The following is a 144,179-nucleotide window of genomic DNA, read 5'->3' on the forward strand; positions in this document are numbered from 1 at the left end:
CCAGGTTTTTCACCAAATTGGACCTTCGTAACGCCTACCATCTCGTGCGCATCAGGGAGGGGGACAAGTGGAAGACGGCGTTTAACACTCCGTTAGGGCACTTTGAATACCGGGTTCTTCCTTTCGGCCTCGTTAACGCTCCAGCTGTCTTTCAGGCACTAGTTAACGACGTCCTGAGAGACATGCTGAACATTTTTGTTTTCGTTTACATGGACGATATCCTGATTTTTTTCACCGTCTCTCTCGATTCATGTTCAGCACGTGCGACGCGTCCTCCAGCGCCTTTTGGAGAACTGTCTTTATGTGAAGGCTGAGAAGTGCACTTTTCATGCCGCCTCTGTCCCTTTTCTCGGTTCCGTTATTTCCGCTGAGGGCATTAAGATGGATCCCGCTAAGGTCCAGGCTGTCATTGATTGGCCCGTTCCTAAGTCACGCGTCGAGCTGCAGCGCTTTCTGGGCTTCGCTAATTTCTATCGTCGTTTCATCCGTAATTTCGGTCAGGTGGCAGCTCCCCTCACAGCCCTTACTTCTGTTAAGACGTGCTTTAAGTGGTCCGTTTCCGCCCAGGGAGCTTTTGATCTTCTTAAGAATCGTTTTACATCCGCACCTATTCTTGTTACACCTGACATCTCTAGTCAGTTTGTTGTTGAGGTTGACGCGTCAGAGGTGGGCGTGGGAGCCATTCTTTCTCAGCGCTCTCTCTCTGACGGCAAGGTCCATCCTTGCGCGTTTTTCTCTCATCGCTTATCGCCGTCAGAACGTAACTATGATGTTGGTAATCGCGAACTGCTCGCCATCCGCTTAGCCCTAGGCGAATGGCGACAGTGGTTGGAGGGGGCGACCGTTCCTTTTGTCGTTTGGACTGACCATAGGAACCTTGAGTACATCCGTTCAGCCAAACGACTTAATGCGCGTCAGGCTCGTTGGGCTCTGTTTTTCGCTCGTTTCGAGTTTGTTATTTCTTATCGTCCGGGCTCAAAAACACCAAGCCTGATGCTTTATCTCGTCTCTTCAGTTCTTCTGAGGTCTCCACCGACCCCGAGGGGATTCTCCCTGACGGGCGTGTTGTCGGGTTGACTGTCTGGGGAATTGAGAGGCAGGTAAAGCAAGCACTCGCTCACACTCCGTCGCCGCGAGCTTGTCCTAGGAACCTTCTGTTCGTTCCCGTTCCTACTCGTCCGGCCGTTCTTCAGTGGGCCCACTCTGCCAAGTTAGCCGGCCACCCCGGCGTTCGGGGTACGCTCGCTTCCATTCGCCAGCGTTTCTGGTGGCCCACTCGGGAACGTGACGCGCGTCGATTTGTCGCCGCTTGTTCGGTCTGCGCGCAGACTAAATCTGGGAACTCTCCTCCTGCCGGCCGTCTCAGACCGCTTCCCATTCCCTCTCGACCGTGGTCTCACATCGCTTTAGATTTTATCACCGGACTGCCTTCATCAGCGGGGAAGACAGTTATTCTTACGGTTGTCGATAGATTTTCTAAGGCGGCTCATTTCATTCCTCTCGCTAAGCTCCCTTCTGCTAAGGAGACGGCTCAGATCATTATCGAGAATGTTTTCCGAATTCATGGCCTTCCGTCTGACGTCGTTTCCGACAGAGGCCCGCAGTTCACGTCTCAATTTTGGAGGGAGTTTTGCCGTTTGATTGGGGCTTCCGTCAGTCTCTCGTCCGGCTTTCATCCCCAGTCTAACGGTCAAGCCGAACGGGCCAATCAGACTGTTGGTCGCATTTTACGCAGTCTTTCTTTTCGTAACCCTGCGTCTTGGTCAGAACAGCTCCCCTGGGCAGAGTACGCCCACAACTCGCTTCCCTCGTCTGCTACCGGTCTATCTCCTTTTCAGAGTAGCCTCGGGTACCAGCCTCCACTGTTCTCATCTCAGCTCGCCGAGTCCTGCGTCCCCTCCGCTCAGGCTTTTGTCCAGCGTTGCGAGCGCACCTGGAAGGGGGTCAGGTCGGCACTTTGCCGTAATAGGGCGCAGACTGTGAGGGCCGCTAATAAGCGTAGGACCAAGAGTCCTAGATATTGTTGCGGTCAGAGAGTATGGCTCTCCACTCAGAACCTTCCCCTTAAGACAGCTTCTCGCAAGTTGGCCCCGCGGTTCATTGGTCCGTTCCGTATTTCTCAGGTCATTAATCCTGTCGCAGTGCGACTTCTTCTCCCGCGCTATCTTCGTCGCGTTCACCCGGTCTTCCATGTCTCCTGTGTTAAGCCCGTTCTTCGCGCCCCCGCTCGTCCCTCCCCCCCCATCCTTGTCGAGGGCGCACCCATCTACAGGGTTCGTAAGATTTTGGACATGCGCCCTCGGGGCCGTGGTCATCAGTACCTAGTGGATTGGGAGGGGTACGGTCCTGAGGAGAGGAGTTGGGTTCCCTCTCGGGACGTGCTGGACCGTTCGCTGATCGATGATTTCCTCCGTTGCCGCCAGGTTTCCTCCTCGAGTGCACCAGGAGGCGCTCGGTGAGTGGGGGGGGGTACTGTCATGTCTTGTTATGTCTGTTCCTGTCCTTTCTCTTCACTCTGTCTCTCTCTGCTGGTCTTTTTAGGTTACCTTCTCTGTCTCTCATTCTTCAGCTGTTCTACATCTCCCCTAACTAGCTCATTCACTCTTTCACACCTGTTCTCTCTTCCCCCTCTGATTAGGTCTCTATTTCTCTCTCTGTTCCTGCTACTTTCAGTGTCTGATTCTTGTTTGTGTTTTTGATGCCAGAAGCAAGCTGTCGTCTCGTTTGCTTCCACCTTGTCCTATCCTGTCGGAGTCTGCCTGGCAGGTGCATCCTGCACTATACTACGTTCTTTTTGTTCCATTGTCAACGTTGGAAGAGGATTTATGCCATTCCTGTTTTTCATTAAAGAACTCTGTTTTCTGTTAAAACCGCTTTTGGGTCTTCACTCAAGTACATAACAGGTTTGATGTTGGGAATGTTCTCAAATAGTTCAGAGAATGTTAAGAAACAACATTCTTCTCTGGGAATTTTAGTACTTCAGCATAACATTTTCTACTGGTTTCCTAATGGTTCTATTTAAGTCATGTTCTCAGAAAATTAAGAAAACTTTCCATAAAAACCACAAGAAAACATTTGTAATGATGTCATAAGGTGAATTCACCAATTTGTAAGTCGCTCTGGATAAGAGCGTCTGCCAAATGACTTAAATGTAAATGTAAATGTAATGTTCAAAGAAAGTTCTAAGAATGTTAGGGAGTGAACGTTATTTATAGTAAGGGTTACATGGAGAAACTCTGAAATGAAAATGGATGGCCCTCGCTTCAGTAAAATACATTTGACCTAAACCCTCCCTGAATGTTTGAAAAACAACATTTTGACCCTCCCCTATACCCAAAATAAGAATTATCACAAAGTGGATAGCAAAGAACATGTCTTCCTTTTACCCTCACTTCTTGGACAGACCAGAGCCTTAGATTTGCAGTTTTAGAAACTGTTCTTCGTCCTTTAAGGATTACATTTACTCAGGGATTGTGATAGCACACAGGGCTACGGGCCAGAAGGTTGTGGGTTTGCAGACCGCGTGGACAAGAGTAGGGGTGGAAAGATCTACTTTATTGTAAAATAATTGCATGAGTCTATTTATTTGCAGGTCAAAGAAAAAAAAATCGTGCCATTCTATGTCATTTGACATACAGTGGGGCAAAAAAGTATTTAGTCAGCCACCAATTGTGCAAGTTCTCCCACTTAAAAAGATGAGAGAGGCCTGTAATTTTCATCATAGGTACACTTCAACTGTGATAGACAAAATGAGAAAAAAAATCCAGAAAATCACATTGTAGGATTTTTTATGAATATATTTGCAAATTATGGTGGAAAATAAGTATTTGGTCACCTACAAACAAGCAAGATTTCTGGCTCTCACAGACCTGTAACTTCTTCTTTAAGAGGCTCCTCTGTCCTCCACTCGTTACCTGTATTAATGGCACCTGTTTGAACTTGTTATCAGTATAAAAGTCCACAACCTCAAACAGTCACAATCCAAACTCCACTATGGTGAGCAAAAATCCCAGAACCACACGGGGGGACCTAGTGAATGATCTGCAGAGAGCTGGGACCAAAGTAACAAAGCCTACCATCAGTAACACACTACGCCGCCAGGGACTCAAATCCTGCAGTGCCAGACGTGTCCCCCTGCTTAAGCCAGTACATGTCCAGGCCTGTCTGAAGTTTGCTAGAGAGCATTTGGATGATCCAGAAGAAGATTGGGAGAATGTCATATGGTCAGATGAAACCAAAATATAACTTTTTGGTAAAAACTCAACTTGTCGTGTTTGGAGGACAAAGAATGCTGAGTTGCATCCAAAGAACACCATACCTACTGTGAAGCACGGGGGTGGAAACATCATGCTTTGGGGCTGTTTTTCTGCAAAGGGACCAGGACGACTGATCCGTGTTAAGGAAATAATGAACGGGGCCATGTATCATGAGATTCTGAGTGAAAACCTCCTTCCATCAGCAAGGGCATTGAAGATGAAACGTGGCTGGGTCTTTCAGCATGACAATGATCCCAAACACACCGCCCGGGCAACGAAGGAGTGGCTTCGCAAGAAGCATTTCAAGGTCCTGGAGTGGCCGAGCCAAGTCTCCAGATCTCAACCCCATAGACAATCTTTGGAGGGAGTTGAAAGTCCGTGTTGCCCAGCAACAGCCCCAAAACGTCACTGCTCTAGAGGAGATCTGCATGAAAGAATGGGCCAAAATACCAGCAACAGTGTGTGAAAACCTTGTGAAGACTTACAGAAAACGTTTGACCTCTGTCATTGCCAACAAAGGTTATATAACAAAGTATTGAGATAAACTTTTGTTATTGACCAAATACTTATTTTCCACCATAATTTTTCAAATAAATTAATTAAAAATCCTACAATGTGATTTTCTGGATTTTTGTCTGTCATAGTTGAAGGGTACCTATGATGAAGGTTTACAGGCCTCTCTCATCTTTTTAAGTGGGAGAACTTGCACAATTGGTGGCTGACTAAATCCTTTTTTGCCCCACTGTATTAGCGGAATCTTTTTTTTACTACACAAATTAACAAAATTACAGGCTAAGAATGGACAGGGAGATAGGCCTGTGTTCATCTTACCATATTTCTCCAATGCCAAAACCGTTTGTCTTGTTGGCAACAAAACTGTCCATGTTTGCAGATAATTAAATCTGAGACGTAATTAGGAATCTGAGCATGTTACTGTACTTTCAAAAGTTAGTCCAACGTTTCCAGCCGCAGACAGAGTAGTCTGACTGCCGTATAAAAAAGTTACAGTGCATTCGGAAAGTATTCAGACCCCTTCCCTTTTTCCAAATTTTGTTTCGCTACAGCCTTGTTCTAAAATTGATTATATTTAAACAACATTTTACATTTACATTTAAGTCATTTAGCAGACGCTCTTATCCAGAGCAACTTACAAATTGGTGAATTCACCTTCTGACATCAGTGGAACAGCCACCTTACAATAGTGCATCTAAATCATTTAAGGGGGGGGGGGGTGAGAAGGATTGCTTTATCCTATCCTAGGTATTCCTTGAACAACAAGCATCAATCTAAACACAATACCCCATAATGACAAAGTAAAAGCAGGTTTTTAGTTATGTTTGAAAATGTATTAAAAATAAAACACAGGAAAACCTTATTTACATAAGTATTCAGACCCTTTGCAATGAGACTTGAAATTGAGGTCAGGTGCATCCTGTTTCCATTGATCATTCTTGAGATGTTTCTACAACTTTATTGGAGTACAACCTGTGGTAAATTCAATTGATTGTTACATGATTTGGAAAGGCATACACCTGTCTATATAAGGTCCCACAGGTTGACAGTGCTTGTCAGAGCAAAACCAAGACATGAGGTCGAAGGAATTGTTCGCAGAGCTCCGAGACAGTATTGAGTCGATGCACAGATCTGGGGAAGGGTACCGAAACATTTCTGCAGCATTGAAGGTCTCCAAGAACACAGTGGCCTCCATCATTCTTGAATGGAAGAAGTTTGGAACACAAATACTCTTCCCAGAGCTGGCTACCCAGCCCAACTGAGCAATCGGGGGAGAAGGTCCTTGGTCAAGGAGGTGACCAAGAAACCCAGTGGTTACTCTGACAGAGTTCCTCTGTAGAGATGGAAGAAAGGTTCTCTGCAGCACTCCATCAATCAGGCCTTTATGGTAGAGTGGCCAGACAGAAGTCACTCCTCAGTAAAAGGCACATGACATCCCACTTGGAGTTTGCCAAAAGCCAATTAATGACTCTCAGACCATGAGAAACAAGGTTCTTTGGTATGATGAAACCAAGATTTAATGCCAAGCGTCACGTGTGGAGGAATCCTGGCACCATCCGTACAGTGAAGCATGGTGATGGCAGCATCATGCTGTGGAAATGTTTTTCAGCTGCAGGGACTGGTAGACTAGTCAGGATCGAGGGAGTGTTAGGAATTTTATGAATAATTACTAAACAATATCTACATTTTAAATAGAACTATAACTAATTAAATTCTACTCTGTTTTGTTATATCTGATTAATAATGTTAATTCATAAGGAAGGGATTGTGTAGCATGAAACAGGGGGTAATTAAACATAAATACTATTCCAGCTAGGTTGGGGAGGAAATAGATTGTGGGTTTTAAGTAAGCAGAAAAGATCGTTAACCTATGGTTGAACTGACTCAACTTAGCTCTGGGATGTTTAGATCAGGCAGAGAGTGTTTTCCATTATCTGGAACTGTCTTCTAAATAGTTATGGATGAAGGTGAAGACTCCAGAAGTGAATCTTGATAATAGTGTGTGTAGGCGAGGAGGTTGGAATAAACTTTTGAACCTGTTTTGTCCTGGTCGATAGGAGGAAGGACATTTTATAACCTATGATGTCATATTTTGTATATAAACTGTTGTTCGTGGTTTCATGGAAGCGAGCTCAGAGAATAAATACTATTATCTAATTTTAATAGGACTGGTCTCTGTCTATTTTATGCAAATAAGAATCTTACAAATTCTTATAAAATAGACTGAGTGAATTTAATTATAGGAATTATGAAATTCTGATGACAGGGAGAGATGAATGGAGCAAAGTACAGAGCGATCCTTGATGAAAACCTGCTCCAAAGCGCTCAGGACATCAGACTGGGGTGAAGGCTCACCTTCCAACAGGGCAATGACCCTAAGCATACAGCCAAATACAAGTGAGCCAAGCTTGTAGGGCATTATACCCAAGAAGACTCGAAGCTGCCAAAGGTGCTTCAATAAAGTACTGAGTAAATGAAATACTCAATACTTATGGTCTGAATACTTATGTAAATGTTATATTTAAGTTTTTTATTTGTAATACATTTGCAAAAATGTCTAAAAAACAGTTTTTGCTTTGTCATTTGGGGTTTTGTGTGAAGGACAATTTTAGAATAAGGCTGTAATGTAACAAAATTTGGAAAAAGTCAAGAGGTCGGTGTCACACCCTGATTTGTTTCACCTGTCTTGTGCGTGTCTCCACCCCCCTCCAGGTGTTGCCCATTTCCCCCATTATCCCCTGTGCATTTATACCTATGTTTTCTGTTTCTCTGTTGGCAGTTCGTCTTGTGTTGTCAAGCCTTCCAGCATCTTTCCCGTATTCCTCTTTTTCTCTCTAGTCCCTGTTTTCTAGTTTTCCTGGTTTTGCCCATTCTGCCTGCCCTGAGCCTGCTTGCCAATCTGTACCTTGTGACCCTGCCCTGGATTACTGAACTCTGACTGCCCTGACCCTGAGCCTGCCTGCCGTTTTGTACCTTTTGGACTCTGCTCTGGATTACTGACCAGCCCAGGAGCTGCCTACAGACCTCTATCCGCTCATCGCCTTGACCATCCGGATTGATGGGCGGCTACAGGAATGTAGGTGGGAGAGGAGGTCTGATTCCGGTCCCAATCGCTCGCCCAAGGAACCCATCTTGCCTCCGAGGAACTATGGAAGTCCCAGGCATCTACGTCCCCGAAAGGATCCGAGCTTACCCGAGTTTCCCCGTGGAGAGCTAGGCTGTCTCCAGCCGTCATTATGTGTCTACCTGTCCTTTAAAGAGACCAGGCTCATCAGTAGGTACGAGTACTCTGGTGGGGCATATGGAGAGTTTTTCTTCTCCCCTTACTTGCACCCCTCTCCATGCCATCCTGCTGTGCGGCGACCAGTCTAAATCTCTCCAGGTTCTCATGGACTCTGGGGCCAACGAGAGTTTCATAGATGAGGGCATCCCCTCTCAGACCCTCTCTGGTACCCTGGACGTTAGACGTGGATGGGGGCTCTATAGACAGGGTTACCCACAATACTACTCCTATCCACTTGTGTGTCCGGTAACCACAGTGAGTCTATGCAGTTTATGCTCATCAAGTCTCCTTAGGTTCCCGTGGTATTAGTGTTTTCTTGGCTCCAGCACCACAGACCCCTTATCAACTGGACTGGAGCCCGTTCTGCCATGCCCACTGCCTGAACTCGGCGCAGTCTCCGTCGGGACATCTTCCTGTGGGCTCAGAAGAAGCCTTGATTCCTTTTCGCTGTTCCAGCGGAGTACCAGGACCTCCGGGAGGTTTTCAGCAAGGCCCGGACCACTTCGTGTCCTCCGCATCAACCCTATGACTGCGGGATCGACCTTCTCCTGAGCACTATACCACCCCGGGGACGGCTGTATTCACTGTCAGGTCCGGTGACCAAGGCTATGGAAGACGTACATCGAGGACTCCCTGGCTGCAGGGGGTATTGGTCCTTCTGACTCCCCTGCTGGTGCAGGGTTCTTCTTTGTGGAGAGGAAGCACAAAACTCATCAACTATCTGGGCCTCAATGACATCACGGTTAAGAACCGCTACCTTCTACCACTCATCGCCTCGGCTTTCGAGACACTCCAGGGGGCCACTATATTCTCTAAGTTAGAACTGCGGAATGCCTACCACCTGGTACGGATACAGGATGGTGACGAGTGGAAGACAGCCTTCAACACTGCTAGCGGACACTATGAGTACCTGGTGATGCCATTCGGTTTGACTAATGCTCCTGCTTTGTTCCAGGCCCTGGTTATTGATGTTCTCTGGGATATGTTAATCAGGTTCATGTTCATCTACCTCAACGACATCCTCGTCTTTTCCCGCTCAGCTCAAGAACACATTCTCCGCGTCCAACAAGTCCTCCAGCATCTCCTGGAGAACCAGCTGTTTGTCAAAGCCGAAAAATGCATGTTCCATCGCTCCACCATCTCCTTCCTTGGGTACATTATCACTGCTAGGAATGTGCAGATGGATCCGGGAAAGGGGAGAGCGGTGGTGGATTGGCCCCAACCCAAATCCAGATTGCAGCAGCAACGTTTCTTAGGATTTGTCTATTTCTATCGCCATTTTATCCAGAGTTACAGCACCCTGGCTTCCCCCCTGTCAGCACGTACCTCTCCCAAGGTCCCGTTCGCGTGGTCCCCAGCTGCTGACCGAGCGTTCCTGGACCTTAGGCACCACTTCACCACAGCTCCCATATTGATCCTTCCAGACACGTCCCATCAGTTTATGGTGGAGGTAGACTCTTTGGATGTCGGATTGGGGGCAGTCCTGTCCCAACATTCTGTACGGGACCTTTAAGCTGCATCCCTGCACCTTCTTTTCCCATTGCCTTAATGCCACAGAGAGGTTAGAGGGGGCGAAACTTCCACTCATATTGTGGACGGATCACAAGAACCTGGAATATCTCTGCACCTCCAGGCGTCTCAACCCCTGACAAGCTCGATGGGCCCTGTTGTTCACCCAGTTCAACATCACCCCTGGGGGGGCCCGGCTAACCGGATGTTTGTCCCAGACGCTGCGTGTACATCCCACGTCTCATGTATCTAGGATAAAACCTCTGTCTCACAGCCCTCTGTCTCCTCTTTTCTTCCCGGTTTTGACCATTCTGCCTGCCCTGACCCTGACCTTGCCTGCCATACTGTACCTTTTGGACTCTGCTCTGGATTACTGACCTCTGCCTGCCCTTGACCTGTTGTTTGCCTGCCACCTGTTTTTGTAATAAACTACTGTTACTTCAAACTGTTTGCAACTGGGTCTTATCCTGAGGTCTGATAGTCTGAATAGTTTCCGAATGCACTGTAACTTTTACTGCTGGCTACTCGTCTTCCATGGCTTAACCCAATGAGAGAATGTCACAAGTGTTTCTCTAAAATCGGTGTTAAAACATCAGTGAATAGCTTAATCAATTGATAGCGACATAATTCTATTATTTTCCAAGCAACGTCAGCCTCTGAATGTCAAGGAAACAAAACAGTGATATCCCCATATGCATCGGAGTTATGTCTTTCCTGGGTATTTTACAGTTTTACAAGTATTATGGACCAGAGGGCTGATATAGATCACTTTATATAATCGGATCTGTTTTATTTCTTTTTTTTATCTTAAACTTAAAAGGGATGGGCCTGTGCTTTTTTCCATTTTCTTTAATAAAAGGTAAGCCTATGGCATACCCTCATACCCCCTCAGTCTGAGTCTTGGTTTTAACTTAACAGCTGTTCATTGACATAGAGGTAGGCTATTTAAACTTCTTATGGGCAGGTGGGACGGTAGCATCTGGGGAAATTGCAGAGTGTGAAATTCAAACTACAGAATTATCCATATTTAACTTTCAGAAAATCACAAGTGTAATACATCTAAATAAAGCTTATCTTCTTGTTAATCCAACCGCTGTGTCAGATTTCAAAGAGGCTTTACGGCGAAAGCACACCATGCGATTATCTGAGGACCGCTCCCCGCATACAAAAGCATGAATAACATATTTCAACCAGGCAGGTGTGCCACGAACGTCAGAAATAGCGATATTATAAATGCCTTAGCTTTGATGATATTTTTCTGTTTGCACTCCAAAAGGTCCAAGAAACATCACAAATGGTGCTTTTGTTCGATAATGTCCTTCTTCATATCCATAAAACTCAGTTTAGCTGGCGCGCTTCAGTCAATAATCCACCCATTTTCCCTCCATCAAAATGCATGCAAAATGAATCCCAAACATTCCTAATAAACTTTTCCAAACAAGTCAAACAACTTTTATAATCAAACCTTAGGTAGCCTAATATGTAAATAAACTATCAAATTTAAGACGGAGAATCGTTATTGTCTTTACCGGAGAAAAATACCAAAGAACGCATTCTCTTCCACGCGCTTGGAAACACTACAGCCAAAATGGGAGCCACGTAGAAAAACTACAATTTCTGGCTCATTTTTCCAAAAACCAGCATGAAACTCTTTCTAAAGACTGTTGACATCTAGTGGAAGCCCTTGGAACTGCAATCTGGGAGGTATTCCATTGATTTTCCCATAGACAGCCAAACTTTAGAGTTTTCTATCCAAAACTACCAATTATATGTGTATCCTAGCTTCTGGTCTTGAGTAACAGGCAGTTTACTTTGGGCACGCTTTTCATCCAGAAAATACTGCCCCTTAACCAAGAGAGATTCATTATTTGTTTTTTTCGTACCTCTTACTTTTTTACATTTTATTTTTTTGGTATTTTCTTAAAACCGTTGGTTTACGGATTGTAAGTGAGCATCTCACTGTTAAAAAAAAATCAATAAACTGTGCCTTTAAACAGCTTGGACAATTCCAGAAAAGCTTTAGAAGCTTTTTACAGGCTAATTGACATTATTTGAGTCAATTGGAAATGTACTTGTGGATATATTTCAATGCCTACCTTCAAACTCAGTGGCTCTTTGCTTGATATCAGGGGAAAATCAAAAGAAATCAGTCAGACCTCAGAAAAAAATTGTAGACCTCCACAAGTCTGGTTCATCCTTGGGAGCAATTTCCAAACACCTGAAGGTACCATGTTCATCTGTACGCAAGTGTAAACACCATGAAGCAGCCATCATACCGCTCAGGAAGGAGATCCTAGAGATGAACGTACTTTGGTGCGAATAGTGCAAATCATCCCAGAACTACAGCAGAACAACCTTGTGAAGATGCTGGAGGAAACATGTACAAAAAGTATCTATATCCACAGTACTATTGTAACGGCCGTCGTCGGTGGAAGAAGGTGAGGACCAAGGTAAGGGTCCATGATTGGTAAGGGTCCATGATTTTTTAATATAATCAAAACTGAACACTAAACAAAATAACAACTAGGAAGAACGAACAAACGAAACAGTCTAGTGATGACACACAAAGCAGAAAATAAACACCCATGAAACACAGGTGGAAAAAGGCTACCTAAGTATGATTCTCAATCAGAGACAACTAACGACACCTGCCTCTGATTGAGAACCATACAAAGGCCAAACTCAAAAACCAACATAGAAAAACAAAACAGACTGCCCACCCCAACTCACGCCCTGACCATACTAAAACAAAGACAAAACAAAGGAACTAAGGTCAGAATGTGACAACTATATCGACATAACCTGAAAGGCCACTCAGCATGGAAGAAGCCACTGCTCCAAAACCACCATAAAAAAGCCAGACTGGGCCTCCCGGGTGGTGCAGTGGTTAAGGGTGGTTAAGTTGTGCCACCAGAGACTCTGGGTTCGCGCCCAGGCTCTGTCGTAACCGGCAGTGACCGGGAGGTCTGTGGGGCGACGCACAATTGGCCTAGCATTGTCCGGGTTAGGGAGGGTTTGGCCGGTAGGGATATCCTTGTCTCATCGCACACAAGCGACTCCTGTGGCGGGCCGGGCGCAGTGCGCGCTAACCAACGTTTCCAGGTGCACGGTGTTTCCTCTGACGCATTGGTGCGGCTGGGCTTCCGGGTTGGATGCGCGCTGTGTTAGGAAGCAGTGCGGCTTGGTTGGGTTGTGTAACGCATGACTTTCAACCTTCGTCTCTCCCAAGCCCATACGGGAATTGTAGCAATGAGACAAGATAGTAGCTGCTAAAAACAATTGGATACCACGAAATTGGGGAGAAAACAAAAAAAGCCAGACTACGGTTTGCAACTGCAAATGGGGACAAAGATAGTACTTTTTGGAGAAATGTCCTCTGGTCTGATAAAACAAAAATAGAACTGTTTGGCCAAAATGACCATCGTTATGTTTGGATGAAAAAGGGGGAGGCTTGCAAGCAGAAGAACACCATCCCAACCGTGAGACACGGGGGTGGCAGCATCATGTTGTTGGGTTGCTTTGCTGCAGGAGGGACTGGTGCACTTGACAAAATAGATTGCATCATGAGTCAGGAAAATTATGTGGATATATTGAAGCAACATCTCAAGACATCAGTCAGGAAGTTAAAAGCTTGGTCGCAAATGGGTCTTACAAATGGACAATGACACCAAGCACCACTTCCAAAGTTGTGGCAAAATGACAAAAGGACAACAAAGTCAAGGTATTGGAGTGGCCATCACAAAGCCCTGACCTCAATCCTATAGAAAAATTTGTGGGCAGAACTGAAAAAGCGTGTACCAGCTCTGTCAGGAGGAATGGGCCAAGATTGAACCAATTTATTGTGGGAAGCTTGTGGAAAGCTACCTGAAACGTTTGACCCAAGATAAACAATTTAAAGGCAATGCTACCAAATACTAGTTGAGTGTAAACTTCTGACCCACTGGGAATGTGATGAAATAAAAAATAAAAAAGCTGAAATAAATCATTCTCTCTACCATTAATCTGACATTTCACATTCTTAAAATAAAGTGGTGATCCTAACTGACCTAAAACAGGGAATTCTACTAGGATTAAATGTAAGGATTTGTGAAAACGGAGTTTAAATGTATTTGGCTATGGTGTATGTAAACTTCCAACTTCCAACTATTACATTCCTTTACTTAAATGTGTGTGTATTAGGTAGTTGTTGTGGAGTTGTTAGATATTGCTGCACTGTTGGAATTAGAAGCACAAGGATTTTGCTACACTCGCAATAACATCAGCTAACCACGTGCATGTGACCAATAACATCAGCTAACCACGTGTATGTGTCCAATAACATCAGCTAACCACGTGTATGTGACCAATAACATCAGCTAACCACGTGTATGTGACCAATAACATCAGCTAAGCACATGTATGTGACCAATGAAATTAGATTCTATTTGAACATTGATTCAACCAGTTTGTGCCTAGTGGGTCCTTTGTTTCGGTGGAACTGAACAGATGATGTGTCCACAAGATTTACATTGTGATGCTGCTTAGAGTGGGAGCGTGGGACACTTTTGTCAATCTGACCAAATTGTAGCGTGTTAGGATTGTTAGGATTTTTACAACAACAAAAAAGACTTACAACAAAAGATTAGAGGAGATGCAGTCTGGTTCTTTCCTATTTTCAAAAAACAAGTATAATATTATCCCAACCTGCATTTTAATCATTACCTCATTGGTCAGGGCTTATGTTCCTATTTCACTGGTTCAAAGTACAAAACAACAACAATAAAACAGCCAAGTAAGGGTGAAATGTGCCTTTGGGAACGACACATATGCCACATCCTGAATTGCTTAATGGTCATGAATAATTAGGGCATTCACTCACAGAGGAGATGTCTCTTTCTGCCAAACACAGCCCTACAAAGAATGAATGACAAGACAGAACATTTTGGAAGCAAGAATGGGTGGGGCAGTCTCTTTTTAACTGGGAGAGGAGTATTCATAGAGATTGGACAGTAACCTGTAATCCCCCACACACACACACACACACACACACACACACACACACACACACACACACACACACACACACACACACACACACACACACACACACACACACACACACACACACACACACACACACACACACACACACACACACACACACACACACACAGAGAGACCTTGGAACCCCTGAAGTCAGAGCAGAGAGAAGGTGGCAGAGCGAGCCTCCGCATCACATTCGTTTTGCTAGTGAAACCATCAATTATTCAACCTCCACTCAAATATTCATATGGAAATTACCATCTTGTCATCTGACAGGGAATATGCAAATGCATTAATATAATGAAAAGTTCATGTTATAATGAATTGAATTGTATGCATTCCACACTCAAGCATATTGACTCAAACTGACTAAATGTCTCTGGATATAGCAGAAAAAATAACAGAGGGAAAAATGTGCAGACAAACAGATGACTGTTTGTGAAAGTACACATGCCTGCGTTTATGATGTAGGGACACTGTGTTTCTCCACCCCACTCACAAGCACTGTGTGAAGGTCAACCGAGGAAAACATGTGACCCTCAAAATATTGATTCCTCTGTTTGGAATATTTTACTTATGGCATGCATGTACAGGGAGGACTCAAACCTGTGGGTTTGGAGCTGGGGAAACAATAATTGGTCGTTATTTGTGAGATTGAATTATAGAGATGTAGATTTGAATGGCGGAAAACATTTTAGCACTTGAAACTTAGTGATTTTACAAAGCTTTGCATATGGTTAAGAATGTAAATAGCTTTAATGGCTCCAGATCTAGTTGTCGAATGATAGGAAACGAAGAAGAGGTGAGCCAGAGGGATTTGTCACAAAGGCATTGGTGTTCAAAAGCTATCCTTTTCAGATTTTGAGAGGGTTTTCTGTTGCATTGGTGTTCAAAAGCTATCCTTTTCAGATTTTGAGAGGGTTTTCTGTTGCATTGGTGTTCAAAAGCTATCCTTTTCAGATTTTGAGAGGGTTTTCTGTTGCGTTGGTGTTGGTACCTAAAAGTAGTTTGGCTGCCTATCTGTTGTGTAACCCTTTTTAGAAGGAATTCATTCATTGTCCTGATGAAAACAAATGGGTCCAAAAAGGGATACATTTGTGAGACACTCCTATCCTGTTACAGGATAACTGTCATAAATTAGACAGTGGGAGAAAGAAATGTTGTTGGTGTGCATGAGGATGTCATTTTTTGCAAGATGGTGCCTGTGTTGTGTGAATCAAATATTTGGGAATGGAATTGAATGTGTGAATTATTCATTTCAATTCTGACGTGCTTTATCTCAATGTGACTTTTTGTGTAATGCCTGTGATTCAAACACATCACACAATCATGTTTGTTTGCCATGGCAAGGTTGAGTGATATTATTGAGTATGTCGCCGATATCAGATAGGAGATATGTCCTGATTAGGAATGCTCCAGGAAATCCCTATGAGAAAGCTGAGCCACCTCATCCCATCGCTGTAATAATGTCATCATTGTCCATATGGGTCGGAATGGAAATACGTTATGATCCACTCTGATAGCTTGGTAATCAAAATAATAAGCAATTTCCGCCAACTCCTTTTTAATCTACTCACACTTTTTATCGCCCCTCTTTGCTCCAAATGTATGTGGCCACCTGCTCATCGAACATCTCATTCCAAAATGGAAATCAATCATGGGCATTAATATGGAGTTTGCTGCTATAACATCCTCGACTCTTCTGGGAAAGCTTTCCACTAGATGTTGGAACATTGCTGCAGGGACTTGCTTCCATTCAGCCACAAGAGCCTAAGTAAGGTCGGGCACTGATGTTGGGAAATTAGGCCTGGCTCGTAGTAGGTGTTTCAATTAATCCCAAAGGTGTTAGATGGGGTTGAAGTTAGGGCTCTGTGCAGGCCAGTCAAGTTCTTCCACACCGATCTCGACAAACCATTTCTGTATCGATCTCACTTTGTGCACAGGGGTATTGTCAATCTGAAACAGGAAAGGGCCTTCCACAAACCATGCTCACAGAGTTGGAAGCACGGAATCGTGTAGAATGTCATTGTATGCTATAACGTTAAGATTTCCCTTCACTGGAACCAAGGGGCATAGCCTGAACCATGAAAAACTGCCCCAGACCATTATTACTCCTCCACCAAACTTTCCAGTTGGTGCTATGCATTCAGGCAGGTAGAGTTCTTCTGGGATCTTTTGATCAATTTCTTCCAATGATCGGGTCTATATAATTATCAAACATTCATTAGTAATGGAAAGGAAACACAGACTCTTTGTTTAAGTATTTAAATGATCCTTTAGTAATACAATTGCAGGCAGAAGTTGGTGCAGAGTACAGTATATGATAGCTTTCCCCAGGTTCTGCAAAATGTCTAAGACATCCTGTAACTCATATAGCCTCTCCCGGTTCTCCTTGCGTGAGTTTCCCTGGCAACAATATTTTAATAAATCTAACCTCCCCCTGACAGCAGCAACCATGTTATCAGCAATTACAAGCTCAGAAGTGGGATTGACCAAAACTTGACCTTTCATCACAAGTATAGGGTCATAACAAGGTGAACGAGTCCAAGCATCTTCTGACAGGTGGCTGTTTTCATCAGGCCTGCAGCAGCCTTCTGTTCTCAGAAAACCCGTTGTATTCTCAGAACCTCAGATAGCCAGGTGGGACCCAGACAGGAGGACTATGCATGAACATAGGCGGTTTCCGCCTTCTGAGAATGTCTGAAGGGCACAACACTCAAAACAGGTGTTAATACACACACAGAGGTCTCCTAGAAGAGGAGACCTTACAGTTTATCTTAACACAATTTATTAACCCTTTAAAAGCTATGGGGCCTTGGTTTAACCCTCTTCACATCCACCAAACCCAGATTTGTCAGTCGAATTGCCAGACGGTGAATCAGAAAGTTGACAAACTGACTTGTTGGAAAAGTGGCATCCTATGACGGTGCCACATTGAAAGCCACTGAGCTCTTCAGTAAGGCCATTCTACTGTGTTTGTCTATGGAGATTGCATGGCGGTGTGCTCGATTTGATACACCTGTCAGCAACGTGTGTGGCTGAAATAGCCAAATTCCCTAATTTGAATGGGTGTCCACATACTTTTGTATATTTATAGTGTAGCTTAGAAATGTCTACTTTTCATAATTATATGTCACGCCTTGGTCTTAGTATTGTGTGTTTTAGTTTATTAGTTAGTCAGACCAGGGTGTGACATGGGGTTATTATGTATTGTATTTCCGTATTGGGGTTTGTAGTGTTTGGGTTGGTAGTTGATTAGGGGTGTGTGTGTGTGTGTGTTAATTAGGTTGGCTGCCTGAGGCGGTTCTCAATCAGAGTCAGGTGCTTCTCGTTGTCGCTGATTGGGAACCGTATTTAGGTAGCCTGTTTTTCGCCTTGTATTTCGTGGGTGATTGTTCCTGTCTCTGTGTAGGTTGCACCAGTCAGGCTGTATTAGGTTTCGTTCTGTTTGTTGTTTTTTCTTGTATTTATTTAGTTATTCGTGTATAGTTCGTTCGTTTTGTCTTTATAATAAACATGAGTAACTTACACGCTGCATTTCGGTCCGACTCTCCTTCAACAACAAAAGAACGCCGTTACATTATATCTATATTTTAATTTTAATTTGATTTAACCTGTTAACCTAAGGGTCTCATTTCGAGGTGAGCACTGTGTACACAATATACACATTTTAAACTACACATCCATACAGTATATTCACGTTAAAATACACAAAGCCCATTTTAGTTCTTAATTTCTTAACTCCTCAACATGCTTTTTGTAGGAAAGCGTATCGTCAGTCCAGATGCACTCAATCAGAGCACCATCCAATGTACAACGTATACATAAATTATCAGAAACATTCGTTTGTGATTTAGAAAACAACATATATCTAGTTTTACTCGCATTAAGTACCAATTTTAAATCAACAAGGTCCTTCTGCAAGGCAACAAAATCAGTTTTCAGTTATAACCTAACCTGTTAGCAGTTGGGGCAATAACATACATACAGTTGAAGGCGGAAGTTTACATACACTTAGGTTGGAGCCATTAAAATTTGTTTTTCAACCACTCCACAAATATCTTGTTGACAAACTATAGTTTTGGCAAGTCGTTTAGGACATCTACTTTGTGCATGACATAAGTCATTTTTCCAACAATTGTTTACAGACAGATTATTTCACTTATAATTCATTGTATCACTCAGTGGGTCAGAAGTTTACATACACTAAGTTGACAGTGCCTTTAAACAGCTTAGAAAATTCCAGAAAAGGATGTCATGGCTTTAGAAGCTTCTGATAGGCTAATTGACATCATTTGAGTCAATTGGAAGTGTACCTGTGGATGTATTTCAAACTCAGTGCCTCTTTGCTTGACATCAGGGGAAAATCAAAAGAAATCAGCCAAGACCTCAGAAAAAAAATTATAGACCTCCACAAGTCTGGTTCATCCTTGGGAGCAATTTCCAAACGCCTGAAGGTACCATGTTCATCTGTACGCAAGTATAAACACCATGGGACCACGTAGCCGTCAAACCGCTCAGGAAGGAGACGCGTTCAGTCTACTAGAGATGAATGTACTTTGGTGCGAAAAGTGCAAATCAATCCCAGAACAACAGCAAAGGACCTAGTGACGATGATGGAGGAAACAGGTACAAAAGTATAGTAAAACGAGTACTATAGTAAAACGAGTACTAAATCGACACAACCTGAAAGGCCACTCAGCAAGGAGGAAGCCACTGCTCCAAAACCACCATAAAAAAGCCAGACTACGGTTTGCAACTGCACAAAGGGACAAAGATCGTACTTTTTAGGAAAATGTCCTTTGGTCTGATGAAACAAAAATAGAACTGTTTGGCCATAATGACATAATGTCAGTCAGGAAAATTATGTGTATATATTGAAGCAACATCTCAAGACATCAGTCAGGAAGTTAAAGCTTGGTTGCAAATGGGTCTTACAAATGGACGATGACCCCAAGCACACTTACAAAGTTGTGGCAAAATGGCTTAAGGACAACAAAGTCAAGGTATTGGAGTGGCATTCACAAAGCCCTGACCTCAATCCTATAGAACATTTGTGAGAATAACTGAAAAAGCATGTGAGAGCAAGGAGGCCTACAAACCTTTTTCAGTTACACCAGATCTGTCAGGAGGAATTGGCCAAAATGCACCCAACTTATTGTGGGAAGCTTGTGGAAGGCTACCCGAAACGTTTGACCGAAGTTAACAATTCAAATGTAAACTTCTGACTCACTGGGAATGTGATGAAAGAAATAAAAGCTGAAAGAAATCTTTCTCTACTATTATTCTGACATTTTACATTCTTAAAATAATGTGGTGATACTAACTGACCTAAAACAGGGAATCTTAACTAGGATTAAATGTCAGGAATTGTGAAACTGAGTTAAAATGTATTTGGCTAAGGTGTATGTAAACTTCCGACTTCAACTGTAACAGTGTTGTCTGCATACAGATGAATTTTACAGGTTTTCGCAGATAGGACAATAATATTTATTGAAGTAGTAAAAAGAACAGGTCCCAATATTGACCCTTGCGGGACACCTTTCGTAATATTGACAAAACTGACTTGACACCATCAAAAAGCATACTTGGTGATTGTTTTTAACCACTTTCAAGACACCTTGTCCAGGCTCAATTTAGACAACCTTTGAATGAGTAGGGTAGGTCAACAGTATCCTTGGGAAGGTCTATAAATATAGAAGCACAGTGATTTCTATGATCTAAGCAATTTACATACTAATAATTTAAGACCACCGTAGCTGCTGAATCAGTGCTATGTCCAGGTCTAAAATGGTGCTCATTAAGAATGGTGCTCATTAAGAATAGATACATGTTGTCTTGTCTTGTCCTCCCCCTCTTTATTGGAGACTGCTGTACATGGATCTGAACACAACATCTCTGGTACACCAACCAAAGCCAAGGCAAAATGACTTGGGCTTTCCTATGTTTCTGTTTACAGTCAACATTAAGTTAAGAGTTTTAAGGCTCTCTTGTTGTATCTTTCCGTCTAAATTAATACTGTACCATCATGACTCATGCGTCAACTCTTGAAAGATCAGCAGGCTGTGACTTTAAATATGACTTACTTTAAACACGTTGACCACAATGCTCTGTCCAATTGCCCATGTGCAACATCTGGACCATCCCATATGGAAAAGAATCATAAAAATCAAATAAGAATCTTGAATGGCAAAAGGTTACTTGTACAAATATTTAATATGTAATCTAATAAGGATCTGGTAAGATTTTGTATGTTTTTCCTTATTTGTCAGTGGTGTATTTTATTTGTATATGTAATGGTTTTCTTGTGGGGAAAGAGAGGCCGACCAAAATGCAGCGTGGTTAGTTTTGTGCATCTTTAATAAAGATGAAAGTACTACAATTTACAAAACAAGAAACGTGAAAAAACCAAAACAGTCCTATCTGGTGCCACAAACACAAAGACAGGAACAATTACCCACAAAACCCAACACAAAACAGGCTACCTAAATATGGTTCCCAATCAGAGACAATGACTAACACCTGCCTCTGATTGAGAACCATATCAGGCCTAACATAGAAATGGACAAACCAGACACACAACATAGAATGCCCACCCAGGTCACGTCCTGACCAACACTAAAACAAGGAAAACACACACGAACGATGGTCAGAACGTGACAGTACCCCCCCCCCCAAGGTGCGGACTCCGAACGCACAACCTAAACCTATAGGGGAGGGTCTGGGTGGGCATCTGTCCGCGGTGGCGGCTCTGGCGCTGGACCCCACTCCATAATTGTCTTAGTCCCCCTCCTTAGCGTCCCTTGAGTGGCGACCCTCGCCGCTAACCTTGGCTTAGGATCCCTAACAACGGGCCATACTGGACTGAGGGGCAGCTCCGGACTGAGGGGAAGCTCAGGACTGAGAAGAAGTTCAGGACTGAGAGGAAGCTCAGGCAGGTTGATAAATTGAGCAGATCCTGGCTGGCGGTTCCGGCAGATCCTGGCTGGCTGGCGGTTCCGGCAGATCCTGGCTGGCTTGCGGTTCCGGCAGATCCTGGCTGGCTGGCAGATCCTGGCTGAATGGCGGATCCTGGCTGAATGGCGGATCTGGAAGATCCTGGCTGAATGGTGGATCCTGGCTGACTGGCGGATCCTGGCTGACTGGCAGTTCTGGCAGATCCTGGCTGAATGGCGGATTCTGGTTGAATGGCGGATCCTGGCTGACTGGCGGATCCTGGCTCCCCCTCCTTAGCGTCCCTTGAGTGGCGACCCTCGCCGCTAACCTTGGCCTAGGAACCCTAACAACGGGCCACACTGGACAGAGGGGCAGCTCCGGACTGAGGGGCAACTCGGGACCGAGGAAGCTCAGGACTGAGAGGAAGCTGGGGCGGCAGGGTAGCCTAGTGGTTAGAGTGAGGGGCGGAAACTCTGGTAGCGCCGGACAGGCGGGAGCACCTGTGTTGATGGAACAGAGAGACAGCCTGGTGCGGGTTGCCGGCACTGGTGGTACCGGGCTGGGGACACACACCTGAGGGCGAATGCCTTGCATACTACGCCAAATCAACTCCGCTCTCTCTTCACACTCCCCCAATTCTATTAACACCTCCTCGAGTGTCTCCTCATCTCCCATCCGTTCACTCTCCTCCATTCTGTCCAATAACTCCTCGACCCTCTCAGACTCAGCCCTTCGCCGATAGCTCCGATAACATCCATGGCTCCTTACGGTTAACAGGGGAAGTTGGCTCAGGTCTGGCTCCTGCCTCTGCCACACTCTCCCTGTGCCCCCCCAAGCAATTTTTGCGGGTGCCTCTCGGGCTTCCAGCCGCTCTGCCGTGCTAGCTCCTCATAATGCCGCCTCTCTGCTTTCGCTGCCTCCAGCTCGGCTTTGGGGCGGCAATATTCCCCTGGCTCTGCCCAGGGTCCTTTCCCATCAAGGATCTCCTCCCAAGTCCACTTCACCAAATGACATTAACTCTTGTCGACCAAATGAGCAGTTACTGCCTTTTTTCTTGGTAGGGCAAAGTCAACATATAAAAAAACAAGACAATTACTCTAAGAAAAATACAACATTTCTATATACATTTAAATTTTCAAGTATGAGTTTCCATGAGCAGCACCTCCTAATGGACAGCTGGTTCTACAGCTATGCCTATCTACAGCTATGCCTTTGGACTCCCATCCAGGGTTTTAACCAAACCCAGCCTTGCTTAGCTTTGATATTTGTCACTACCAATGTGCTATCGTGAGAATGATTGTTGAGAGACGTCCACTTAATAACTAAATAGATTCACTGCTGCTATCAAAATCATTCCTCCTTCATCCCCTCCTCCTGTCTTTCTCTCTCCTCCTCCTCCCCCTGCCCCTCCTCCTTGTCTTCTCTCCTTCTTTCCTTTTATCCTCTTACTCCTCTCCTCTTCATCCTTCTTTCCTCTCCTCCACCTCATCCTGTCCTCCTCTTCCTCTTCTCTCTCACCTTCTGTCCTCCTCCTCGTCTCCCATCTATAGTGCCTTCGGAATGTATTCAGAACCCTTGAATTTTTCCACATTTTGTTATATTACAGCCTTATTCTAAAAAGTATTAAATAACAACAAATCCTCATCAATCTACACATAACACCCCATAATGACAAAGTGAAAACTGTTTTTTAGACATTTTTGCAAATGAATAAAAATTATAAAACAGAAATACCTTATTTACGTAAGCATTCAGCCCCTTTTCTATGAGACTCAAAATTGAGCTCAGTCAGGTGCATCCTGTTTCCATTGATCATCCTTGAGATGTTTCTACAACTTGATTGGAGTCCATCTGTAGTAAATTCAATTGATTGGACGTGATTTGGAATGTGTCTATATAAGGTCCCACTGTTGACAATGCATGTCAGAGCAAAAACCAAGCAATGAGGTCCAAGGAATTGTCCATAGAGCGCCAAGACAGGATTGTGTCGAGGCAGAGTTCTGGGGAAGGGTATCAAAAAAATCTGCAGCATTGAAGGCCGCCAAGAACACACATCATTCTTAAATGGAAGAAGTTTGGAACCACCAAGACTCTTCCTAGAGGGACTTGGTCAGGGAGGTGTCCAAGAACCAGAGGTCCAAAATTAAGCACACAGCCAAGACAATGCAGGAGTGTCTTCGGGACAAGTCTCTGAATGTCCCTGTGTGGCCCAGTCAGAGCCCAGACTTGAAACCGATTGAACATCTCTGGAGAGACCTAAAAATAGCTGTGCAGCAACGCTCCCCATCCAACCTGATAGAGCTTGAGAGGATCTGCAGAGAAGAATTGGAGAAACTGCCCAAATACAGGTGGGCCAAGCTTGTAGTGTCATACCCAAAAGAAGACTCAAGACTGTAGTTGCTGCCAAAGGTGCTTCAACAAAGTACTGAGTAAAGGGTTTGAATACTTATGTAAATGTGATATTTACGTTTTTCATCTTTTTTTTAACATAAAGCTGTTTTTGCTTTGTCATTATGGGGTATTGTGTGTAGATTGGTGAGGGGGAATAACTATTTAATAATTGGAATAATTCTGTAATGTAAAAAATGTGGAACAGGTCATGGGGTCTGAATACTTTGCCGAATGCACTGTATGTGATAAGACCTTAAAAGGTTTAGCTTACATTTCTTACATGGCTTACATGTTTTGATATAATATATGGAACATTTATGTTTTGTCTAAATGTTAACCACTCATGTCAGATATTACAAGTGTATTTGCTGCCATATGTATTACTTACAAGTTCCAGGTAGAATATATAAGAATTTTGTTCTCTTCCTTTATTGTGTATTTTAACTGTTGCTTGTATTCTATAATATTTGTGAAATGCAGGGCTCCTTGTAAAAGAGACCTTGGTCTCAATGGGACTGCTGTGCCTTTGAAATAAAGGTAATATGTGGGATATGATTATTTTAGTTGACAAGGAATGGCTATCAATGACAGACTCTTTCTTTCTTTCTTGCGTAGGAGTATTGGGCCAGTAACTGGCAGGTTGCTGGATCGAATCCCAGAGCCGATTAGGCAAAAATCTTTAATTCCGCCCTTGAGCATGGCAGTTAACCCCCAACAACAACAGCTCCCCAGGCAATGATGATGTCGATTAAAGCCGTATGTCCACCAGACGCGCATATGTTTTCTCTGTTGTTTTTGCCAGACATTTAGTCCGCATTTTTCGTACTTGAAGCACAATTGCTTCGCAAGGCTGCAGAAAATGGTCTGGGGTTGTTTTTCATGGTTAGGGCTAGCACAAGGAAGGTAAATCTTAATGCTACAGCATACAATGACATTCTAGATTATTCTGTGCTTCCAACTTTGTGGCAACAGTTTGAGGAAGGACGTTTCCTGTTTCAGCATGACAATGCCCCCATGCACAAAGCGAGGTCCATACAGAAATGGTTTGTCAAGATCGGTGTGGAAGAACTTGACTGGCCTGCACAGAGCCTTGACCTCAACCCCATCGAAAACCTTTGGAAAGCTGACTGCGGGCCTGGCCTAATCGCTCAACATCAGTGCCTGACCTCACTAATGCTCTTGTGGCTGAATGGAAGCAAGACCCCACAGCAATGTTCCAACATCTAGTGGAAAGCTTTCACAGAAGTTTTTTTTAAATTTTACCTTTATTTTACTAGGCAAGTCAGTTAAGAATTTGTACCTTGTCAGCTCGGGGGTTTGAACTTGCAACCTTCACGGTTACTAGTCCAACGCTCTAACCACTAGGCTACCCTGAGTGGAGGCTGTTATAGCAGCAAAGGGGGGACCAACTCCATATTGATGACCATGATTTTGGAATGAGATGGTCGACGAGCACTTCTGCCGGAATGCAGAGTTTGAGGTATCTGGTGGACATGAGGCTTTAAGGCAGCCCCCGCAGCCCTGACTCAGTGGAGATGGGTTAAATGAGGAAGACACATTACTGTTTAATGCATTTAGTTATGCAACTTACTAGGTATCCCCCCTTTCTCTTTCCCTCTCTCATACAGACTCTGTTGCCAATTGAATAAAGCGTGACTTTGTCAACCGTATCTCTCCCACAGCTTCCTGGACAAAATGGCAACAGAGTGCGGGTGAGTGTAAAAACAGGAAGTGGACGAGGCGCTGGTGGGCAGACTGCGTTCACATTTTGCCACCTGGAGACAGACACGTGCTCATCGGGACATTGCTCAACACACAGAACCCATGGTGCAAGCTAGATTGTCTCCCCCCAGTCAGGAAGGCAGCCTGGCTGTTTCCTGTAAGTACTGGGACAGGCTGGCTGTCAGCTCACATGTGGTATTGCTGAACCTGGCGGCAGGTAGCCTAGTGATTAGAGCGTTGGGGTAGTAACTGAAAGGTTGCTGGTTTGACACCCCGAGCTGAACAAGGTACAAATCTGTCGTTCTGCCCCTGAGCAAGGCAGTTAACCCACTGTTCCTGGGTGCCGAAGACGTAGATGTCGATTATGCCAGCCCCTGCACCTCTCTGATTCAGAGGGGTTGGGTTAAATGTGGAAGACACATTTCAGTTGAACGCATTCAGTTGTACAACTGACTAGATATCCCCCTTTTCCATTTGAGGCATGATGTATTTTGAGGCAACTATTGACCAAGATATGAAGCTCCTTGTCAGTCATTCATTTTCAACCATATCTCTTTGTTAACCAAGATGAAGAGGGCAGCGTTAGCAGCATGTGCAGTGTATTTACACAGCATATCTTCAAGCTGTAATTGGATTGTGTGTCATTTTGTAAATAAAATGAGTAATAGTGCAGGAAAGGCCGGACTTAGGTGTTTAACACTCCAACAGTACACACACAGACAAACTGGGTGGCTGAACTGTCAGCCGTCGGAGGCTCTGGGAGACATTTGAATTCCCAGAAATCCTGTAGTATGTAGATGTCCGATGGAGTGCTACCCTGAACAAATAGCGTGTGATGCAAAACATTGTTTGCTCTATGTAGGTCATATAAAGTGGTGTAGCTACCAGCTAGGGTGTCTAAATCACCATCCTACTATTGTAACTATCTACAAAAGCAAGAGCTATTTTCAATGCAGGAGAACCCAAGTAATTCCCTTTGTAGTGAGTGGAGCGAAGCAGGAGTGGAGGGTAGACTGCCTGCCTCTGTTCTGAACCCGCCTGCCTGACCATACTGCCCATCCTGACCTCGAGCCTGCCTGCTTGCCATCCTGTACCTCCTGGACTCTGACCTTGTTATGATCATTTTCCTGTCCATGACATTGCCTGCCCCTTGGATTATAATAAATAGAGACTCGAACCATCTGCCTCCCGTGTCTGCATTTGGGTCTCGCCCTGTGCCCTTTTCATTTAGGGATGGAGGCCAGCCTGTAGTGACAACTCAGTGGCACTGAGTATTGATCTCTAGGATTGGCTCATACCCTTTAGCTAATGAGATTGGCTTGATCGATCACTCTGCCTACAGAATTCATAATTCATCACATCACCTTAATGGCTGAGGTATGGACAGTATTGGTAAGAACACAGGACTGACATTAGATTGATATCTCTTATTCTATTCCATGGCATTTTTCTGTTTACAACTTTTATGTATTATAAGCTACATAAATCAAACCATGTTTAGCACCTCAACCACTGAGTCAAACTCTTTGCGTCACCACAATCAGTTGGATAGTCATTTGTTTTTGTTTTGTGGAGGTAGTATTGTTGAGTGTTGCTCGTGGGGCTTTCTAGACTATGGTAAAGAGATTATAGAACTGAATGAAAACAAGCCTAATGTGTGTCCCTAAATTCTCTCTGGTAGGAATTCATAAAACTCTTGACCACTGACCAGTGATGAGAATCAGAATAACAGTTTAGTTGACAGTCAGGAACAATTCCAAAAGAGTGGAAATTTCATCAATTGTAATTGAGAGAATGAGCACTACAAATTTGAGTGTCAATTCTCCCCCACTTTAGCCCAAGTTCCCCCTCTACCCTGGGGCCATCAAGTGATGCTTAACAGGTTTCCCCCTATCCAAATTTCCCCCACTGCAGTGCTGAAGGCAGGCAGGCTGGCAGGCCCTCCCATCCCCCACCCTGAGCCTTGACTTAGCCAAACTGAACCCTCAGAGCTGTCTCACTGAACACAACACTCGCTTCTGATTAGGCGCTGAGTCCAAGAGGAAACTTTGAGTGTATTTATAGACGTCTCTCAATAACAATTCTCCAACCACACCACCACCCCCAAATGAAGAAAGAACGAGCATAGTACTTTTAATTTTGGGTTGTTGTTCCATTGTGGAAGCATGGAATTTTGGAGAAAATTAAGTTCACTTTTCACTTTTTTATTTAAATGTATTTAAATTTAAAATGACTAAAACCCAGACACCTTTTATTTAGACTTTTATTTATTTAGACACACCGAATTATCAATGGAATCCTCAAATTGATGACATACTAAAAATGTGTGATTAGCTAATCATTTTTATTTAATATAGACCCCTCACCCATAACAGTTTTCCACTGGAGGGAATGCTCAAGGTCCATGTATATATTTGTAATGAATGATTTTCAAGGCGGTAACACCAATGACATTAAACGAAGGGATACATATTATATTTGTTTAAAAAAAAATCTGTATTTTAGTAGCCTTTGTTTTTATTGATCAGTACAATATATGAAATACTTTCTAGCATTCAAAGTAATAGATATCTCTAAATCCCCAAAACATGGCACTACAACTCTCATCATCACTACAGTGGCAAGCCAATTTGCTTGTCCTTAGTACTTTTAATAATACATTTAGGTAAAGTTTTGCAGTATGAAGGAGTTTTATTATGTTTTATATTGATAAACAGTTAAATATAAACCAAAACATGTATGATGGCTCGGGTGATTGATGTCATTGATTATTTTTTTGGCCTTCCTGTGACATTGGGTGCTGTAGGTGTCCTGGACGGCAGGCAGTGTGCCCCTGGTGATTCATTGAGCAATCCATTCCACCCTCTGGAGAACCCTGCGGTTGCGGGCAGTGCAGTTGCTGTACCAGGTGGTGATACAGCCCGATTGGATGCTCTCAATTGTGGATTTGTAAAAGTTTGAGGGTCTTAGGGGCCTTCTTCACCACACTGTCTATGTAGGTGGACCATTTCAGATTGTCAGTGATGTGTACGCCAAGGAACAAGGAACTTTCCACCTTCTCCAATGCGGTCCCGTCGATGTGGATAGGGGCATACTCCATCTGCTGTTTCCTGAAATCCACGATCAGCTCCTTCATTTTGTTGACGTTGAGGGAGAGGTTATTTTCCTGGCACCACTCTGCCAGGACTCTCACCTCCTCCCTGTAGGCGGTCTCGTCATTGTTGGTAATCAAATCAAATAATTTGTCACATGCTGAATACAACAGTGAAATGCTTACTTACAAGATCTTAACCAACAATGCAGTTTTAAGAAAATACCTAAAAAAATACGAAATAAAAGTAACAAATAATTAAAGAGCAGCAGTAAAATCATATGCCAGTTTGATGCCATACCATGGGGTGATGCAATCGGTCAGGATGCTCTCGATGGTGCAGCTATAGAACCTTTTGAGGATCTGAAGATCCATGTCAAATCTTTTCAGTCTCCTGAGGGGGAATAGGTTTTGTCGTTCCCTCTTCAGACTGTCTTGATGTGCTTGGACCATGTTAGTTTGTTGGTGATGTGGACACCAAGGAACTTGAAACTCTCAACCTGCTCCACTACAGCCCTGTCGATGAGAATGGGGACATGCTCGGTCTTCCTTTTCCTGTAGTCCACAATCATCACCTGTCTTGACCATGTTGAGAGAGAGGTTGTTGTCCTGGCACCACACGGCTAGGTCTTTGACCTCCCTATAGGCTGTCTCGTCATTGTCGGTGATCAGGCCTAACACTGCTGTGTCATCGGCAAACTTAATGATGGTGTTGGAGTCGTGCATGGCCATGCAGTCATGAGTGAACAGGGAGTATAGGAGAGGACTGAGCATGCACCCCTCAGGCCTACTACTGTTGTGTCGTCTGCAATCTTGATGATTGAGTTGGAGGCGTGCGTGGCCACGCAGTCATGGGTGAACAAAGAGTACAGGAGAGGGCTGAGCACATACCCCTGTGGGGCCCCTGTGTTGAGGATCAGCGAAGTGGCGGTGTTGTTTCCTACCTTCACCAAAAGTTTCCGTTTTAACACCTGTAACAAAGGTAGTTATAATGCCTGTAACAAGAGAGTGGTCTGCTTTGTTGTATATAATCATCTGATTGCAGCGCCAATAAGTGACATGGTTGGCTGTTAAGCAATATCCAACCACACAGATTGTCACGGCTGTGAATGATTCATGATCTACATTTTGAACAACTGTCTCATCATTCTGGACTGCTGACCCTGTTCCTCAGAAAGCAGATCACTTTTACACAAGTGGCCTTATTGCGTCCGTCACCATGAAAACATGAATTATGGCACAGTAGAAAACATTTTAAAACAGAAATTGAACATTTGCGTTTCTCATTGGACAAATTCAGTTATTCTCTCCCGGATTAATTGTTCTTCTGTTTGGCGCATAATGAATATGAAGTGCTTGGGGAAAAAAGTGATAGTATAAGTACTGATGTATGAGAGAGGAGAAAGCTTATTGAGCTGCCCAAAAAGTAGCCACATTGCTATTGTAGCAAAGAGAAACTGAAGGAGAGTAGAGAACACACAGCAAAACAATGTATTCAGCAGTTCTGGGAAGTAGTAAACTACATGTAGTTCAACTGGTAATTTAACTACATTTTGCAGTAGCTTGGTGGTAGTTGAACTAAATTCATATCTTGGTCGTTTTTTCAATAGTTAATTACTTTTTTGCCATGTAGCTAACTACTGGAACTCAAACAACAACACTACTAATAATAATAACAACTAAAACACAAGAGACAAAGCTAACCACTGAGCACAGACATCAATTCAATATCTATTCCACGTTTGTTCAACGTAATTTAATTGAGATGACGTGGAAACAATGTTGATTAAACCGATGTGTGCCCAGTGGGTAAGTACACATGGTGATGATCATTATGCAAATTCAAAGGACACAAATTTAAGAAAGGTACCATCCTGTAGGTTTTTGCTCAAACCCTAATCTAGCTTACCTGATTCTAATAATTAGCTGATTGATAAACAAAATCAGGTTAGTTTCAACAGGTTGGAGCAAAAACCTACAGGTTTGCTCCTGGAGAGCCCTGATCTAAATTGACTGTGAAGGATGCACTTTCATGACATGATATTACATGAAGCAAGGAAAGGATTTTATTGTCCTCATACTCAAGCTTTGGGTTGCTTTTCCAGTCCAGCAAGCGTCAGAGCTTCAGAAAACCAATTTTGGCACGTGAGGTAATGAACAACACTGAAGCTAAACATCTTTCCCAAACAAACAAAGACACGCTTTGACAGGCACACACACACACACACACACACACACACACACACACACACACACACACACACACACACACACACACACACACACACACACAGTGGAGGCTGCTGAGGGGAGGACGACTCAGAATAATGTCTATAACGGAGCAAATGGAATTGCATCAAACACATGGAACCCATGTGTTTGCTGTATTTGATACCTTTCCACTCATTCTACTCCAGGCAGTACCACAAGCCCGTTTTCCCCAATTAAGGTGCCACCAACCTCCTGTGACACATACACACAGATCAAATAAATCAATATTTGCTACATGGCTGAGGGCAGGCTCTTTGGAAGCTCCTCCCCCAACCCTTAGGCCACAGTTTACAAGGGGAGGGGAGGAAAGACCAGTGGAGAAACATACAAACAAAGGGCACAAATTATGTTCTGAGATACAGCAGTTTTGTGCCATAGGTATCTGTATATCCTATAGTCTTTAACATGCCTCAAATGTTGAAGGCAAGCAATATAGAGGATATATTAAAATGTATCATAGACCAACCATACTCTCCTTTGCACTGTAATATTTATTTCCCCTTCATTTAACTAGGTACGTCAGTTAAAAACAAATTCTTATTTACAATGACGACCTACTCCGGCCTAAACCTAACCCAGACGACGCTGGACCAATTGTGCACCACCCTATGGGACTCCCAATCACAGCCGATTGTGATACAGCCTGGAATTGACCAGGGTCTGTAGTGACTCCTCTAGCGCTGACATGTAGTGCCTTAGACCGCTGCACCACTCGGGAGCCCTATGACAACTGTATACAAAGATAGTCCGATTGCATTCTGCACTAGATCAAAACAGAGTGAGCAGTGCAGATTTGATTGGAGTATTCGTATCATAGACCTGAATAAGGCACTAACCAATTCTGACGCAAATTTGGGTAAAGGTTTAGGCCCTGGCAGAAAACAAAGACTACGCAATGTGAATGTGGAAAATTACATGTTTTTTTACATTCACATGTACATTTGTGTCAGACAGATATCGTCATGTTGAATGGGGACAGTTCGTAAACAGAAAGAGCCATGTGGATTCTCTGTAAAAGCCTAACAGACAGGATTTGTGAGTTTCTCAAAGTCCACACACCTGAGGCCAAAAGTCATTAGCACCTGCTTAAAGTGACAAGGACAAAGGCAAGCGTTAGTCGTAAGGATTCACCCATAAAATATGTGCCCTACACAATGGGTTTCTCAAAATACTAAGTTGTTTTCATTTACTTGCAATTGCAGGCTAGGGTCCTTGAAGGCGATCTGATGCACGTGCATCTGCGGTCAGAGCACACTATCACAACAGCCACTGTAGCCAGTGGCCTAGAATAGCACAGGCATTCCACTGCCCCTCCCTGTCCTCACTCAGGCAATCCACAGCAGACTGGTGTGTCACAGGGACTCTCAGTGATCTTCAAGATGAAACACTTTCACACACACACGCGCACGCATGCACGAACTCACTCACTCACTCACTCACTCACACACTTCAGTAGGTATAGACAAAAACACACACACCACCTACCTATCTATTATAATTTAACACTTTTCCCACTGTAACTCTTATGAATTACATTGTATTTGTTAAACCAAAACCCAGCAACATCTTAGAAACAAGATCATTTTATTAAAACACATTGTTGTCTACATTTGTCAGGGGAGAAACCATAGTGATAGGCTCCCAAGTGGCACAGCTGTCCAAGGCACTGTATCTCATTGCAAGAGGTGTCACTACAGTCCCTGGTTTGAATCCAGGCTGTATCACATCCGGCCGTGATTGGGAGTCCCATAAGGTGGTGCACAATAGGCCCAGTGTCGTCCTGGTTTGGCCAGGGGTAGGCATTCATTGTAAATAAGAATTTGTTCTTAACTGACTTGCCTCGTTAAATAAAGATTACATCTAAAGTTGACTACTTTAAAATGGCAGAAGCATGGTGGATGTCCTCAATGGCATTGCACATGCTAAAACTGGCCACTAGAGGCCTCTGTCATTCTCTATGGGAGAAACATTGATTATAAAAGAAATACAGAGGAAGTATTCAAATTGGCTAGTGTACCTTTTTTCTATGCACATGCGCAACTATATTAAATAGAGGCAACCGTAGCTCCACCTCCCTCTCCCCTTGAGTTAAAAAAAATGTATGTATAATCCCTGAGTTGACCCAGAAAATAAACAGTATGTGCATCGGCCCTGCTTGAGCATGAAGCGTAACCCTGTGGAATACATACTGTAATCTGAAGACACCTCGTTTTGCAAAACTAAAATAAAAACGTAGCAGTAGCAAAGTCGCTGAATTTTAATCCGAGTAGATACGGGTACGTGTTTGTTTTAATTTATTGTAGAATTCGCTGTCTGGCGTTTGTGTGAAGGTCTTGAGGTTGATGTTCCATTGTTTCCATTTTCGTTGTCTTTAGGGGTGTTGGAATAATTAATCGGCAATGCAATTATAGGCTAGACCTAAAATAGTGGTGTGTATTAACAAATGTAGGAAGTCATAGACGTTATGTGTTAAATTTGGGAAGCAATCATAAATTTGAACAACCGTATAATATAGGCTACAGCTGTTTGGGAATGCATAATGCCAATGTATCGCTTATCGCTTCTTTGTTGCGACGTGTGTAAAATAACCGAGCGAGTTTCATTTTGTGTTTGATGTGCACTGTGGAGGGACTATACACCTAATTATAGTTAATGCATCATCACTGACCGAGACGCCGTTATCTATTAAATCAACCGAATGTCCAGTTGTAAAGGTAACAAGGTTGATAGCTAGCCTACCTGTGTTTCAAACGGCAAAGCACAAAGAGGAGCATTTTCAGCGAAACTGAGGAAGACGTGGAAAGGCTTTCTAGTGTTCGCGAAAAGGAGAACAACCCCGGCGGTTCTTGACTAGGAAGCGTCTCTTGTGGTTTTACTCTGCCAGTTTAGGACATTGTAGGCTACATTCTTCCAGGAAATAATATTGCGTAATCATAATATTTTAGAGTGTTGAGAAATATATCGAAGGGAATTGTCTTGTTACCAAATCAACCCATTTTGTTTTCACATGAACTGATCTTATGCATCCAAACATATGGGTTTCTCTAGTGCAGCCAAGTCAAATATGTCCATGGCATGTCACCTATTCACTAATTGGCTTCAACTGTGCCAAATGCAGGCTACTGCATGCTCACTGATCTTCTAACTACCTACCTACATGATGGTTTGAAAATCAACTGCATCGCTCTAACTGTGTTTCCTCTGTGCTGAAAGACAGGAGCCATGGCGGATCATCTAATGCCCATGAGCCACAGCTCTGCAGGTGGGGGCCTCCACGGCTACAGACTAGGCATGAACGGAGGCCTGCAGGCAGGCCACCAGCAGCACGTAGTGACTCAGCCCGGCCTCCGAGCCCTGCCCAATGACCAGATGATGCACTACGGTGGGGGACCTCAGCAGCAGGCCACCATGGAGGTGGCCATGAGGCAGCGGCAAGGCATGGTGGGGCCTGTGAACAGACAGCCCAACGGGGCTCAGATGGGCCACCACCAGATAACGTCTGGTAACATGATGTACAACAACGGGCAGGCCCAGCAGCAACACCACACCCAGCACCTACACATGACCCAGCAACAGCAGGCCCAGCAGCACCCACAGAAACAACAGCAGTATATGAATGGTGGTCTCACGTCCCAGCAGCTCATGGCCAGCATGCATCTGCAAAAACTCAACACCCAGTACCACGGACATCCACTGGGGCCCATGAACGGCAATCACATGGGCAACGGGGCAGCCCAGTACCGCATTTGCCCGGCCCAGCTGGCTAACATGCAGCAGATGGCCGGGCCGGCTCTGGCCTTGAATGGCATGGATGCGGACATGATTGACGAGGAGGTTTTGACATCCCTGGTTGTGGAGCTGGGCCTGGACCGCATTCAGGAGCTGCCTGAACTCTTCCTGGGCCAGAACGAGTTTGACTTCATCTCAGACTTTGTGAGCAAACAGCTGCCCAGCACCATCAGCTGCTGAGTGAGAGAGGACCTGAGTCAACGATGCTGTGAAGGGGCCTGGAAGGGTGGAGAGTTTGGAAAGACTTGAGTAAGAGTGTTGCCCACTGGAAACAACTACTGCTCCGCTTTTCGTTTTTGTTGTTCCTTTCACTCTCAGTGCTAGGTCGCAGAGAAGAGTGAGCGAGAGACACTGGTATGGATAGCCACAGTGCTATGGTGTCATTTGTGAAGTGACCAGAGGTGTGGTTCTGTGTTGGGTCGCAGCTCGCCTGTAATGGGACATCGTCCTCCAGCATCTCTTCTCTCCAGAGATGAATGTAAACAAAACTGCAGAATTTGTTCAGAGTGGCTTCTCAATGTTAAGACACTGTTGCCTCCTACACGGGACTCAATGGCAGTTTAGTAGTAAGATTTATTTATTTATTACTCTCAGAGAAATTACAATAGAACAAACCAGAGACCGACAGATCGTCCAGAGAGAGAATCAAGTTCTTTTGGTGTTTTGGGTAAGGTCAGGGGAAGCTCGTAGTTTGTATTTTTTTTAAATAATATTTTTTTTAAATTTTTAGTTCATTGGTCTGGGCCTTCTGTTTTGAAAATAAGCCCCTCAAATTAATTTTTGATTTTCCAAGAGCTTGGATTTCTCTCCAAGAATGGAGACGGCAGTACAAGTACAATGCCATTTCATGGATTTGAATGGAAGTCTATCATTATTGAATAACTCACTTTTGGCAAGGGTTGCTTTTAGCTGTGATGTTCTCAAACCTACTCCTTGTACTGTATAAAGCTGTGTTAATACAGGAAAGTCTATGTAAGATATAGAACTACATTAATTATGCCAATTTATTATTTTCTTTACTGGTGGTTTTTATCTTCCCTTTGCGGTCAAGACGGGGTTTTGAGGATCAATAAAAATGGCCCGGATATGTGTGGCCTGCTTTTACATTCATTGCAGAGGAGAGCATTAAAGGTAATCTGGGGGCTGAAGGGAATATTCCACTTTAGGGCTTTCCAGCCTGCAGGGTTCAGGATATTAAATAACTTAATACTGAATTAGTTTATCTCAAAGGTGTCCCTGTTTCTTAGGAATATCTTTATCTCCTTCAAGATATGCACCGTCTTATGATGACCCACATTTACTGCTGTAAGCAGCAAATTGCCTTCAATCCTACCATGGAAAATGATGACTGGTATATTAAAATCAAACAACGGCGCACTGCTATCCACCAAAAAGCTGAATTTCTAATCTGAATTCTTGACCTTTGATATGGAGAAGGACCCACATTGTGGTTTTAGTCATTGCATTCCTGATCATCCTGACACCATTAATAAAAATAGATTGAGGAATGAATGTCCTGGTTCCTATGAGTTATGGTAACTATATGTTGCTGGGTAGAAAGTCGGTGAGACCGAGGTGTGTGTGTGTGGTGGGGGGGATGGAGCGGGCCAGGGTTAATCTACGCTTACCTTGATGGGGGTTTAACTGAATTCATCCCCTGTAAATTACTACCCCCCCCCCACCGAGGCAAAGAAGTAAGGCACACCTTTAGTGACAGTTGTTAGCTCTGAGAATGCACTTAATGGTTGGTTGGGGAAGCAAAATGAGTATAGGTTAGTGCCAATAATAAATGGCATATACAAGCATGGCTCCTTCTTCAAAAGAAAATCTGTATAAATATTCCATGCCTTATGCAATGTTATAGCCACTTGATATGAATTATATTAAATTCAGATGAGTTTACTATTCTATGGGGTTGGGGTGTGTATTTTGACTCAGGGCTTGGAATGCTTGATTGATGCCATGTTATGGGAACATCACCTCCACATTAACAGTTAAAGGTGCATTATGCAGAAATCACTCCGCAATGTCCTGGTTAATAAAACTCGTAGTACGCCTAATTTCAGTTAGTGGCAAAAGAAGAAGATAGTATAGAATCATTGTACCGTCTAAGCTGCTGTAAAAATATATATGTTTCAGCTGTTTGAAGGTGGTGTACAAAAACAAAATGGGAAGCATAGAAATAGAGCACATAGACTTGCTTTCCAGTAGATTGATAGATCTATATCTCACATTTTATATGTGCATTTGGTCAGGTTGCCCAAAAAGTTACATATTGCCAGTTTAAGATACTTTTTTTTTTTGCAACTTGATGAGTAACAAGTCCTCGCTTTTGTCTAACTCATTCTAAAAAGAGATATCTATTTTCAGTAGTTTAATTGTGTAGAACAAGTTAGCCCTTACTGCCAAATTGAAACATGGAATCAACTGGAGGTTTGCTCTAAATGAAACTCACTTGATCTTAATGTGACTTGTGTTTGCCAAACACTAAAACTCTAGATTCAGCCGAGGGCATGTGGGGTTACTTGGGTTGTCATGAGAAAGGCTGGGGCATAAGCTACAATTGCGCTGCCCCTCTTGGCACCATCCTTAGTAAAGGTTGCAGAGTCCATGTCCAGTCTACAGGGTTTTCCTGCCAGTGCAAGTTGTGCTGAGGCAGGTTGACTAACTGGCAGAACACTCTCCACATACTGTATATCTGAAAACACTGCATTGCAAGGTCCCTCTTTAGCATCAATAAAAAAAGTGGGTTCTTTCTTGTGCATCCAGAGTTAAATGGGATTATGTCCCATACACCCATTTGCTCCCTCAATCCCTTGTTATGTCTCAGTCTCCTACAGAGGGGCCAGTCTAGACATAGACTAAGCAGGGTGTGACTGGAAGAAGTTTACAGTTCGCCTGTTTCTGTTTTTCTCTTTCTCTCAGACAAGGCAACTCACCCACAACAACTGCTAGCTACGCAACTTGTCTTCTTCCTGTGTCGGCGGCTTGCTGTTTTCTCGATATGTCAAAGCTCAAAACCCACATGGAGAGAAAGACTGATAGAAACAAAATACTACATATAAACACCAAGGAAATTCTCCAATGTGAAAAAAAGTTACATTAAAAACTACTTCTTGAAATGAAGTGGATGGGAGTTTTTGGTGCATGGGGATTTCTAGGTGGGATTTACCCCTAAGAGGCCCTAGGATTCCTGACAAAGGCCACCCCTAAACAGTGTTCAGCACCCTCATTTGGGCAGACAGATCGCATTGTTGCATATTGAAACAAGTATAGTGTTGTTTCCTCTCATTCTCTGTTACACATGGTCTGTTCTACACAAAGCCTATCCATTTGTATCTCTAACAGCGCCTAGCTTTAACACCCCCACACGGACTAAGAGATCACTATGGCTGAAATAATCAGATTGTTGCATCTAGTAATATATTGCATAGTGTCAATTATTCTTCTCATTCTCTGCTACACCTGGTCCATTCTACACAAGCCTATCTCAAACTGCTCCTAGCTTCAGCACCTCCACACTGGCTGAGAGAGCACACTGGGGCTGAAAGATCAGATCGTTGCATCTAGAAATATGTTGCGTAATGTTAATATTCTTCTCATTCTCCGTTACACATGGTAGTCAATTCTATCTACACTTTACATGTCTACCTCCTGAACAGGCCCAAACGTTCTATTTCCAGGTACTACAGCTGGTGTCGAGGCTTCCCATGAGCTCAGTGTAATCTCCGGGCCCTGCACCAATGAGGGCACGGTGGCCATACCGAGTCACGCATGGGCTGTGGTCCCCACCCCCAACCCCTCTGATAAAGCAAGCTGACCAGGCCTGCAGGCTTATCAAACATGCTAACTGGATAACACTAGTATTTCGCTCTGAATAATTTCTCTCATAAAGTGCTAGCAATTCTGTGCTAAAGGTTTTTTGTCATTTAAAAAAATCATTGCATTGGCTCTCGTCTACACACTTTTATTTGCAGTTGTATCTCGTGCTGTAGGCTATTCCCTTTGTAAATATGACATTGAGTAAGCTTCTCTCTGTCCAACTAAAATATCCTATGTAGTAGTGATTGGACCATTTTACTACGATGTTCTACATTACATTCTTACATAACACCATCCAAACATAAATTAGTTTTGGAACTAGTTCCCATTGTTACTATATGACGATATAATCACTATATTATTCAGATAAAAACGTTGACCCAAAAGTTTGTAGTTCAGTTGATTATTTGATGACAAAGTAGAAGCCTCACGGGAATTAGGACAGAACAAACACAGGTTCAGCTGCTGAGTTAATTATTGATAGCAGGGGCAGGTTTCTGAAAGCCTGGTTGAATGTGGGAGGTTGCATTATCATGCATGCCTGCAGTCTGACTATTTGCAGAGAATGGTTGTTTTAGGGTTGTTTTAGGACCTGAATCTGAATTAACCTCTCTTATAGAAGGTAAACAAACAAACTGCAGCTTCACTAGGATGAGATAATTCAGAGGACATCAAATTGTATTTGTTACATGCTTCTTTACGAACAGGTGTAGACTTATAGTGAAATGCTTATTTATGGACACTTCCCAACAATGCAGAGATTGTTTTTGTTATATAATAGAAAAATAGACAAATAATAACACAAGGAATAAATATACAATGAGTCGTGATAACTTGGCTATTTACACGGGGTACCAGTACCGAGTCGATGTGCAGGGGTACGAGGAAATTGAGGTAGATATGTACATATAGGTAGTGATAAAGTGAATAGGCAAAAGATAGATAATAAACAGTAACAGCAGCATACAGTCTATTCGGAAAGTTTTGAGACACCTCTTTTTCCAAATTTTGTTACATTATCGGCTTACTCTAAAATGTATGTTTTTTAAATCCTCAATCTAAACACAATACTCCATAATGACAAATTGAAAACAGGTGTACATAAATGTTTGCAAATTTATTAAAAATAAAAACTGAAATACCTTATTTACATAAGTATTCAGACCCTTTGCTATGAAACTCGAAATTGAGCTCAGGTGCATCCTATTTCCATTGATCATCCTTGAGATGTTTCAACAACTTCATTGGAGTCCACCTCTGGTAAATTCAATTGATTGGACATGATTTGAAAAGGCACACACCTGTCTATATACGGTCCCACAGTTGACAGTACATGTCAGAACAAAAACCAAGCCATGAGGTCGAAGGCATTTCCCTTTTCCAAGAACTACCTCTTCCAAGAACTGGCCACCTGGCCAAACTGTGGAATCGGGGGAGAAGGGCCTTGGTTAGGAAGGTGACCAAGAATCCGACAGTCACTCTGACAGATCTCCCAAGGTCCTCTGTGGAGATGGGAGAACCTTACAAAAGGACAACCATCTCTGCAGCATTCCACCAATCTGGGCTTTATGGTAGAGTGAACAGATGGAAGCCACTTCTCAGTAAAAGGCACATGACAACACGCTTGGAGTTTGCCAAAGGCACCTAAAGGAATCTCAGAGCATGAAAATCAACATTCTTTGGTCTGATGAAACCAAGATTGAACTCTTTGGCCTGAATGCCAAGCATCACGTCTGGAGGAAATCTGGCACTATCCCTATGGTGAAGCATGGTGGTGGTAGCATCATGCTGTGGGGATGTTTTTCAGTGGTAGGGAGACTAGTCAGGATCGAGAGAAATATGAACAGAGCAAAGTACAGAGATCCTTGATGAAAACCTACTCCAGAGCGTTCAGGACCTCAGACTGGGGCGAAAGTTCACCTTCCAACAGGACGATGTCCCTAAGCACACAGCCAAGACAACACAATAGTGGCTTCGGGACAAATATCTGAATGCCAGAGCCCGGACTTGAACCCGATCGAGCATCTCTGGAGAGACCTGAAAATAGCTGTGCAGCAATGCTCCCCATCCAACCTGACAGATCTTGAGACGATCTGCAGAGAAGAATTGGAGAAACTCCCCAAATACAAGTATGTCAAGCTTGTAGCGTATACCCAAGAAGAATCGAGGCTTTAATCGCTGCCAAATGTACTTCAACAAAGTACTGAGTAAAGGACCTGAATACTTATGTAAATGTGATATTTAAGTGTTTTATTTTTTAAACACTGCCAAACATGAATAAAAAACAGTTTTTGCTTTGTAATTATGGTGTGTAGATTGATGAGGACATTTTTTTAAATCCACTTTAGAATAAGGCTGTAACGTAACAAAATGCGGAAAAAGTCAAGGGGTCTGAATACTGTCCGAATGCACTGTAGGCAATGAGTCAAAAGAGGGTCAATGCAGATAGTTAAATAGTTAGCCAATAGCTACTCGGACTAACTACATAGTAGTCTTATGGCTTGGGGGTAGAAGGTGTTCAGGGTGGTTCTAGACTTGGTACATCGGTACCGCTTGCCAGGCGGTAACAGAGAGAACATTCTATGACTTTGGTGGCCGAAGTCTGGCATTTTTTACGGCCTTCCTCTGACACCGCCTGCATGGCAGGGAGCTCGGCCCCAGTGATGTACTGGGCCGTACGCACTGCCCTTGTAGCGCCTTGCGGTCAGATGCCGAGCAGTTGCCATACCAAGTGGTGATGCAACCAGTCAAGATGCACTCAATGGTGCAGCTGTTTAACATACCAAATCTTTTCCGCTTCCCGAGGGGAAGAGGCATTGTCTTGCCCTCTTCACCACTGTGTTGGTGTTTGTGTGACCATATTATTTTTGATTCTGAGTTCAGGCATATAAAGTTTATATGTAGCACTCACTTCTGTCATCATGAAGTGCTTTGAGAGACTAGTCAAGGACCATATCACCTCCACCCTACCTGACACCCTAGACCCACTCCAATTTGCTTACCGCCCAAATAGGTCCTGGGTACTGGACTTCCTGACAGGCCGCCCCCAGGTGGTGAGGGTAGGCAACAACATCTCCACCCCGCTGATCCTCAACACTGGGGCCCCACAAGGGTGCGTTCTGAGCCCTCTCCTGTACTCCCTGTTCACCCACGATTGCATGGCCACACACGCCTCCAACTCAATCATCAAGTTTGCGGACGACACAACAGTGGTAGGCTTGATTACCAACAACGACGAGACGGCCTACAGAGAGGAGGTGAGGGCCCGCGGAGTGTGGTGTCAGGAATTTTTTTCCCCTTTATTTAACCAGGCAAGTCTGTTAAGAACAAATTCTTATTTTCAATGACGGCCTTAACTGCCTGTTCAGGGGCAGAACGACAGATTTGTACCTTGTCAGCTCGGGGGTTTGAACTTGCAACCTTCTGGTTACTGGTCCAACGCTCTAACCACTAGGCTACCCTGCCGCCCCAAAATAACCTCACACTCAACGTCAACAAAACTAAGGAGATGATTGTGGACTTCAGGAAACAGCAGAGGGAACACCACCCTATCCACATCGATGGAACAGTAGTGGAGAGGGTAGTAAGTTTTAAGTTCCTCGGCATACACATCACAGACAAACTGAATTGGTCCACCCACACAGACAGCATCGTGAAGAAGGCACAGCAGCGCCTCTTCAACCTCAGGAGGCTGAAGAAATTCGGCTTGTCACCAAAAGCACTCACAAACTTCTACAGATGCACAATCGAGAGCATCCTGGCGGGCTGTATCACCGCCTGGTACGGCAACTGTTCCGCCCACAACCGTAAGGCTCTCCAGAGGGTAGTGAGGTCTGCACAACGCATCACCGGGGGCAAACTACCTGCCCTCCAGGACACCAACACCACCCGATGTTACAGGAAGGCCATAAAGATCATCAAGGACAACAACCACCCGAGCCACTGCCTGTTCACCCCGCTACCATCCAGAAGGTGAGGTCAGTACAGGTGCATCAAAGCTGGGACCGAGAGACTGAAAAACAGCTTCTATCTCAAGGCCATCAGACTGTTAAACAGCAACCACTAACATTGAGTGGCTGCTGCCAACACACTGACTCAATTCCAGCCACTTTAATAATGGGAATTGATGGGAAATGATGTAAAATATATCACTAGCCACTTTAAACAATGCTACCTAATATAATGTTTACATACCCTACATTATTCATCTCATATCTATACGTATATACTGTACTCTATATCATCTACTGCATCTTTATGTAATCCATGTATCACTAGCCACTTTGTTTACATACTCATCTCATATGTATATACTGTACTCGATACCATCTACCGTATCTTGCCTATGCTGCTCTGTACCATCACTCATTCATATATCTTTATCCCCTTACACTTGTGTGTATAAGACAGTAGTTTTGGAATTGTTAGTTAGATTACTTGTTGGTTATTACTGCATTGTCAGAACTAGAAGAACAAGCATTTCGCTACACTCGCATTAACATCTGCTAACCATGTGTATGTGACAAATAACATTTGATTCGATTTGATTTGGATTTATTGTTCTTACTAGACATTGTCACTTCACAATAACAAAACATATAGTTGATCGGGGCAGCTCTTGCAGGGCAGGAATTCTAAGAACTGACTTATTGGAAAGGTGGCATCCTATGACGGTGCCATGTTGAAAGTCACTGAGCTCTTCAGTAAGGCCAATGTTTAACTCTGGAGATTGCATGGCTGTGTGCTTGATTTTATACACCTGTCAGCAACGGGTGTGGCTGAAATAGCCAAATCCCAAATTTTAAGGGATCAAGTCAAATCAAATCAAATTTTATTTGTCACATGTGCCAAATACAACAGGTGTAGACCTCACCGTGAAATACTTACAAGCCCTTAACCAACAATGCAGTTCAAGAAATAGAGTTAAGAAAATATTTACGAAATAAACTAAAGTAAAAAAAACTAAGTTAATGTGATGAATTGTTCAGTAGTCTTATGGCTTGTGGGTAGAAGCTGTTAATTAGGGATAGGAGTCCCGCCAGTTCCGCAAATAAAAATAAAAATGATAATATTAAACACTTAGGAGCATACAAGTGTTTTATATCGGTTAAAAGCTTAAAATCTTGTTAATCTAAATGTACTGTCCGATTTACAATAAGCTTTACAGCGAAAGCATGCCATGCGATTGTTTGAGGACGGCGCCCCACATCAAAATATTTTTCTACCAGCACAGGTTTCATAAATTCACAAATAGCGAATAAAATTAACTTACTTTTTGAAAATCTTCTTCTGATTTGTCATCCAAAGGGTGAAGCTACAACATGTGTCATTTTGTTCAATAAAATACTTATTTATAATCCCAAAAAGTTAGTTTAGTTGGCGCCATCGATTTGAGTAATCCACTCGTTCAACATGCAGAGAAAGGAATCCAAAAATCTCCCGCTAAACTTTGTTAAAACAAGTCAAAATATGTTTCTATTTAATCCTCAGGTACCCTAAAATGTAATTCAACTATAATATTTCATACGAAAAGAAGTATGTTCAATAGCACGTCCTCTTCGTTGCACGCACATAGACTGATTTCCAAGTCTCTGTCCCAGTACTAAAATTTTTCCTTGTTTGGGAAGAAACAAGCCTGGAACCTTGAACAAAGACTACTGACATCCAGTGGAAGCCATAGGAATCGCATACTGGAAGCTATATTAAACCTTCTCCTTAAACGTTCTATTGGAAGATCATGGGCTCTCCAAAAAAAAGTTCTGGTTGGTTTTTCTCCTACCATATCTATTGTGTTATAGTCTCCTACATTATTTTAACATTTCTACAAACTTCAGAGTGTTTTCTTTCCAATGGTACCAATTATATACATATCCTGGCTTCAGGGCCTGAGCAATAGGCAGTTTACTTTGAGTGCGTCATTCAGGCGGACATGGAGAAAAATAGACCCTAGCCTGAAGAAGTTTTAAGGAGCCTTTTGTCCTAGACTTGGCACTCCGGTACTGCTTGCCGTACGGTAGCAGAGAGAACAGTCTATGACTTGGGTGACTGGAGTCTTTGACCATTTTTTGGGCCTTCCTCTGACACTGCTTAGTATATACAGTACAAAAGTTTGGACACACCTGCTCAATCAAGGGTTTTTCTTAATTTTTTACTACATTGTAGAATAATAAGTGAAGACATCACAACTATGAAATAACACATATGGAATCATGTACTGTGGTAACCAAAAAAGTGTTAAACAAATCAAAACATATTTTAGATTCTTCAAAGTAGCCACCCTTTGCCTTGATGACAGCATTGCATTCTCTTGGCATTCTCTCAACCAGCTTCACCTGGAATGCTTTTACAACTGTCTTGAAGGAGTTCCCACATATGCTGAGCACTTGTTGGATGCTTTTCCTTCACTCTGCAGTCCAACTCATCCCAAACCATCTCAATTGGGTTGAGGTTGGGTGATTGTGAAGGCCAGGTCATCTGATGCAGCACTCCATCACTCTCCTTCTTGGTCAAATAGCCCTTACACAGCCTGGAAGTCATTGTCCTGTTGAAAAATAAATGATAGTCCCACTAAACGCAAACCAGATGGGGTGGCATATCCCTGCAGAATGTTGTGGTAGCCATGCTGGTTAAATGTGCCTTGAATTCTAAATAAATCACAGACAGTGTCACGAGCAAAGCACGTTACTTGAACTCTGTGAAGCATTTTTTGGGGCTGCAATCTGAGGTGCAGTTAACGCTAACAAACTTATCCTCTGCAGCAGAGGTAAGTCTGGGTCTTCCTTTCCGGTAAGTCTGGGTCTTCCTTCCTTTCATACATACATACATATACATACAAAGAACAATACAAAAATAAACATATAAAACTTGCAGCAGCACTATCAAGGTTCTTATTAGCTATTTCTAGCCTTCGCTGAGACGACGAGCAAATACTCAGTTTTTAGATTTTACAGCACCTTACAGAATGTATCTGCTCATTTCCCTAATCTCCCCATTCACTCTGTCCAATTTGAAATATAGTTGAGTAGTGGAGACCAGAGTCTATCAAACTTGGGCTGCCTCTTGGAGAGGTCATAAGTGAGCTTTTCAAGAGGGAGAAAGTCAACAATCTGGTCAATCCACATTTTAAATGTAGGAGAGGTATTAGAGGCCCACAATAGAATACTACATTTCTTAGCAAAGTATGTAATAGTCATAAGCAAAGAACAAAGTCCTGCTGGGCATTAAGAAGATAGATACAGGGCCTCCCGGGTGGTGCAATGATGAAGGCCGCCTGCAGAAACAATCATAATACTTGGATTGCTCCTTATCAACTCTGCAAGAGGCTCCGCCCCCAACAAGTAAAGCAGGGGGGACAGCGAGCACCCTTGTCTTGTGCCCCGTTCCAGAGGGAATCTGTCAGAGTTCAGTCCGTTAGTAGTCACTATGGCATTTGGATGAGAGTATAGTGATTTGATCCATTTAATAAAATTTGGGCACATATTGAAGTTTTCTAAGACTGAAAACAGAAAGCTCCACTCCATCCTGTCAAACGCCTTCTCAGCATCCAGTGAAGTCAGCAGGACAGGGGTCTTCTGTGCGTTTACTTGATCAATAATATCAAAAAGACGGCGAATGTTATCAGAAGAGTATCTGTCTCTAATAAATCCAGTGTGGTCAGCTTTTATTATTTTGGGAAGAAGAGTGTTTAGTCTTTTGGTGAACAATTTGGTAATTATTTTGTAGTTGAAATCCAATAAGCTTATGGGAGGACGAGCAGGATAGAGGGTCCTTGTCTTTTTTGAGCAACACTGTAATGCGAGTTGTGTGCATTGAGTCTGGGAGAAATCAGTTTTTGCAAAAAATCCTCCAGCAATTGCATGAAGATAGGGCTGAGCTGGGGCCAAAAAGCTTTGTAGAACTCTCTGGGGAATCCATCTAGGCCTTGGGACTTATTAGGTGGCATGGAGGTAATTGCCTCCAGGATCTCCTCGGGAGTGAAGGGGGAGTTGAGATCTTCTTGGTCGGTCTCTGATAGTTTAGGTAGCGAGATTCCCTCTAGGAAAGAGTGGAGTTCTGCCTCTGTGTGTTTTCTCTCAGAGGTATATAGTTTGCAGTAAAAATCATGAAAAGTTAAATTGATCTTTTTTGGGTCATATGTGACCTTGTCCTCTGCTGTTCGGATAGCCATGATTGTACGCTCTTGACTGCTTTAAAAAAAATGGTAAGCAAGCAATCTACTCGGCCTATTGCTATACTCATTGTATTCCTGTTTACTAAAGAAAACTTGTTTTTTTTAATCTCCCGAGTGTAGTCCAAATTCAGTTTGGCTTTGGCTGCTTTAAGATGACTCCAGGAGGTGCTGTCTGGGGATTGTTTATGTACTTTTTCACAGCATTCCAGCTCCCTCTCAAGATCTAGCCTGTGTGCTTCCATTGCTTTTTTCTTAGAGGAAGCATATGCAATTAGATGACCTCTTAGTGTGGCTTTAGCAGTGTCCCACATTGTGGCCGGAGAAACAGGAGAATCTTTGTTGTCTTGTGTGGAGTTGTCTATCCATGTAGTTCCCAATGTATGGAAGGTTTCGTTTGATAACATGGAGGTATTGAATTTCCAGCTCTTTGACCTCGGGATGTTTTTGCAGAGGTCAAAGCGGAGTTGGACAAAGGTGTGATCTGAAAGTGCTATGGGTCCGATTGTACACGTGGCTGAATTTATGAAACTCTTTGGGATAAAAATGTAATCTATACGGGAGTAGGTGTTATGGACATTAGAGTAGTACGTAGTCCATAGATGAGCTATTAGTCTCTCTCCAGATATCTATCAGTCCCATCTCTTTCGTAAGAGAGTTCAACATCTTTGCAGATCTAAGATTTGTGGTGGGGACTTGAGATGATTTGTCTAGGGTTGGGTTAAGGCGACAATTAAAATCTCTGGCCACCACGCCAAAGGAAACACAATGCTCATTGAACAGGGTTATCATTTTTGACATGAAAGCAGGAGTATCTGTGTTAGGGGCGTATATATTTAAGGTTGACCATATAGTGACCCAGTTATCAAAATAAATCTCCCCTCCGGATCAGATATGCTTTTGTCAATTATGAATGGAACATTCTTATGGATAAGTATGGCTGTACCCCAACTGTTTGATTTGAAAGATGAGAAATACACCTGTCCCACCCAAGCTCTGTGGAGTTTGGCATGTTCGGCATTACGTAGGTGTGTCTCTTGTAATAGTGCGATGTCTGCCTTTTCCTTTTTTAGAGCACATAGTATCTTTTTCCGTCATATTGCATACCCTAGACCATGGCAGTTCCATGTCCATAGATTTAAGGTACTAGTCATCGTCATCAAACAGTAATCGAACTTTAGTGCAAGTCATCTCTGGGTAAAAGTGGATAATAGTTACAGCTGCGTTCACATAAAAGGAAAATAAATGGTGTACATAAAATAACAATCTCTGAACACCCCAGCCGAGTTCCCAAACAACTCGACACATCCCATTGGATGTATTACCCCCCGCTCAGTCTCAATTCTGTGTTCTGAAAGAAAAACACAAAAAAACGTGAAGTTAGCAACACACGTCTCCCCACCAAAGAAATGCCTCATCCTCTCCACCCCGCATTGAGTAAATGACAACCTAGCCCCAGTCCAGACCACATTAAAAGAGGGAGAAAATAAAATCAATAGCCCAGACTACTATACCTCCCCCAAGGGACAGGGAACCACAAGTAATAATAGCAACAAAAAGATGGAAATAAAAGTAGGCCGAAACGTTAGTCGGCCAAGGTTAGGCTATAGAGCATATCCCTCAGCTAAAGCAAAATAAATATAGATTGGACGGATATAAGGACATTTAGCGGGGCGGGTGGGTCTTTGGATATCGGCTATATGTTGTCTTTAGTAATAGCATTAATTGCATTTAGTCATTGGTCCGTTTCTCATTGACCAGGATTGTCTTTCAAAAAACGTTTCGCCTCTTTGGGAGTTTTGAAGTGTCGTAGGGCTCCTTGGGTATTTAAATCCCCTGAAGATGCCTGGTCAATGGAGTATTTCTTCACCTCGTCAAACTCTCGGCGCTTTTGGCGTATTCCAGCTGACAGATCCTGGTGTGAAGTAAGTTTTGCGTTTCCCACTGTGACGGTGTTAATTTTCGCCGCCTGTAGGACTCGTTCCTTGCCGGTGAATCGGTGGTTGTTTGGCTGCTGGTGGGGGCCTCAGTGCTCGGTGAGCTCTCTCGAGTTCTATTGGCCTGTCGGTGGACAGGTGAAGCCACTCGGGAAGTTTGTCTTGCAGGTAGCGGATCAGTGGCATGTTTCCCTCTTCTTTTTTGCCCAGATTTAATAGAACACAATTATTCCTTCGCTCCCTGTTTTCCAGGTCCTGTTTTCTCTTCCAGATGTTCTATTTTCTTTTTAGCATATGCTATTGTTTCCATGACATCTGTCAATAAGTTTTCCATGGATAGGATTCACCCCTCTGCCTCAACCATAAACACGGGGTGCCTGGACATCTTGTTGTTGATGTCAGGCAAAGCGTTTTCCAGGATTGTCACCTTGCCCCCTATCACACTGAGCTGAGAGTTAATGGCATCTAATTTAATGTTGAGTTCTGTACGTTGGGATCTCAACTCAGAAAGGATGTATTCGACAGAGTGCGAGGTTGGCATTCGTTGGGCCTCGGGGGGGGGGGTCCTCTTGCTTCTGACTAATGGCGCTAGCTTTTTCTGAAGCTAGCTTCTTCTTGGAGGCTTTTTCCGTCGCTAATTCTCGAGTTGGGGTAAAAATGTCACCTGTAGTGTTGCCTTTTGTAGTCTCCATGACTTTTTTACTAAAGCTAAAGGAGTTTAAACTTAAAGTGCAGGTAAGATGAGGAATTGGAAACTACTTGTGCGGAGCTCTTAGTTCACGCGGCCATCTCGTTCAAGGGTCACGTGATTCTCCCCCCCGTCAGTAGTTAAAACCTGACTCACTCATGTTTGTTCAGTGTTTGTGAAACTCACATGATGTGAGCACAACATAAAGAACAAGGAGCTGGGAGGTCTATAAATAGCTATTTTTTTCATGAATGACACCGTGGCTACTATTAGACAACAAACATAGCCTATACCCTTGATCTTGTTATAACTGTCTTGCACACAGGCACACAAATACACACACAGGAACAAGTCTAACTAACAGGCACGCAAGCACATACACAAACCTCCCTAATCAGCACTGATCAGCGGGTTCAGTGGGTTTGGTCCGTTAACCCTCACATGCACTTTCCTGTTTTTGCAATGAGGATGTGGTTACATCCGCACTTATAATGCTTCTGCTGCAATCGATACGTCATGCACACAGGCCTAACTCTCGTTCACACTTTAATTCATTGGAATAACCATCACTTCAAATCACTTTACTAGCTATTTTGTCAGGGAAACGTGAAAATAATAGGCTAACTTTGATGTAAGAATTATGTTACAATTTGCTTTGGAGAATCTAGCTCACCAGTCAGAAAAGAGGTACTAAATTCAATAAGCACCCAGGTGTTACACAACATACGTACAACATACACAACAGCATCACTTGGGACACCTCAAAGGAATAAAACATATGCAAATAGTATGCCCACTGCAAATAACATGACTGTGAGTTAAGTTGGGTCTCCAATTCAGACTGAATGACTCATGGCAGAACATGTGCCTGAGCCTCAAGGAGAGGAATCAAGGAGACAGGACTGAGTAAATCTGGATGGATGGAGCTCACCTGCCCTCTGTTGGTCAATTGTCATCCATCAAAAAATTTCCTGGAGCAATAGAGTATGATTTCAATATTTACTTAATCTTGAGCCACTATACCAAAATGTACAAAAACAATTACTGCATAACTCTTCATGCTATTCACTCATCTTGAGACTTTGGCCTAGAATCAATCAGATCAAGTATTAATGTCGATAACCAATGTGTAACTGTGTGGAGATGTCAAATCGTTGAGCAGCTGTTCTTGATCATTTTCATAAAGCCACACCCATCCCACTTGTGTTAGAAGTTCAGAACCAGAAAGTGTAGGCCATATAGAAATGACACTCCAAATTAAAATCCTTAAACAAAATGAGGACTTCTATCAGCCTATAATCGAGGTGTAAATTACCTCACATTCCAAAAAGGCTTAATGGGGATTTATCTTAATGGCAATGTCCGCTTTAGGTATACTGCCAGGAGCCTCTTGAGGATTTGACAGCACTAACACAGTTCCAACTCCGACACTGCCCGAAAACCGCTATGTGGATGTTGGCTAAGTAACTTAATGCTATGCCAAATACTGTTTACAAATTAAGAAAGTATGACTGACAGATACCAACATTTATTATATATTTATTGAACATTAATGCGTATGATAAAGTTCTCAATGTATGAACTCTAACAATATAGTATAAAAATGTAAAAAGTACAAATAACGAGTCATTGTAAACATCCATAACAAGATAAATGCAAGTTTATCATGTCAGTATTTCTTCAGCACAGTATAATGTGTTTTGATAATGTAGTGTGTCATACTGTTTGAAAACCATGCCCCCAAACAACTCCCAAACAGCTGGGAGAAACATAGTGTTTTTTTTCTGGAATTAATGACACTGAACAAAAATATAAACACAACAATTTCAAAGATTTTACTAAGTTACAGTTCATATAAAGAAAGGCCCTAATCTATGGATTACACATGACTGGCAATACAGATAGCTTTAAAAGAAGGTAGGGACGTGGATCAGAAAACCAGTCAGTATTTGGTGTGACCACCATTTGCCTCATGCAGCGCGAGACATCTCCTTCACAGAGTTGATCAAGCTGTTGATTATGGTCTGTGGAATGTTGTCCCACTCTTCAATGGCTGTGCGAAGTTGCTGGATATTGGTGGGAACTGGAACACTGTGTTGTAAACGTCAATCCAGAGCATCCCAAACATGCTCAATGGGTGACATGTCTGGTGAGTATGCAGACCATGGAAGAACTGGGACATTTTCATCTCCAGGAACTCTGTACAGATCTTTGCGACATGGGGCCGTGCATTATCATGCTGAAACATTAGGTAATGGCGGCGGATGAATGGCATGACAATGGGCCTCAGGATTTCGTCACGATAAAAGTCGGATACGGTGCATAACCGCTGTCAGGTGAAGACACTGGTGAGAACGATGAGCACAAAGATGCGCTACCCTGAGACGGTTTCTGACAGATTGTGCAGAAATTCTTCAGTTGTGTAAACCCACAGTTTCATCAGCTGTCCGGGTGGCTGGTCTCAGACGATCCCACAGGTGAAGAAGTCAGATGTGGAGCTCCTGGGCTGGCTTGGTTACACGTGGTCTGCGGTTGTGTGGCCAGTCGGACGTACTGACAAATTCTCAAAAATTACGTTGGAGGCGACGTATGGTAGAGAAATGAACATTAAATTATCTGGCAACAGCTATAGGTGGACATTCCTGCAAGTCAGCATGCCAATCGAACGCTCCCTCAAAACGAGACATCTGTGGCAAAACAGTGCATTTTAGAGTGGCCTTTTATACTGTCCCTAGCACAAGGTGCATCTGTGTAATGATCATGCTGTTTAATCAGCTTCTTTATATGCTACACCTGGATGGATTATCTTGGCAAATTAAAAATGCTCACTAAAAAGGATTTGAGAGAAATAAGCTTTTGTGCGTATGGAACATTTCTGGGATCTTTTATTTCAGCCCATGAAACATGGGACCAAACCTTTACATGTTGCATTTATATTTTTGTTCAGTATACATATTTAATACAAAACGGTGAAAATGGCTTAATGCAAGTCCTTGTTTTCAGGGAGGGTACAAAAAAGAAATGTACTTGATCAAACAAAAAGAAACAATATAATAAAAACTCTGGCCTAAAATGGCCATTACAGTAAAAAATGGCTACACACAGGGAGGGCATCATTGGTAGCGGTTGTTGTAAGAGAATATGGAATAGAAAAACAGGCGAGTAACATGATGGATGAGGAGGATATGTGGGCGAGTCAGTCAGTCTGCATGTCCAATATCCCATGCTGCCGTAGGGCTGGATTGTGCCACACAACAGAAATAAAATCTAAATAAGAGAAGTTCGCCACAGGGCTTCTTAGATGCGGCAGGGAAAGGGAGGGGGATATATGACACTAAGTATCGTAGCCTAGGTCAGTCCAGTAATATGCAGTGCATTATATCCTGTAGAGGGGAGGGGGGAGGGGGAGTAGAAGTAGCAGGGTTGCGGGGTGGGGGGACGCTGATGAGCTCAATAAGGGCGTCCATGTTTGAACCTGTCGATGTGGAATGTGAGTTTGAGGGCAGGCCCAAGCTTCAAGCCCATGTATTTCATCATCATGTCGCTGCGTAGTAACAGGAGGGCTTTGCCATCAATCTCCTGCAACACATAGGAGTGGGATAATATTTGAATTTGATATGGAGGTTATAAACGCAACAAAACACTTAAGAATAAAAAAAACTCCTTGCACTAAAAACAATGGCATAACATACAGTGCATTCGGAAAGTATTCACATCCCTTGACCTTAAATCCCTTCTAGAAGGGATTAAATTATTTTTTCCCTCATCAATCTACACACAATACCCCATAATGACAAAGCAAAAACAGCTTTTATAAATGTTTGCAAATGTATTAAAAAACAAAAACAGTATACCTTATATTTACACAAGTATTCAGACCCTTCGCTATGAGACTCAAAATTGAGCTCAGGTGCATCCTGTTTCCATTGATCATCCTTGGGATGTTTCTACAACTTGATTGGAGTCCACCTGTGGTAAATTCAATTGATTGGACATGATTTGGACAGGCACACACCTGTCTATATAAGGTCCCACAGCTGACAGTGCATGTCAGAGCAAAAACCAAGCCATCAGGTCAAAGGAATTGTCCGTAGAGCTCCAAGACAGGACAGATCTGGGAACGATTACCAAAACAATTCTGCAGCATGAAGGTCCCCAAGAATACAGTGGCCTCCATCATTCTTAAATAAAAGAAGTTTGGAACCACCAAGACTAAGGAGTGGCTTCGGGACACGTCTCTGAATGTCCTTGAGTGGCCCTGGGAGAGCCCAGACTTGTACTCAATCGAACATCTCTGGAGAGACCTGAAAATAGCTGTGCAGTGACGCTCCCCATCCAACCTGACAGAGCTTGAGAGGATCTGCAGAGAAGAATGGGAGAAACTCCCTAAATACAGGTGTGCCAAGCTTGTAGCGTCATACCCAAGAAGACTTGAGTAAAGGGTTTGAATACTTACAGTGGGGCAAAAAAGTATTTAGTCAGCCACCAATTGTGCAAATTCTCCCATATAAAAAGATGAGAGGCCTGTAATTTTCATCATAGGTACAGGTCAACTATGACAGACAAAATGAAAAATGTAGGAATGTCACAATGTAGGATTTTTAATGAATTTATTTGCAAATTATGGTGGAAAATAAACTTTTGTTTTTGACCAAATACTTATCTCAATACGAGGTCTAACGTTTTCTGTAAGTCTTCACAAGGTTTTTACACACTGTTGCTGGTATATTGGCCCATTCCTCCATGCAGATCTCCTCTAGAGCAGTGATGTTTTGGGGCTGTTGTAGGGCAACACACGACTTTCAACTCCCTCCAAAGATTTTCTATGGGGTTGAGATCTGGAGACTGGCTGGGCAACTCCAGGACCTTGAAATGCTTCTTACGAAGCCACTCCTTCGTTGCCCGGGCGGTGTGTTTGGGATCATTGTCATGCATCTTCAATGCTCTTGCTGATGGAAGGAGGTTTTCACTCAAAATCTCACGATACATGGCCCCATTCATTCTTTCCTTTACACGGATCAGTCGTCCTGGTCCCTTTGCAGAAAAACAGCCCCAAAGCATGATGTTTCCACCCCCATGCTTCACAGTAGGTATGGTGTTCTTTGGATGCAACTCAGCATTTTTTGTCCTCCAAACACGACGAGTTGAGTTTTAACCAAAAAGTTATATTTTGGTTTCATCTGACCATATGACATTCTCCCAATCTTCTTCTGGATCATCCAAATGCTCTCTAGCAAACTTCAGGCGGGCCTGGACATGTACTGGCTTAAGCAGGGGGACACGTCTGGCACTGCAGGATTTGAGTCCCTGGCTGCGTAGTATGTTACTGATGGTAGGCTTTGTTACTTTGGTCCCAGCTCTCTGCAGGTCATTCACTAGGTCCCCCCGTGTGGTTCTGGGATTTTTGCTCACAGTTCTTGTGATCATTTTGACCCCACGGGGTGAGATCTTGCGTGGAGCCCCAGATCGAGGGAGATTATCAGTGGTCTTGTATGTCTTCCATTTCCTAATAATTGCTCCCACAGTTGATTTCTTCAAACCAAGCTGCTTACCTATTGCAGATTCAGTCTGCCCAGCCTGGTGCAGGTCTACAATTTTGTTTCTGGTGTCCTTTGACAGCTCTTTGGTCTTGGCCATAGTGGAGTTTGGAGTGTGACTGTTTGAGGTTGTGGACAGGTGTCTTTTATACTGACAACAAGTTCAAACAGGTGCCATTAATACAGGTAACGAGTGGAGGACAGAGGAGCCTCTTAAAGAAGAAGTTACAGGTCTGTGAGAGCCAGAAATCTTGCTTGTTTGTAGGTGACCAAATACTTATTTTCCACCATAATTTGCAAATAAATTCATTAAAAATCCTACAATGTGATTTTCTGGATTTTTTCTTCTCATTTTGTCTGTCATAGTTGAAGTGTACCTATGATGAAAATTACAGGCCTCATCTTTTTAAGTGGGCGAACTTGCACAACTGGTTGCTGACTAAATACTTTTTTGCCCCACTGTATGTCTTTTAAAAAATGTTTTAATGAATTTGTTAAATGTTCATAAAAACCTGGTTTTGCTTTGTCATTATGGAGTATTGTGTGTAGCTTGATGAGGGGGGAAAAATTATTTAATACATTTTAGTAAGGCTGAAACTTCACAAAATGTGGAAAAAGTCAAGGGGGGTGAATACTTTCCGAATGCACTGTAAGTGTCCTCTGCTGATTGTGCGGTCAGGCTGACATGTACATAGAGATGCAATAGGATACTACTGTTCTATTCAATTCTGTCGATACATACGTGTTTTCTGAAGAGATCTGCGTGGGGGGCCAGTAGAGGGTCTATGTCTCTGATGAACTGCATGACGTCCTCTACCGTCCACAGGTTGGGGTCCTGGCCACTGGGCCGGGGGCACTCTCTGAAACGCTCAGAGCCTGTGTCGGATGGCGGGTCAGAGTAGAGATACAGAGGAACATTAGTCACCAGTGGGGTTTGTTATTATGGAATGACGAGCATATCCATCTAAAGTGTTGCCGTAAAGCCATACACAATCCATAAATTAGCTTCACTAAAAATGGAGAAAAAAAATTCCACTGGACAACATAATTTTTGCCTTTAATGTCATGCACTGAATTAAAGATGATCCCCTACCTGAAGAGTTGAGATGTAGCAACTTGGTGGGGAACCGCAGGCTCAGAGGCTGCCCTGTCGAGCCCGGGGACAGGGGGCTCTTCTTTAAGTGCTCCGACCCCCCTACACCATTCTCCATGAGGAAAGGCTCACCTGGAACAACATGGAGGAGAGTCAATGACAAGGCCCAAGTGACACACCTGTAGCCTGTAGTTTAACTGTAGTCAAAAAGTTTGCTTAGTGGGACATTACTGGCTCCACTCAGGGCTGTTGCGGTGACCGTATTACCGCTACACCGACAGCCTTGAGGTCTGACCGCAGTAAAATTCCATGCGACTGTTGAGTCTTGGTAATCTCTTATGTCCTAATGGCCTGGTACTCAGGGCCCTAGTGTCCCTCTAACCACTCTGACATAAATGCAAATGATATTGAAAATCACATCAAACACTTGCTATCAAAACAGTATTATGCTTTTAAAACTCACCTCACTGTGATGATCAATTTGAAGAAAGAAGTTCAACAGCAGGTTGAAACTGAGTGTAAAACGTTGTTGTTGTGGATGTTGTTTCAAAGCCTAACATAACAAAATGGATAGCGCTTCTAAGGTGATGATTCATTCAAAACACCAATACGCATTTTAGAGCTTATGCATTAGTTTATGAGCCTAAGCCCGAAAAATACCTGAATTAAAATGATGATTGTGCCGTTACACAATACATAGCCTAAAAAACAAAAAACAAAACTTATTTAAGATGTCTTTGGTACATAATTGGTCTAGCCTATACAAATTCTAGTAATGGCCTTTGAGTGTGGACTGTATTATTATGCATACTGGATGAACTGGTTACCTTATGGACGCTCCAAAATGTCTATCAACGAGTCTGGGAGAGAATATATAGCCCTAGGCGATGCTGAGGGTTGTGCAGGGCTGTTTACAGATAAGCCTATAATTAGTGAATTTGTATTTGATTATCCAGTTAATAGGGAATTTTTATATTTTCATAACTAAATTGGATGATATTACCTTTTGCTATACAGACTACCTCACCACCATGCGTTTCCATCTCCTCCCGTCTCTCCTTTATTCCTTTCTAGAGCATGCAGAGGGGCTGTCAACAGTTTAGTGAAATATGTTTTGTAGTGGAAACATGGTACCAACAATGTTCCCAAACAGATTTTGCTTGCCTCTGCTATAAAACTGAAGTAGCCTACCAGGCATCATTGAAAAACGTATTGGCGGGAAAGTGCACCGCCTCCATTCGAGTGCATGCAGATGACATGTACTTTTCCCCCTGCCCATTTGATATTGAGCCATTCTAAATCTAAACAAATTGTACATATTAGTAAAGATGAGATTAAATTGAGAATAGTCTGATGGGTAAAAATATGATCACTTTATGAGTGAACAACTGTGCAGTCTGAGGCAAGAAACAGTGCAAGCTTTTTTGTACGACTTAATCAAATCATAAAGAGTCTATAGTCGCATCATGCAGCCCATATGTTTGGATTTGTTTGAATTTGTAAGACATTCTAAGGTTTGTATCAGTCACAACTACAGTTGCCAAATAACTGTAAACCTAACTGACCTGTTTCAAAGGTTCACTTTTACGCTCAACATAACCACTTCATATGCGCACTCGCTCTGGAATGGGAAAAATATCCTTTCTATTTTATTTAAGTTCAATTATATAAAATCATAATACAAAATAATGGCACAGGACTTATTAGCATATCTTGTCAGCTAAGTGAACAAGCCTACAGCCTGTGGCATGGAGCATAGCCAGATAACATACAGTATGCCAACTCACATTCTGTTCTTAAGAAATACTTCATGTTTCTTATTGGTGTATATTAAATTGAATATACACCATCACAATAAATCCATTATAGTCAGGTCTAAAGAAACATTATGATTTGAAGAAAATGCATTTCCGAAGAACAGAATGTGAGTTGGCATACTGTATGTTATCTGGCTATGCTCCATGCCACAGGCTGTAGGCTTGTTCACTTAGCTGACAAGATACAAGCTGCTGATGCGCGAGCCTTTGGGAACATCTACATTTTTAAAATGCTGGTATGCAGCTTGTATGTGGCTGGTATGCAGCTTGTATGTGGCTGGTATGCAGCTTGTATGTGGCTGGTACGCAGCTTGTATTCGTGGAGGCCTATCTGGAGATGCTAAACGTGTTGCTGTTAATTAACGGTCAATTACCGTGAGACCCGTCAGACTTTTGCATTACAAAACTGGCTGACCTCCAGTCCTAGCTACACCCTAAAATAAAAACTGGCTGACCTCCACAGTCCTAGCTACACCCTAAAATAAAAACTGACCTCCACAGTCCTAGCTACACTCGAAAATAAAAACTGGCTGACCTCCAGTCCTAGCTACACCCTAAAATAAAAATTGGCTGACCTCCACAGTCCTAGCTACACCCTAAAATAAAAACTGTCTGACCTCCAAGCTACACCCTAAAATAAGAGTTTTTGTTTGTGCACAAATGTTTTCCATTTGTTTGACCCATTAAAGGTGTATGTTTCTATTTTTATCAATCAAGGTATTTTAAATGAAGCGTTAAGGATTTCCTAAGGAGTTTCTAAGGAGCTGTACCTTCCGAGGAGAGGCAGAGGTTTTTGGCCAGCTTGTGGGGGAGGGGGCTGTAGTAGGATTCTTGAAGGAACCGCTTGGAGCCTCTTCCTGGACCCGTCGTGAGGCCCTCCCTAAAACTTCTGCTTTCTGGAGGGAGTCGTATCAGAAAAGAGAAACAGTGAGGAGTGAAAAGTAAATACATACATACTTGACTCAAATCGACACTGTTACAATGTTGAAAAGGCCAAAAAGAAAGACAACCATTTTCTGTCCTGAATCAACAGAAAAGCCATGGTTATGCCCCAGTACAGTGTGTGTGTGTGCTGACCTGGGTTGGCATGGCTGTCGTAATGCAGGCCCCCTCTAGGGATGGGCTGGCTCCCAAACAGAGGGTCACAGTAGAGGTTGTGACAGAGTTTCTCCAGGAAGTGCAGGACGTGCGTGACGCTGTTGACCGTGGGCAGGGTGAGGGTATGGTGCTGGTGGCCGAAGTGGGCTGCATGGGACACAGAGGGTTAGGCTCAGACAGCCAATACTGTTCCTCACATTTAGCAGCAATGCCAAGTGAATAGGAGATATAGAGCTATGGTTTGATCAATTTCAGGAAGAAAGAAAAAATGGTTCTGGTGTAGTGCACAGGGAGGCTGAAATAAATGAAGGAAAAATCATATTTTTTAAGGAAATGCAAAGACTATTTGATTATCTCTATAAGCAAACTTCTAATAAAGTGCATAGAGAAAATAGCCCATACAGAAAGCAGGTACCAGTCCCAGACCTTACCTGATATGACCTCTCCTCCATGGCCTGGCTTGAGGCAGGAGAAGACAGAGCTCTGGTTGTGGGCACAGTCCACACAGGCCTGGACACACTGCTGTAGCACCGAGGAAGCCCGGCCTGGACCAACGTGGTCGGGCAGCTGCTGCACCCGCCGCCCGTCCAAGTGGGGCCCCACCTTCCCATACTTGTTCAGGTAGACACACACTGTGGGACACGTAGGTAGATGCAGGCAGTTCACGGAAACAAACACAGAGGCATCAAACATTCAGCGTGTATACCACTCCGGCTGAAAAAGGCAGATTCGACTTAATGCATTTTCATGGATTATTGACTCACAAGGATGTCCGAGGGCATACAAGTATTCATAATAAAAGTTGCATTGCGCTCCACAGAAATCCATATGAGTATTATTTGCAGGGACGAAGTATTATTTTGTGTGTGTTTACCTGTGGCAGCATGCAAGGCGGCGCTGGGGATGGTGGCGTTGTCCAGAGGCACCGTGCTGGTATCTGGCTCTGGCATACTACTGTTGGGGGAAACGGGCACGGGGTTGGGCACCACCCGCTGTTTTCTCTGTTCACACAGACACACACACACACACATATACACAATGTTTAGTGGGGTGGTATGCCCTCATCCATAAAAACCTAAAAAATATATAATTGTGTGTGTGTGTGTGGTTACCTTGCTGCCGGGCTTGGGCCCTCTCTTTTTGGGGATCTTGATAGACTCCACTTGTCCCTCCTGCAGTGCCATCCTCTGGGTCCAGTTGGCTGGCAGCCTCCCTCTGGGCCGGGACACGGGTCGCCCTGGGCCTGCCATGGCACCCTCCAGCCAGCCTTCTCTCTTCGCCCAGCCCAACTAAACACAGAGGAGGAGTGAGAGGACACTGTTAGGGTCAAGTCAACCACTCTAGTTGTTAATTGGAGGTCAAACGTTACTTTTCTCAGTAGCAGTGGAATTAGAATAGAAGTGAATTCTTGACTTTAGTTAAACTTTTGACCAATAAGGTTGTTATTATAAAATACTATTTTGATGCTGCGACACAGGATGAAACATACAACCCTACCCCACCCTACCCACCCAACCCTACCCACCCTACCCCACCCCACCCGGGTCCTTGGTCTGTACCTTACTCCCCGGTTTGGGGCCTCTCTTCTTGGGGACCTTGATAGGCTCCAGTCCCTTTCCGGACGGGGGGGCCTGTGGTCCTACTCCGGCCCCCTTCTGCCCCCAGGGCCCTGTCAGCTTGGCTTTCCTGCAGCCTGGCTTGCGTCCCCGTTGGCCAGGCGGCTGTCCTGGCATGGGGTGCATGGCTGTTCCCTCGCTACCGTCTGAAAGGCAACCGAGGGTCTTGGGTAGCACTGCTGTCCCCAGAGAGAGAAAGAAATAGGGGAGTGTAAAAACAAAAAGTTCAAATAGGATGTTAAGGAATCAAACAAATGCAATTTATCCTCTAGTCTAGAGATATTCATTCAAGTTATGTAATTCATTATTTCCTTCTTTCATTCAAATGCTGCCTGTGTAACAGTATAACTTTAGACCGTCCCCTCACCCATACCCGGGCGCGAACCAGGGACCCTCTGCACATATCAACAACAGTCACCCACGAAGCATCGTTACCCATCGCTCCACAAAAGCCGCGGCCCTTGCAGAGCAAGGGGAACTACTACTTCAAGGTCTCAGAGCAAGTGACGTCACTGATTGAAACACTATTTAGCGCGCACCGCTAACCAAGCTAGCCATTTCACATCCGTTACACTTGGCAGGAAACAATGAATGTCAGACTCGGGAAGTAGCATCAAATTGACCCCATGACTGTTTGGTAATACACAATAACACATAACAAACCAGGAAAGAGCAGCAAATTAATCAAAAATCATGACATAAACAGCCACTGATCAAGTAATGCCTCTAACAACACAGCAGGAGTGGTAGACCCGGCCCGTGCACATAGAACCAGACAGCTTTTGTGTTAAGGAGGGCCATGGTGACCCAGTTTGCTTTCAGCTGTGGAACAAAGGGGCAAGTTGTGTTACACACTTGTGTTACACTATTTTACTACCCTGCCTTCATAGGGAAGGAAGAGAGACAGAGGGAGAAAGAGTGTTGCCAGGACTACATATACAAATTCCAATCTAGTCACCGTTGACCGAGAGCACACAACAAACTATACCTGCCTCAGCTTAAACATCAGCACCACAGGTAACAAAAAAATGAAAAGCTGAAATGTCTTGAGTCAATAAGTATTCAACCCCTTTGTTATGGCAAGCCTAAATAAGTTCAGGAGTAAACATTTGCTTAACAAGTCACATAATAAGTTGCATGTGTGCAATAATAGTGTTTAACATTATTTTAAATGAATACATCTCTGTGCCCCACACATACAGATAATTGTAAGGTCCCTCAGTCGAGCAGTGAATTTCAAACACAGATTCAACCACCAAAACCACTGACCAAGATTTTCCTATGCCTTGCAAAGGGCACCTATTGGTAGATAGGTTTAAAAAAAAAAGAGTCAAATAAATGTTAAAAAGCAGACATTGAATATCCCTTTGAGGATGGCAAAGTTATTAATTACACTTTGGATGGTGTATCAATAACAACAGTCATGATTTTCAAACTTTCCATAACAAAACCATCACCTATAGAGAGATGAACCTGGAGAAGTGTCCCCTCAGCAAGTTGGTCCTGGGGCTCTGTTCACAAACACACCCCACAGGGCCCCAGGACAGCAACACAACGAGACCCAACCAAATCATGAGAAAACAAAACAATAATTACTTGACACATTGGAAAGAATTTACGAAACAACTGAGCAAACTGCAATGCTATTTGGCCCAGAATGCCTAACCACTGTGACTGACCCAAAATTAAGGAAAGATTTGACTATGTACAGACTCAGTGAGCATAGCCTTGCTATTGAGAGGCCACCGTAGGCAGACCTGACTTCAGGTAGTGCAGCTTGGTTTCCACCTCATTTTGTGGGCTATGTGCACACTGCGCACAAAATGAGGTGGAAACCAAGCTGTACTTCCTAACCTTCTGACATATGTATGACCATATTAGAGACACATATTTCCCTCAGATTACACCGACCTACAAAGAATTTGAAAACAAATCCAATTTTTTATTAACTCCCATATCTATTAGGTGAAATACCACAGTGTGCCATCACAGCAGCAAGATGTGTGACCTGTTGCCACAAGAAAAATGGCAACAAGTTAAGAACAACCACCATTGTAAATACAACCCATATTTCTGTTTATTTATTTTTCCCTTTTGTACATTGTTACAACTCCATACATAACTATAATATAACATTTGAAATCTCTCTACTCTTTTGAAACTTTTGTGAGTCAATATTTACCATTCTTTCCTGATTGTTTATTTTACTTTTGTTTATTATAGATTCACTTGCTTTGACAATGTAAACATACAGTATGTTTCTCATGCCAATAAAGCCCTTTGGATAGAATTGAGAGAATTCTTCACTGAGATAGATATCAATGGCAGAACTTGCAATGAGTGATACAATGCAGACACTCGCACTTAACACATGACTTAGCCTGTGGGGCAATATACCAGACCTGGGTTCAAATACATGTGTATTTGAGTATCTGGTATTTAAAAATACTTTTTCTGTTTATTTGAGTATTTTCAAATACACAGATTAAAACAATTACTTTTATTTGATTATTTGAATGGTTATTTGTAAAAATAAAAAAAATAAAAACAAATTTATTATTTCCAAATACTTATTTCAAATACTATTTTCAAATACCTGGGTTAAATGCATGGGAGTGTATTTGAGTCATTTCCAAATACATTAAAATACATTCAAATATTCAACTACAAATATAATATATTAGAATACTTAATTCACTTACATTTGAGTAATTTAGAAGATACTCTGAAGAGGTAGGGTTTCACATGTTTTCGGGAAGAAAATACAATGCTGTTCTAGCTTCAGGGGGAAGCTGGTTCCACCATTGTGGTGAAAGGACAGAGAAGAGCTTGGACTGGGCTGGTGGGAGCTGCCAAGAGACCAGAGGTACATTGAATGTATGTGAAAGTAATTGAGACATTTGAAATAGTATTTGAACCCAGGTTTGTAAAATACACACACCCATAATGGCACGCACCAAAATAAAGTCTGCGGGTTATAAATATACTCATGGACACATGAGACACAGTGCCTATCATATATCCCCACTTGGATTTTCTTCACATTTTGTGGCGTTGCAAAGAGGCATTAAAATGGATTATATTGTGATTTTCTTTTGTCACAAATCTACACAAAATACTCTTAATGTCAAAGTGAAAAGACATTTTTCTAAATTACTACAAATTAACACAAAATAAATAACAAAAACGTCTTGGTTATATAAGTATAATTTTTTTATGGCAAGCCTAAATAAATTCAGGTGTAAAAATGTGCTTAACAAATAACATAATAGTTTCCATGGACTCTGTGTGCAATAATTGGGGGTAACATGATTTTTGAATGACGACACCATCTACACTACATGACCAAAAGTATGTGGACATCTGCTCGTCGAACATCTCATTCGAAAATCATGGGTATTAATTGGTCCCCCCTTTGCTGCTATAACAGCCTCCACTTTTCTGGCAAAGGCTAGATGTTGGAATATTGCTGCGGGGACTTGCTTCCATTCAGACACAAGAGCATAAGTGAGGTCAGGCACTGATGTTGGGCGATTAGGTCTGGCGCGAAGTCAGCGTTCGAATTCATCCAAAATGTGTTCAATGGGGTTGAGGTCAGGGCTCTGTGCAGGCCAGCCAAGTTATTCCACACTGATCTCGACAAACCATTTCTGTCTGTATGGACCTCGCTTTGTGCATGGAGGCGTTGTTATGCTAAAACAAGAAAGGGCTTTCCCCAAACTGTTGCCACAAAGTTGGAAGCACAGAATCGTCTAGAATGTCGTTGTATGCTGTAGCGTTAAGATTTCCTAGCCCTAACCATTTATAACAGCCCCAGACCATTAATCCTCTTTACACCAAACTTTACAGTTGGCACTATAAATTGGGGAAGGTAGCGTTCTCCTGGCATCCGCCAAACCCAGATTCGTTCTTCCGACTGCCAGATGGTGAAGCGTGATTCACTACTCCAGAGAACCAGTTTCCACTGCTCCAGAGTCCAATGGCGAGCTTTACACCGCTTGGCATTGCGCATGGTGATCTTAGGCTTGTGTGCAGCTGCTCTGCCATGGAAACCCATTTCATGAAGTGAGGCACTTTGGAACTCGGTAGTGAGTGCTGCCACCGAAGACAGACGGTTTTTACGTGCTACGCGCTTCAGCACTCGGCAGTCCCGTTCTGTGAGCTTGTGTGGCCTACCACTTTGTGGCTGAGCCGTTGTTGCTCCTAGACTTTCCCACTTCACAATAACAGCACTTACAGTTGACCAGGGCAGCTCTAGCAGGGTAGAGATTTGATGAACTGACTTGTTGGAAAGGTGGCATCCTATGCCGGTGCCACGTTGAAAGCCACTGACCTCTTCAGTAAGGCCATTCTACTGCCAATGTTTGTGTATGGAGATTGCATGGCAGTGTGCTCGATTTTATAAATCTGTCAGCAACGGGTGTGGAATCCGCTAATTTGAAGGGGTGTCCACATACTTCTGTATATATAGTGAATGTACCTCACACACTCAATTATCTTTAAGATCCCTCAGTTGAGTAGAGAATTCTAAGCACAGATTCAACCAAAAGGATTAAGGACCTTTACAATGCCTTGCAAAGAAGGGCACTAATTTTTTACAAAGCAAACACTGAATGTCCCTTTGAGCATGGTGAAGTTATTAATTAGGCTTTGGATGGTGTAGCAATACAACCAGAACATGTGCAGACCAGCTGGCTGGTGTGTTTACGGACATATTCAGTCTTTCCCTATCCCAGTCTGTTGTCCACAATTGCAAAAGGAAAGTGAAGGTAACTGAACTAAATTACCATCGCCCAGTAGCACTTACGTCATCATGAAGTGCTTGAGGCTAGTTATGGATAATATCACCTCCACCTTATCCGACACACCCCCATCAGACCCGCGATGCAAAAAGAAGGAAGTTACCCCACCTAAATAACGCAAAAGTTACATTTAACATTCATGATGAGAAGAGACAGTCAACGGACCATTTTGTGGTGCTGAAATGTAAAGCTGTGACCGCAGCGCAATCAATAGGAGGTGAACAGCGCCTGGTGTTGAAATTATAACCTAGCTAACTTGTTATGCATGTGGCGCACAGGAATATATATCTTCATTTTAATTTGACTTTATAAACAAGAGAGCTTATTTGCAGCCTATTTCTTCCGAGCCTTACATAAAATAACTTGGGTGAGGTAGGCTATGGCTTAACAGCATTTTTCACAAGAAATAAATGTGGCCTAATAGAAGTGGACGTTTTTCCAATTGGGCCTTACAATGGCAACTGGACAAAAATGTAGCATCCTACATAAAACAATAATGTAAAGAAAAAAAGGTGACGTCTGCAAATGTCTGAATGTCTCGGGATAGCCTGCTCCTGTAATGACAGAACAGAAAATACTGTCAGCATGAGACCTAAATAGCCTTGGATAAGTACTTAGTATTTGCTAAGTCATATAGGCTACTAAGTTACTTACTCAATGGGAAAAGTTGCATTTATCCTCGGACACGATCTTGTTGATGGTGGGTGAGCTGGATGTGATTTTGATACGCAGGCAGTCCTTGAATGACTTGTGAAATCCAGTTTCTGTCGTGAGTCTAGATTGCGTTCACAGAGGAAAAAGAGGACGCGCAGGTGTAAGTTGATCCAAACATTGTTAGCACATAAAATGCAAGTTTCTTTACTGTGCTGTATTCCTCTGAGCTTGCCACCCAAAATGCATTCAGGGACATGGCACTCCTGATTTTTCAACGTGTGTAGGCGCAGCCTTCCAGATGAAAAGTCAAAATCGAACTACTCAAGGTTCCTAGTAAAGGCCTCAAGTTTTTCCACCATGTCCACGACTGTTTTCCCTCTTCCTTGTATAACGGCAGATTTAACCCGTTTAAAGTGACAGAACAGGTCAGCCAAAAACAGAACGGAGAGGAAATCCTCATTTTCCAGAATGCGAAGGTGGTCAGCTGCTGCACAGATTTTGCTTTTTCTGGGAAAACCGGTAATCTGGTCACGCAGCCCACAGAACCACTCCAGCGCTTTTCCTTTACTCAGCCAGCAATTCTGTCACAAGCTTGTGGAAAAGAAGGTGTTGGGTGCTTGCTTCCAGACAAACTAAACACCTTATTTGCCTGCTTTGAGGATAATACAGTGCCACCGACGCGGCCCGCTACCAAGGACTGAGGGCCCACCCCCCTCCTTCTCCATGGCCGACGTGAGTAAGACATTTAAACGTGTTAACCCTCGCAAGGCTGCCAGTCCAGGCAGCATCCCTTGCCATGTCCTCAGAAACTGCGCATACCAGCTGGCTGGTGTGTTTACGGACATATTCAATCTCTCCCTATCCCAGTCTGCTGTCCCCACATGCTTGAAGATGGCCAGCATTGTTCCTGTACCCAAGAAGGTTTAACCTTTTTGGGATAGGGGGCAGCATTTTCACTTTTGGATGAATAACGTGCCCAGAGTGAACTGCCTCCTACTCTGTCCCAGATGCTAATATATGCACATTATTATTAGTATTGGATAGAAAACACTCGGAAGTTTCTAAAAATGTTTGAATGATGTCTGAGAAACCTGAGAAAAATCCAACCAGGAAGTGGGACATCTGAGGTTTGTAGTTTTTCAAAGCTTGGCCTACCGAGTACACATTGAGATATGGATGAGGTTGCACTTCCTAGGGCTTCCACTAGATGTCACCCGTCTTTTGAAACTTGAATGAGGATTCTACTATAAAGGAGGGGCTTATGAGACCTGTTTGAGTCAGTGGTCTGGCATAGTGCCTCGGTCTCATGATGCGCGCTCCCGACAGAGTTACCTCTCGTTCCAGTACCTTTCTGAGGACAAAGGAATTCTCCGGTTGGAACATTATTGAAGTTTTATGTTAACCTCTTGAAACTCCCCATCCCGGATCCGGGATTGTGACTAAGCCTCAGGCTCATTAGCATAACGCAACGTTAACGATTTCTGAAAATCGCAAATAAAATTAAAATAATGCGTTTGCTCTCAAGCTTAGCCTTTTCTTAACAACACTGTCATCTCAGATTTTCAAAATATGCTTTTGAACCATAGAAATTGACTAATTTGTGTAAGAGTATGCAAAGCTAGCATAGCATTTTGTGTAGCATGTAGCACGCAACATTTTCACAAAAGCCAGATAACCAAATAAATAAAATCATTTACCTTTGAAGAGCTTCTGATGTTTTCAATGAGGAGACTCCCAGCCACATACCAAATGCGCAGTGTTTCCTGAAAGCGTCTGTGTGTAGGAGAAATCGTTCCGTTTTCTACATTGCGCCTGGCTACCGAAACGAACCGAAAATGCAGTCACCTACAACGTGAAACTTTTTCCGGATTAACTACATAATATCGACCGAAACATGGCAAACGTTGTTTGGAATCAATCCTCAAGGTGTTTTTTCACATATCTCTTCATTGACATGCAGTTCATGGAAGCTTGCTTCTCTCTCTGTGCCCCATGGAAAAATACTGGCAGGTGACTTTTGCGCACCAATTTCGGCGCAGGACACCGGGCGGACACGTGGTAAATGTGGTCTCTTATGGTCAATCTTCCAACGATCTGCCTACAAATACGTCACAATGCTGCAGACACCTTGGGGAAACGACAGAAAGGGCAGACTCATTCCTCTTGCGTTCACAGCCATATAAGGAGATCATGAAAGACAGAGCCTCAAAAATCCTTGTCATTTCCTGGATGCCAAGTCATCTTGGTTTTGCCTGAAGCTCACGTTAAAGGGCACGCACAGAGAAGATATTTGTATTTCTGGACACGTCAGAGTGTTTTCTTTCGAACAGTAGCAATTATATGCATAGTCGAGCATCTTTTTGTGACAAAATATCTTGTTTAAAACGGGAACGTTTTTCTTCCAAAAATGAAATAGCGCCACCATAAGTGTAAGAGGTTAAAAACATCCTAACGATTAATTCCATACATCGTTTGACATGTTTCTAAAGGACTGTAATGGAACTTTTCGAGTTTTTGTCTGGATGAAATGCTCGCGCCACATGAAGATGGATTACTGGGCTGAACACGCTAACAAGTGGCTATTTGGACAAAAATGATGGAAATTTATGGAACAAAGTAATTTATTGTCGAACTGGGATTCCTGGGAGTGCCTTCTGATGAAGATCATCAAAGGTAAGTGAATATTTATGGTGTTGTTTCTAACTTTGTTGATTTCAAAATGGCGGCTATTCTCCTCTGGCTGTTTTGGGTTCTGATCGCCGTTCTCAGATTATGCTTTTTCGCAAAGTTTTTTTGAAATCTGACACAGTGGTTGCATTAAGGAGAAGTCTCTTTAATTCTGTGAATAACACTAGTATCTTTTATCAATGTTTATTATTAGTATTTCTGCAAAATCACCAGATGTTTTGAAATCAAAACATTACTGCACGTAAGGAGCCAATGTAAACTGAGATTTTTGGATATAAATATGCACATTATCGAAGAAAACATACATGTATTGTGTAACATGATGTCCTATGAGGGTGGTGCGGTCTGCACAACGCATCACCAGGGGAAAACGACCTGCCCTCCAAGACACCTACAGCACCCGATGTCACAGGGAGGCCAAAAAGATCATCACAGACAACAACCACCCGAGCCACTGCCTGTTCACCCCGCTACCATCCAGAAGGTGAGGTCAGTACAGGTACATCAAAGCTGGGACCGAGAGACTGAAAAACAAGCCATCAGACTGTTAAACAGCCAGACTCGAAATCATTGGCCACTTTAATAAAAGGATCACTCATCACTTTAATAATGTTTACATATCTTGCATTACTCATCTCATATGTATATACTGTATTTTACACCATCTATTGCATCTTGCCTATGCCGCTCGGTCATTGCTCATCCATATATTTACATGTATATACGTATATTGTTATTCCATCCCTTAGTTTAGATGTGTGTATTAGGTAGTTGTGGAATTGTTAGATGACTTGTTAGATATTACTGTACTGTCAGGACTAGAAGCACAAGCATTTCGCTACACTCACATTAACATCTGCTAACCACGTGTATGTGACAAATAAAATTTGATGTCTCCCTGACAAAGTTGATTATGCACATTACTTTATCCATTACATCTTTTAGTTTATCGTTTAGTCTGGCACACAAGCACACTCTGATGGATAAGATAATGAATGGCTTGCACTTGGGGGGGCGATTTCCTTTAACCTGATGACCAGGCCGTGCCTGCCCACCATAAAAGGAGCCCAGTCAGTAACCACAATGTTGACTTTTTCGAATGACAGGCATGCTGCGTAAAACAATTCTTCCAGCTCTGTGAATATGATGTCCTCGGTGGTGTGTCCTTCGATGGGAATCCGTCCCAGCAGCTCTTGTTTAAATTCCTTTCCATCAAAATGACAGACATATACACACACAAACAACTGTGCTACATCGGTGTTGTGGGTACAATCATCAAAAGCCAGGGCAAAAGGTTCAGCCTGATTGAGCCCCTCTTAAACGATCCTATGCACATCATCTGCCAGTGCATGGACGAGGCGGCAGGCTGTTGATGCAGACAGGCGCTGTTTGACAGACGTTGTTATGCTATCCAAATCAAAAATTACCAAGAAACTGAAGATCTCGTACAACGCTGTGTGCTACTCCCTTCACAGAACAGCGCAAACTGTCTCCAACCAGAATAGAAAGAAGTGTGAGAGGCCTTGGTGCACAACTGAGCAAGATAACAACTACATTAGTGTGTCTAGTTTGAGAAACAGACACCTCACAAGTCCTCAACTGGCCACGCCATTAAATAGTATATGCAACACACCAGTCTCAATGTCAACAGTGAAGAGACGATTCCGGGATGCTGGCCTTCTAGGCAGTGTTCCTCTGTCCAGTATGTGCTCTTTTGCCCATCTTAATCTTTTCTTCTTATTGGCCAGTCTGAGATATTACTTTTTCTTTGCAACTCTGCCTCGAAGGCCAGCATCCCGGAGTCACCTCTTCACTGTTGACATTGATCAATGAGCCTTTTAAAATGATAAACTTGGATTAGCTAACACAATGTGCCATTGGAAAACAGGAGTGATGATTGCTGATAATGGGCCTCTGTACGCATATGTAGATATTCCATTAAAAATCAGCAGTTTCCAGCTGCAATAGTCATTTACAACATTAACAATTTCTACACTGCATTTCTGATCAATTTGATATCTTAAATGGACAAAAAAAAAGTGTTTTTCTTTCAAAAAAACAAGGACATTTCTAAGAGACCCCAAACCTTTGAATGGTAGCGTATACATACAGTACCAGTCAAAAGTTTGGACACACCTACTCATTCAAGGATTTGTCTTTATTTGTACTATTTTCTACATTGTAGAATAATAATGAATACATCAAAACTATAAAATAACACGTATGGTAATAACAAAAAAAAGTATTAAACAGATATATTTAGATTCTTCAAAGCAGCAACCCTTTGCCTTCATGACAGCTTTGCACACTTGGCATTCTCTCAACCAGCTTCATGAGGTAGTCACCTGGAATTCATTTCAATTAACAGGTGCGCCATGTTAAAAGTTAATTTGTGTAATTTCTTTCCTTCTTAAATTAAAACCTCTACAGGATCGGTGGGTCCTCCTCATGCTAATCCCATTAACAGTTGAGCTAACATAGGTTAACGGGATTAGCATGAGGTTGTAAGTAACATCACATTTTTCTAGGACATAGACATATCTGATATTGGGAGAAAGCTTAAATTATTGTTAATCTAACTGCACTGTCCAATTGACATTAGCTGTTACAGTAAAATAATACCATGCTATTGTTTGAGTGTGCACAGTTATGAACTTGAAACTGTATTAATAAACCAATTACTGACATTTGGGCAGTCTTGATATAACATTTTGAACTTAAATGCAATGGTTCATTGAATCAGTCTATAACATTGCACATACACTGCTGCCATCTAGTGGCCAAAATCCAAATTTAGCCTGGGCTAGAATAATACATTATGGTCTTTCTCTTGCATTTCAAAGATGGTACAAAAAAAAACTTTGTATTATCTTTTACAAGATCTAATGTGTTATTCTCCTAATTTAACATTTCCACAAACTTCAAAGTGTTTATTTTCAAACGGTATCAAGAATATACATATCCTTGCTTCAGGTCCTTAGCTACAGGCAGTTAGATTTGGGTATGTCATTTTAGGCTAAAATTGAAATTTAAAAAAAGGGTCCGAGCCTTAATAATGCGTTTGAGACAATCAGTTGTGTTGTGACAAGGTAGAGGTGGTATACAGAAGATAGCCCTATTTGGTAAAATACCAAGTCCATATTATAGCAAGAACAGCTCAAATAAGCAAAGAGAAACGACAGTCCATCATTACTTTAAGACATGAAGGTCAGTCAATCCGGAAAATTTAAAGAAAGCTTCTTCAAGTGCATTCTCAAAAACCATCAAGCACTATGATGAAACTGGCTCTAATGAGGACCGCCACAGGAATGGTTTTTGGTTCCAACCACCGTGTCTTTGTGAGACGCAGGAGTAGGTGAATGGATGATCTCCACATGTGTAGTTCCCACCGTGAATCATGGAGGTGGTGGTGTGATGGTGCATGCTGATGAACTTTTGGCTGGTACTGTATATTGCTTATATAATTTATGAGATGAAAAAAATATTTTCAGTGTAAATTTATTGAACAACTAAAACTAGATATAAACTACAGTGCATTCGGAATGTATTCAGATCCCTTGACTTTTTCCACATTGTTATGTTACAGCCTTAATCTAAAATGGATTAAATAAAAATTATCATAAATCTACACACAATACCCCATAATGACAAAGTGAAAACAGGTTTTTAGAAATGTTAGCAAATGTATTAAAAAACAAAAACAGACACCGTATTTACATAAGTATTCAGACCCTTCAATATGAGACTCAAAATTGAGCTCAGGTGCATCCTGTTTCCATTGATCATCCTTGAGATGTTTCTACAACTTGATTGGAGTCCAACTGTGGTAAATTCAATTGATTGGACATGATTTGGAAAAGGCACACATCTGTCTGTATAAAGGTCCCACAACTGACAATGCATGTCAGAGCAAAAACCAAGCCATGAGGTCAAAGGAATTGTCCGTAGAGCTCCGAGACAGGATTGTGTTAAGGCACAGATCTGGAGAAGGGTACCAAAAACGGCTGAAGCATTGAAACAAAACAAACAAAACAACACAATGGCCTCCGTCAATCTTAAATGGAAGAAGTTTGGAACCACCAAGACTCTTCCTAGAGCTGGCCGTCCGGCAGGCAAAACTGAGCAATCGGGGGAGAAGGGCCTTGGTCAGGGAGGTGACTAAGAACCCGAGGGTCACTTGGTCCTAAACTACTCTCAGACCATGAGAAACAAGATTCTCAGGACCTCAGACTAGGGCGAATGTTCACCTTTTAACAGGTCAACAACCTTAAGCACACATCCAGGAGTGGCGTTGAGACAAGTCTCTGAATGCTCGTGTGGCCCAGCCAGAGCCCAGAACCCGATCGAACATCTCTTGAGAGACCTGAAAATAGCTCTGCAGTGACGCTCGGGAATGGGATGGGAAAAACTCCCCAAATACAGGTGGGCCAAGCTTGTAGCGTCATACCAAAGACTTGAGGCTGTAATTGCTGCCAAAGGTGCTTCAACAAAGTACAGAGTAAAGGGTCTCAATGTAAATGTGATATCAGTTTTTAATTCATTTGCGAAATGTTTAATCCATTTTAAAAAGCCTGTAACGTCACAAAATGTGGAAAGAGTCAAGGGGTCTGAATACTTTCCGAATGCCTGCTTTTCGCAGACATCGCCTTTTCCCTATTGTTTTTTTCTCCTTCTTTCTCTCAGTCTCTGGTTATCCTGGATGCCCCCTTTGCCTTGGCCCATTTTAGTGCCAGCATGAGGCCCATAGAGTGGGGCATACACTCTCATAGCTTTACCCCCCCCCCCCACAGTCCTGTGCCAAGATCTCATAAAACACACTCTTACAAAAGTGACCCTTTCTCTTTCTCGCCCTTCTGTCCTTCCTCACTCATTCACTCACATTATGTCTTCCTCCAACACGAGAAGGAATTTCAAAGGTGCGCTCTATTGACCTAATAAACCACTTATCTCATTCAGAGAACAGGGTGACAAGTCTACAGGGTGACAAACAAACAAACACACATACTGTCCATACACACAGACACGCACAGACCTTTGGTGCCAGGCGGCTGCAGGTTGTCCCCGGTGAGAGAGCACCAGCCCACGGGGAAGATGTCCCGGGAGTCGTAGCGGCAATAGTAGTCGAAAGCACCCCGCCAGCCGTCGAAGGTGACGAGCACCTCCACGCCACGCAGCGCCCCCACCGTGGCTGGGCAGATGAAGTGGGGGTTCTTGCGGTCCACTGCCTCCAGCTTCATGCCCACCTGGAAGGAGTTCTGCTCTGGGACCGGGGGCTCCTGCTGGGGTACGAGGGGAAGGGAGGTGGCAGGGACGGGAGAGGTCAGTGACAAGGGAGTGGGTAAATGTGGGATTATCCAGATGAAATGTGAAATTGTTCGGAAGCTTTATTTAGTTGGCAAATGTATATGATCACAACAAATTATTGTTGTCTATCAACAATGACAAGCCACCGGGATCTGACGATAATAGCGGACGATATTGCCACATCTTCAATTTAAGCCTACTAGAAAGTGTGTGCCCTCAGGCCTGGAGGGAAGCAGAAGTCATTCCACTACCTAAGAAATGTAAAGCCCCATTTACAGACACAAATAGCTAACCAATCAGCCTGTTAGTAAAGTTTAGGAAAAACATGGGTTTGACCATGCTATTTTACAGTAAACAAATTGACAACAGACTTTCAGTATGCTTATAGGGAAGGACATTCAACAAGCAACACAAACATAGGCACAGAAACATGCATACAATACACACATGATAACATACTGTTGAAATCGGCTAAACTTTGAACATTGAGATATTAAATGAATGATAGGAAATGAAAGACACTATGCTACAAGTGAATGGTTCTCTGAAGAAAGACAGAAGGCTTTGGAATGTGTTTGATGGAGGAGAGCGATGGGTTGATATCAGGAAGACAGATGGACATTGTGTATTAGATGAAAGAGGGGTTGAGGTCAGGAGGTGAGGACAGATTCTCTTAATAAGAGAGTAATAAATGTTTGGAATCCTGTTACCCTCTGTAGAGCCATAAAATGTAAGGATTGGAGAGAAAGAGGAGTGTCTTAAGTGGGATGTATATAAACTGTGATGTCTGAAATGTTTTGCTTTCTGACATCATGGGCAAATCAAAAGAAATCAACCAAGACCTCAAAAACAATTGTAGACCTCCACAAGTCTGGTTCATCCTTGGGAGCAATTTCCAAATGCCTGAAGGTACCACATGGATCTGTACAAACAATAGTACACAAGTATAAACACCATGGGACCATGCAGCCATCATACCGCTCAGGAAGGAGACGCGTTCTGTCTCCTAGAGATTACCTTCTCTAGGCTAGGGGGGCGGTATTTTCACATCCGGATGAAAAGCGTGCCCAAAGTAAACTGCCTGCTACTCAGACCCAGAAGCTAGGATATGCATATTATTAGGAGATTTGGATAGAAAACCCTCCGAAGTTTCTAAAACCGTTTGAATAATGTCTGTGAGTATAACAGAACTTATTTGGCAGGCGAAACCCCAAGGACAAACCATCCAGGATTTTTTGTTGATGTTGAGGTCACTCTCTTTTCAAATGGGATTTCTATGGGGATCGAGATTTCTAAGGCACTTGCTTGCAATTCCACTAGATGTCAACAATCTTTAGAAATTGGTTGATGTTTTTCCTTTGAGAAATTAATAAGTAGGGCTGTTCAGAACGAGGGTCGAGTCTAGTGTACTGTTTGTTAGGGGTGCGCAACCTGAAAGCCCACTCCACTTTGATTTTATCCGCTATTGAACGCAGTTTATACCGTCTTAAATTTTAGCGATTATTTACGTTAAAAAATACCTACAGTTGTATTAGGAAAGTTCTTTGAAATGTTTGGACAAAGATTACAGGTAACTTATTAAATATTTTGTAGCCATGTTGCGCGAGTTGGAACCGGTGTTTTACTGGATCAAACGCGCCAAATAAATAGGCATTTTGGAGCTATAACGAAGGAATTAATCGAACAAAAGGACCATTTGTGATGTTTATGGGACATACTGGAGTGCCAACAGAAGAAGCTCGTCAAAGGTAAGGCATGAATTATATCATTATTTCTGAGTTTTGTGTCCCGCCTGGCGGGATGAAATATGACTGTCTGATTTTTGATTTGCTGTCCTCAGATAATAGCATGGTTTGCTTTCGTCGTAAAGCTTTTTTTAAATCTGACACGGTGGCTGGATTAACAAGAAGTAAAACTTTAATTTGGTCTATTACTCTTGTGATTGTATGAAAGTTAAATATTTCTAATAATTTTATTTGAATTTGGGGCTCTGCCATTTCACCAGATGTTGTCAAATCGATCCCGTTAACGGGATTTGATCCCTAAGAATTAACGTACTTTGGTGCGAAAAGTGCAAATCAATCCCAGAACAACAGAAAAGGACCTTGTGAAGATGCTGGAGGAAACAGGTACAAAAGTATCTATATCCACAGTAAAACGAGTCCTGTATTGACATAACCTGAAAGGCCGCTCAGCAAGGAAGTAGTCACTGCTCCAAAACCACCATAAAAAAGCCAGACTACGGTTTGCAACTGCACATGGGGACAAAGATCATACTTTTTGGAGAAATGTCCTCTGGTCTGATGAAACAAAAATGGAACTGTTTGGCCATAATGACCATCGTTATGTTTGGAGGAAAAAATGGGGAGGCTTGCAAGCCGAAGAACACCATCCTGACTGTGAAGCACGGGGGTGGCAGCAACATGTCGTGGGGATGCTTTGCTGCAGGAGAGACTGGTGAACTTCACAAAATAGATGACATCATGAAGTAGGAAAATTATGTGGATATATTGAAGCAACATCTCAAGATATCAGTCAGGAAGTCAAAGCTTGGTCGCAAATGGGTCTTCCAAATGGACAATGACCCCAAGCATACTTCCAAAGGTGGGGCAAAATGGCTTAAGGACAACAAAGTCAAGGTATTGGAGTGGCCATCACAAAGCCCTGACCTCAATCCTAGAAAATGTGAGGGCAGAACTGAAAAAGCATGTGAGAGCAAGGAGGGCTACAAACCTGACTCAGTTTCACCAGCTCTGTCAGGAGGAATGGGCCAAAATTCACCCAACCTATTGTGGGAAGGCTACCTGAATCGTTTGACCCAAGTTAAACAACTTAAAGGCAACGCTACCAAATACTAATTGAGTGTATGTAAACTTCTGACCCCACTGGGAATGTCATGAAAAGCTGAAATAAAAACACTACTATTATTCTGACATTTCATATTCTTAAAATGAAGTGGTGATCCTAACTTACCTAAGACAGGGCATTTTTACTCAGATTAAATGTCAGGAATTGTGAAAAACTTAGTTAAAATATATTCGGCTACGGTGTATGTAAACTTCCGACTTCAACTGTAAATACACACATTTAATTTTGTCTGGCTTAGCATATGATTTAAAAAACGAGTCGTCTGGAGTAGGCAGTGCCATTAGTAAGTAAGTAAACTATGATATAACCAAAAGAGCTAATCAATTAGATTTTTCCATAAATAGACAAGTATTTACCTTTTTTTAAATTGAACCTTTATTTAACTAGGCAACTAGGTTGCAGAATCTTATCTATTTTTTGCTAACATTCTATTGAAATTGATTGTGGTAAGTTCATTTATATTTTTTGAGATGTGAATACCAAGTACGTCTATTTTATTGGTAAACTACAAGGTAGTGTAAACGCTATTTTTTAACGATCTAAAACATAATATATCCAACACTTGTCATTAATTTTTAGTACAGAGAGGGTAGAAAAGTTATCAAGATCTTCAATGAGACTGTGCAGGGATCCAGATTGCAGACTTCAGAAAAAACTAGTCATCGGCAAACATTGACACTTGTTTTCATCCCCTGGATTTCTATCCCCTTGATGATGATGTTGGATCTAATTTTAATAGCCAGCATTTCAATGGTCATAATATATATGGAGAAAAACGGACAGCCTTGTTTAACTCCTCTTAAAAGCTCAATGCTTTCTGAGAAGTAACCATTATCTACTATTTTACACCTGGGGTTGCAGTACATAACTTTAACCCATTATATAAGAGATTCACCAAAATGAAAGTAATCCAGGCATTTATTTATAAATTCTAGTCATACTTTATCAAACGCCTTTTCAAAGGCTCTGAACGCTCTGAAGACCAGGCCTGGTATCTTTGATGTTTCAAAATGTTCAATTGTTTCAAGTAATTGTTGTATATTATCTCCAATATATTGTCCATGTAAAAAAACCTGTCTGATCAGTTTTTTTATTATATGTGCTATGCATTTCACCAGGATTTTCGCATAACAACATTGAAGTGTAAGTTTTTTAAATGGAGTGGATCTTTATATTTACCACCTTGGTCCTGTTTTAGTAGTAATGAAATTCTACCATTTGTATAGGAGTAAATAAAACATGCTAATAATGGATATTTGAGTACATCAAAAAAGGCCTGATATACCTCTACTAGTATACCATCAAGCCCTGGTGTTTTTTCTGACTGAAAAGATTTTATTGTCTCAAAAAGTTCCTCTTCTGTAAGTTGGCCTTCACACAGGTCTTTCTGTAAATTTGCTAATTTTACATTATTATTATTATTATTATTATTATTGAAAGAAATCCTTACAGTTAACATCATTCAGTGAAAATGGAGGAGACTGAAAATAAAACATTTGCTTAAAATATTTTGCTTCCTTTCAAAATATAATTTGGTGAATGATGGATGACTCCATCATTTGTAAGGAGCTTCTTTAAATTCTTATTGGTAGCATTTCTATGTTGAAGATTGAATCTTTTTTTCCCTCACAATTTCCCATCCAATATGTTTGTAATACATTACACTTGATCGTTCTTGAAAACTACCTCCATTTCTTTTGTTTTTTCCTTTTGTGCCTCTATAGTACAGTGTCCATTTGCTAAACTGCTTTTGTTTTAATGATGAGTATTGTATTGAATAGTACCTCTAAAAGGTACATTTAAAAGTGTCCCATACAATAAGGGAACTGCCGTACCTATTTTGTGCAAAAAATAATGTCAATTATGAATAATTTTGTCTTAGTTAAGAACAAATTGTCATCAAATATGCTTTGATAAAATGTCCAATATCCCTGTCCACGTGGAAATTCTGTAGAGTTATAAGGAGGCCAATTAGATGGAGGTCCGATTGCATTCGTTCTCCTATTATCACTTTCTTTTTTACTTTTACTAGGAAGTAATCAAGACGGCTAGCTTGATTAAGCCTCCTTCGGGTATATATCTCACTAGGTCAGGGTTTTTCAGCCTACATATAACCACTAATTCAAATGTATCCATGATCCCCTTAAGTGCTTGAGGAGGATAGTTTGTAGAGTGATTTCCTTTACGATCCATTGAGGTACTTAAAACCGTATTATAATCTCCCACCATAATAATAGATTAATTTGTTGCTTATGAGCTCAATAGATTATTATATACATTTTCAAAGAAGTTTGGATCATCATTATTTGCCCCATATAAATGAATTAGACAGATCTGTTTTAGGTCCAATAGCATATTGAAAATAACAATAATAATCTTCCTTGCGGTATCTGTTTGCACAGTCAGATCAAAATTTGTATTAATTAGTATAATCACCCCTTTTGAGTTTCTTTGCCCATGACAAAAAAATATTTTTCCTCCCAGTCCTTTTTTCAGTCAACCTCATCTACAGTGGGGCAAAAAAGTATTTAGTCAGCCACCAATTGTGCAAGTTCTCCCAAAAAGACGAGGCCTGTAATTTTCATCATAGGTACACTTCAACTATGACAGACAAAAATGAGAAGAAAAAAATCCAGAAAATCACATTGTATGATTTTTAATGAATTTATTTGCAAATTATGGTGGAAAAAAGGTATTTGGTCAATAACAAAAGTTTATCTCAATGCTTTGTTATATACCCTTTGTTGGCAATGACAGAGGTCAAACGTTTTCTGTAAGTCTTCACACTGTAAGTCGTCACACTGTTGCTGGTATTTTGGCCCATTCCTCCATGCAGATCTCCTCTAGAACAGTGATGTTTTGGGGCTGTTGCTGGGAAACACGGACTTTCAACTCCCTCCAAAGATTGTCTATGGGGTTGAGATCTGGAGACTGGCTAGGCCACACCATATGACATTCTCCCAATCTTCTTCTGGATCATCCAAATGCTCTCTAGCAAACTTCAGACGGGCCTGGACATGTACTGGCTTAAGCAGGGGGACACGTCTGGCACTGCAGGATTTGAGTCCCTGGCGGCGTAGTGTGTTACTGATGGTAGGCTTTGTTGCTTTGGTCCCAGCTCTCTGCAAGTCATTCACTAGGTCCCCCCGTGTGGTTCTGGGATTTTTGCTCACAGTTCTTGTGATCATTTTGACCCCACGGGGTGAGATCTTGCGTGGAGCCCCAGATCGAGGGAGATTATCAGTGGTCTTGTATGTCTTCCATTTTCTAATAATTGCTCCCACAGTTGATTTCTTCAATAGAAACTGCTTACCTATTGCAGATTCAGTCTTCCCAGCCTGGTGCAGGTCTACAATTTTGTTTCTGGTGCTTTGACAGCTCTTTGGTCTTTAGTGGAGTTTGGAGTGTGACTGTTTGAGGTTGTGGACAGGTGTCTTGTATACTGATAACAAGTTCAAACAGGTGCCATTAATACAGGTAACGAGTGGAGGACAGAGGAGCCTCTTACAGGTCTGTGAGAGCCAGAAACCATGCTTGTTTGTAGGTGACCAAATACTTATTTTCTTTCCACCATATTTGCAAATAAATTCACACAAAAAAAATCGCATTTTGTCTGTCATAGTTGAAGTGTACCTATGATGCAAATTTACAGGCCTCATCTTTTTAAGTGGGAGAACTTGCACAATTGGTGGCTGACAAAAAAATTTTTTTGCCCCACTGTATATTTGTAGAATCAGTTTATTCATCTTTTAGCCATGTAAAAATATATATTTTTTAATGATCTGCTAAGCCATTACAATTATAACTGGCTATACTTATTTCCCCACTTACCATATTGATACCCCATTATCAATTCTACTTACCACAACCAATGTTTGTAAACTTACCATTAAACTTACCATTAAAAAGCACCATGATGATTCAGTGTCAATATATCCAGGTAATTCCATAGGGTCACATACTTTTTTTGCCACTATATATATATATATATATATATATATATATATATATAAAATCGCAAGACCAGTTCTTAATGTCCATTACATGCAGGACATATTTCATTTAGTCATCATTATATCCTGTTTAATTCTCACAAAAAAAAACAAAGAAGGAAAAAGAAACAGATTCTAACGGCCGCTGATGCCGGCAAGTAAAATGTATCTCGGGGATCACACTACCCATAAAGGAATACACAAGTTTAACTTACAATCGACTGACACAGCCATGGCACGATAGCCAAAAATGCATACAGTGCTGACAATCCAGAGCGAGTAAACCTGTAAAAACCTGTAAACCTCTCTCCACCCATACACATTTAAATTTTTATTCCAGGGTCGTTGCTCTATCACCTCGGCTGTTTTACAGCTAGGCCCAGTGGCGAATTTAGGTATAGGCAACAATGGGCCCAAGGCGGCATCTTGCCGGGGGCAGCACGGTGAGGTTGTGCGATCGAACGGACATTTGCGGTTTTCTATCGCTCATTTGCACGTGACGTCAATGATATCATGTCACCGTGTGGGACTGTGGGTCAATTAACCTTGTCGGAGTGGGCTCCCTGATTCTAGTTTGTGAGCTATGCAGGCTACTGCCTGGGAAGGTCTCCCACTCAGAAGTGTGAGATGGTGAGGGAGGCGGGGGTAGGTTGACCTCAGGTCTCCCCACTGGAAGCCAGATGGTAGGTGGACCGGGGGTATCTATCAAATAGCGCACCTTTGTACAGTACTAATGTAATTAGCCAAATCAGTCACACTACTAAATGCTACCAATTAAACCACAATTCATCCATTATACTGTGAATATACAGACATATTGTAGCATTTTTTCTGGTTTGTGCGAAATCGTTAAGAATAATATAAAACCAGTCTGCACACCACCAAGGTGAATTGGTTTAGTCTTGACTCTTGGTTGACAGTGTTGGGGGATGGGTAATGTAGTCTTGACTCTTGGTTGACAGTGTTGGGGGATGGGTAATGTAGTCTTGACTCTTGGTCGACAGTGTTGGGGGATGGGTAAATGTAGTTTTCACTCTTGGTTGAAAGTGTTGGCGGATGGGTAATCTAGTCTTGACTCTTGGTTGACAGTGTTGGGGGATGGGTAATGTAGTCTTGACTCTTGGTTGACAGTGTTGGGGGATGGGTAATGTATTGATGCTCGAGTGCCAAATCAACACACGTTTCCATTTGTCTTTGTTACTTCTTTTTGATAGTTATGAGTCTTATTTTTGTATATATTTTTAGTGTGTATATGTGTACAGGTATAAACAGGTCTATATCGAGACCGTGTGCTGCTTTGTGACAGGTACCTTGTGAAAGATGCGTGCTGGGGCCATTTCGGCTCCGTTGAGTGTTTTTAGAAGGAACATAGGCCAGGAGGATGCATTCAGACGGAAGCCTGTGGGAGAAATACAGACTCTGTCAAAAAAACTCTCATCCAAACACAGTAGATGAGACCCTTCACACTATTACGCAAAGGTGTACTTACTTTTATTTTATTTTTTAACTGGGCATGTCAATTAAGAACAAATTCTTATTTACAATGGCGGTCTACAACGGCCAAACCCGGACGACGCTGGGCCAATTGTGCGCCGCCCTGTGGGACTCTCAATCACGGCCGTTTGTGATACAACCTGGAAAATAAATACAGCCTAGAAACCAAATGGATGCAAATGGGCCAAAACAGGGAGGGACTTACATTAATTTGTCCAATAAGAAATTCTTGTTTATTTACAAAAATATTTCTCCCTGCAAAACGTTGTACAACAGTGTGCACTAATAAATAAGTATATATCAGTCTAGTGTAAACCTAACTGAGGAAGATAAGTAGCACTGTGTGATAGCAAACAATTTAAAGATCCAAGATTTATTTTTATTTATTTTTTTAAATACGGCGCATCATATCCATAATGGGTATGTAGTATCGAGAGTCTGACTGTGTGTGTGTGTGTGTGTGTGACTGTGTGAAAATGTGTTTCTCTCTCCTCCTCACCCAATGGCGGCTGCAGCATGCCCGTTCTCTTCTCGCAGTTGCCGATAGGCTGGATTTCAGACGAGTCCACCAGGCGCCAGAAGTCGTTCTTGTTGTCGGAGCCGTCAAGGCGCAGACGCAGCCGCGATCCCGTCAGGCCCACCACTGTTGCAATGCAGGTTGAAGTTGTATTCCGAGGGTCCTGCGCCTCCAGCTTCATGCCCGCCTTGAACTCATTCACTGGAGGTGTTGCACCCTGGAGAGGTAGGGGAAGGTCAGAGAGGCATGCAATGATGCTGGACAGATTCAACATGCTGAGATAGGAAGACGGCATCAAGCAAGACTAAGTATCAAAGGTGAGTTGAACTCACGCTGTGGTGACGAGGTAGCCCTGCACGCAAGTTGAAATCAGTGTCACCCCTCAACCCAAGAGGGAATTTCTTCTTAGCCTAATGGTTCCCTAAAAAATTCCTGCCACTTAGCAAATTTCAGGTCTTGTGAGTGGAAATGTGAATGTTGTGTGCATTCTGTGCAACTTGCACACGTTTACTGTGAACACTGGCTGTACCCACTTTAATTACAGTTTTAGTCAGTAGCCAAGCAGGCTATTAGAACATAATATAGGCCTATCAAAAAGACCTACAAACAAAACCAATGGAGCAACATGGAAATAGCTATTGATTTCTATTATATATATATATATCCTACAGTCATGAAACATTATGCAGGGCTTGACCATGAACCTTTGAGCAACTTGTCCTTCAGACCAGGAGGACAGATTTTGTACCTGTCCAAAAGCTCAAGTCACCAAATAATAAATGGTTTGTAGCCTAAACACCAAATAGGTGACTAAACATTGTGTTGCATGATGGAAGAAACCACTTTACAAAATAACATTAATTATTATTACCATACAGAGAATCAAACAAAAATGCAGGCTACTCATTAGCTCCTTTGCATATTCAAGCCTGTCTCAAAATACAACACTGACTAACTTTTCAAAGAAGACTAGATATATACAGGTTTTCTGCTCGTGTAGGAAGCAACCACTCCCCCCTTGCTGATAAATTAGATATTTGTGGGTCTTTGCACCGCCTGTCAATTCATCATTGCGGCAGTCCTGGTGTTGCGCAGCCAAGCAGCTTAGAAGGAACATTGGTTAAGACGTTGGTCTTCCTGAGCTACAAATAGATGCTGCACATTGTCACTGGTGAGACTTCGGCTGCCAGGGTTAACCTATATCTCATATTGCTTGTTGGTCATAATTCTTACAAACTCTGTAAATGCCATGGTTTGTGGAATGGCTTAAAATAATTTCAGGAGCAGAAGGTTCACATAGGGTAGTAGCATGCCTTGACATGAGATTTTGGTGAGGAGGATATACTGTAGTCTGATTAGGGGGGCTTACCTGTCTGAAGCAGTGGGCAGGTGCAGCACTAGCACCTGTTTCCTTTAGGTATTTGTCCCAACTGAAGTGCCCTGTGGGACAGAAAAAGCACAATGGCTGCTTTATGTTGTCTACCGTTATGTTTTTGTGTGAATGGGTGTGGTTTTGGGGTTCAGTGTTATGGTATGTGCTAGTGTTAAGGTGTCCCCATCCTTTCCAGCCGAAACCGTTCGGAAGAGTTCGTGCTTTCTTCTCATTTTTCAAGCGAAGGTATTTTAAGGTAGAATGCTTAGCACACTTGTTTGGTTCACCTAGCCGACTTGGGCTAGTCGCCAGCCACCTGAAGCAAGCTGACGCCTTTAGAACAGTGTTATAGCCAGTGTTATAACCGAAAACAGCGACATTTTTTCAAAGAACAGAAACGGGTTAGAAAGTGATCCATACTGTTTCGGAACAGAACCGATATTTCAAAACAATCTAAGCAAAGCCCTCACTCAGTCACTCAGAAACATATTCCAGTATCTGCTTGCAAGTTGAAAATCTTTTCCAGTGTGTGTGTGTGTTTAGCCTACCTACCCCTCCGAAATATCGGCTACTGTACTGACATTACAAGCGTGATTCAGATGATAGGGAGAGAGATTTTTAATTAGCAAGAGAAGAATGGATTAACTTTTTCAATGCTAGTTAAGGATACTATAGACCTAGTTATCACGTTTCACGTTAAGATTTATTACACAAAAAGGTAAGACGTTTTTAATTCTGGTGCCGCTTTACGCACACAAGCTTGATTACCATGTAGTGCAAGCTTTTTAGCTATATCGGTCAAAGGACATTCAAAGTTCCTCTATAGAAGCCACTCCTCCTAGGTATAATTCTGGGGACCAGATAAGGCATGTCATAAGATGCCCAGCGCTTCAAGCCTCCTCCTCAGCCCCCTGCAGCTCTCTCCTCACCCCACAAAATTTCAGTCGCAATAATTTAATGAGCTAAATGTAGAAAATAAAAAATGATTTAACAGGTTAAAAAAAAGGTACAGAAAATAATATAAAGCGGTACTTTTTTGGGATTCGAACCGGTTCGAACTTTATTTTGCTGGCCGGAAAGGCGGAACAGAACAAAAAAAATGGTGGTTCTGTTCAGAACGAAACAATTGGAAAATAATTTGTTCCAGCACCTGGTTATGACTGATATGTATGCGTTTGATTCATAATGTTGTTTTCATTCAGCAGTGATTCATCTGAGAAAGTTGGTGTGTGTGATAATATACCTCCTTGGTACTGCGATGGGACCCGGGAGGGACGGCCACTTCGGGCATGCTTGATCCGCCTGCCATCTCTCCACTCAATAGCTAGGGAGAGCAGGGCACAACGTTTCAGAGACACACTTAACCTCAAACGCTAGCCGACACCATTCAATGAAACTATCTATTCATAACTAGAATAAATACACTTGATCTTTAGCAACAGTCAATGAGATGTGTGAGGCCAAACTATCACATCAGCATCTGAGACTTCTATACACACATTAAAGTAGGCTAAATAGAGGACCCTTCTTGAGCAGCATCCTTAGAAGATGTACATTATGCTTTTCAAATGGACAATTGCATTCCATTTCTTAACATGACATTACCTTTTTGTGGCACTGGTTTCTTCATGCTCCAGTAATACTAAGTTCAAGACACAATAGTCCACTCTCTAAAGAAGGGAAACGAGAGGGGAAAAAAACATTGAAGTAAACACAAACCATTTGATACTTCCCTCTTCATGTTAGGTCAGAATTTAGGTCCAATATGGACCTTTCTTGTACATTATTGTGTTCAAGAAGCCAGTCTGGTGTAGCCTATACTAGTGCTAGCCTGGTTAGCCTTTTAAGGGTGATTCCAGCATTATGGACATTACATTTGCACGCACAAATCTAAATTTAATTTCTAACAGAATGGACAAGCAAAATAGAAATTAAAGTGTTGATGAGCTGAAATAAAAGATCCCAGAAATTACCCACGTGCACAAAAAGCTTTTCTCTCAAATCTTGTGCACAAGTTGTACATACCTGTTAGTGAGCAATTCTACTTTGCTAAAGTAATCCATCCAACTGACAGGGGTGGCATATCAAGAAGCTGATTAAACAGTATGATCATTACGCAGGTGCACCTTGTGCTGGGGACAATAGAAGGCCATTCCAAAATGTGCAGTTTTGTCACACAACACAATGCCACAGATGTCTGAAGTTGAGGGAGTGTGCAATTGGAATGCTGACTGCAGGAATGTCCACCAGAGCTGTTGCCAGAGAATTTAATGTCTATTTCTCTACCATAAGCTGCCTCCAAACTTGTTTTTGAGAATTTGGCAGTACGTCCAACCGGCCTGACAAATCACAGACCACGTGTAACCATGCTAACCCAGGACTTTTTCACCTGTGGAATCGTTCACCTGGACAGCTGGTGAAACTGTGGGTTTTCACAACCAAATAATTTCTGCACAAACTGTCAGAAACCGTCTCAGGGAAGCTCGTCTGCATGCTTGTCGTCCTCACCAGGGTCTTGACCTGACTTCAGTTTGGCGTCGTAACCGACCTCATAAGGCAAATGCTCACCTCTGATGGCCACTGGCACGCTAAAGAAGTGTGCTCTTTATGGATGAATCCCAGATTCAACTGTACCGGGCAGATGGCAGACAAGCGTGTATGGCGTTGTGTGGGTGAGCGGTTTGCAGATGTCAATGTTGTGAACAGAATACCACAAGGTGGTGGTGGGGTAAAGGAATGGGAATGTATAAGCTACAAAAATATAAAACGCAACATGCAACCATTTCAAAGATTTTACTGAGTTACAGTTCCTAAGCAAATCAGTCAATTTAAATAAATTCATTGGGCCCCAATTATGAATTTCACATAACGGGGAATACAGATATGCATCCGTTGGTCAGATACCTTAAAAAAAAGTAGGGGCGTGGGTCAGAACCTGTCAGCATCTGGTGTGCAGTGTGACACATCGCCTTCACATAGAGTTGATCAAGCTGTTGATTGTGGCCTGTGCAATGTTGTCCCACTCCTCTTCAATGGCACTCTGTTCACAACGTTGACATCAACAAACCGCTCACCCACACGACACAATACACGTGGCCTGCGGTTGAGGCCGGGTTGGACGTACTGCAAGCTTCTTAACATTTTAGAGAAATAAGCTTTGTGTGCATTTGGAAAATTTCTGGGATCTTTAATTTCAGCTCATGAAACATTTTTTTTCAGTGGAATAAACTTTTTTTTTTGCAGTGGCTGCCACGATTTAGCAGCATTGTTGACTCGCTGCTGAATGCATATAAGGGAAACACTGACCAACACTGAATAGGTTGGATACCGTCCAACCTTAGGCCGTGCCCCCCCCTCCCTCCTCCTCCTCCTCCTCCTCCCAGAGCCGAAAAGCCATGAAATACAATTGACTGAAATATCTTTGACTTGGCCTCCTGTAATGTTCAAAATTCATACAATTTCCTACTTATACGTTTCAAAAAGCATGAACTCCAACACATAGACCGTAAGGATTATGGACGTGTTTCATTTGGCAATGACTAACTTCATTTGTGGATGCTCAGGTTGACTTCCCCACGGATTGCACTTAACGCTCTCCACTTCTGTCGGCCAGGCAGGGTGTTGGCGTTGGAGGCAGACGACAGGGTACAACAAAGAGGTGGCCCCAGCTGTCAGCAGACCTCGGTCACCCACCCAAACACACTCAGGGCTCACTGTTGACACAGCAGCTCTGGGAGAATCAGAAAACTCACCCGTTGGGGTATTGACAAAACAAGAGGACCCAGACTGGAGAAACAGAATGGGTAACATTATAGACAATATAGGGTATTCATTTCAAGCGGTCACCATCTGTTTTGGATCTTAAAAATGATCTAAAGTCAGTGTTGTTTATGACACAGTACACTGTGAATGATTTTTCTTTTACCTTTATTTAACTAGGCAAGTCAGTTAAGAACAAAATCTTATTTACAACGGTGACCAGACAGGGGATGTCTGGCTGGCTATCCTTGACTTGAGAGGATTTGGCCCCTAAACCTGAGCTTAGGTTAACTACCAGTTGGCTACGACACACAGGCTGAAATTATATTGGTCCTCAAAGAAGACTAGATTTGCAGTCACAGCTACTCACGAATCCTGTGTTTATACAATGCATGCAGCCAGGCCATTGAAATGAAAAGCAGATAAAGGCAAATTGACTAATTAATGCATATTTACCAAGTAGCCACACTAAACACGCCAACCATTTAAAGATAAACAACAAAGTATCCTTGCAGACTTTCTGTTTTTTCTCCTTAACTGGTTTAGAATAACAAATTGCTGACTATTCATACACACCAGCAGCACTGCATCAGTAACTGTATCAAGCTAGCAAAGTAGCTAGCTACATCACTTCAGCTGGCAATCAAATAGACTTCTAAATTAAGCTGGCCTTAAACTCAGTTACTGTAAGTTTGCATGCTAGCTACCATTAGCTAAGTTTACATTGGACTGACAAGTGGTCATAAATAACGGTTTAAAAGATGCAATACTAGGCTATAACGGTTTCAAATGTGTAATAATAGGCTATAGAAATGGAGAATGAGACAAAAAAACAATAATCATAATATGCAATAAAAAACCTTAAAAGATCATAACAGTCTTCAAAAGTGTATTCAGTTGGTTCTCTCAATAGAAGTGCGCCTTTTTCATTGCGTCAAGGGGAAGTCGACCAGCTCCCTCCTTTTTCCTTCCCAGAAAAAAATAACAGCGTCATTAACTACTAGGTAGGACAGACCAACCAGCTCGCTTCTACTACCACTAGTATTGATCATTATCCCACGCCAATGCTGTACTATCTATTAGGAAAATTGACTACCATCATTAGTCCGTTTAATGTGACTAAAATACCTATTTTTAAGTTAGCCTAGCTAGGATAAGATAAATGGCTCCATTCAAAACACAAAGCCAACACATGGGAAAACACAAAAGCCAAGCAATTCATCACGCTAGCAAGAAATTCAGCCAGCAAATATGTTTATTTAAGAGTGAGGATAAGAAGAGGTACCTACCTCCAAGCTAATAACATGGGCATGCTCGAACAACAGATAGCTAGCTCCGTCAACACAGCACGCTAACGGGAAGACTTAATGTTCGCCATCTATCGTTGGCCTGATTATATATACATCATCATCAATAAATGCTAGCTAAATTACCAGCTAAAAAATGTGTTTGTTAAAAAGAGTATAGCGTGTAAACAATATATTAGTGTGTTTACCTTGCTTTGAAATGTTTGTGTATTATTTTATGTGGATTGAGCTAGTGGCTGTCCGCCATGTTTTTTCTTCTTTAAATTTGTATCGGCGGTTGGCTTCCAACGTTATGGTGCATTACCGCCACCTACTGTACTGGAGTGTGGGCTAGAGACGGGGAGAAACTAAATCCTACCTGCCAACTCCGTTGCTATTAAAAAAGAGAACACACTTTCCCATTGGATGCTTTCCAATGACATTTAAGGACTAAGAGGTCTAAGGCACTTGCATTCCAGTGCAAGAGGTGTCGCTACAGTCCCTGGTTCGATAACAGGCTGAATCACATCTGGCCGTGATTGGGAGTCCCATAGGGTGGCGCACAATTGGCCCAGCGTTGTCCAGGTTTGGCCGGGGTAGGCCATCATTGTAAATAAGAATTCGTTCTTAAATGACTTGCCTAGTTAAATAAAGGTTTAATAAATTAATAATTCTAAATCTAATAATTCTAAGCACAGCACTGGGTCCATAGTTCCCCTTCCTGAACCCACTGTGATGTGGCGATACCAGCCCCTTGCTCGAATCATACATTCCATAATACTACAAACATGTAATATTAAAGCTATTAGCCGATAGCTAGTTGGCCTCGTTGGGTCCTTCCCTGGCTTCCGGATTGGTACCACTACTGCCTCCTTCCAACTGACCCCTCCTCCCACACTGTGTTGTATAACACCAAAACCTTATCCAGTGCCTCATCACTACAGAGACAGAGACAGAGAAAGACAGACAGACAGACAGACAGACAGACAGACAGACAGACAGACAGACAGACAGACAGAGACAGACAGAGACAGACAGAGACAGACAGAGAGAGCGATTCAGAGAGACAGACAGAATGAGGAGAGAGAAAAAGACAGACAGAGAGAGAAAGAGAGAGACAGACAGACATACAGACAGAGAAACACACAGACAGACAGACAGACAGAGATATAGAGACAGACAGACAGAGAGACGGAGAAAGACAAAAAGACAGACAGACAGCGACAGAGAGACAGACAGAATGAGGAGAGAGAAAAAGACAGACAGAGAGAGACAGACAGGTAGAGAAAGAGAGAGAGACAGACAGACAGACATACAGAGAGAGACAGAGACACACAGACAGAGACAGAGAGACAGACAGAATGAGGAGAGAGAAAAAGACAGATACAGAGACAGACAGAGAAAGACAGAGAGACAGAGAAAGACAAACAGACAGACAGAGACACAGACAGAGATATATAGACAGATACAGAGAGACAAACAGAGACAGACAGATAGACAGACAGACAGAGAGACAGACAGAATGAGAGAGACAAAGACTGACAGAGAGAGAGACAGAGAGAGACAACGACATACAGACAGAGAGAGAGAAAGACATAGACAGATACAGAGAGACAGCCCGAGACAGACGGAGAGATTCAGAGAGACAGACAGGCAGAGAAAGAGAGAGAGACAGAGACAGACAGAGACAGACCGAGATAGATACAGAGAGAGACAGAATGAGGAGAGAGAAAAAGACAGACAGAGAGAGACAGACAGGTAGAGAAAGAGAGAGAGACAGACAGACAGACATACAGAGAGAGACAGAGACACACAGACAGAGACAGAGAGACAGACAGAATGAGGAGAGAGAAAAAGACAGATACAGAGACAGACAGAGAAAGACAGAGAGACAGAGAAAGACAAACAGACAGACAGAGACACAGACAGAGATATATAGACAGATACAGAGAGACAAACAGAGACAGACAGATAGACAGACAGACAGAGAGACAGACAGAATGAGAGAGACAAAGACTGACAGAGAGAGAGAGACAGAGAGAGACAACGACATACAGACAGAGAGAGAGAAAGACATAGACAGATACAGAGAGACAGCCCGAGACAGACGGAGAGATTCAGAGAGACAGACAGGCAGAGAAAGAGAGAGAGACAGAGACAGACAGAGACAGACCGAGATAGATACAGAGAGAGACAGAATGAGGAGAGAGACAAAGTCAGACAGAGACAGACAGACAGAGACAGAGAGAGAGACAATGACAGAGAGACAGAGAGAGAGACAAAGACAGAGAGAGACAATGACAGACAGAGAGAGAGATTCAGAGAGACTGAAACAGAGAGAGACAGACAGACAGAATGAGGAGAGAGACAAAGACAGGCAGAGACAGACAGACAGAATGAGGAGAGAGACAAAGACAGACAGACAGAATGAGGAGAGAGACAATGACAGGCAGAGAGACAGACAGACAGAGACAGACAGAATGAGGAGAGAGACAAAGACGGACAGAGACAGACAGAGAGAGAGAGATTCAAAGAGACAGAAAGAGACAGACAGGCAGAGAGAGAGATTCACAGAGACAGAGAGAGAGAGACATGCAGAGGAAGAGATAGAGAGAGACAGACAGGCAGAGAAAGAGACAGAGAGAGACAGACAGTCAGAGAAAGAGACAGAGAGGCAGAGAAAGAGACAGAGACATAGAGTGAGACAGACAGGCAGAAAGAGAGATTCACAGAGACAGAGAGAGACAGACATGCAGAGAAAGAGACAGAGAGATAGAGAGAGACAGAGAGAGACAGACAGGCAGAGAAAGAGACAGAGAGATAGAGAGAGACAGACAGGCAGAGAAAGAGACAGAGAGATAGAGAGAGACAGAAGGCAGAGAAAGAGACAGAGAGAGACAGACAGGCAGAGAAAGAGACAGAGAGAGACAGACAGGCAGAGAAAGAGACAGAGAGAGACAGACAGGCAGAGAAAGAGACAGAGAGAGACAGACAGGCAGAGAAAGAGACAGACATACAGAGAGAGACAGAGACACACAGACAGAGACAGAGAGACAGACAGAATGAGGAGAGAGAAAAAGAAAGACAGAGATACAGAGACAGACCAACAGACAGACGGAGAGACAGAGAGACAGACAGAATGAGAGAGACAGAGAGAGACAACGACATACATACAGAGAGAGAGAAAGACATAGACAGATACAGAGAGACAGCCCGAGACAGAGGGGGAGATTCAGAGAGACAGACAGGCAGAGAAAGATAAAGAGACAGACAGAGACAGACCGAGATACAGACAGACAGACAGACAGACAGACAGACAGAGACAGAGAGAGAGAGATTCAGAGAGACAGAGACTGAGACAGAGAGAGACAGACAGAGATACAGACAGAATGAGGAGAGAGACAACGACAGGCAGAGACAGACAGACAGAATGAGGAGAAAGACAACGACAGGCAGAGACAGACAGACAGAGGAAGACAAACAGACAGACAGAGAGATACAGACAGACAGAGATGGAAAGACAGAGACAGAGAGACAGACCGAGACAGAGAGACAGAATGAGGAGAGAGACAAAGACGGACAGAGACAGACAGAGAGAGAGATTCAAAGAGACAGAGAGAGACAGACAGGCAGAGAAAGAGACAGAGAGATAGAGAGAGACAGAGAGAGACATACAGGCAGAGAAAGAGACAGAGAGATAGGGCAACCAGTGATGAACACGCACCATTGTAAATACAACCCAAATCTATGCTTATTTATTTTATCTTGTGTCCTTTACCATTTGTACATTGTAAAAACATTGTATATATATATATATATATATATATATATATATATATATATATATATATATATATATATATACAGTGCCTTGCGAAAGTATTCGGAACTTTGCGACCTTTTGCCACATTTCAGGCTTCAAACATAAAGATATAAAACTGTATTTTTTTGTGAAGAATCAACAACAAGTGGGACACAATCATGAAGTGGAACAACATTTATTGGATATTTCAAACTTTTTTAACAAATCAAAAACTGAAAAATTGGGCGTGCAAAATTATTCAGCCCCTTTACTTTCAGTGCAGCAAACTCTCTCCAGAAGTTCAGTGAGGATCTCTGAATGATCCAATGTTGACCTAAATGACTAATGATGATAAATACAATCCACCTGTGTGTAATCAAGTCTCCGTATAAATGCACCTGCACTGTGATAGTCTCAGAGGTCCGTTAAAAGCGCAGAGAGCATCATGAAGAACAAGGAACACACCAGGCAGGTCCGTGATACTGTTGTGAAGAAGTTTAAAGCCGGATTTGGATACAAAAAGATTTCCCAAGCTTTAAACATCCCAAGGAGCACTGTGCAAGCGATAATATTGAAATGGAAGGATTATAAGACCACTGCAAATCTACCAAGACCTGGCCGTCCCTCTAAACTTTCAGCTCATACAAGGAGAAGACTGATCAGAGATGCAGCCAAGAGGCCCATGATCACTCTGGATGAACTGCAAAGATCTACAGCTGAGGTGGGAGACTCTGTCCATAGGACAACAATCAGTCGTATATTGCACAAATCTGGCCTTTATGGAAGAGTGGCAAGAAGAAAGCCATTTCTTAAAGATATCCATAAAAAGTGTCGTTTAAAGTTTGCCACAAGCCACCTGGGAGACAGACCAAACATGTGGAAGAAGGTGCTCTGGTCAGATGAAACCAAAATGGAACTTTTTGGCAACAATGCAAAACGTTATGTTTGGCGTAAAAGCAACACAGCCCATCACCCTGAACACACCATACCCACTGTCAAACATGGTGGTGGCAGCATCATGGTTTGGGCCTGCTTTTCTTCTGCAGGGACAGGGAAGATGGTTAAAATTGATGGGAAGATGGATGGAGCCAAATACAGGACCATTCTGGAAGAAAACCTGATGGAGTCTGCAAAAGACCTGAGACTGGGACGGAGATGTGTCTTCCAACAAGACAATGATCCAAAACATAAAGCAAAATCTACAATGGAATGGTTCAAAAATAAACATATCCAGGTGTTAGAATGGCCAAGTCAAAGTCCAGACCTGAATCCAATCGAGAATCTGTGGAAAGAACTGAAAACTGCTATTCACAAATGCTCTCCATCCAACCTCACTGAGCTCGAGCTGTTTTGCAAGGAGGAATGGGAAAAAATTTCAGTCTCTCGATGTGCAAAACTGATAGAGACATACCCCAAGCGACTTACAGCTGTAATCGCAGCAAAAGGTGGCGCTACAAAGTATTAACTTAAGGGGGCTGAATAATTTTGCACGCCCAATTTTTCAGTTTTTGATTTGTTAAAAAAGTTTGAAATATCCAATAAATGTCATTCCACTTCATGATTGTGTCCCACTTGTTGTTGATTCTTCACAAAAAAAATACAGTTTTATATCTTTATGTTTGAAGCCTGAAATGTGGCAAAAGGTCGCAAAGTTCAAGGGGCCGAATACTTTCGCAAGGCACTGTATATATATATATATATATATATATATATATATATATATATATATATCTCTGTCTTTATATATATATATATATATATATATATATATATATACAGTGCCTTGCGAAAGTATTCGGCCCCCTTGAACTTTGCGACCTTTTGCCACATTTCAGGCTTCAAACATAAAGATATAAAACTGTATTTTTTTTTATATATAATATGACATTTGTAATGTCTTTATTGTTTTGAAACTTCTGTATGTGTGATGTCTACTGTTAATTTGTATTGTTTATTTCACTTTATATATTATCTACCTTACTTGCTTTGGCAATGTTAACTCACGTTTCCCATGCCAATAAAGCCCTTGAATTGAATTGATAGAGAGACAGACAGGCAGAGAAAGAGACAGAGATAGACAGACAGCCAGACAGAGAAAGAGACAGAGATGTAGAGAGAGACAGAGAGAGGCAGACAGGCAGAGAAAGAGACAGAGAGACACAGACAGGCAGAGAAAGAGACAGAGAGAGACAGACAGGCAGAGAAAGAGACAGAGAGAGACAGACAGGCAGAGAGAGACAGAGACACACAGACATACACAGACAGAGACAGAGAGACAGACAGAATGAGGAGAGAGAAAAAGAAAGACAGAGAGACAGAGAAAGACAAACAGACAAACAGAGAGACACAGACAGAGACAGAGAGACAGTCAGACATACAGAGAGACAGACAGAGACAGACCAACAGACAGAATGAGAGAGACAAAGACAGACAGAGAGAGAGAGACAGACAACGACATACAGACAGAGAGAGAGAAAGACATAGACATATAGAGAGAAATAGAGAGAGACAGACAGGCAGAGACAGACAGACGGAATGAGGAGAGAGACAAAGACAGGCAGAGACAGACAGACAGAATGAGGAGAGAGACAAAGACAGACAGAGATACAGAGACAGAATGAGGAGAGAGACAAAGACAGACAGAGATACAGACAGACAGAATGAGGAGAGAGACAACGACAGGCAGAGACAGACAGGCAGACAGACAGACAGAGACAGAAAGAGACAGACAGACAAGATGGAAAGACAGAGACAGAGAGAATGAGGAGAGAGACAAAGACAGACAGAGACAGACAGAGAGAGAGATTCAAAGAGACAGAGAGAGACAGACAGGCAGAGAAAGAGACAGAGAGATAGAGAGACAGATAGAGAGAGCCAGAGAGAGACAGACAGGCAGAGAAAGAGCCAGAGAGATAGAGAGACAGAGAGAGACAGACAGACAGACAGACAGAAAGACAGAGACAGAGAGACAGACCGAGACAGAGACAGACAGAATGAGGAGAGAGACAAAGACAGACAGAGACAGACAGAGAGAGATTCAAAGAGACAGAGAGAGACAGGCATGCAGAGAAAGAGACAGAGAGCTGGAGAGAGACAGACAGGCAGATAAAGAGACAGAGAGAGACAGACAGGCAGAGAAAGAGACAGACAGAGACAGACAGACAGACAAAGTCAAAATGAGGAGAGAGATAAAGACAGACAGACAGACAGACAAATACAGACAGAGACAGACATACAAAGACAGACAGAGGCAGACAGACAGCGACAGACAGACAGACAGAGACAGACACAGACAGACAGACACAGACAGACAAAGACAGACAGACAGACAAAAACAGACAGATAAAAGACCATCAGACAGACAGAGATAGGCAGACAGACACAGCAGAGATATATAGACAGAGACAGACAGAATGAAAGAGAAAAAGACAGACAGAGAGAGAGAGAAAGAGAGAGAGACAGACAGACACACAGACCGAGACAGACAGAGACAGAATGAGGAGAGAGAAAAAGACAGACAGAGATATATAGACAGAATGACAGACTGAGACAGACAGACTGTCAGGACCCGGTTACGAACCTGGGTCTCCAGAGTGAGAAACAGTCACTTAACCAACTGAGCCACGAATAGTCAGCAGAACCCAGAAGATGAGGCAGACACAGCAGTACTTAAGACGGTGTATTTAATAAAGTAAAAAGGAGAAGTCCTTCAATACAAAATGGCAAATCCAAAAGGTGGTAGGTATAGCACAAAAAAGCCTCAAGAGATACTCAAAAAACAAAAACAGAATTCCACAAGAGCGTCCACCGGAATCGACAAGAATAAACAGAACACTAGGGCTGGGTGCTAACATACAAACACAGAGCACAGAACTGAGGGAAACTAAGGGTTTAAATACAATCAGGGGAAAAGAGGCACAGGTGCAAATAATAATGGGGAACAAGGGAAAAAACATAAGGTCAAAAAGCACAATGGGGGCATCTAGTGACCAAAACCCAGAACAACCCTGGCCAAATCCTGACAGAATCCCCCCCCTAGGAACGGCTCCTGACGTTCCTACCAGCTCTCTCAGGGTGGAGGGCCCTGAACTGACGAATGAGGTCAGGGTCCAGGATGTCTTTGGCAGGAACCCAGGAGCGCTCCTCGGGACCGTAGCCTTCCCAGTCCACCAGATACTGCCAGGACCGCTGCACCCGGCGGGAATCCAGTATCCGATGGACGGTATAAGCCGGCTGGCCTCCAATGACACGAGGCGGAAGTCTGTCTGCCGGGACAAGGCGAGAAAAAACAACAGGTTTTAACAATGAAATGTGAAATGTGGGATTAATCTTAAGGGATCTGGGTAAGTGTAGGCGATAAGAAACTGGGTTAACTTTCCTCGCAACCTTGAAGGGACCGATGTATTTTTGGGACAGCTTGCGAGACTCCACCCGTAGAGGTAAGTCTCTTGTGGAGAGCCAGACTCTCTGGCCGGGGCGCAGGGTAGGCCCGGGACGGCGACGTCTGTTGGCTTGTTGTTGGTACCTCTGTGAGGAACGCATAAGATTAAGACGGGTCTTCCTCCACATAAGCCGACAGCGTCTGACGAACTTCAAGGCTGAAGGCACTCTGACTTCTGCCTCCTGGTCCGGGAACAATGGAGGAGCATAGCCAAACTGACACTCGTGCGGGGACATACCAGTGGAGGAGAAGCGCAAGGTGTTGTGCGCGTATTCGGCCCAAACAATAAAGGATGACCATGTGGACGGGTTGTCACGAGTCATACATCGGAGGGTGGTTTCCAGCTCTTGATTCATCCTCTCTGTTTGGCCGTTGGACTCCGGATGGTACCCTGAAGATAGACTGGCAGAAGCCCCCATGAGTTGGCAGAAGGCCTTCCAAAACCTTGAGGCGAACTGGGGACCTCTGTCAGAAACCATATCTTGAGGAATGCCGAAGACTCGGAACACATGATTAATTACCAACTCAGCCGTTTCCTTGGCAGAAGGTAACTTAGTCAGAGGGACGAACCTGGCCGCCTTAGAAAACCTGTCGATTATGACTAGGATAGTAGTATTGCCATGGGATGGAGGAAGTCCAGTAATAAAGTCCAATGAGATATGGGACCAGGGTCTGTGGGGAACAGGTAAAGGGTGAAGGAGTCCTTGAGGGCGGAGGTGAGAAGATTTGCCCTGGCAGCACACGGGACAGGCATTGACGAAAGTGGCAACGTCTTCTCTTATGGTAGGCCACCAGAACTTACGCTGGATGAACTCCAAGGTGTGACGTACGCCCGGATGACAGGTGAGGCGAGAGGAGTGCCCCCACAGAAGGACCTGAGTCCTCACTGCCTTGGGGACAAACAAACAACCGGGTCCGGTTCGCTAGCTTGAGCACGTCTCACGGTATCCTCAACTTGCCACGAGATCGGAGACACAATTTTAGCAGCAGGAAGGACAGGCATGTCCGTGTCATCTCGAATGGCAGGAGCGTAGACTCGGGACAGGGCATCCGGTTTGAGATTCTTCGACCCGGGCCGATAGGTGAGGATAAACTGGAATCGATTGAAGAAAAGAGACCATCTAGCTTGTCTAGAGTTCAACCGCTTCGCCTGCTGGATATACTCCAGATTTTTGTGGTCCGTAAGCACTTGAAACGGGTGAGAAGCCCCCTCGAGCCAGTGTCTCCATTCCTTCAATGCCATCTTAACCGCTAGGAGTTCACGATCCCCCACATCGTAGTTCCTCTCAGTCGGGGTAAGCCGGTGTGAGAAGAAAGCGCACGGATGAAGCTTCTTGTCTTCACCCCTCTGAGACAGGACAGCTCCAACACCAACCTCTGATGCGTCTACCTCCACCACAAATGGTTCATCCGTAGTCGGTAGTATCAGGATGGGAGCAGAGAGAACGCGCTGCTTGAGTCCTTGGAAGGCCGTCTCAGCTTCTCTTCCCCACAAAAACCTTGCATTGCCACCCTTGGTTAAAGCTGAGAGAGGGCTGCCACCAAGCTGAAGTTCTTGATGAACTTGCGGTAAAAGTTTGTGAAGCCCAGGAAACGCTGAACTTCCTTAACGGATTTGGGGGTGGGCCAATCCGCTACCGCCCCTACCTTCCTGGGGTCCATTTGGACTCGACCGGGTTCCACTACAAATCCCAGGAATTGTACTCGGGATGAATGGAATTCACATTTTTCCGGCTTAACGTACAGATGGCTGTCCAGGAGGCGTTTGAGTACTTGTCTGACATGCTTAGTGTGTTCTTGAAGGGAGCTCGAAAAGGATGTCATCCAAGTAAACAAACACAAATATGTTAAGCATATCCCTAAGCACATCGTTTATGAGCGCTTGGAACACCGCTGGGGCGTTGGTCAGGCCGAAGGGCATCACCAAGTATTCATAGTGACCAGTAGGCGTGTTGAAAGCGGTCTTCCACTCGTCACCAGGTCTGATCCGCACAAGATGGTATGCGTTCCGCAGGTCAAGCTTAGTGAAAACAACTGCTTCCTGGAGCAGCTCGAAGGCTGTGGCCATAAGGGTAGCGGGTAACGGTTACGGACGGTTATGGCATTGAGTCCCCGGTAGTCGATGCAAGGACGTAATCCACCGTCTTTCTTGGCCACAAAGAAAAACCCTGCTCCCGCCGGGGAGGTGGATGGACGCATGAGGCCTGCTTCCAGAGCGTCCTTGATGTAGGTATCCATAGCAGCTCGTTCGGGTGGAGATAGGGAAAAGATCCGACCCCTGGGAGGGCAAGTGCCCGGAAACAGGTCGATGGGGCAATTGTAAGGTCTATGGGGTGGTAGCATGGTGGCCCTCTGTTTGCTAAACACCAGTTTGAGGTCATGGTAACACTCGGGAACTCGGGTCAGGTCGATGGATTCTAAAGACTCGGGAGTAGAACTCGGGGAATTCTGGAAAATACAAGTAGCTTGGCACGTAGGACCCCACTGCTTGATAGTGCCCACAGACCAGTCGATGTGAGGGTTATGGCTGTGAAGCCAGGGGTATCCAAGGACGAGAGGGAACTCGGAACAGGAGATCAAATGAAAGTTCATCAATTCCTGGTGTTGTGAAACTGAAAGTCGCAAGGAGGTAGTGACATGAGTGACAAGTCCAGATCCCAAAGGGCTTCCATCCAATGTAGTGACCCTCATGGGTTCACTTAGAAGTTCAGAGGGAACGCCATTCTCCTTCGCCCAGACACCATCCATGAAGTTACCTGCGGCTCCAGAGTCTACCAAGGCTTGAAGGTGAAGCTTGTGGTTGTCCCAGGAGAGGGTGACTGGAATGAGCAGACGGGAGTTGGACGGATGGGAGGAGGTTATGTTTCCCGTTACAGTTCCCCCCGGTCTGTACGGGACAGAGCGTTTCCCTGGAGATGGCCCGGTTTGCCGCAATATAGACAGCGTCGCTCCCTCATCCGGCGGTCTCTCTCAGCCTGGGAGATGCGTCCAATCTGCATGGGTTCCGATGGAGCCAGCGAGGATAAAGGTGGGGACTCGGAGCTGGGACTGATAGGGGCTAGAGGTCTACGGTTGAGTTCTCTCTCTCTCAGACGCTGGTCAATGCGTGAGGCCAACTTGATCAGGGACTCGAGATTGTCCGGTGGTTCCCGAGTGGCCAGTTCATCTTGGATAGTGTCAGAAAGGCCTTTCAGAAAGCACACCGTGAGCGCCTCGTTGTTCCAGCCACTTGCTGCTGCCACCGTGCGGAACTGGATGGCATAGTCCGTCACGCTGCGCCAACCTTGGTGGAGAGTCAGGAGCTGTTTGGCTGAGTCAGAACCACTGCTTGGGCCTTGAAACACTCGTTTGAATTCCTCAGCAAAGGCAGAGTAGCTGGCACAGCAGGAACTATGGGCATCCCACACAGCAGTAGCCCAGGCCAGGGCTTTTTCCGACAGCAGGGTGATGATATAAGCGATCTTAGACCGGTCGGTGGGAAGACGAGGTTCACCTTCCCGTTGGGGAGGTGGAAGACGAGGTTCAGCCAGGGGGTTAACTGCCATGGGTACATGAATCTGAGGTACTGGGACGGGAACTGTTGCCGGGGTAAGACGATCAGATATTTGCTTAATGGAAGTCAGCATCTCCGACAGAAGATGAGAATGCCTAGCCATTAAAGCCTCTTGCTGAACCAGGGTGGCTTCGTGGCGTTGGACAGTCTCCTGGTGGTGGGACAGCATGGCAAAAAGGTCCTGGGAACTGGCTGCCTCTGGGTTCATTTTTGGCTCTGTGTTTCTGTCAGGACCCGGTTACGAACCTGGGTCTCCGGAGTGAGAAACAGTCACTTAACCATCTAGTGACCAAAACCCGGAACAACCCTGGCCAAATCCTGACACAGACAAAGACTGACAAAGACAGACAGACAGACAAAGACAGAAAGACAGAGACAGACAGACAGACAAAGACAGAATGAGGAGAGAGACAGAGACAGACAGACAAAGACAGACAGACAGACAGACAAAGACAGAATGAGGAGAGAGACAAAGACAGACAGAGACAGACAGACAGACAGACAAAGACAGACAGACAGACAGACAGACAGACAGAGACAGACAGACATACACAGACGGACAGACAGAGACAGACAGACACAGACAGACAGACAAAGACAGACAAAGACAGAGACAGACAGACAAAGACACAGACAGACAGAGACAGACAGAAAAAGACAGACAGAAAAAGACAGACAGACAGACAAAGACAGACAGACAGACAGACAAAGACAGACAGACAAAGACAGACAGACAGACAGACAGACAGACAGACAGACAGACAGACAGACAAAGACAGAATGAGGAGAGAGAAAAAGACAGACAGAAACAGACAGACAAAGACAGACAGAGACATACAGACAAAGACAGACAGAGACAGACAGACAGAAAGACAGACAGACAGACAGACAGACAGACAGACAGACAAAGACAGACAGACAGACAAAGATAGGCAGACAGACAGAGACACAGACAAAGACAGAATGAGGATAGAAACAAAGACAGACAGAGACAGACAGACAGACAGAAAGACAGACAGAGACAGACAGACAGACAAAGATAGGCAGACAGACAGAGACACAGACAAAGACAGAATGAGGATAGAAACAAAGACAGACAGAGACAGACAGACAGACAGACAGAAAGACAGACAGAGACAGACAGACAGACACAGACGGACAGAGACAGACAGACAAAGACAGACAGAGACAGACAGACAGACAAAGACAGACTGACAGACAGACAGACAAAGACAGACAGACAAAGACAAACAGGCAGACAGACAGAGACAGAAAGACAGACAGACAGACAGACAGACAGACAGACAGACAGACAAAGACAGACAGACAGACAGAGACAGACAGACAAAGACAGAATGAGGAGAGAGACAAAGACAGACAGAGACAGACAAAGACAGATAGACAGACAAAAACAGACAGACAGATATAAAGACAGACAGACACAGACAGACAGAGACAGACACAGACAGACACAGACAGACACAGACAGAAAGAGACAGACACAGACAGACAGACACAGACAGAGACAGACAGACAGACAGACAGAGAGAGAGACAGAGACAGACAGAATGAGGAGAGAGACAGACAGAGAGAGCGATTCAGAAAGACAGACAGAATGAGGAGAGAGAAAAAGACAGACAGAGAGAGAAAGAGAGAGACAGACAGACATACAGAGAGAGACACACAGACAGAGAAACACACAGACAGACAGACAGACAGAGATACAGAGGCAGACAGACAGACAGAGAGACTGAGAAAGACAAAAAGACAGACAGAGAGAGACGGACAGGTAGAGAAAGAGAGAGAGACAGACAGACAAACATACAGAGAGAGACAGAGACACACAGACAGAGACAGAGAGACAGACAGAATGAGGAGAGAGAAAAAGACAGAGATACAGAGACAGACAGAGAAAGACAGAGAGACAGAGAAAGACAAACAGACAGACAGAGAGACACAGACAGAGATATATAGACAGATACAGAGAGACAAACAGAGACAGACCAACAGACAGATAGACAGACAGACAGACAGAGAGACAGACAGAATGAGAGAGACAAAGACTGACAGAGAGAGAGACAGAGAGAGACAACCACATACAGACAGAGAGAGAGAAAGACATAGACAGATACAGAGAGACAGCCCGAGACAGACGGAGAGATTCAGAGAGACAGACAGGCAGAGAAAGAGAGAGAGACAGAGACAGACAGAGACAGACCGAGATAGATACAGAGAGAGACAGAATGAGGAGAGAGACAAAGTCAGACAGAGACAGACAGACAGAGACAGAGAGAGAAAGAGAGAGAGAGACAATGACAGAGAGACAGAGAGAGAGACAAAGACAGAGAGAGACAATGACAGACAGAGAGAGAGATTCAGAGAGACTGAAACAGAGAGAGACAGACAGACAGAATGAGGAGAGAGACAAAGACAGGCAGAGACAGACAGACAGAATGAGGAGAGAGACAAAGACAGACAGACAGAATGAGGAGAGAGACAACGACAGGCAGAGACAGACAGGCAGAGACAGATAGACAGACAGACAGACAGACAGACAGACAGACAGAGGCAGACAAACAGACAGACAGAGAGAGACAGACAGACAGAATGAGGAGAGAGACAAAGACGGACAGAGACAGACAGAGAGAGAGATTCAAAGAGACAGAGAGAGACAGACAGGCAGAGAGAGAGATTCACAGAGACAGAGAGAGAGAGACATGCAGAGGAAGAGACAGAGAGATAGAGAGAGACAGACAGGCAGAGAAAGAGACAGAGAGATAGAGAGAGACAGACAGACAGGCAGAGAAAGCGACAGAGAGATAGAGAGAGACAGAGAGAGACAGACAGGCAGAGAAAGAGACAGAGAGATAGAGAGAGACAGACAGTCAGAGAAAGAGACAGAGAGAGACAGACAGGCAGAGAAAGAGACAGACAGGCAGAGAAAGAGACAGAGAGAGACAGAAGGCAGAGAAAGAGACAGAGAGAGACAGACAGACAGAGAAAGAGACAGAGAGATAGAGAGAGACAGAGAGAGACAGACAGGCAGAGAAAGAGACAGAGAGATAGAGAGAGACAGACAGTCAGAGAAAGAGACAGAGAGAGACAGACAGGCAGAGAAAGAGACAGAGAGAGACAGAAGGCAGAGAAAGAGACAGAGAGAGACAGAAGGCAGAGAAAGAGACAGAGAGAGACAGACAGGCAGAAAGAGAGATTCACAGAGACAGAGAGAGACAGACATGCAGAGAAAGAGACAGAGAGAGACAGACAGGCAGAGAAAGAGACAGAGAGATAGAGAGAGACAGACAGCCAGAGAAAGAGACAGAGAGATAGAGAGAAACAGACAGGCATAGAAAGAGACAGAGAGAGACAGAAGGCAGAGAAAGAGACAGAGAGAGACAGACATGCAGAGAAAGAGACAGAGAGAGACAGACAGGTAGAGAAAGAGACAGACAGGGACAGACATACAGAGAGAGACAGAGACACAGACAGAGACAGAGAGAAAGACAGAATGAGGAGAGAGAAAAAGAAAGACAGAGATACAGAGACAGACCAACAGACAGACAGAGACGGAGAGACAGAGAGACAGACAGAATGAGAGAGACAGAGTGAGACAACGACATACAGACAGAGAGAGAGAAAGACATAGACAGATACAGAGAGACAGCCAGAGACAGAGGGGGAGATTCAGAGATACAGACAGGCAGAGAAAGAGACATAGACAGACAGAGACAGACCGGGATACAGACAGACAGACAGACAGACAGACAGACAGACAGACAGACAGAGAGAGACAAAGACAGACAGGGAGAGAGATTCAGAGAGACAGAGACTGAGACAGAGAGAGACAGACAGACAGAATGAGGAGAGAGACAAAGACAGGCAGAGACAGACAGACAGAATGAGGAGAAAGACAACGACAGGCAGAGACAGACAAAGACAGACAGACAGACAAAAACAGAAAGACAGACAGACAGACAGACACAGACAGACACAGACAGACAGAGACAGACACAGACAGACACAGACAGACACAGACAGACTGAGACAGACAGACAAAGACAGACAGAGACAGACAGACAAAGACAGACAGACAGACAGACAGACAGACAGACAGACAGACAGACAGACAGAGAAAGACAGACACAGACAGACAGATAGACAGAGACAGACAGACAGAGACAGACAGACAAAGACAGACAGACAGACAGAGAAAGACTGACAGAGATAGACACAGACAGACAGAGACAGGCAGACAGGGAGAGAAAGAGACAGAGAGAGACAGACAGGCAGCTAAAGAGACAGAGAGAGACAGACAGGCAGAGAGAGAGAGACAGACAGAGAGACAGAGTGATTGAGAGAGACAGACAGGCAGATAAAGAGACAGAGAGAGACAGACAGGCAGAGAAAGAGACAGAGAGAGAGACAGACAGGCAGAGAGAGACAGACAGAAAGAGCAAAGACAGAGAGAGACAGACAGGCAGAGAAAGAGACAGAGAGAGACAGACAGGCAGAGAAAGAGACAGAGAGATAGAGAGAGACAGACAGCCAGAGAAAGAGACAGAGAGATAGAGAGAAACAGACAGGCATAGAAAGAGACAGAGAGAGACAGAAGGCAGAGAAAGAGACAGAGAGAGACAGACATGCAGAGAAAGAGACAGAGAGAGACAGACAGATAGACAGACAGAGACAGACAGACACAGACAGACAGTCACAGACAGAGACTGACAGACAAAGACAGACAGACAGACAAAGACAGACAAAAACAGACAGACAGACAGACAGAGGAAGACAAACAGACAGACAGAGAGAGACAGAGACACAGACAGAGATAGAGAGAAAGACAGAATGAGGAGAGAGAAAAAGAAAGACAGAGATACAGAGACAGACCAACAGACAGACAGAGATGGAGAGACAGAGAGACAGACAGAATGAGAGAGACAGAGTGAGACAACGACATACAGACAGAGAGAGAGAAAGACATAGACAGATACAGAGAGACAGCCAGAGACAGAGGGGGAGATTCAGAGATACAGACAGGCAGAGAAAGAGACATAGACAGACAGAGACAGACAGACAGACAGACAGACAGACAGACAGACAGACAGACAGACAGACAGAGATAGACACAGACAGACAGAGACAGACACAGACAGACAGACAGGGAGAGAGATTCAGAGAGACAGAGACTGAGACAGAGAGAGACAGACAGAGATACAGACAGACAGAATGAGGAGAGAGACAAAGACAGGCAGAGACAGACAGACAGAATGAGGAGAAAGACAACGACAGGCAGAGACAGACAAAGACAGACAGACAGACAAAAACAGAGAGACAGACAGACAGAGACAGACAGACAGACACAGACAGACAGAGACAGACACAGACATAAATAGACAGACACAGACAGACAGACACAAACAGACACAGACAGACTGAGACAGACAGACAAAGACAGACAAAGACAGACAGAGACAGACAGACAAAGACAGACAGACAGACAGAGACAGACAGACACAGACAGACACAGACAGACAGATAGACAGAGACAGACAGACAAAGACAGACAGACAGACAGAGAAAGACTGACAGAGATAGACACAGACAGACAGAGACAGGCAGACAGGGAGAGAAAGAGACAGAGAGAGACAGACAGGCAGCTAAAGAGACAGAGAGAGACAGACAGGCAGAGAGAGAGAGACAGACAGAGAGACAGAGTGATTGAGAGAGACAGACAGGCAGATAAAGAGACAGAGAGAGACAGACAGGCAGAGAAAGAGACAGAGAGAGAGACAGACAGGCAGAGAGAGACAGACAGAAAGAGCAAAGACAGAGAGAGACAGACAGGCAGAGAAAGAGACAGAGAGAGACAGACAGGCAGAGAAAGAGACAGAGAGACAGACAGGCAGAGAAAGAGACAGACAGAGACAGACAGACAGGACAGGCAGACAGAGATATATAGACAGAGACAGAGAGACAGACAGAATGAGAGAGAAAAAGACAGACAGAGAGCGAGACAGAGAGAGACAGACAGGTAGAGAAAGAGAGAGAGACAGACATACATACAGAGAGAGACAGAGAGATAGACAGAGACACACAGACAGAGACAGAGAGACAGAGACCGACAGACAGACAGACAGAGACAGAGAGAGAAAGAGAGAGAGAGACAAAGACAGAGAGAGACAAAGACAGACAGAGAGAGAGAGATTCAGAGAGACAGAGACTGAGACAGACAGAGATACAGGCAGACGGAATGAGGAGAGAGACAAAGAATGGCAGAGACAGACAGACAGAATGAGGAGAGAGAGACAAAGACATACAGAATGAGGAGAGAGACAACGACAGGCAGAGACAGACAGGCAGACAGACAGACAGACAGAGAGAGACAGACAGAGACAGAAAGACAAGATGGAAAGACAGAGACAGAGACAGACAGAATGAGGAGAGAGACAAAGACAGACAGAGAGAGAGATTCAAAGAGAAAGAGAGAGACAGACAGGCAGAGAAAGAGACAGAGAGAGACAGACAGGCAGAGAAAGAGACAGAGATAAAGAGAGAGACAGACAGGTAGAGAGAGAGAGAGATAGACAGAGATAGAGACAGAGAGATTGAGAGAGACAGACAGGCAGATAAAGAGACAGAGAGAGACAGACAGGCAGAGAAAGAGACAGACAGGCAGAGAGAGACAGACAGAAAGAGCAAAGACAGAGAGAGACAGACAGGCAGAGAAAGAGACAGACAGAGACAGACAGACAGAGACAGGCAGACAGACAGACAGACAGAGACAGACAGAGATATATAGACAGAGACAGAGAGACAGACAGAATGAGAGAGAAAAAGACAGACAGAGAGAGAGACAGAGAGAGACAGACAGGTAGAGAAAGAGAGAGAGACAGACAGACATACAGAGAGAGACAGAGAGATAGACAGAGACACACAGACAGAGACAGAGAGACAGAGACCGACAGACAGACAAACAGACAGAGACAGAGAGAGAAAGAGAAAGAGAGAGAGAGACAGACTGAGACAGAGAGAAAGAGAGAGAGAGACAAAGACAGACAGAGAGAGAGAGATTCAGAGAGACAGAGACTGAGACAGAGAGAGACAGACAGAGATACAGACAGACGGAATGAGGAGAGAGACAAAGACAGGCAGAGACAGACAGACAGAATGAGGAGAGAGACAAAGACAGACAGAGATACAGACAGACAGAATGAGGAGAGAGACAACGACAGGCAGAGACAGACAGGCAGACAGACAGACAGAGACAGAAAGAGACAGACAGACAAGATGGAAAGACAGAGACAGAGACAGACAGAATGAGGAGAGAGACAAAGACAGACAGAGACAGACAGAGAGAGAGATTCAAAGAGACAGAGAGAGACAGACAGGCAGAGAAAGAGACAGAGAGATAGAGAGAGACAGATAGAGAGAGCCAGAGAGAGACAGACAGGCAGAGAAAGAGACAGAGAGATAGAGAGACAGAGAGAGACAGACAGACAGACAGAGATGGAAAGACAGAGACAGAGAGACAGACCGAGACAGAGACAGACAGAATGAGGAGAGAGACAAAGACAGACAGAGACAGACAGAGAGAGATTCAAAGAGACAGAGAGAGACAGGCATGCAGAGAAAGAGACAGAGAGATAGAGAGAGACAGAGAGAGACAGACAGGCAGAGAAAGAGACAGAGAGATAGAGAGAGACAGACAGGCAAAGAAAGAGACAGAGAGATAGAGAGAGACAGAGAGAGACAGACAGGCAGAGAAAGAGACAGAGAGATAGAGAGAGACAGACAGAAAGAGAAAAGATAGAGAGAGACAGAGAGAGACAGACAGGCAGAGAAAGAGACAGACAGAGACAGACAAAGACAAAATGAGGAGAGAGATAAAGACAGACAGAGACAGACAGACAAATACAGACAGAGACAGACATACAAAGACAGACAGAGGCAGACAGACAGAGACAGACAGACAAAGACAGACAGACAGAGACAGGCTGACAAAGACAGACAGACAGACAGACAGACAGACAGACAGACAGACAGACAGACAGACAAAGACAGACAGACAGACAGACAGACAGACAAAGACAGACAGATAAAAGACCATCAGACAGACAGAGATAGGCAGACAGACACAGCAGAGATATATAGACAGAGACAGACAGAATGAAAGAGAAAAAGACAGACAGAGAGAGAAAGAGAGAGAGACAGACAGACATACAGAGAGAGACAGAGACACACAGACCGAGACAGACAAAGACAGACTGAGGAGAGAGAAAAAGACAGACAGAAACAGACAGACAAAGATATATAGACAGACAGACAGAATGAAAGAGACAAAGACAGACAGACAGACAGACAGACTGAGACAGACAGACAGACAGACACAGACGGACAGAGAAAGAGACAGACAGAGACAGACAGACAGAGACAGGCAGACAGACAGACAGACACAGACAGACAGACAGAGACAGACACAGACAGACACAGACAGATACAGACAGAAAGAGACAGACACAGACAGACAGACACAGACAGACACAGACAGAGACAGCCAGACACAGACAGAGACAGACAGACAGAGAGAGAGACAGAGACAGACAGATTGAGGAGAGAGACAGACAGAGAGAGCGATTCAGAGAGACAGACAGAATGAGGAGAGAGAAAAAGACAGACAGAGAGAGAAAGAGAGCAACAGACAGACATACAGAGAGAACACACAGACAGACAGACAGACAGACAGACAGAGATACAGAGGCAGACAGACAGACAGAGAGACGGAGAAAGACAAAAAGACAGACAGACAGTGACAGAGAGACAGACAGAATGAGGAGAGAGAAAAAGACAGACAGAGAGAGACGGACAGGTAGAGAAAGAGAGAGAGACAGACAGACAAACATACAGAGAGAGACAGAGACACACAGACAGAGACAGAGAGACAGACAGAATGAGGAGAGAGAAAAAGACAGAGATACAGAGACAGACAGAGAAAGACAGAGAGACAGAGAAAGACAAACAGACAGACAGAGAGACACAGACAGAGATATATAGACAGATACAGAGAGACAAACAGAGACAGACCAACAGACAGATAGACAGACAGACAGACAGAGAGACAGACAGAATGAGAGAGACAAAGACTGACAGAGAGAGAGAGACAGAGAGAGACAACGACATACAGACAGAGAGAGAGAAAGACATAGACAGATACAGAGAGACAGCCCGAGACAGACGGAGAGATTCAGAGGGCCTCAATGGTGTGCCACGCTGTTTCTCTGAAAGTAAGTAATGTCTTGCTTTTTCATCTGACATTTTGACATCAGTGTGACAGGATAGTTGCTTGCCATTGTTACATGACAGTAGGTTGTCGTAAGACAAGGCTGCATGAAGTGTGAACTGGAGCTTTCTTGGATCCACAAAAAAATGTGTTTTTGGGGAATGCGGGCATCGATCCCAATAATACCTATTGCATGCTAAGCAAACACAATACCAATTGATTAAATTCCCCGGCTGCTTGGAATTGCCACAAGGAGCAAACAAGAGTGTCCAGTCTTGTCAGGCTATGCTGTTGGTGGACTTGTTAGATTGCGCTCCAGCACTTGCAGAGAGGCTCAGTGCATCTCAACAATTGTGCTCTGTAGCCAGCGGCCGGTTAGCTCCGTTGGTTAGAGTGTGTGATACGCTGCTCTCTGAAAGTAAGTAATGTCTTCTTTTTCATCTGACATTGTGGCATCAGTGTTTACATGAGAGTTTCTTGTCATTGTTACATGACAGTTTCTTGTCAATGTTTTACATGACAGTAGGTTGTTAAGACAAGGCTGCATGAAGTGTGAACTGGAGCTTTCTTGGATCCACAAAAAAATGTGTTTTTGGGGAATGCGGGCATCGATCCCAATAATACCTATTGCATGCTAAGCACACAATACCAATTGATTAAATTCCCCGGCTGCTTGGAATTGCCACAAGGAGCAAACAAGAGTGTCCAGTCTTGTCAAGGCTATGCTGTGGTGGACTTGTTTTTGCGCATCTGACATTGAGGCATCAGTGCATCTCAACAATTGTTGCTTGTACATGACAGTTAGCTCCTTTGGTTAGAGTGTGTGAATAATACGCTGCTCTCAAAGTTGTTTCTTTTTTGGTGGATCATCAGACATGAGAGTTTCTTGTCAGTTGTTTACATGACAGTTTCTTGTCAATGTTTTACATGACAGTAGGTTGTCGTAAGACAAGGCTGCAATGAAGTGTGAACTGGAGCTTTCTTGGATTCACAAAAAAATGTGTTTTTGGGGAATGCGGGCATCGACCCCAATAATACCTATTGCATGTTAAGCAAACACAAAACCAATTGATTAAATTCCACGGCTGTTTGGAATTGCCACAAGGAGCTAACAAGAGTGTCCAGTCTTGTCAGGCTATGCTGTTGGTGGACTTGTTAGTTTTGCGCTCCAGCACTTGCAGAGAGGCTCAGTGCATCTCAACAATTGTGCTCTGTAGCCAGCGGCCGGTTAGCTCCGTTGGTTAGAGTGTGTGATACGCTGCTCTCTGTAAATAAGTAATGTCTTCTTTTTCATCTGACATTGTGGCATCAGTGTTTATATGAGAGTTTCTTGTCACTGTTACATGACAGTTTCTTGTCAATGTTTTACATGACAGTAGGTTGTCGTAAGACAAGGCTGCATGAAGTGTGAACTGGAGCTTTCTTGGATCCACAAAAAAATGTGTTTTTGGGGAATGCGGGCATCGATCCCAATAATACCTATTGCATGCTAAGCAAACACAATACCAATTGATTAAATTCCCCGGCTGTTTGGAATTGCCACAAGGAGCAAACAAGAGTGTCCAGTCTTGTCAGGCTATGCTGTTGGTGGACTTGTTAGTTTGCGCTCCAGCACTTGCAGAGAGGCTCAGTGCATCTCAACAATTGTGCTCTGTAGCCAGCGGCCGGTTAGCTCCGTTGGTTAGAGTGTGTGATACGCTGCTCTCTGTAAATAAGTAATGTCTTCTTTTTCATCTGACATTGTGGCATCAGTGTTTACATGAGAGTTTCTTGTCACTGTTACATGACAGTTTCTTGTCAATGTTTTACATGACAGTAGGTTGTCGTAAGACAAGGCTGCATGAAGTGTGAACTGGAGCTTTCTTGGATCCACAAAAAAATGTTTTTGGGGAATGCGGGCATCGATCCCAATAATACCTATTGCATGCTAAGCAAACACAATACCAATTGATTAAATTCCCCGGCTGTTTGGAATTGCCACAAGGAGCAAACAAGAGTGTCCAGTCTTGTCAGGCTATGCTGTTGGTGGACTTGTTAGATTGCGCTCCAGCACTTGCAGAGAGGCTCAGTGCATCTCAACAATTGTGCTCTGTATAGCTAGTGGCCTGTTAGCTCATTTGTTTAGAGTGTGGTGTGCTAATAACGCCAAGCTCATTGCTTCGATCCCCATACTGGCTATATGTACACTTTGATTGTCAAAATTGTTTCACATGCATGTAAATTGTCAATTGTGCCACATAATGAAGTTAAGTGAATTGCAAATAGCTCAGTTGGGAGAGCGTTAGACTTTAAAGGTCCCTGGTTCGATCCCGATTTGTATTTGTTCTTTCTATATGCTCTGGCTTCAAGTATCCACAGCTTTGTTTGTGGGCCTCACACGCTGCTTCTCTGAAAGTAAGTAATGTCTTGCTTTTTCATCTGACATTTTGACATCAGTGTGACAGGATAGTTGCTTCCCATTGTTACATGACAGTAGGTTGTCGTTAAGACAAGGCTGCATGAAGTGTGAACTGGAGCTTTCTTGGATCCACAAAAAAATGTGTTTTTGGGGAATGCGGGCATCGATCCCAATAATACCTATTGCATGCTAAGCAAACACAATACCAATTGATTAAATTCCCCGGCTGTTTGGAATTGCCACAAGGAGCAAACAAGAGTGTCCAGTCTTGTCAGGCTATGCTGTTGGTGGACTTGTTAGTTTGCGCTCCAGCACTTGCAGAGAGGCTCAGTGCATCTCAACAATTGTGCTCTGTAGCCAGCGGCCGGTTAGCTCCGTTGGTTAGAGTGTGTGATACGCTGCTCTCTGAAAGTAAGTAATGTCTTCTTTTTTATCTGACATTGTGGCATCAGTGTTTACATGAGAGTTTCTTGTCATTGTTACATGACAGTTTCTTGTCAATGTTTTACATGACAGTAGGTTGTCGTAAGACAAGGCTGCAATGAAGTGTGAACTGGAGCTTTCTTGGATCCACAAAAAAATGTGTTTTTGGGGAATGCGGGCATCGATCCCAATAATACCTATTGCATGCTAAGCAAACACAATACCAATTGATTAAATTCCCCGGCTGTTTGGAATTGCCACAAGGAGCAAACAAGAGTGTCCAGTCTTGTCAGGCTATGCTGTTGGTGGACTTGTTAGTTTGCGCTCCAGCACTTGCAGAGAGGCTCAGTGCATCTCAACAATTGTGCTCTGTAGCCAGCGGCCGGTTAGCTCCGTTGGTTAGAGTGTGTGATACGCTGCTCTCTGAAAGTAAGTAATGTCTTCTTTTTTATCTGACATTGTGGCATCAGTGTTTACATGAGAGTTTCTTGTCACTGTTACATGACAGTTTCTTGTCAATGTTTTACATGACAGTAGGTTGTCGTAAGACAAGGCTGCATGAAGTGTGAACTGGAGCTTTCTTGGATCCACAAAAAAATGTGTTTTTGGGGAATGCGGGCATCGATCCCAATAATACCTATTGCATGCTAAGCAAACACAATACCAATTGATTAAATTCCCCGGCTGCTTGGAATTGCCACAAGGAGCAAACAAGAGTGTCCAGTCTTGTCAGGCTATGCTGTTGGTGGACTTGTTAGTTTGCGCTCCAGCACTTGCAGAGAGGCTCAGTGCATCTCAACAATTGTGCTCTGTAGCCAGCGGCCGGTTAGCTCCGTTGGTTAGAGTGTGTGTGATACGCTGCTCTCTGAAAGTAAGTAATGTCTTCTTTTTATCTGACATTGTGGCATCAGTGTTTAAATGAGAGTTTCTTGTCATTGTTACATGACAGTTTCTTGTCAATGTTTTACATGACAGTAGGTTGTCGTAAGACAAGGCTGCAATGAAGTGTGAACTGGAGCTTTCTTGGATCCACAAAAAAATGTGTTTTTGGGGAATGCGGGCATCGATCCCAATAATACCTATTGCATGCTAAGCAAACACAATACCAATTGATTAAATTCCCCGGCTGCTTGGAATTGCCACAAGGAGCAAACAAGAGTGTCCAGTCTTGTCAGGCTATGCTGTTGGTGGACTTGTTAGTTTGCGCTCCAGCACTTGCAGAGAGGCTCAGTGCATCTCAACAATTGTGCTCTGTAGCCAGCGGCCGGTTAGCTCCGTTGGTTAGAGTGTGTGATACGCTGCTCTCTGAAAGTAAGTAATGTCTTCTTTTTTATCTGACATTGTGGCATCAGTGTTTACATGAGAGTTTCTTGTCATTGTTACATGACAGTTTCTTGTCAATGTTTTACATGACAGTAGGTTGTCGTAAGACAAGGCTGCAATGAAGTGTGAACTGGAGCTTTCTTGGATCCACAAAAAAATGTGTTTTTGGGGAATGCGGGCATCGATCCCAATAATACCTATTGCATGCTAAGCAAACACAATACCAATTGATTAAATTCCCCGGCTGTTTGGAATTGCCACAAGGAGCAAACAAGAGTGTCCAGTCTTGTCAGGCTATGCTGTTGGTGGACTTGTTAGATTGCGCTCCAGCACTTGCAGAGAGGCTCAGTGCATCTCAACAATTGTGCTCTGTAGCCAGCGGCCGGTTAGCTCCGTTGGTTAGAGTGTGTGATACGCTGCTCTCTGTAAATAAGTAATGTCTTCTTTTTCATCTGACATTGTGGCATCAGTGTTTATATGAGAGTTTCTTGTCACTGTTACATGACAGTTTCTTGTCAATGTTTTACATGACAGTAGGTTGTCGTAAGACAAGGCTGCATGAAGTGTGAACTGGAGCTTTCTTGGATCCACAAAAAAATGTGTTTTTGGGGAATGCGGGCATCGATCCCAATAATACCTATTGCATGCTAAGCAAACACAATACCAATTGATTATATTCCCCGGCTGCTTGGAATTGCCACAAGGAGCAAACAAGAGTGTCCAGTCTTGTCAGGCTATGCTGTTGGTGGACTTGTTAGTTTGCGCTCCAGCACTTGCAGAGAGGCTCAGTGCATCTCAACAATTGTGCTCTGTAGCCAGCGGCCGGTTAGCTCCGTTGGTTAGAGTGTGTGTGATACGCTGCTCTCTGAAAGTAAGTAATGTCTTCTTTTTATCTGACATTGTGGCATCAGTGTTTAAATGAGAGTTTCTTGTCATTGTTACATGACAGTTTCTTGTCAATGTTTTACATGACAGTAGGTTGTCGTAAGACAAGGCTGCATGAAGTGTGAACTGGAGCTTTCTTGGATCCACAAAAAAATGTGTTTTTGGGGAATGCGGGCATCGATCCCAATAATACCTATTGCATGCTAAGCAAACACAATACCAATTGATTAAATTCCCCGGCTGTTTGGAATTGCCACAAGGAGCAAACAAGAGTGTCCAGTCTTGTCAGGCTATGCTGTTGGTGGACTTGTTAGATTGCGCACCAGCACTTGCAGAGAGGCTCAGTGCATCTCAACAATTGTGCTCTGTATAGCTAGTGGCCTGTTAGCTCATTTGTTTAGAGTGTGGTGTGCTAATAACGCCAAGCTCATTGCTTCGATCCCCATACTGGCTATATGTACACTTTGATTGTCAAATTGTGTCACATGCATGTAAATTGTCAATTGTGCCACATAATGAAGTTAAGTGAATTGCGAAATAGCTCAGTTGGGAGAGCGTTAGACTGAAGATCTAAAGGTCCCTGGTTCGATCCCGGTTTTCGGCATTTGTATTTGTTCTTTCTATATGCTCTGGCTTCAAGGAAACTATCCACAGCTTTGTTTGTGGGCATCAATGTGTGCCACGCTGCTTCTCTGAAAGTAAGTAATGTCTTGCTTTTTCATCTGACATTTTGACATCAGTGTGACAGGATAGTTGCTTCCCAATGTTTTACATGACAGTAGGTTGTCGTTAAGACAAGGCTGCATGAAGTGTGAACTGGAGCTTTCTTGGATCCACAAAAAAATGTGTTTTTGGGGAATGCGGGCATCGATCCCAATAATACCTATTGCATGCTAAGCAAACACAATACCAATTGATTAAATTCCCCGGCTGTTTGGAATTGCCACAAGGAGCAAACAAGAGTGTCCAGTCTTGTCAGGCTATGCTGTTGGTGGACTTGTTAGTTTGCGCTCCAGCACTTGCAGAGAGGCTCAGTGCATCTCAACAATTGTGCTCTGTAGCCAGCGGCCGGTTAGCTCCGTTGGTTAGAGTGTGTGATACGCTGCTCTCTGAAAGTAAGTAATGTCTTCTTTTTTATCTGACATTGTGGCATCAGTGTTTACATGAGAGTTTCTTGTCATTGTTACATGACAGTTTCTTGTCAATGTTTTACATGACAGTAGGTTGTCGTAAGACAAGGCTGCATGAAGTGTGAACTGGAGCTTTCTTGGATCCACAAAAAAATGTGTTTTTGGGGAATGCGGGCATCGATCCCAATAATACCTATTGCATGCTAAGCAAACACAATACCAATTGATTAAATTCCCCGGCTGTTTGGAATTGCCACAAGGAGCAAACAAGAGTGTCCAGTCTTGTCAGGCTATGCTGTTGGTGGACTTGTTAGTTTGCGCTCCAGCACTTGCAGAGAGGCTCAGTGCATCTCAACAATTGTGCTCTGTAGCCAGCGGCCGGTTAGCTCCGTTGGTTAGAGTGTGTGATACGCTGCTCTCTGAAAGTAAGTAATGTCTTCTTTTTTATCTGACATTGTGGCATCAGTGTTTACATGAGAGTTTCTTGTCATTGTTACATGACAGTTTCTTGTCAATGTTTTACATGACAGTAGGTTGTCGTAAGACAAGGCTGCAATGAAGTGTGAACTGGAGCTTTCTTGGATCCACAAAAAAATGTGTTTTTGGGGAATGCGGGCATCGATCCCAATAATACCTATTGCATGCTAAGCAAACACAATACCAATTGATTAAATTCCCCGGCTGTTTGGAATTGCCACAAGGAGCAAACAAGAGTGTCCAGTCTTGTCAGGCTATGCTGTTGGTGGACTTGTTAGTTTGCGCTCCAGCACTTGCAGAGAGGCTCAGTGCATCTCAACAATTGTGCTCTGTAGCCAGCGGCCGGTTAGCTCCGTTGGTTAGAGTGTGTGATACGCTGCTCTCTGAAAGTAAGTAATGTCTTCTTTTTTATCTGACATTGTGGCATCAGTGTTTACATGAGAGTTTCTTGTCATTGTTACATGACAGTTTCTTGTCAATGTTTTACATGACAGTAGGTTGTCGTAAGACAAGGCTGCAATGAAGTGTGAACTGGAGCTTTCTTGGATCCACAAAAAAATGTGTTTTTGGGGAATGCGGGCATCGATCCCAATAATACCTATTGCATGCTAAGCAAACACAATACCAATTGATTAAATTCCCCGGCTGTTTGGAATTGCCACAAGGAGCAAACAAGAGTGTCCAGTCTTGTCAGGCTATGCTGTTGGTGGACTTGTTAGATTGCGCTCCAGCACTTGCAGAGAGGCTCAGTGCATCTCAACAATTGCGCCCAGTATAGCTAGTGGCCTGTTAGCTCATTTGTTTAGAGTGTGGTGTGCTAATAACGCCAAGCTCATTGCTTCGATCCCCATACTGGCTATATGTACACTTTGATTGTCAAAATTGTGTCACATGCATGTAAATTGTCAATTGTGCCACATAATGAAGTTAAGTGAATTGCCGAAATAGCTCAGTTGGGAGAGCGTTAGACTGAAGATCTAAAGGTCCCTGGTTTGATCCCGGTTTTCGATTTGTATTTGTTCTTTCTATTGGCTTCAAGGAAACTATCCACAGCTTTGTTTGTGGGCCTCAATGAGTGCCACGCTGCTTCTCTGAAAGTAAGTAATGTCTTGCTTTTTCATCTGACATTTTGACATCAGTGTGACAGGATGTTTTCCCATTGTTACATGACAGTAGGTTGTCGTAAGACAAGGCTGCATGAAGTGTGAACTGGAGCTTTCTTGGATCCACAAAAAAATGTGTTTTTGGGGAATGCGGGCATCGATCCCAATAATACCTATTGCATGCTAAGCAAACACAATACCAATTGATTGAATTCCCCGGCTGTTTGGAATTGCCACAAGGAGCAAACAAGAGTGTCCAGTGGCATCAGGCTATGCTGTTGGTGGACTTGTTAGTTTGCGCTCCAGCACTTGCAGAGAGGCTCAGTGCATCTCAACAATTGTGCTCTGTAGCCAGCGGCCGGTTAGCTCCGTTGGTTAGTGTGTGATACGCTGCTCTCTGAAAGTAAGTAATATCTTCTTTTTTTATCTGACATTGTGGCATCAGTGTTTTACATGAGAGTTTTTTGTCATTGTTACATGACAGTTTCTTGTCATTGTTTTACATGACAGTAGGTTGTCGTAAGACAAGGCTGCAATGAAGTGTGAACTGGAGCTTTCTTGGATCCACAAAAAAATGTGTTTTTGGGGAATGCGGGCATCGATCCCAATAATACCTATTGCATGCTAAGCAAACACAATACCAATTGATTAAATTCCCCGGCTGTTTGGAATTGCCACAAGGAGCAAACAAGAGTGTCCAGTCTTGTCAGGCTATGCTGTTGGTGGACTTGTTAGTTTGCGCTCCAGCACTTGCAGAGAGGCTCAGTGCATCTCAACAATTGTGCTCTGTAGCCAGCGGCCGGTTAGCTCCGTTGGTTAGAGTGTGTGATACGCTGCTCTCTGAAAGTAAGTAATGTCTTCTTTTTTATCTGACATTGTGGCATCAGTGTTTACATGAGAGTTTCTTGTCATTGTTACATGACAGTTTCTTGTCAATGTTTTACATGACAGTAGGTTGTCGTAAGACAAGGCTGCAATGAAGTGTGAACTGGAGCTTTCTTGGATCCACAAAAAAATGTGTTTTTGGGGAATGCGGGCATCGATCCCAATAATACCTATTGCATGCTAAGCAAACACAATACCAATTGATTAAATTCCCCGGCTGTTTGGAATTGCCACAAGGAGCAAACAAGAGTGTCCAGTCTTGTCAGGCTATGCTGTTGGTGGACTTGTTAGATTGAGCTCCAGCACTTGCAGAGAGGCTCAGTGCATCTCAACAATTGCGCCCAGTATAGCTAGTGGCCTGTTAGCTCCGTTGGTTAGAGTGTGTGCTAATAACGCCAAGCTCATTGCTTCGATCCCCATACTGGCTATATGTACACTTTGATTGTCAAAATTGTGTCACATGCATGTAAATTGTCAATTGTGCCACATAATGAAGTTAAGTGAATTGCCGAAATAGCTCAGTTAGGAGAGCGTTAGACTGAAGATCTGAAAGGTCCCTGGTGTCCCGGTTTTCTTTTTTTGTTCTTCTGACATTGTGGCTTTGTTTGTGGGCATGTGACGCTTTCTCTGAAAGTAAGTAATGTCTTGCTTTTTCATCTGACATTTTGACATTGTCAGGATAGTTGTTCCCATTGTTACATGACAGTAGGTTGTCGTAAGACAAGGCTGCATGAAGTGTGAACTGGAGCTTTCTTGGATCCACAAAAAAATGTGTTTTTGGGGAATGCGGGCATCGATCCCAATAATACCTATTGCATGCTAAGCAAACACAATACCAATTGATTAAATTCCCCGGCTGTTTGGAATTGCCACAAGGAGCAAACAAGAGTGTCCAGTCTTGTCAGGCTATGCTGTTGGTGGACTTGTTAGTTTGCGCTCCAGCACTTGCAGAGAGGCTCAGTGCATCTCAACAATTGTGCTCTGTAGCCAGCGGCCGGTTAGCTCCGTTGGTTAGAGTGTGTGATACGCTGCTCTCTGAAAGTAAGTAATGTCTTCTTTTTTATCTGACATTGTGGCATCAGTGTTTACATGAGAGTTTCTTGTCATTGTTACATGACAGTTTCTTGTCAATGTTTTACATGACAGTAGGTTGTCGTAAGACAAGGCTGCAATGAAGTGTGAACTGGAGCTTTCTTGGATCCACAAAAAAATGTGTTTTTGGGGAATGCGGGCATCGATCCCAATAATACCTATTGCATGCTAAGCAAACACAATACCAATTGATTAAATTCCCCGGCTGTTTGGAATTGCCACAAGGAGCAAACAAGAGTGTCCAGTCTTGTCAGGCTATGCTGTTGGTGGACTTGTTAGTTTGCGCTCCAGCACTTGCAGAGAGGCTCAGTGCATCTCAACAATTGTGCTCTGTAGCCAGCGGCCGGTTAGCTCCGTTGGTTAGAGTGTGTGATACGCTGCTCTCTGTAAATAAGTAATGTCTTCTTTTTTATCTGACATTGTGGCATCAGTGTTTACATGAGAGTTTCTTGTCACTGTTACATGACAGTTTCTTGTCAATGTTTTACATGACAGTAGGTTGTCGTAAGACAAGGCTGCATGAAGTGTGAACTGGAGCTTTCTTGGATCCACAAAAAAATGTGTTTTTGGGGAATGCGGGCATCGATCCCAATAATACCTATTGCATGCTAAGCAAACACAATACCAATTGATTAAATTCCCCGGCTGTTTGGAATTGCCACAAGGAGCAAACAAGAGTGTCCAGTCTTGTCAGGCTATGCTGTTGGTGGACTTGTTAGATTGCGCACCAGCACTTGCAGAGAGGCTCAGTGCATCTCAACAATTGTGCTCTAGCTAGTGGCCTGTTAGCTCATTTGTTTAGAGTGTGGTGTGCTAATAACGCCAAGCTCATTGCTTCGATCCCCATACTGGCTATATGTACACTTTGATTGTCAAAATTGTGTCACATGCATGTAAATTGTCAATTGTGCCACATAATGAAGTTAAGTGAATTGCCGAAATAGCTCAGTTGGGAGAGCGTTAGACTGAAGATCTAAAGGTCCCTCTTCGATCCCGGTTTTCGGCATTTGTATTTGTTCTTTCTATATGCTCTGGCTTCAAGGAAACTATCCACAGCTTTGTTTGTGGGCCTCAATGGTGTGCCACGCTGCTTCTCTGAAAGTAAGTAATGTCTTGCTTTTTCATCTGACATTTTGACATCAGTGTGACAGGATAGTTGCTTCCCATTGTTACATGACAGTAGGTTGTCGTTAAGACAAGGCTGCATGAAGTGTGAACTGGAGCTTTCTTGGATCCACAAAAAAATGTGTTTTTGGGGAATGCGGGCATCGATCCCAATAATACCTATTGCATGCTAAGCAAACACAATACCAATTGATTAAATTCCCCGGCTGTTTGGAATTGCCACAAGGAGCAAACAAGAGTGTCCAGTCTTGTCAGGCTATGCTGTTGGTGGACTTGTTAGTTTGCGCTCCAGCACTTGCAGAGAGGCTCAGTGCATCTCAACAATTGTGCTCTGTAGCCAGCGGCCGGTTAGCTCCGTTGGTTAGAGTGTGTGTGATACGCTGCTCTCTGAAAGTAAGTAATGTCTTCTTTTTATCTGACATTGTGGCATCAGTGTTTAAATGAGAGTTTCTTGTCATTGTTACATGACAGTTTCTTGTCAATGTTTTACATGACAGTAGGTTGTCGTAAGACAAGGCTGCACATGAAGTGTGAACTGGAGCTTTCTTGGATCCACAAAAAAATGTGTTTTTGGGGAATGCGGGCATCGATCCCAATAATACCTATTGCATGCTAAGCAAACACAATACCAATTGATTAAATTCCCCGGCTGTTTGGAATTGCCACAAGGAGCAAACAAGAGTGTCCAGTCTTGTCAGGCTATGCTGTTGGTGGACTTGTTAGTTTGCGCTCCAGCACTTGCAGAGAGGCTCAGTGCATCTCAACAATTGTGCTCTGTAGCCAGCGGCCGGTTAGCTCCGTTGGTTAGAGTGTGTGATACGCTGCTCTCTGAAAGTAAGTAATGTCTTCTTTTTTATCTGACATTGTGGCATCAGTGTTTACATGAGAGTTTCTTGTCACTGTTACATGACAGTTTCTTGTCAATGTTTTACATGACAGTAGGTTGTCGTAAGACAAGGCTGCAATGAAGTGTGAACTGGAGCTTTCTTGGATCCACAAAAAAATGTGTTTTTGGGGAATGCGGGCATCGATCCCAATAATACCTATTGCATGCTAAGCAAACACAATACCAATTGATTAAATTCCCCGGCTGCTTGGAATTGCCACAAGGAAAACAAGAGTGTCCAGTCTTGTCAGGCTATGCTGTTGGTGGACTTGTTAGTTTGCGCTCCAGCACTTGCAGAGAGGCTCAGTGCATCTCAACAATTGTGCTCTGTAGCCAGCGGCCGGTTAGCTCCGTTGGTTAGAGTGTGTGATACGCTGCTCTCTGAAAGTAAGTAATGTCTTCTTTTTTATCTGACATTGTGGCATCAGTGTTTACATGAGAGTTTCTTGTCATTGTTACATGACAGTTTCTTGTCAATGTTTTACATGACAGTAGGTTGTCGTAAGACAAGGCTGCAATGAAGTGTGAACTGGAGCTTTCTTGGATCCACAAAAAAATGTGTTTTTGGGGAATGCGGGCATCGATCCCAATAATACCTATTGCATGCTAAGCAAACACAATACCAATTGATTAAATTCCCCGGCTGTTTGGAATTGCCACAAGGAGCAAACAAGAGTGTCCAGTCTTGTCAGGCTATGCTGTTGGTGGACTTGTTAGATTGCGCACCAGCACTTGCAGAGAGGCTCAGTGCATCTCAACAATTGCGCCCAGTATAGCTAGTGGCCTGTTAGCTCATTTGTTTAGAGTGTGGTGTGCTAATAACGCCAAGCTCATTGCTTCGATCCCCATACTGGCTATATGTACACTTTGATTGTCAAAATTGTGTCACATGCATGTAAATTGTCAATTGTGCCACATAATGAAGTTAAGTGAATTGCCGAAATAGCTCAGTTGGGAGAGTGTTTGACTGAAGATCTGAAGGTCCCTGGTTTGATCTCGGTATTCGTATTTGTTCTTTCTATATGCTCTGGCTTCAAGGAAACTATCCACAGCTTCTTTTGTGGGCCTCAATGGTGTGCCACGCTGCTTCTCTGAAAGTAAGTAATGTCTTCTTTTTTATCTGACATTGTGGCATCAGTGTGACATCAGTGTGTTACATGATAGTTTCTTCCCATTGTTACATGACAGTAGGTTGTCGTTAAGACAAGGCTGCATGAAGTGTGAACTGGAGCTTTCTTGGATCCACAAAAAAATGTGTTTTTGGGGAATGCGGGCATCGATCCCAATAATACCTATTGCATGCTAAGCAAACACAATACCAATTGATTAAATTCCCCGGCTGTTTGGAATTGCCACAAGGAGCAAACAAGAGTGTCCAGTCTTGTCAGGCTATGCTGTTGGTGGACTTGTTAGTTTGCGCTCCAGCACTTGCAGAGAGGCTCAGTGCATCTCAACAATTGTGCTCTGTAGCCAGCGGCCGGTTAGCTCCGTTGGTTAGAGTGTGTGATACGCTGCTCTCTGAAAGTAAGTAATGTCTTCTTTTTTATCTGACATTGTGGCATCAGTGTTTACATGAGAGTTTCTTGTCATTGTTACATGACAGTTTCTTGTCAATGTTTTACATGACAGTAGGTTGTCGTAAGACAAGGCTGCAATGAAGTGTGAACTGGAGCTTTCTTGGATCCACAAAAAAATGTGTTTTTGGGGAATGCGGGCATCGATCCCAATAATACCTATTGCATGCTAAGCAAACACAATACCAATTGATTAAATTCCCCGGCTGTTTGGAATTGCCACAAGGAGCAAACAAGAGTGTCCAGTCTTGTCAGGCTATGCTGTTGGTGGACTTGTTAGTTTGCGCTCCAGCACTTGCAGAGAGGCTCAGTGCATCTCAACAATTGTGCTCTGTAGCCAGCGGCCGGTTAGCTCCGTTGGTTAGAGTGTGTGATACGCTGCTCTCTGTAAATAAGTAATGTCTTCTTTTTCATCTGACATTGTGGCATCAGTGTTTACATGAGAGTTTCTTGTCACTGTTACATGACAGTTTCTTGTCAATGTTTTACATGACAGTAGGTTGTCGTAAGACAAGGCTGCATGAAGTGTGAACTGGAGCTTTCTTGGATCCACAAAAAAATGTGTTTTTGGGGAATGCGGGCATCGATCCCAATAATACCTATTGCATGCTAAGCAAACACAATACCAATTGATTAAATTCCCCGGCTGTTTGGAATTGCCACAAGGAGCAAACAAGAGTGTCCAGTCTTGTCAGGCTATGCTGTTGGTGGACTTGTTAGATTGCGCACCAGCACTTGCAGAGAGGCTCAGTGCATCTCAACAATTGCGCCCAGTATAGCTAGTGGCCTGTTAGCTCATTTGTTTAGAGTGTGGTGTGCTAATAACGCCAAGCTCATTGCTTCGATCCCCATACTGGCTATATGTACACTTTGATTGTCAAAATTGTGTCACATGCATGTAAATTGTCAATTGTGCCACATAATGAAGTTAAGTGAATTGCCGAAATAGCTCAGTTGGGAGAGCGTTAGACTGAAGATCTAAAGGTCCCTGGTTCGATCCCGGTTTTCGGCATTTGTATTTGTTCTTTCTATATGCTCTGGCTTCAAGGAAACTATCCACAGCTTTGTTTGTGGGCCTCAATGGTGTGCCACGCTGCTTCTCTGAAAGTAAGTAATGTCTTGCTTTTTCATCTGACATTTTGACATCAGTGTGACAGGATAGTTGCTTCCCATTGTTACATGACAGTAGGTTGTCGTTAAGACAAGGCTGCATGAAGTGTGAACTGGAGCTTTCTTGGATCCACAAAAAAATGTGTTTTTGGGGAATGCGGGCATCGATCCCAATAATACCTATTGCATGCTAAGCAAACACAATACCAATTGATTAAATTCCCCGGCTGTTTGGAATTGCCACAAGGAGCAAACAAGAGTGTCCAGTCTTGTCAGGCTATGCTGTTGGTGGACTTGTTAGTTTGCGCTCCAGCACTTGCAGAGAGGCTCAGTGCATCTCAACAATTGTGCTCTGTAGCCAGCGGCCGGTTAGCTCCGTTGGTTAGAGTGTGTGATACGCTGCTCTCTGAAAGTAAGTAATGTCTTCTTTTTTATCTGACATTGTGGCATCAGTGTTTACATGAGAGTTTCTTGTCATTGTTACATGACAGTTTCTTGTCAATGTTTTACATGACAGTAGGTTGTCGTAAGACAAGGCTGCAATGAAGTGTGAACTGGAGCTTTCTTGGATCCACAAAAAAATGTGTTTTTGGGGAATGCGGGCATCGATCCCAATAATACCTATTGCATGCTAAGCAAACACAATACCAATTGATTAAATTCCCCGGCTGTTTGGAATTGCCACAAGGAGCAAACAAGAGTGTCCAGTCTTGTCAGGCTATGCTGTTGGTGGACTTGTTAGTTTGCGCTCCAGCACTTGCAGAGAGGCTCAGTGCATCTCAACAATTGTGCTCTGTAGCCAGCGGCCGGTTAGCTCCGTTGGTTAGAGTGTGTGATACGCTGCTCTCTGAAAGTAAGTAATGTCTTCTTTTTTATCTGACATTGTGGCATCAGTGTTTACATGAGAGTTTCTTGTCATTGTTACATGACAGTTTCTTGTCAATGTTTTACATGACAGTAGGTTGTCGTAAGACAAGGCTGCATGAAGTGTGAACTGGAGCTTTCTTGGATCCACAAAAAAATGTGTTTTTGGGGAATGCGGGCATCGATCCCAATAATACCTATTGCATGCTAAGCAAACACAATACCAATTGATTAAATTCCCCGGCTGTTTGGAATTGCCACAAGGAGCAAACAAGAGTGTCCAGTCTTGTCAGGCTATGCTGTTGGTGGACTTGTTAGATTGCGCTCCAGCACTTGCAGAGAGGCTCAGTGCATCTCAACAATTGTGCTCTGTAGCCAGCGGCCGGTTAGCTCATTTGGTTAGAGTGTGGTGTGCTAATAACGCCAAGCTCATTGCTTCGATCCCCATACTGGCTAATATGTACACTTTGATTGTCAAAATTGTGTCACATGCATGTAAATTGTCAATTGTGCCACATAATGAAGTTAAGTGAATTGCCGAAATAGCTCAGTTGGGAGAGCGTTAGACTGAAGATCTAAAGGTCCCTGGTTCGATCCCGGTTTTCGGCATTTGTATTTGTTCTTTCTATATGCTCTGGCTTCAAGGAAACTATCCACAGCTTTGTTTGTGGGCCTCAATGGTGTGCCACGCTGCTTCTCTGAAAGTAAGTAATGTCTTGCTTTTTCATCTGACATTTTGACATCAGTGTGACAGGATAGTTGCTTCCCATTGTTACATGACAGTAGGTTGTCGTTAAGACAAGGCTGCATGAAGTGTGAACTGGAGCTTTCTTGGATCCACAAAAAAATGTGTTTTTGGGGAATGCGGGCATCGATCCCAATAATACCTATTGCATGCTAAGCAAACACAATACCAATTGATTAAATTCCCCGGCTGTTTGGAATTGCCACAAGGAGCAAACAAGAGTGTCCAGTCTTGTCAGGCTATGCTGTTGGTGGACTTGTTAGTTTGCGCTCCAGCACTTGCAGAGAGGCTCAGTGCATCTCAACAATTGTGCTCTGTAGCCAGCGGCCGGTTAGCTCCGTTGGTTAGAGTGTGTGATACGCTGCTCTCTGAAAGTAAGTAATGTCTTCTTTTTTATCTGACATTGTGGCATCAGTGTTTACATGAGAGTTTCTTGTCATTGTTACATGACAGTTTCTTGTCAATGTTTTACATGACAGTAGGTTGTCGTAAGACAAGGCTGCAATGAAGTGTGAACTGGAGCTTTCTTGGATCCACAAAAAAATGTGTTTTTGGGGAATGCGGGCATCGATCCCAATAATACCTATTGCATGCTAAGCAAACACAATACCAATTGATTAAATTCCCCGGCTGTTTGGAATTGCCACAAGGAGCAAACAAGAGTGTCCAGTCTTGTCAGGCTATGCTGTTGGTGGACTTGTTAGTTTGCGCTCCAGCACTTGCAGAGAGGCTCAGTGCATCTCAACAATTGTGCTCTGTAGCCAGCGGCCGGTTAGCTCCGTTGGTTAGAGTGTGTGATACGCTGCTCTCTGAAAGTAAGTAATGTCTTCTTTTTTATCTGACATTGTGGCATCAGTGTTTACATGAGAGTTTCTTGTCATTGTTACATGACAGTTTCTTGTCAATGTTTTACATGACAGTAGGTTGTCGTAAGACAAGGCTGCAATGAAGTGTGAACTGGAGCTTTCTTGGATCCACAAAAAAATGTGTTTTTGGGGAATGCGGGCATCGATCCCAATAATACCTATTGCATGCTAAGCAAACACAATACCAATTGATTAAATTCCCCGGCTGCTTGGAATTGCCACAAGGAGCAAACAAGAGTGTCCAGTCTTGTCAGGCTATGCTGTTGGTGGACTTGTTAGTTTGCGCTCCAGCACTTGCAGAGAGGCTCAGTGCATCTCAACAATTGTGCTCTGTAGCCAGCGGCCGGTTAGCTCCGTTGGTTAGAGTGTGTGATACGCTGCTCTCTGAAAGTAAGTAATGTCTTCTTTTTTATCTGACATTGTGGCATCAGTGTTTACATGAGAGTTTCTTGTCATTGTTACATGACAGTTTCTTGTCAATGTTTTACATGACAGTAGGTTGTCGTAAGACAAGGCTGCATGAAGTGTGAACTGGAGCTTTCTTGGATCCACAAAAAAATGTGTTTTTGGGGAATGCGGGCATCGATCCCAATAATACCTATTGCATGCTAAGCAAACACAATACCAATTGATTAAATTCCCCGGCTGTTTGGAATTGCCACAAGGAGCAAACAAGAGTGTCCAGTCTTGTCAGGCTATGCTGTTGGTGGACTTGTTAGTTTGCGCTCCAGCACTTGCAGAGAGGCTCAGTGCATCTCAACAATTGTGCTCTGTAGCCAGCGGCCGGTTAGCTCCGTTGGTTAGAGTGTGTGATACGCTGCTCTCTGAAAGTAAGTAATGTCTTCTTTTTTATCTGACATTGTGGCATCAGTGTTTACATGAGAGTTTCTTGTCATTGTTACATGACAGTTTCTTGTCAATGTTTTACATGACAGTAGGTTGTCGTAAGACAAGGCTGCAATGAAGTGTGAACTGGAGCTTTCTTGGATCCACAAAAAAATGTGTTTTTGGGGAATGCGGGCATCGATCCCAATAATACCTATTGCATGCTAAGCAAACACAATACCAATTGATTAAATTCCCCGGCTGTTTGGAATTGCCACAAGGAGCAAACAAGAGTGTCCAGTCTTGTCAGGCTATGCTGTTGGTGGACTTGTTAGTTTGCGCTCCAGCACTTGCAGAGAGGCTCAGTGCATCTCAACAATTGTGCTCTGTAGCCAGCGGCCGGTTAGCTCCGTTGGTTAGAGTGTGTGATACGCTGCTCTCTGAAAGTAAGTAATGTCTTCTTTTTTATCTGACATTGTGGCATCAGTGTTTACATGAGAGTTTCTTGTCATTGTTACATGACAGTTTCTTGTCAATGTTTTACATGACAGTAGGTTGTCGTAAGACAAGGCTGCATGAAGTGTGAACTGGAGCTTTCTTGGATCCACAAAAAAATGTGTTTTTGGGGAATGCGGGCATCGATCCCAATAATACCTATTGCATGCTAAGCAAACACAATACCAATTGATTAAATTCCCCGGCTGTTTGGAATTGCCACAAGGAGCAAACAAGAGTGTCCAGTCTTGTCAGGCTATGCTGTTGGTGGACTTGTTAGATTGCGCACCAGCACTTGCAGAGAGGCTCAGTGCATCTCAACAATTGCGCCCAGTATAGCTAGTGGCCTGTTAGCTCATTTGTTTAGAGTGTGGTGTGCTAATAACGCCAAGCTCATTGCTTCGATCCCCATACTGGCTATATGTACACTTTGATTGTCAAAATTGTGTCACATGCATGTAAATTGTCAATTGTGCCACATAATGAAGTTAAGTGAATTGCCGAAATAGCTCAGTTGGGAGAGCGTTAGACTGAAGATCTAAAGGTCCCTGGTTCTCCCGGTTTTCGTATTTGTATTTGTTCTTTCTATTTCTCTCTGACATTGTTTGTGCATCAGTGTTTACTGAAAGTAAGTTTCTTGTTTTTCATCTGACATTTTGACATCAGTGTGACAGGATTTTTGTCAATTTTTACATGACAGTAGGTTGTCGTAAGACAAGGCTGCATGAAGTGTGAACTGGAGCTTTCTTGGATCCACAAAAAAATGTGTTTTTGGGGAATGCGGGCATCGATCCCAATAATACCTATTGCATGCTAAGCAAACACAATACCAATTGATTAAATTCCCCGGCTGTTTGGAATTGCCACAAGGAGCAAACAAGAGTGTCCAGTCTTGTCAGGCTATGCTGTTGGTGGACTTGTTAGTTTGCGCTCCAGCACTTGCAGAGAGGCTCAGTGCATCTCAACAATTGTGCTCTGTAGCCAGCGGCCGGTTAGCTCCGTTGGTTAGAGTGTGTGATACGCTGCTCTCTGAAAGTAAGTAATGTCTTCTTTTTTATCTGACATTGTGGCATCAGTGTTTACATGAGAGTTTCTTGTCATTGTTACATGACAGTTTCTTGTCAATGTTTTACATGACAGTAGGTTGTCGTAAGACAAGGCTGCATGAAGTGTGAACTGGAGCTTTCTTGGATCCACAAAAAAATGTGTTTTTGGGGAATGCGGGCATCGATCATAATACCTATTGCATGCTAAGCAAACACAATACCAATTGATTAAATTCCCCGGCTGCTTGGAATTGCCACAAGGAGCAAACAAGAGTGTCCAGTCTTGTCAGGCTATGCTGTTGGTGGACTTGTTAGATTGCGCTCCAGCACTTGCAGAGAGGCTCAGTGCATCTCAACAATTGTGCTCTGTAGCCAGCGGCCGGTTAGCTCCGTTGGTTAGAGTGTGTGATACGCTGCTCTCTGAAAGTAAGTAATGTCTTCTTTTTTATCTGACATTGTGGCATCAGTGTTTACATGACAGTTTCTTGTCAATGTTTTACATGACAGTAGGTTGTCGTAAGACAAGGCTGCAATGAAGTGTGAACTGGAGCTTTCTTGGATCCACAAAAAAATGTGTTTTTGGGGAATGCGGGCATCGATCCCAATAATACCTATTGCATGCTAAGCAAACACAATACCAATTGATTAAATTCCCCGGCTGCTTGGAATTGCCACAAGGAGCAAACAAGAGTGTCCAGTCTTGTCAGGCTATGCTGTTGGTGGACTTGTTAGTTTGCGCTCCAGCACTGGCAGAGAGGCTCAGTGCATCTCAACAATTGTGCTCTGTAGCCAGCCTTCCCGTTAGCTCCGTTGGTTAGAGTGTGTGATACGCTGCTCTCTGAAAGTAAGTAATGTCTTCTTTTTTATCTGACATTGTGGCATCAGTGTTTACATGAGAGTTTCTTGTCATTGTTACATGATAGTTTCTTGTCAATGTTTTACATGACAGTAGGTTGTCGTAAGACAAGGCTGCAATGAAGTGTGAACTGGAGCTTTCTTGGATCCACAAAAAAATGTGTTTTTGGGGAATGCGGGCATCGATCCCAATAATACCTATTGCATGCTAAGCAAACACAATACCAATTGATTAAATTCCCCGGCTGTTTGGAATTGCCACAAGGAGCAAACAAGAGTGTCCAGTCTTGTCAGGCTATGCTGTTGGTGGACTTGTTAGATTGCGCTCCAGCAGTTGCAGAGAGGCTCAGTGCTTGCAGAGAGGCTCAGTGCATCTCAACAATTGTGCTCTGTTAGCTCATTTGTTTAGAGTGTGGTGTGCTAATAACGCCAAGCTCATTGGATCCCCATACTGGCTATATGTACACTTTGATTGTCAAAATTGTTAGATGTAAATTGTCAATTGTGCCACATAATGAAGTTAAGTGAATTGCTAGCTCAGTTGGGAAAGACTGAAGATCTAAAGGTCCCTGGTTCGATCCCGGTTTTCGGCATTTGACATTGGCTTCAAGGAAACATCCACAGCTTTGTTTGTGGGCCTCATGAGTGCCACGCTTTCTCTGTCAGTAATGTTTGCATCTGACAGTTTGACATCAGTGTCAATGTTTTACATGACAGTAGGTTGTCGTAAGACAAGGCTGCATGAAGTGTGAACTGGAGCTTTCTTGGATCCACAAAAAAATGTGTTTTTGGGGAATGCGGGCATCGATCCCAATAATACCTATTGCATGCTAAGCAAACACAATACCAATTGATTAAATTCCCCGGCTGTTTGGAATTGCCACAAGGAGCAAACAAGAGTGTCCAGTCTTGTCAGGCTATGCTGTTGGTGGACTTGTTAGTTTGCGCTCCAGCACTTGCAGAGAGGCTCAGTGCATCTCAACAATTGTGCTCTGTAGCCAGCGGCCGGTTAGCTCCGTTGGTTAGAGTGTGTGATACGCTGCTCTCTGAAAGTAAGTAATGTCTTCTTTTTTATCTGACATTGTGGCATCAGTGTTTACATGAGAGTTTCTTGTCATTGTTACATGACAGTTTCTTGTCAATGTTTTACATGACAGTAGGTTGTCGTAAGACAAGGCTGCATGAAGTGTGAACTGGAGCTTTCTTGGATCCACAAAAAAATGTGTTTTTGGGGAATGCGGGCATCGATCCCAATAATACCTATTGCATGCTAAGCAAACACAATACCAATTGATTAAATTCCCCGGCTGCTTGGAATTGCCACAAGGAGCAAACAAGAGTGTCCAGTCTTGTCAGGCTATGCTGTTGGTGGACTTGTTAGTTTGCGCTCCAGCACTTGCAGAGAGGCTCAGTGCATCTCAACAATTGTGCTCTGTAGCCAGCGGCCGGTTAGCTCCGTTGGTTAGAGTGTGTGATACGCTGCTCTCTGTAAATAAGTAATGTCTTCTTTTTTATCTGACATTGTGGCATCAGTGTTTACATGAGAGTTTCTTGTCACTGTTACATGACAGTTTCTTGTCAATGTTTTACATGACAGTAGGTTGTCGTAAGACAAGGCTGCATGAAGTGTGAACTGGAGCTTTCTTGGATCCACAAAAAAATGTGTTTTTGGGGAATGCGGGCATCGATCCCAATAATACCTATTGCATGCTAAGCAAACACAATACCAATTGATTAAATTCCCCGGCTGTTTGGAATTGCCACAAGGAGCAAACAAGAGTGTCCAGTCTTGTCAGGCTATGCTGTTGGTGGACTTGTTAGATTGCGCTCCAGCACTTGCAGAGAGGCTCAGTGCATCTCAACAATTGTGCTCTGTAGCCAGTGGCCTGTTAGCTCCGTTGGTTAGAGTGTGTGATGTGCTAATAAATAAGCTCATGCTTCTTTTTCATCCCCATACTGGCTATATGTACACTTTGATTGTCAAAATTGTGTCACATGCATGTAAATTGTCAATTGTGCTAATGAAGTTAAGTGAATTGCCGAAATAGCTCAGTTGGGAGAGCTTAGACAAGATTAAAGGTCCCTGGTTCGATCCCGGTTTTCGGCATTTGTATTTGTTCTTTCTATATGCTCTGGCTTCAAGGAAACTATCCACAGCTTTGTTTGTGGGCAATGGTGTGCCACGCTGCTTCTCTGTCAATCTGTTTTACATGACAGGATAGTTGGTTGTTACATGACAGTAAGACAAGGCTGCATGAAGTGTGAACTGGAGCTTTCTTGGATCCACAAAAAAATGTGTTTTTGGGGAATGCGGGCATCGATCCCAATAATACCTATTGCATGCTAAGCAAACACAATACCAATTGATTAAATTCCCGGCTGCTTGGAATTGCCACAAGGAGCAAACAAGAGTGTCCAGTCTTGTCAGGCTATGTTGTTGGTGGACTTGTTAGTTTGCGCTCCAGCACTTGCAGAGAGGCTCAGTGCATCTCAACAATTGTGCTCTGTAGCCAGCGGCCGGTTAGCTCCGTTGGTTAGAGTGTGTGATACGCTGCTCTCTGAAAGTAAGTAATGTCTTCTTTTTTATCTGACATTGTGGCATCAGTGTTTACATGAGAGTTTCTTGTCATTGTTTACATGACAGTTTCTTGTCAATGTTTTACATGACAGTAGGTTGTCGTAAGACAAGGCTGCAATGAAGTGTGAACTGGAGCTTTCTTGGATCCACAAAAAAATGTGTTTTTGGGGAATGCGGGCATCGATCCCAATAATACCTATTGCATGCTAAGCAAACACAATACCAATTGATTAAATTCCCCGGCTGCTTGGAATTGCCACAAGGAGCAAACAAGAGTGTCCAGTCTTGTCAGGCTATGCTGTTGGTGGACTTGTTAGTTTGCGCTCCAGCACTTGCAGAGAGGCTCAGTGCATCTCAACAATTGTGCTCTGTAGCCAGCGGCCGGTTAGCTCCGTTGGTTAGAGTGTGTGATACGCTGCTCTCTGAAAGTAAGTAATGTCTTCTTTTTTATCTGACATTGTGGCATCAGTGTTTACATGAGAGTTTCTTGTCATTGTTACATGACAGTTTCTTGTCAATGTTTTACATGACAGTAGGTTGTCGTAAGACAAGGCTGCAATGAAGTGTGAACTGGAGCTTTCTTGGATCCACAAAAAAATGTGTTTTTGGGGAATGCGGGCATCGATCCCAATAATACCTATTGCATGCTAAGCAAACACAATACCAATTGATTAAATTCCCCGGCTGTTTGGAATTGCCACAAGGAGCAAACAAGAGTGTCCAGTCTTGTCAGGCTATGCTGTTGGTGGACTTGTTAGATTGCGCTCCAGCACTTGCAGAGAGGCTCAGTGCATCTCAACAATTGTGTATAGCTCCTGTTAGCTCATTTGTTTAGAGTGTGGTGTGCTAATAACGCCAAGCTCATTGCTTCGATCCCCATACTGGCTATATGTACACTTTGATTGTCAAAATTGTGTCACATGCATGTTGTCAATTGTGCCACATAATGAAGTTAAGTGATTGCTAGCTCTTGGGAGAGCGTTAACTGAAGATCTAAAGGTCCCTGGTTCGATCCCGGTTTTCATTTGTATTTGTTCTTTCTATATGCTCTGGCTTCAAGCTATCCACAGCTTTGTTTGTGGGCCTCAATGGTGTGCCACGCTGCTTTGCTTCTCTGAAAGTAAGTAATGTCTTGCTTTTTCATCTGACATTTTGACATCAGTGTGACAGGATAGTTGCTTCCATGTTACATGACAGTAGGTTGTCGTAAGACAAGGCTGCATGAAGTGTGAACTGGAGCTTTCTTGGATCCACAAAAAAATGTGTTTTTGGGGAATGCGGGCATCGATCCCAATAATACCTATTGCATGCTAAGCAAACACAATACCAATTGATTAAATTCCCCGGCTGCTTGGAATTGCCACAAGGAGCAAACAAGAGTGTCCAGTCTTGTCAGGCTATGCTGTTGGTGGACTTGTTAGTTTGCGCTCCAGCACTTGCAGAGAGGCTCAGTGCATCTCAACAATTGTGCTCTGTAGCCAGCGGCCGGTTAGCTCCGTTGGTTAGAGTGTGTGATACGCTGCTCTCTGAAAGTAAGTAATGTCTTCTTTTTTATCTGACATTGTGGCATCAGTGTTTACATGAGAGTTTCTTGTCATTGTTACATGACAGTTTCTTGTCAATGTTTTACATGACAGTAGGTTGTCGTAAGACAAGGCTGCAATGAAGTGTGAACTGGAGCTTTCTTGGATCCACAAAAAAATGTGTTTTTGGGGAATGCGGGCATCGATCCCAATAATACCTATTGCATGCTAAGCAAACACAATACCAATTGATTAAATTCCCCGGCTGTTTGGAATTGCCACAAGGAGCAAACAAGAGTGTCCAGTCTTGTCAGGCTATGCTGTTGGTGGACTTGTTAGTTTGCGCTCCAGCACTTGCAGAGAGGCTCAGTGCATCTCAACAATTGTGCTCTGTAGCCAGCGGCCGGTTAGCTCCGTTGGTTAGAGTGTGTGATACGCTGCTCTCTGAAAGTAAGTAATGTCTTCTTTTTTATCTGACATTGTGGCATCAGTGTTTACATGAGAGTTTCTTGTCATTGTTACATGACAGTTTCTTGTCAATGTTTTACATGACAGTAGGTTGTCGTAAGACAAGGCTGCAATGAAGTGTGAACTGGAGCTTTCTTGGATCCACAAAAAAATGTGTTTTTGGGGAATGCGGGCATCGATCCCAATAATACCTATTGCATGCTAAGCAAACACAATACCAATTGATTAAATTCCCCGGCTGTTTGGAATTGCCACAAGGAGCAAACAAGAGTGTCCAGTCTTGTCAGGCTATGCTGTTGGTGGACTTGTTAGTTTGCGCTCCAGCACTTGCAGAGAGGCTCAGTGCATCTCAACAATTGTGCTCTGTAGCCAGCGGCCGGTTAGCTCCGTTGGTTAGAGTGTGTGATACGCTGCTCTCTGAAAGTAAGTAATGTCTTCTTTTTTATCTGACATTGTGGCATCAGTGTTTACATGAGAGTTTCTTGTCATTGTTACATGACAGTTTCTTGTCAATGTTTTACATGACAGTAGGTTGTCGTAAGACAAGGCTGCAATGAAGTGTGAACTGGAGCTTTCTTGGATCCACAAAAAAATGTGTTTTTGGGGAATGCGGGCATCGATCCCAATAATACCTATTGCATGCTAAGCAAACACAATACCAATTGATTAAATTCCCCGGCTGCTTGGAATTGCCACAAGGAGCAAACAAGAGTGTCCAGTCTTGTCAGGCTATGCTGTTGGTGGACTTGTTAGATTGCGCTCCAGCACTTGCAGAGAGGCTCAGTGCATCTCAACAATTGTGCTCTGTAGCCAGCTCCGTTGGTTAGAGTGTGTGTGATACGCTGCTCTCTGAAAGTAAGTAATGTCTTCTTTTTTATCTGACATTGTGGCATCAGTGTTTACATGAGAGTTTCTTGTCATTGTTTACATGACAGTTTCTTGTCAATGTTTTACATGACAGTAGGTTGTCGTAAGACAAGGCTGCAATGAAGTGTGAACTGGAGCTTTCTTGGATCCACAAAAAAATGTGTTTTTGGGGAATGCGGGCATCGATCCCAATAATACCTATTGCATGCTAAGCAAACACAATACCAATTGATTAAATTCCCCGGCTGTTTGGAATTGCCACAAGGAGCAAACAAGAGTGTCCAGTCTTGTCAGGCTATGCTGTTGGTGGACTTGTTAGATTGCGCTCCAGCACTTGCAGAGAGGCTCAGTGCATCTCAACAATTGTGCTCTGTAGCCAGCGGCCGGTTAGCTCCGTTGGTTAGAGTGTGTGATACGCTGCTCTCTGAAAGTAAGTAATGTCTTCTTTTTTATCTGACATTGTGGCATCAGTGTTTACATGAGAGTTTCTTGTCATTGTTACATGATAGTTTCTTGTCAATGTTTTACATGACAGTAGGTTGTTGTAAGACAAGGCTGCAATGAAGTGTGAACTGGAGCTTTCTTGGATCCACAAAAAAATGTGTTTTTGGGGAATGCGGGCATCGATCCCAATAATACCTATTGCATGCTAAGCAAACACAATACCAATTGATTAAATTCCCCGGCTGCTTGGAATTGCCACAAGGAGCAAACAAGAGTGTCCAGTCTTGTCAGGCTATGCTGTTGGTGGACTTGTTAGTTTGCGCTCCAGCACTTGCAGAGAGGCTCAGTGCATCTCAACAATTGTGCTCTGTAGCCAGCGGCCGGTTAGCTCCGTTGGTTAGAGTGTGTGATACGCTGCTCTCTGAAAGTAAGTAATGTCTTCTTTTTTATCTGACATTGTGGCATCAGTGTTTACATGAGAGTTTCTTGTCATTGTTTACATGACAGTTTCTTGTCAATGTTTTACATGACAGTAGGTTGTCGTAAGACAAGGCTGCAATGAAGTGTGAACTGGAGCTTTCTTGGATCCACAAAAAAATGTGTTTTTGGGGAATGCGGGCATCGATCCCAATAATACCTATTGCATGCTAAGCAAACACAATACCAATTGATTAAATTCCCCGGCTGTTTGGAATTGCCACAAGGAGCAAACAAGAGTGTCCAGTCTTGTCAGGCTATGCTGTTGGTGGACTTGTTAGATTGAGCTCCAGCACTTGCAGAGAGGCTCAGTGCATCTCAACAATTGTGCTCTGTAGCCAGCGGCCGGTTAGCTCCGTTGGTTAGAGTGTGTGATACGCTGCTCTCTGTAAATAAGTAATGTCTTCTTTTTCATCTGACATTGTGGCATCAGTGTTTACATGAGAGTTTCTTGTCACTGTTACATGACAGTTTCTTGTCAATGTTTTACATGACAGTAGGTTGTCGTAAGACAAGGCTGCATGAAGTGTGAACTGGAGCTTTCTTGGATCCACAAAAAAATGTGTTTTTGGGGAATGCGGGCATCGATCCCAATAATACCTATTGCATGCTAAGCAAACACAATACCAATTGATTAAATTCCCCGGCTGCTTGGAATTGCCACAAGGAGCAAACAAGAGTGTCCAGTCTTGTCAGGCTATGCTGTTGGTGGACTTGTTAGTTTGCGCTCCAGCACTGGCAGAGAGGCTCAGTGCATCTCAACAATTGTGCTCTGTAGCCAGCGGCCGGTTAGCTCCGTTGGTGTGTGATACGCTGCTCTCTGAAAGTAAGTAATGTCTTCTTTTTTATCTGACATTGTGGCATCAGTGTTTACATGAGAGTTTCTTGTCATTGTTTACATGACAGTTTCTTGTCAATGTTTTACATGACAGTAGGTTGTCGTAAGACAAGGCTGCAATGAAGTGTGAACTGGAGCTTTCTTGGATCCACAAAAAAATGTGTTTTTGGGGAATGCGGGCATCGATCCCAATAATACCTATTGCATGCTAAGCAAACACAATACCAATTGATTAAATTCCCCGGCTGCTTGGAATTGCCACAAGGAGCAAACAAGAGTGTCCAGTCTTGTCAGGCTATGCTGTTGGTGGACTTGTTAGATTGCGCTCCAGCACTTGCAGAGAGGCTCAGTGCATCTCAACAATTGTGCTCTGTAGCCAGCGGCCGGTTAGCTCCGTTGGTTAGAGTGTGTGATACGCTGCTCTCTGAAAGTAAGTAATGTCTTCTTTTTTATCTGACATTGTGGCATCAGTGTTTACATGAGAGTTTCTTGTCATTGTTACATGACAGTTTCTTGTCAATGTTTTACATGACAGTAGGTTGTCGTAAGACAAGGCTGCATGAAGTGTGAACTGGAGCTTTCTTGGATCCACAAAAAAATGTGTTTTTGGGGAATGCGGGCATCGATCCCAATAATACCTATTGCATGCTAAGCAAACACAATACCAATTGATTAAATTCCCCGGCTGTTTGGAATTGCCACAAGGAGCAAACAAGAGTGTCCAGTCTTGTCAGGCTATGCTGTTGGTGGACTTGTTAGATTGCGCTCCAGCACTTGCAGAGAGGCTCAGTGCATCTCAACAATTGTGCTCTAGCTAGTGGCCTGTTAGCTCATTTGTTTAGAGTGTGGTGTGCTAATAACGCCAAGCTCATTGCTTCGATCCCCATACTGGCTATATGTACACTTTGATTGTCAAAATTGTGTCACATGCATGTAAATTGTCAATTGTGCCACATAATGAATTTAGTTGAATTGCCGAAATAGCTCAGTTGGGAGAGCGTTAGACTGAAGATCTAAAGGTCCCTGGTTCGATCCCGGTTTTCGGCATTTGTATTTGTTCTTTCTATATGCTGGCTTTTTGTTTGTGGGCATCAATGTTTATATGAGAGTTTCTTGTCAGTAAGTAATGTTTGCTTTTTCATCTGACATTTTGACATCAGTGTCAATGTTTTCCCATTGTTACATGACAGTAGGTTGTCGTAAGACAAGGCTGCATGAAGTGTGAACTGGAGCTTTCTTGGATCCACAAAAAAATGTGTTTTTGGGGAATGCGGGCATCGATCCCAATAATACCTATTGCATGCTAAGCAAACACAATACCAATTGATTAAATTCCCCGGCTGCTTGGAATTGCCACAAGGAGCAAACAAGAGTGTCCAGTCTTGTCAGGCTATGCTGTTGGTGGACTTGTTAGTTTGCGCTCCAGCACTTGCAGAGAGGCTCAGTGCATCTCAACAATTGTGCTCTGTAGCCAGCGGCCGGTTAGCTCCGTTGGTTAGAGTGTGTGATACGCTGCTCTCTGAAAGTAAGTAATGTCTTCTTTTTTATCTGACATTGTGGCATCAGTGTTTACATGAGAGTTTCTTGTCATTGTTACATGACAGTTTCTTGTCAATGTTTTACATGACAGTAGGTTGTCGTAAGACAAGGCTGCAATGAAGTGTGAACTGGAGCTTTCTTGGATCCACAAAAAAATGTGTTTTTGGGGAATGCGGGCATCGATCCCAATAATACCTATTGCATGCTAAGCAAACACAATACCAATTGATTAAATTCCCCGGCTGTTTGGAATTGCCACAAGGAGCAAACAAGAGTGTCCAGTCTTGTCAGGCTATGCTGTTGGTGGACTTGTTAGTTTGCGCTCCAGCACTTGCAGAGAGGCTCAGTGCATCTCAACAATTGTGCTCTGTAGCCAGCGGCCGGTTAGCTCCGTTGGTTAGAGTGGTTAGAGTGTGTGATACGCTGCTCTCTGAAAGTAAGTAATGTCTTCTTTTTTATCTGACATTGTGGCATCAGTGTTTACATGAGAGTTTCTTGTCATTGTTACATGACTTGTCAGTTTCTTTCTTGTCAATGTTTTACATGACAGTAGGTTGTCGTAAGACAAGGCTGCAATGAAGTGTGAACTGGAGCTTTCTTGGATCCACAAAAAAATGTTTTTGGGGAATGCGGGCATCGATCCCAATAATACCTATTGCATGCTAAGCAAACACAATACCAATTGATTAAATTCCCCGGCTGCTTGGAATTGCCACAAGGAGCAAACAAGAGTGTCCAGTCTTGTCAGGCTATGCTGTTGGTGGACTTGTTAGATTGCGATCCAGCACTTGCAGAGAGGCTCAGTGCATCTCAACAATTGTGCTCTGTAAGCCAGCGGCCGGTTAGCTCCGTTGGTTAGAGGGTGTGATACGCTGCTCTCTGAAAGTAAGTAATGTCTTCTTTTTTATCTGACATTGTGGCATCAGTGTTTACATGAGAGTTTCTTGTCATTGTTACATGATAGTTTCTTGTCAATGTTTTACATGACAGTAGGTTGTCGTAAGACAAGGCTGCAATGAAGTGTGAACTGGAGCTTTCTTGGATCCACAAAAAAATGTGTTTTTGGGGAATGCGGGCATCGATCCCAATAATACCTATTGCATGCTAAGCAAACACAATACCAATTGATTAAATTCCCCGGCTGTTTGGAATTGCCACAAGGAGCAAACAAGAGTGTCCAGTCTTGTCAGGCTATGCTGTTGGTGGACTTGTTAGTTTGCGCTCCAGCACTTGCAGAGAGGCTCAGTGCATCTCAACAATTGTGCTCTGTAGCCAGCGGCCGGTTAGCTCCGTTGGTTAGAGTGTGTGATACGCTGCTCTCTGAAAGTAAGTAATGTCTTCTTTTTTATCTGACATTGTGGCATCAGTGTTTACATGAGAGTTTCTTGTCATTGTTTACATGACAGTTTCTTGTCAATGTTTTACATGACAGTAGGTTGTCGTAAGACAAGGCTGCAATGAAGTGTGAACTGGAGCTTTCTTGGATCCACAAAAAAATGTGTTTTTGGGGAATGCGGGCATCGATCCCAATAATACCTATTGCATGCTAAGCAAACACAATACCAATTGATTAAATTCCCCGGCTGTTTGGAATTGCCACAAGGAGCAAACAAGAGTGTCCAGTCTTGTCAGGCTATGCTGTTGGTGGACTTGTTAGTTTGCGCTCCAGCACTTGCAGAGAGGCTCAGTGCATCTCAACAATTGTGCTCTGTAGCCAGCGGCCGGTTAGCTCCGTTGGTTAGAGTGTGTGATACGCTGCTCTCTGAAAGTAAGTAATGTCTTCTCTTCTTTTATCTGACATTGTGGCATCAGTGTTTACATGAGAGTTTCTTGTCATTGTTACATGACAGTTTCTTGTCAATGTTTTACATGACAGTAGGTTGTCGTAAGACAAGGCTGCATGAAGTGTGAACTGGAGCTTTCTTGGATCCACAAAAAAATGTGTTTTTGGGGAATGCGGGCATCGATCCCAATAATACCTATTGCATGCTAAGCAAACACAATACCAATTGATTAAATTCCCCGGCTGCTTGGAATTGCCACAAGGAGCAAACAAGAGTGTCCAGTCTTGTCAGGCTATGCTGTTGGTGGACTTGTTAGATTGCGCTCCAGCACTTGCAGAGAGGCTCAGTGCATCTCAACAATTGTGCTCTGTAGCCAGCGGCCGGTTAGCTCCGTTGGTTAGAGTGTGTGTGCTATACGCCAAGCTCATTGCTGATCCCCATACTGGCTATATGTACACTTTGATTGTCAAAATTGTGTCACATTTAAATTGTCAATTGTGCCACATAATGAAGTTAAGTGAATTGCCGAAATAGCTCAGTTGGGAGAGCATCTGAAGATTAAACATTGTGGCATCAGTGTTTATTTGTTCTTTCTATATGAGAAACTATCCACAGCTTTCTTGTCATGCTGTTAATGTCTTGCTTTTTCATCATGACAGTTTCTTGTCAATGTTTTACATGACAGTAGGTTGTCGTAAGACAAGGCTGCATGAAGTGTGAACTGGAGCTTTCTTGGATCCACAAAAAAATGTGTTTTTGGGGAATGCGGGCATCGATCCCAATAATACCTATTGCATGCTAAGCAAACACAATACCAATTGATTAAATTCCCCGGCTGCTTGGAATTGCCACAAGGAGCAAACAAGAGTGTCCAGTCTTGTCAGGCTATGCTGTTGGTGGACTTGTTAGTTTGCGCTCCAGCACTTGCAGAGAGGCTCAGTGCATCTCAACAATTGTGCTCTGTAGCCAGCGGCCGGTTAGCTCCGTTGGTTAGAGTGTGTGATACGCTGCTCTCTGAAAGTAAGTAATGTCTTCTTTTTTATCTGACATTGTGGCATCAGTGTTTACATGAGAGTTTCTTGTCATTGTTACATGACAGTTTCTTGTCAATGTTTTACATGACAGTAGGTTGTCGTAAGACAAGGCTGCATGAAGTGTGAACTGGAGCTTTCTTGGATCCACAAAAAAATGTGTTTTTGGGGAATGCGGGCATCGATCCCAATAATACCTATTGCATGCTAAGCAAACACAATACCAATTGATTAAATTCCCCGGCTGTTTGGAATTGCCACAAGGAGCAAACAAGAGTGTCCAGTCTTGTCAGGCTATGCTGTTGGTGGACTTGTTAGATTGCGCTCCAGCACTTGCAGAGAGGCTCAGTGCATCTCAACAATTGCGCTATTGCGGCCGGTTAGGCTCCGTTGGTTAGAGTGTGTGATGGCCTGTTAGCTCATTTGTTTAGAGTGTGGTGTGCTAATAACGCTCCGTTGGTTAGAGTGTGTGTCATACGCTGCTCTCTGTGCCAAAATAAGTAATGTCTTCTTTTTTATCTGACATTGTGGCATCAGTGTTTATCCATGAGAGTTTCTTGTCACTGTTACATGACAGTTTCTTGTCAATGTTTTACATGACAGTAGGTTGTCGTAAGACAAGGCTGCATGAAGTGTGAACTGGAGCTTTCTTGGATCCACAAAAAAATGTGTTTTTGGGGAATGCGGGCATCGATCCCAATAATACCTATTGCATGCTAAGCAAACACAATACCAATTGATTAAATTCCCCGGCTGCTTGGAATTGCCACAAGGAGCAAACAAGAGTGTCCAGTCTTGTCAGGCTATGCTGTTGGTGGACTTGTTAGATTGCGATCCAGCACTTGCAGAGAGGCTCAGTGCATCTCAACAATTGTGCTCTGTAAGCCAGCGGCCGGTTAGCTCCGTTGAGTTGTGATACGCTGCTCTCTGAAAGTAAGCCAATGTCTTCATCTGACATTGTGGCATCATACTGGCTATATGTACACTTTGATTGTCAAAATTGTGTCACATGCATGTAAATTGTCAATTGTGCCACATAATGAAGTTAAGTGAATTGCCGAAATAGCTCAGTTGGGAGAGCGTTAGACTTCTAAAGGTCCCTGGTTCGATCCCGGTTTTGGCATTTGTTTCTTTCTATATGCTCTGGCTTCAAGGAAACTATCCACAGCTTTGTTTGTGGGCCTTGTGCCACGCTTTCTCTGAAAGTAAGTAATGTTTGCTTTTTCATCTGACATTTTGACATTGTGACAATGTTTTACATGACAGTAGGTTGTTGTAAGACAAGGCTGCATGAAGTGTGAACTGGAGCTTTCTTGGATCCACAAAAAAATGTGTTTTTGGGGAATGCGGGCATCGATCCCAATAATACCTATTGCATGCTAAGCAAACACAATACCAATTGATTAAATTCCCCGGCTGCTTGGAATTGCCACAAGGAGCAAACAAGAGTGTCCAGTCTTGTCAGGCTATGCTGTTGGTGGACTTGTTAGTTTGCGCTCCAGCACTTGCAGAGAGGCTCAGTGCATCTCAACAATTGTGCTCTGTAGCCAGCGGCCGGTTAGCTCCGTTGGTTAGAGTGTGTGATACGCTGCTCTCTGAAAGTAAGTAATGTCTTCTTTTTTATCTGACATTGTGGCATCAGTGTTTACATGAGAGTTTCTTGTCATTGTTACATGACAGTTTCTTGTCAATGTTTTACATGACAGTAGGTTGTCGTAAGACAAGGCTGCATGAAGTGTGAACTGGAGCTTTCTTGGATCCACAAAAAAATGTGTTTTTGGGGAATGCGGGCATCGATCCCAATAATACCTATTGCATGCTAAGCAAACACAATACCAATTGATTAAATTCCCCGGCTGTTTGGAATTGCCACAAGGAGCAAACAAGAGTGTCCAGTCTTGTCAGGCTATGCTGTTGGTGGACTTGTTAGATTGCGCTCCAGCACTTGCAGAGAGGCTCAGTGCATCTCAACAATTGTGCTCTGTAGCCAGTTTAGAGTGTGGTGTGCGGCTCATTGGTTAGGCTTGGTTAGAGTGTGTGATTGCGAAATAGCTCAGTTGGGAGAGCGTTAGACTGAAATCTAAGGAATCCCGGTTTTCGGCATTTGTATTGTTCTTTCTATATGCTCTGTTCAAGGCATCACAGCTGTTTACATG

General features: G+C 43.4%; 2 protein-coding genes and 6 non-coding genes across 23 annotated transcripts; 7 read left to right on the forward strand and 1 right to left on the reverse strand.

Annotated features, from left to right (window-relative positions):
- The first annotated feature begins 33,111 nt into the window (after positions 1–33,111).
- LOC135522523 (cbp/p300-interacting transactivator 3-like) lies at positions 33,112–35,868 on the forward strand. Of its 2 annotated transcripts, none has more exons than XM_064948853.1 (2): positions 33,112–33,270; positions 34,208–35,868. In XM_064948853.1, the coding sequence occupies exon 2, from the start codon at positions 34,217–34,219 to the stop codon at positions 34,961–34,963; it is 747 nt and encodes a 248-aa protein (XP_064804925.1). In that variant the 5' UTR covers positions 33,112–33,270; positions 34,208–34,216; the 3' UTR covers positions 34,964–35,868. The 2 variants fall into 2 exon arrangements, with proteins under 2 accessions (XP_064804925.1, XP_064804926.1); XM_064948854.1 differs by having other exon boundaries at positions 34,212–35,868.
- A 15,052-nt stretch (positions 35,869–50,920) lies between these two features.
- Positions 50,921–89,570, reverse strand: LOC135522524 (polycomb protein SCMH1-like). 15 transcript variants are annotated; one of them, XM_064948864.1, is made up of 18 exons: positions 89,298–89,564; positions 88,869–88,975; positions 87,794–87,962; positions 85,855–85,919; positions 85,493–85,573; positions 84,247–84,317; positions 82,860–83,094; positions 82,177–82,265; positions 73,735–73,981; positions 60,502–60,737; positions 60,055–60,231; positions 59,817–59,943; positions 59,374–59,574; positions 58,922–59,089; positions 58,615–58,740; positions 56,028–56,159; positions 55,677–55,810; positions 50,921–52,976 (listed from the first exon to the last, which is right to left on the reverse strand). In XM_064948864.1, exons 4-18 carry the CDS (start codon positions 85,877–85,879, stop codon positions 52,848–52,850), a joined length of 2,178 nt encoding a protein of 725 aa, XP_064804936.1. In that variant the 5' UTR covers positions 85,880–85,919; positions 87,794–87,962; positions 88,869–88,975; positions 89,298–89,564; the 3' UTR covers positions 50,921–52,847. The 15 variants fall into 15 exon arrangements, 10 of the variants coding, with proteins under 10 accessions (XP_064804936.1, XP_064804933.1, XP_064804937.1 ...); XM_064948861.1 differs by having other exon boundaries at positions 87,794–87,979; XM_064948865.1 differs by having other exon boundaries at positions 60,502–60,734; positions 87,794–88,035.
- Positions 89,571–115,927: 26,357 nt separating this feature from the next.
- On the forward strand, positions 115,928–116,001 carry trnaf-gaa (transfer RNA phenylalanine (anticodon GAA)). Its single transcript has one exon. It is a non-coding gene; the product is annotated as a tRNA-Phe (tRNA).
- Positions 116,002–117,941: 1,940 nt separating this feature from the next.
- Positions 117,942–118,014, forward strand: trnaf-gaa (transfer RNA phenylalanine (anticodon GAA)). Its single transcript has one exon. It is a non-coding gene; the product is annotated as a tRNA-Phe (tRNA).
- Positions 118,015–121,017: 3,003 nt separating this feature from the next.
- trnaf-gaa (transfer RNA phenylalanine (anticodon GAA)) lies at positions 121,018–121,089 on the forward strand. The gene has a single exon. It is a non-coding gene; the product is annotated as a tRNA-Phe (tRNA).
- A 3,518-nt stretch (positions 121,090–124,607) lies between these two features.
- trnaf-gaa (transfer RNA phenylalanine (anticodon GAA)) lies at positions 124,608–124,680 on the forward strand. The gene has a single exon. It is a non-coding gene; the product is annotated as a tRNA-Phe (tRNA).
- A 1,498-nt stretch (positions 124,681–126,178) lies between these two features.
- Positions 126,179–126,251, forward strand: trnaf-gaa (transfer RNA phenylalanine (anticodon GAA)). The gene has a single exon. It is a non-coding gene; the product is annotated as a tRNA-Phe (tRNA).
- Positions 126,252–138,643: 12,392 nt separating this feature from the next.
- trnaf-gaa (transfer RNA phenylalanine (anticodon GAA)) lies at positions 138,644–138,716 on the forward strand. The gene has a single exon. It is a non-coding gene; the product is annotated as a tRNA-Phe (tRNA).
- Positions 138,717–144,179: the final 5,463 nt, after the last annotated feature.

This window comes from Oncorhynchus masou, chromosome 30 (assembly GCF_036934945.1).
Source record: "Oncorhynchus masou masou isolate Uvic2021 chromosome 30, UVic_Omas_1.1, whole genome shotgun sequence".
Taxonomy (NCBI): Eukaryota; Metazoa; Chordata; class Actinopteri; order Salmoniformes; family Salmonidae; genus Oncorhynchus; species Oncorhynchus masou.

What these genes read in the sequence shown, in the direction of transcription:
- LOC135522524 (XM_064948858.1), bottom strand. Translation starts at nt 85,879, where the DNA reads ATGAAGAAACCAGTGCCACAAAAAG. An exon ending in CAGCACGCATCTTTCACAAG is followed by an intron (nt 73,982 to 82,176) that starts GTACCTGTCACA and finishes CTCGTACCCCAG; the next exon opens with CAGGAGCCCCCGGTCCCAGA. An exon ending in GCAGCCGCCTGGCACCAAAG is followed by an intron (nt 60,738 to 73,734) that starts GTCTGTGCGTGT and finishes CTCTGGGGACAG; the next exon opens with CAGTGCTACCCAAGACCCTC.
- LOC135522523 (XM_064948853.1), top strand. Translation starts at nt 34,217, where the DNA reads ATGGCGGATCATCTAATGCCCATGAGCCACAGCTCTGCAGGTGGGGGC.